Genomic DNA, 144179 nt, shown 5'->3' with positions numbered 1-144179 from the left:
TTCTGATTTCTAAACATTAAATTAATTTCAAAGAAACAGTACTTTTTTTACATTTTACGAGAAATGGCAGGAATTCATTATATTCCTGTTTAGCAAATTTTTAATTTCACTGAAATTAACAATCCCCCCTCTCCACCCCCACCCCTCAGCCTCAAAAAAAAATATTTATTTTAAAATATGCAGTTCATTTGGTGGCCTCGGAACGGTTTCCTATTTGCTCATGCGTTTATGGGACACTGAAGGACACTTTAGGAAAACTGATCCACATTCTCATAGTATGTAATTTTGCTAATTTTTTGCGTGTGCAATAAGTTTTTTTTTTTTTTTTTTTTGACTTTTAATTGAGGCTTTTGGTATCAAAACCAGCTCAATTCATAAATTTTCAAAAGTGGTTTTTTCCCATAATTTGATGATGCTTTGTCTACACAATCACTCTACAAAGCGATTTCGGACGAATCTCTCTCAAGCTGGTCGAAAACCGCTGCCAAAACCCCATTTTACTTCAAAACCAGCTCAATCCTTGAATTTTCAAAAGTGGCTTTTCCCCCAATTTGATAATTCTTTGTCTATACAATAATGCCACTTAGCGATATGGGAAGAATATCTCAATCATGTCGAAAAGCTCTCTCAAACCCCCCTTTAAGTTCAAAACCAGCTCAATCCATGAATTTTCAAAAGTTTTTTTCCCCCTAATTTGGTAACTCCTTAACTATGCTATCATGCCGCAAAGCTATTCAGGACCAATCTCTCTCAATCAGGTCGAAAACCGCTGCCAAAACCCCGTTTTACTTCAAAAGCAGCCTGTTACAACATTGAACCGTAAAAATGTTTGAGTAACTTCAACTGCATTATTAAAAAAATTGCATAATAGTCTCACATTTTTGGTTGTACATATGGCATAAAAGTGATCAGATCAATCTATATTATTTTTATCCAAAAAACCAAACAATACTGTTAATTTAAGAAAGAAAAGAAAATGATATCATGTACTGAATATTTTTCAAACCAAAAAGAGTAGTTTAGAAAACTAAAGTAAGCAGAGCGTGAAATGTTTTTTTTTTTTTTTTTCTGGAGCAATTACATTGCTTATTGTTCTAACTTGACTGTCCTTGATGTTACGCTGATTTTATTTCCCCCCCGCCTCCCTCTGAGCACCACCGTCGACCGGCTCCTCCCGATGGTGCTCCTCTAGCGAAAACCGACTCCAGGTTGCGTCCATATCCTACACAACACACACGCATGCAAACATACACCTACACACACACCCACACAAACACACACGCCTACATATACACACACCCACACACATGCCTGTACACAGACACAAACACACACGCCTACGCAAACATACCCACACACACACATACCCACACAAACACACACGCCTACATATACACACATACACACACCCACACACCACTGCTTGTACACAGACAAAAACACACGCCTGCACACACACGCCTACACACGCACACGCCTACACACACACACGCCTGCACACACACACGCCTACACACACATACACACACACACACACACAAACACACACGTCTACATATACACACTAGTGATTGCGAAAAAAATAATTTGCATTCAAAGTGTCAAAATTCAATTTTTTTTTTTTTTTTGACGTTTCTGTAAAATGATGCTAAGCTCATCCACATCCTGAAAGTATTGAATTTTGCCAGTTTTCTGATGGTACAATGTTTTTTTTTTTCCTGACTAACTATCTGCTAACCGTTCTACTTTCTGAAATATTCATATTTTGCTTGAAATTATTGTTATTTAATGTGTCAGCTGAACTGTTAAACAGATTTTTTTAATTAAAAAAAAACACAAATGCATGCAAAAAAAAAAAAAAAAAAAACAAGCCGTCGTTTCAATCTGCGATAATTTTTAGAAAAATTAAAAATTTGTTACCTCTTTTGTTACACTTGCGACTTGATACAAGGTTGCAGGTGCCTCGAACATTTTCACAGTGATCTTCAACTTCAGTGACGGCTCAAGAAAATGATCCGAAACCAAAATAGAATCGAAGATGTGACGTCAGTCTGCCTGTCAGCCAATCATAAAACTCACGTGATCAATATTCTCTCCTGAAGCTACATAGTTTCATGAACGCTCGTAAATATTTAATTGAATGAAGTAATAAAAGTGCGACAAAATGAAACAAATGAAATGTCGGCAAGTTATTAGTTACTACATTTTATTCCCATATGAGATGTATTCAGCTGGAAAATAACCATCAATCCAAAATAATATTGAACACTGAAATTTTAAATTCTATAATGCACAGACATATAAAGTCTAGACTCAAGAAGTGTTGTGTACAAATATTATTAGGCTTGAGCTTTTCATTTTAGATATTCGCAAATATTTCTTAAGTAATATTTGTTTGGCGCATTTAAATACAAGTCACTCAAAAACTCATTTCGTATCAAGCGATTTATAGAAATGGCTATCAAAATGTTTTATGTTTGTTATGAACTATGATAAAGGTGAAATCTTTTACTATATGAAGCAACTGCATGTGTCTATAGTAGGGATGTGTCGTTCATGAACGAACGGGTCAAAAAGAACGAATCCTTAAAATGAACTAATCCGAATATTTTCTTGTATTATGTTTCATAAAGTGATCATATGATTTCGAGTTATTTTATGAATACGAGATTTTTAAAAAGTAAAACGCAGTTATATCTTACACAATTACACTCTAGAAACGTAACAATATCATGTCGGAGAAAGTTATTTTAAATTTTATAATACTTCTTCAACTGATTCCCATTTAAGTAAAAAAGATAGCTCAATCATTTTTCCTAAGAACATTTTTTAATTACAGCACTCTATATATTTTTTTTATATTCCATTAAAAACTCATTTTTCTCAAATTCGTTTATTTTATGTGATTTTGCTGGGAGCGATTCTGTCTCATACATTGAAGAAATTAAACGGAGTAAATCGGGCAAAATGTACCGATTATTTTTTGCACATGGAATAAATCACTCTTTTTTAAAATAACTCTTATTTTTGTAACACGCAACACTTTCCCCCTACATTCCATTGATAATCTATTTTTATGTTTTTCGTAAAAATCGTTCATTTAGTATGATTTTGTTTGGACATATTTGCTCATCATATAATAGCGTTCGCTAGGATTCATGTTTGAAAGGTAATGCTTCAAATCGTTCCTCCGTAACACAAAGATCACGATTTCGCAAAGAAAGTAATAATTGAAAAAATAAAGAAATGGAAAGACTGAAGTTCGATGCGGTTATTCAGTTGGCAGAGCCACTTTGTGTATCAGTCAAGCCGATAAAACGACGCCAAAATACTACAAAATACAATATAACATTATCTAAAATATTGCTTGATAAGTGATGTTGACAGTTTTAAATCATTTTTGTCTAATCACGAGAAAAGCTGTACATTATTTAGCATATTTAAGGCGTCACGGGTCATAGGTTTATTTAAAATTGCAAAAAAAAAAAAAAAAAAAAAATTCCTTTTCCACTTCATTCTAAATTCCTTCTAAGGTGTTTTGAATTACGGTCCTGCCCTTCAACGTTCTACAGTAGCGGTTCCCAACTTTTTTCCCCCTTACGAACCTCTTCCAAAATGCCGAAGAAGGTGGCGAATCAACGGTGCAGCGAATAGTAAGTGACAGTTAAAAAGAAAGAAGAAAGAAAGCAACGCATACAAAAAAATTGGGGACAAGTATTTTAGTTTGAACAAAAACGAAAATACAGTAGGGTCATTTCACGTCAAATCGCCGAATGCCATATGCCATCATGTCTCCGATTTTGTCCATAATTTTTTTACAAATAGATATCTATGAGAAAAGCCCAAATTTATTATTTTTATTTTTTGAATAAAAATTACGCTTTGGAGAATTTTTTTCAAAAATTCGATTTTTAATCATTTTTCGGAGCCAACTTTTAGACATGAATTTAGAAAATCTCTTAATTTCTTTATTTTTCAACCAATTAAGCTAAATTTGGTATCAATTTCAAGCTAATACTTTTGTTTTTTAGCGTGAACTACAGAAAGTATTCGGTGAATAATTGTGTGTTGCCACTCTTTATATAGTCAGTTCTTATGCTTTTTCAATTGGAAGATTAAATAAGTCATATCTCCGGCGTACCTGCTATGTTCTGCATCATTTCTTTTTTTTTTTCTTTTTTTGGCACATTTAAATTATTCTCCTGCTATGTAGAAAAAAGTAGAAGGCTGTTTTTTTGTTGTTTTGAAATAAAAAAATAAAATTTGTTTTGCAGAAAATACAAGTTTTCTATTACTTTAAATCCCTTTTAAGCTTAAAAAAAGCAAAATCTTTTCAAAACAATTAATACTGGACTGCCAAAGGATAAAAATTGATTTGTATCAATAGTTAATCGCTAAAAAGTTGTTTACTTTGGAGAAGAATTGTGCGAAAACCTCCGTTTTAGACTTCGTTTGAAAAATAAAAAATAAAAAACACTTTTGATTGAAAGTGTACTAAATATTAAGAATAATAATTTGAAGAATAGTGTAGAAAAATACTTCTATAGGCATTATTTTGCATTTTTTTCGACAGTAAAATATTTTTTAGAAAAATAATAATTACTATTGAAAAGTTTTCACAGCCTAAACTCATTTGGATTACGTAACACCTGACAATGATCTTCTGCTCTTACAATACCCATGTAATATGGATCATTCTTCGTTCGCTTTTAAAGTGAATCGACACATAGCTTTCGTTGATTATAAAATGCGAAATGAAAGGCACGTTTGTGCGGACTGCATTTATTTAAAAAAAATTACTATTTCTTTTGTATCAAAAGAGGAGAAAATCAGAATTTCTATCAATAAGTTTCAAAGAAATTTTAAAATATGCTTCAATTAGCAAAAAAAATCTTCTTCTGAGAAATCTAGAGTTGTGCTGTATGAGTACTGTATTTGTGGAAGATCTTTTTCAGGTGTAACGTAATCCAAACAAGTTAAGGCTGTGAAAACTTTCAAGAGTTTTTTTTTTTTTTTTTTCAATCTTTTAATGTCAAAAAAAAAGCAAAATAATGTCACTAGAAATATATTTTACACTATTCTTCAAATTATTATTCTTAATATTTAGAACAATTTCAACCAAAGGTGGCTTCTCTTTTTTGTGTGTGAAGTCTGAAACGGAGTTTTTTGAACAATTCTTTTCCAAAGTGAGCACTTTTTAACGATTAACTATTGATACAAATCAATTTTTATCCTTTGACAATCCAATATTAATTGTTCTGAAAAGTTTTTGGCCTTTTTTAAGCTTGAAATTGATTTAAAGTAATAGAAAACTTGTATTTTCTGCAAAACAAACTTTATATTTTTATTTCAAAACAACAAAAAATACCCTTCTACTTTTTTCTACATAGCAAGAGAGTAATTTAAATATTGTACAAAAAAAAAATTGATGCAGATCATAGTAGGTACCCCGGAGATATGACTTATTTAATCTCCTATCAGAAAAAGCATAAAAACTGAATTTAGATAAAGAGTGGCAACACCCAACTATTCACCGAATCCTCTCTGTCGTTCACACTGAAAGAGAAAAGTATTCGCTTAAAATTGATACCAAATTCAGCTTAATTGGTTTAAAAATAGAGAAATTAGAGAGATTTTCTAAATTCGTGCCAAAACGGTAACTCCGAAAAATGATCAAAAATAGAATTTTTGAAAAAATTCTCCAAAGCGTAATTTTTATTCAAAAAATCTAAAAAAATTAATTTGTGCTCTTCTCATAGATATCTATCCGTAAAAAAAATGACGTGGAATGATACATATAGCAAAATATAGCAGGGTGAATATAAAAGAAATGAATTTTTTTTGCGTTCCCGAAGAAAAATTTTCTGTTTCGATTAACATTCGTTATTTCACCAGCTGTCGTTATTTTTGTATTTACAAAGATGAAGGCCGGGTGATGTTTGAACTGTTTTATAGGCACCAGGGGAAAATATGCCTTCACACTGTTGGCTTTATAACTAACTGCCAGAGGAGTGACGCCGGGGAAGTGACAAATTCACACATAACCTATAAAAACAATATCAGGCGTTCTTTTTACCAAAACTTAAACGTAATCCGTAATGCCTACACACAATAAACATTGCATTGCACAAACGTACACTGTTAAAAATAACCCTGAAAATTCAGGTAGTTTTCTGACTGATTTTAACAGAATATTTTCGTAATGTTTCAAAACGTATTTTTTCCTTACAACAACGGAAATATCACGAAAGGAAATACGAAAACGGAATTTTTCTAGGGTTGCCGCTGTTCTCTACTTACCAGGGAACCATACGAATTTAGTAATTATGGAAAAAGTTGAAAATGGTCGCATTCGAAAGAGCATATTTAGATATTTTTTTTTAAACCCACAAACTGTGTGCCCTCGTCCCCTCGTTTTTGAGGTATAGAGGTCTTAAAGTCTGCCGAAATCACAAGAAAAGTCGCCAAATTTAAAGACTTGGCAAGCAATCGAAAACACCGCGTGATTTCATCGTCTGCATCTTTCAAGGCATCTCGTTTCCATTTTGGGTTATCTGCAATGCGTGTGAAAGATGCTATGCATTAATCCTTTACTTGTGCGTGATAAATTAAAGAATCACCATCAAGCCTATGAAGTTGAAAGTAGAAAGCTTTATCCAGAGTAACGACAACTTTACAACGAAATTAAACCTAAATTTTAAAATTCCGTTCGTGATAATAATACACTTCAGAATATTAATGTATTTTAAGTGTGTTAAGCGTTAACTCTTATTAATGGAACATGTTGTATTTCTTAATAATCTGGGTGAATTATTATTAATAAGAACAAAAAAAAAAAAAAAAAAAAAAAAAACAGGGGAATTTGAATTCATACAGTATATAAGTAACAAAATGACAGTCTTTGATGTTGAAATAGAATGGTCATAGATTATAATATCAGTTCTTTTTCTTTCTTTTTTTTATTTTTTAAGTTTTTATGAATACATGAATTTTTATTGTTTGACTACTGTGAGGAAAAATATTTAACTTAAAATGAAAAGAAAAATTAAATTCTTAAGAAAAAATAACGGATAGTAAGTTGTAAATAATTTTTCGATAATTTTGAAGTGTAATATGCTCTTCAAAATTATCGATATCGGAAAGTATATCATGAATAGATGGAAATAGATATTTTTATTCTTAAACACTATTAATATAGTCGACGTTCGTTATAACAACCCCTGTCGTCCGAACAAAACCTGTTGCTACAGCTAAAAGTGGCTATAACGTAAATGCACAACATGTTGCATATTATTTATTCATTTTAAAAAATATTGGAATAACCTTTAGAAGTTTCGTTTCAACCAAACTTCAATCACTTATTTCCAGCTTAGTGCAGCACGATACTCGCGCATTATACAATATGCCTGGTACAAGTCGGGTTAATTTCAAACTCGGCCACCCCCATTTGCAACACCTTTACAGTTTTGCTTTTCGAATGAGTTTAACCGCTGCAATATCTGTAAAAGACTTAAACTGGTGAAACGTTCCTGGTGCCACCATTTTCTACCTTTTAAGCATATTTTGTTCAGTATCATATTTGTCAGGGTCAGTGGCATATTTTTTTCCGTTCGACAAGCTTCTTTCATTTTTATTTTCTTTTTCTCTTATTTGAATTTTATTAATCAGCTGATTACAATTTCTCAATAAGAAGTTTTTTTTCTAAATTCATATTGCGTAAAGTAAACAAATTAGTTTTGCACAGAGCCTAAAAGAAATGCTCATAATTAATATTTATAAGAACAAATAAAAAAATTCTTAAAATATGTTGCATCAATAATATTGTAATTAATACTTAAAGTCCTAAAGTAAAAACTACTTGAAATCCACTAAAATGCACAAATATACTTTTATTCGGCCCGTCTCTTCAAAATTTTACTGGGGAAAGGGTCAGTTCTGCCGTGGGAAATTAAAGTGCAGTATCAGCAGAAATGAATTTTTGAGATATTTGAAGAACCGCGATTCGGATTCCACAAAAATAAACTTTAGAATATAACGTTCTTTTCGAACAGTAGGCCCTCGTTTTTACGCGGCTTTATTTAACGTGGTTTTATTTTATGTGGGTGAGTTTTGGTTTTATGTGAATGCGGCAATGCAAACAGATAGATTTCCCCTCTTTCAAAATCCAAAATCCCTAAGATTTCAGATTACATGTAATAAACTGCATTTTGGCGATAAAGGAGGACAAAAGCAACGAGGATACCGACATCGACGACACAGAACCAAAAACGTTTACATTGAACTTTTTAAGCCATTCCTTGACAGTAGAAATGATCTTTTTGATTTGTTAGTGAAGGAAGGTTCTATCATGGAAATGATCATGGATGCATTATTGCACTGCAAAGAATTACAGAGAAAAATTCTTGACTGCCAAAAGACTACCATAGCCAGCTTATTTTTATTAACACTAAATTAATTTGTGCTTTCTTTATGCATGTTGTGCATAGAAATCGATATAAGTACACATTAAACTTATAATTAGTGATCATTAGAATGAAGTATTTTTTTTTTTAATCGACGGAACATAACCCCTATTTTAACACTAATATTAGGTCTTAGTTTACGCGGTTTTGATTTACGCAGCATTTTCGAGGAAAATAGCCCCCACGAAAAACGAGGATCTACTGTATATACTTTTTTTTTTTAAAGAAATTAAATGTCAAACGTATTTTTCTCCATATCATATTTGTCGGAAGAACCTCGCTCAAGGTGTTAGCTATATTTTCCCCAAACGCCACTGCATAAAGGCGCTCAAAAGACATTTGCACGACGGAGCCGATCAAGCTTGGCGCGGGCCTGGGTCCATCTTTTGTTTCCAAAGAACTTTTGCAACCAAGGTAAGACAACATCTTCCAAAATGCGTTTGTGGTAAGTTTCTTGATTTATTTTTATCCTTTGATCAACAGAAACTAGTGATATTTTCCCACTAGTGCATATCCCACCACAAACCATTAGATTGGGGTTGTTGACGCCGTTTAGCAACGCAAGAAGGTCTTGGAGAAAAGAATGTGTGCTAAACCTCATAAAACTTTGGCATCCCTAAAGAAATCCTTATGCAAGGAATGTGATAAAATATCAATAAGTGAGTGGCGGCCCATAGTCGAAAATTTTGTGACACGTTTAAAGCTTTGTATTAAGGCTAAAGGTAGCCACTTTGAAAATTTGTAAATATATTAGACGAAATAATGTATTCCTATTAATTTTGAAGTTTAGGCTTAATATTTTCATTAGCATTAAAATAATGCATTATGTGTGTTTAAATTATTTCTTGTCACACTGTAGAAATTAATATAAAATCAACGTATGCATAAAAAATATTTTTAGGCAAACATAATTTCTCAAATAGGAATATAATCAAACTACAGTTAAAATCAACTGAAATACTCCTTATTTTTAAACATTCGAAAGATGAAAGCTCCTCCCTTTAATAGCTTGGGTGGATTTATTATCCCTGATATTATTTAATGCCTAGCTTATCCTCGCTACTAAATACTACAGGATTCCCAAGCTTGTTTTGTGAACGATCTTTTGATTTCTTTTTTAGAGTTGGTATACTTAAGTCCAAATGGGCTAATGTCACTCTCTGAGACATTCCTCCGGAGTTAATTGAATTTAGACACAATTGTAATTTTTCTTCCGAATAATTCACATATTTCTTATTTCCTGGGTTCTCTTTTACTTTCGGACCCTTTTTATCCCCAGATCTGCAAAAAAATGGGTATAAATAGTAATTAACCTCTTTATTTTAAAAGATTGCAAACCTTACTTAACATAATTTAGTGATGAAATGTTGTCAGGAGTTACTTGAATCGGGTTCAAAAAGCCCCATTTTAAGGCGACCAGTGCACATTTACCAACTTATATTAAATATTGTGTTAATTTTATAGCTATATACCATAAAACGCTGTTATTTTATTAAAAAAATGGAATGCAAACGTAAAACCATTTTTACCTTGATGATACCAGATGTTTCCATGAACTTACATATGGAAGTTAGCAGCAGACACTAAAAACAACCGTTTAAACAACTTGCAATCATAATATCAATCAGAAAAAGGCGGGAAAAGCAGAAACTTTGTTTTATACACCAGCCTCTGCCTAGTACTGCTACCTGTCAGGGAGAAGGTCAACTAAATCTATTCATTGAGTTTTGTAGGACCATGACGGATTTTAAACACTTTTTTCTCCGTGGAGGAGCCCCTGGAGGCTCAAGTAGCCACGGTTTACGGTACTGCAAGTACAACGATGATAAAAGTATAAAAATGACTGCAAAACTTCAAACTTCTGGAATTATGTGAACCAGTTTTGTTCATCTCGAATGCAGTGTTTCTTTTAATGGCTACAAAACAAGGGACGAGTTTCTGTGTGTCATAATTAGCGAAAGACTATTCTGTTATTGCAACGCCTTGTGATCCCACTAAAGAGCTTGTTTATGTAGCCTCACTACCAAAATAGAGCTCAAGGATCGTATTCACATGCAGTAGTGATGACCAGGGGCGGCATTTCACCATTTCATTTGGGGGGGGGTCGAGTTTCTTAAATGTGTATAGCCCCAAAGCGAAACCAAACACACATTGAATAACAAGAAGTTGTTATAAAATCGGTTTAGTATGAATAAAATTAATGTTTAGAAACAATTAAAATTTTGGTTCATTGACTAAAAAGTTATCATACAAAACATCTCGCTACTAAAGGTTTTATACCTTTTGGAAAAGTTATAATGCATGAATTTTGGAATTCGGAAGAGCAGGGAATCGTGCTACTAATCTATCAGTGCCCAATGTCGTGCTGTTTTGCCAGTTCGGCTAAATGGAAAAGGTAATTTTTTTTTTCCCTTTGTGCTTCCAAAATATTTCTCTAACCTCCTGAGGCATAAAAAAAAATCCTTCTCTACTAGCTGAACTGATTGTAATAGTTAAAAAACAATTGAAGTAACGCAAAGTTATGTATTAAAACACTTTTTATATCTTGCTCTTCAAAATCACTTTAAAAGCTACTTCAAAAACTGTGAGGGACTTAAAATTTTCATCATTGAATAATCTAGTCATGTCGGCGCTCTCAGCTTCAATGAGCTATCATCTGCCTCTAGCTCTGTTATTCCCTATTCCAGACATATAAGTCCATAACAAGGACGAAACTGCAGTCTCTGGATGTGAAAACCATTCTGTCGGTATATTGCTTGTATTTTTCCTTGCATTATGCTAAAAATTTTACTCACAGTTGAAACATTTTATTTTTCGTTTTCAAAATCCAATCCAAATAACCATAATCCATGATGGATTGAAGATATAAGATTTTTATAGAGTAAAGCATTTTTCAAAAATCTTTTCCCGGTACAAACAAATTGGATAAAAATTCAAACGAAGTCATACATGCTAAAGGGCATGAGCTTTTTCATCATTGAAAGAATTGTTTTGCAACAGTTCTTCCAGTCGTCAAATCACTGCTTTGAAGTTATAGAGAAATGTTTTTATCGTTTTAACTCTTGAAGATTATCTTGTGTCAACTCCACCATTGCATAATTATAGAGCCCCATAAAAGGTATTTGGTTGATATGTCTTTTTTTATTCAATAATCACATGCATTTTTAAGAAGCTTCTAAGAAAGCATTATAATCAGTGGTTAGAAGTAGCGCGCTACAAGTAGCGACGCTACTGTAGTAGCTACATTTTTTAGTAGTTTGTAGTGTAGCGCACTACTTTTTTAAAAAAGTAGAGTAGCGAGTAGTTCGCTACAAAAAAAAGTAGTTTGTAGCAATTTCTGGAAACTACTTTTGAATCAAGTTTTAAAAAAAAATGCATTTTCAAACGAATCTGACTGGTGCAAGTCTTACGCGAGTAAAAGTTGCACCAATCAGATTTGTAAGACTAAAAAATTCGAGCTGACCTCTAACATATAATTTTGACGTCATGTGTTGTATCTGTTTGACGCCATTACTTTGTTTGGCATAGAAACTTTCACATTTTCCCAATATTCGCCTTGAATAGAGCATGGCTTAAAAAGAAAGAAACGATTTTTTTCCCGTTTCCTGCAAACTTTGCCCGTTAAGCAAAAAGCTTTCGGTATTAATGCCATTTGCACATGCAGTCGAACTAATATTTAGTACCCAAGAAAGAAGGTGAAATAAGCCCTGCGCTTCCGTTAAGAAAATTTTCGTGTAGCGGGTGAGGAATTCGTGTCAGCTGCATAATTCGTTCCTCGAGTAAAACTCGCTCTATATAGACATTTCGCGTTAGTCGAATTGCGTTGTAGCTCTAGTCCACTGTTGTTAAAAATTCCACATTGAAGTAAAGTAATCATTTTTAGTTATGCTTCATGTTTCGGATAACTAGTAGTACCGATTGGGATATTTTTCATTTTCCTTTATTTTGTCTTTTTTACTGATTGAGTGTTGATATATTAACATATTAAAAGTCAATTATTAAATGTTGTGAGTTTTTGAGGTTATTGGCAAAATAGAAAAATGCTGTTATTTCATTTTATCAGGGGCGTAAGAAAAGAGATGGTGTCCAGGTCTGGAACCCTAGCTTGAAGCTCAAAAGCAATCAATTCCTATGAAATAACTAATGTTATCCTATGAATCCCTAACTATGAAATATAAGTTCCTTTAAAATTAACTCATATAATGAAAATTTAAGTTTTTCTCTTTTGTTGATGCACTTCATCATCTAAATCAATTTTATGTATATCAATCTGAAAATTTTGTTAATTTTTTCATTCAATCTCAAACGGTGTGTATGTGTATGTTATTTATTTATTTAATTTTTAAAAAGTAGCGAAGTAGCGACTATATTTCAAAAGTAGTTTGTAGTTGCTACATTTTGAAAAAAGTAGTTGTAGTTGTAGTTAACTACATTTTGAAAAAAGTAGTTGTAGTTAACTACATTTGTGCTAAAGTAGTTGTAGTTGTAGTTCGCTACAAAAAAAATGTAGTTTTTCCAACCACTGATTATAATGTATTGAGCAGCTGTAACGTGTTTCTAGCAGAAGAAAGCAATGAACACCCATTAAATAAATATGGAACTTAAAAAATGAGCGTAAAGTGAATGTAAAATATCAAGGAATTTTCTTGTGAAAACCATGCTGCTACACCACTTTTCACGAGCCTCTCATATTGGACATACCATCGTTACACTGGGCTCACAAGTGTGAAATATTTAGCCTATATGAGGCAATGTATTCTTTAGTTTAAATTAACCATGGTTCTCTATCTGTTTTCTATGTTCTGAAAAAGCCGAAAATACTCCATGAATTTCTAAGTCATCATCCAAATAACGAAAAACGCTTTTTCTAGTCTGAGAATGTGTCAAGTTTCTTCAAATAGTTGCTGAGAACCAGCGTGATTTCCTTTAATGAACATTGATTTCCGACTTACATAAATTGAATTCACCCATTTTCTATCATTCTGCTCAAAAAATTTGGGGGTGCGACCGCCCCCTCTTGACCCCCCATTTGCCGCCCCTGGTGATGACCACTACCAGGAAAACCCGAAAAAGTGTGTGGGACTAGTCACTTAAAGTCTGAAAGGGTGTCGGATGACCAAGGAGTAACACATCGAACATTTATAGAGTGTACAAGAGAAACTTGTATAATTTGTGTTTGATTATTTATATTTCTCATCGTTGTACGCATATGCTTTTGAATAATTAGCCGTCAGAGTGCAAAGAGCTTATGTGCCGCCCATCTACAGAATTTTGCACATTTTGACTAATAGTTAACGTCCTTATCCATCCTCTTCAAATTTCTATTTCAAGTTCGATTTTTTTTAAAAAAGAGGATGAGTTTATAAAAAGTAAGTACAGTTTTATAGGGAGAAACTCCTTATGTATAATTTATTACATTGAAGAATATATATCAAAAATTACAAGTCGTAGAAGCGCATTTTAGCCTGTCTTCGGTAACATCAGAGGAAGAACGGAAGTGGGGGATCGGAGGATCTCTTTGAGAAAGTTTTTAAAATTGACACATGGAAAACAATTTTAATTAGGCTTTGGTTGTGTTATGTTGTTAGGAGAAGGGAGTTAAGGATGTTCAAGGTCCTTCTACGGAGAAATTTTCAAAATTGACGCCAAAAGGGCGATTTGGAACTTTTTTAGAAATTTCAGGGGAGAGTATAATGTTGGTTTTCCCTACTGAAATATTTTCAAAATTGAAGTCAGTTTTAAGCTATTAATGGTGACGTTAGCTTAGGAAGGGTCAGAAAACTTACTCTCGTTGTCATGGTAATCTGAAAAATTAGATCAGAATCAACTTTGGTCAAGTGAGGATAATAAGCAATTCGTGAGTGCTCAAAAAAAAGAAATAAAAAAGCGAAAGATTCCAATTTTAAGATTTTAACAACAATTAGAACTACAATGGAGCCTCTTCACAAGTGCAAAAAAGCTCAACACACAACCAGAAAGTCGCGGGAGAACTGAGTTCTATTCAATTTAATCTTTATATCTAACAAACCAGAATTCGTTAATTAATGATTAGGGCATTTAGCTTTCCTCTACATTTTATGAAGTGAATTGATTGAAATAAATTAATCAACATACTTCATATGCACGTCGTTAAGCTTTTCTGGAAGAATATCTACCGACATGCCATTCACAAAAAGCTTTTTTAGTCGCCGTTGGAGCATTTTGAGTTGACGATATTCCAAAAGCTTACACCCATCAGATGCTAAAACTGATAGGATACTTGGCCCATAATGATGCTTCAATTGGTTGGGGAGAAGTAGTCATCGGATAATTGCTTGTGGACTGTCGTTACGTTTTTGGATAAAGATGTGATCTGATAATTTTGTTAACAACCCAGCCTTTGAAATTAGACGGGCGCAGTGGACAACTTTAAATAACTACCCTGAACTTCATTGAACATTTGTAGAAGAGTTGCTCCAAACATTCACGATCTACATTTCATTAAAACACCATAATGGGGGTGTTTTCTTCAGTCAAAAGTGTTACTTTTAATCGCTAAAACTAATAGAATGAGCAAAAAAAAAAAAAAGGCATGGAGCCAGAAAATTCTTTTATTTTCCCAAAATTTAATTTTTACTTGACATTTTTTTTAAAATGTCAGATTTCTAAAGCAAAATATTTCATCGTGTGACGTTCATCTTGAATCGAAGAGCGTGGTTGTCTTTTCTGGCAAGATATCGCCTTTTAGTGAGTTTTTACTGCGAGCAATTAGTTAAATGAAATATTGGTGAAGTTTTGCAATGTCCTGAAATTTTATCGTGGCAACACTAACGATTTGCTCTCTTGTGACGTCAGCAACGAAAACGAAACCCTCACCCCATGTTTTAGACCATGCTCTTTCAGAAAAAAATATTTTTTTTTAAAAATGGGAAACAACCCAATTATATATATCAAAAAAAAAAGTATTTCTTCTGGTAACCCCACAAGAAAAATCTCTTTTCGGTAAGATAGTCACGTTTTCAGCAAACGTTACCGTAAAAACACATTGAGTAATTAACCTAGCGACTTCACAATGAACCATAAGTTATTTTTCAAAAGGTTCTAACTCATACATGCTCTTATTTCTATAAAAGTCCTAAACAACTTCACTTCTAGAACGCTCGAATTTGTTGATTCTTAGCTTGAAAAAAAAAATTATTGACGCAATATTTTTTAATTTCAATATTTTAAAATTTTTATACGGTTAAAAATATTTTAATTGAAGTTTTATTTTTCCCTGCAATTCTTTCGTTGTAAAATATTTGACTGCGAGCTAAGTAGAAGGTTTTCTTAGCTAGCTCATTTTTATAAATATTAGTAATATGGCTTTAAAAAGCTAAACTTATATTTTTCCTTAAGTTAAGTTTAAAATTTAGAAATTTCGAAAAAAAGAAAGAAATGCTTGCATACTTGGAAAATGATCCATTCTACTGTTTTGCATCAGTGCATCAAAATTAAAATGAATAAGAGATGGTTTCAATGATTAATTAAGTTGAAAAAAAAACAAGAATGATTATTGGATGTATTTATTTATTTATTTATTTATTTTGAAAAGCAAAACAAACTATTGTTTCAATAAGATTATGTATGCAAGCATCTTGTATTAAGCAAAATCTATTTGCTGATTTGAGGCAATAAGAAACAAATAAATGTAAGTGCAAAAATTAGCAATTTGGAGATAACATGTACAAAATGGTAGATCTCCACTCTGTCTTAGGGCACGATATAGGAGTGTCATTCTCCAGAAAACGTAACTTTTGAACGCAAATATTTTTCAATTTCGAAACCTTTTATTTTCTTTTTTTTTTAATTCTTACTTGAAAGTGTTACCTACTAGAAGTAACCATAAACAATGGCCCAGCTAAGTTCCATAATAAATAAAAAATGTTCACGGAAATAAAACTAAAAGAAAAAAACTTTTAATGTTTAGAAATCGAGGCCAATTTAATATCATAGTAGTAATTTTGTTAATTATGCAAACAATCAACTATTTTAATGATTAGTGGGAATATAATATTAAGCTCGCTTAAATAAAGTACGGCTTAGTTAGTAGTTTCAAAAGTATGTTAAAAAATATTATTTAGTAAATTTGAGGATATACTGGCAATTTATAATTTTGGTAGAATGCCTATTATTGATGTATTTCCCCACCATCATGTATTTTCACCTCAGTAACAATGACATTGATAAGGTCTCTCACAGAGGTGAGATTCATGGAGGTGAGGTCCATTAATATAAGCCTAATAGATACATTTTTCAGGGATTTTTTTTCTTCCTTGCTACAATCTGCACATGTTAAGCACATGACAACATGTTCACTTCTTTTTTTACATAAATTTACATCCCTGAAATTCAAGTTTACGGAGGTGAGAAGTCAAAATAACCACACTACGTTTTTAAAACAAAATCTATCTTCTTGTTTTTCGATAAAAATCTCACAACTTCAACTATGGCTTAAAATAAACAAGGGGGCTCTCTTGTAACATGGAAAATAAAATTTGATGTCATTACTGCCACGTATTAATGAGGGATGGCATTTTGTGTTTAGGTAACGGAGGTGAGAATTTATTGTGATATGACCCCTTGTCCTACTAAAACGAACTAAAACACAATATTAAAAAATTAATTATACTTAAACAATTAGTATTTGAGACACTTGTGAAAGGAATAATAAATAAACAAATACATACTTTTAAGTAAACAAGTTATTAAGCAATGTAAACAGTCACACAAGGTGTGTGACATGCCACGAGGTGAGAATTCACATGTTGTGAACCAAAAATATACTAAAATAAAAGTTATTATTAAAAAACTATTGGCAGATTCAAATAGATATATTTTTGATGAAATTAAAAAGGATTGTTGAATGAATTGTTCCTTAAACTTTTTTCTGTAAAAGGCGTGTGACAGAAAAGTTACACTTTTTTGATGACTGATCCAGTAACCCTGGTAGGTGCTGCTATACAGCATGATATAGAGAAACTTTTCAATGAAAGCCTGTCCAGGACCGGAACTTTAAACGTGTTTTACTCAAAACTTGAAAATGTCCACTTACATCCCTTTGCTTCTCACTGCTTCATATGTATCATTTTGTAAAAATACATCTTCTACAGTTTAAAACACACTTGTAAGGAAAATACACAGTATGTACAGAATATGTTTACTTATTTTCTTTTCATTGAAAAATGCAGCCTGCACACTTAAATCTAATTAAATTAAATCTTGATGGAATACAGATTCCACGATGTGTAGACTTAATTTATCACATAAAAGATAATTGATTTTTTTTTTTGTTTCAAACATCATACTAAGTAATTTTAAAAAGCTTTGAGTAAGAAAGGTAAACCAATCATTCAAGAAGAAATATATGGGAATTGAAAAATAGTAGGGTCTGGTGGGGTAAAGTGGTCATAAAATCGTAGGTTCAACTTATGTGAATAATAGATACAAAAAATTCTTTAAACATTTAAACTTTTTTTGTTTTTATTTTACATTGCATTATTAAAGAACACAGTACACTGAGTTTTAGGAAAATAAATATTGATTTAAGTAGTTTTATAACACTTTCTTTTACCTTTGTATTTATGACCACTTTACCCCATGGGGTGGGGGAAAGTGGTCATAGCATGGGGTAAAGTGATCATAGTTAAAAATAGATGCAAAACCATTATAAACAACCCTAATATTTGTATATTTCTGTTATTTTTATAATTACAAGTATATGCACAAGCATATGTGTGTATACACGAGTATATACGTGTCGTGTAAACATTAGTAAACACGTTCATATATGAGTAGATACATGTATGCATCAGATATATGCATGCACGTGCCTACTCAAGTATATACGTGTTTACACTAGTATATAAGCATGTATACGTGATTACCTACAGGATTGTGTACGTATCTACACGAGTATACGTGTCACGTGTACGTACGGGTATATACGGGTGTAAACGAACATCATATGCGTGTATGTACTTGTATCTCGAGTACATACGTGCATACCTGAGTGTGTACTTGCACAGTAGACGCATACACGCATATATAAGTATACATACACACATATACGAGTATACACGAGTAAATTCGTGGATACATCCTGTGCGTGTTTGTACGTGTCTGCTCACATATATATATTGTGAAGCACGTGTATATACGCATGTATATGTGCAAACACGATTATATACCTGTATAGACGTATATACGTACATTTACGTGCATACATCAGTACATGTACTGATGTATGCACGAGTTTTTAAGCTTATATGCATGTATGCCTACAGAATGAATCCAAGCTCTTGGGTAAAAATCTAAGGAATGTGAGAGGGGAGAATAAGAAGCAGTGAATTATAAGGAACTTATGTTACCTGACGCGCTACATGCACACAAAGCCGGAAACTGATGAATGCAAACAAATCGCAATTTTGTTACACAAAGATGATTTTACCCAACATTTTAGTTTTTAAGAAATATTTAGAGCAGTTGTTAAGAGTTACGGCCTGTAGTCCCAACAAAGGCGCGGCGACAGATGGAACTTTTTCAAAAGTCTCGTTATTGCAACAGAGAGTGCTTTGTGATTGCGACGCACATGTTTTATAGCTGCAGACCGCAAATTTCATCAATCGCATTAAAACTTTCTTGAGACCTAAAATGTTGTGTAAAATTTTCTGTGTGTAATATAAATTTGTGACCTTTTTTGCATCCATCAGTTTCTGGCTTTGCGTGCATGTAGTGCGTCAGCATTGTGTTTGTGACCTTATGATTCTTGCTTCTTATCCTCTCCTCTAACACATTTTAATAATTTGACCAATAGTTTAAACTCACCCTGTTTACTTGTATATCATATGCTTGTAGTAAGTGTCTACTCGAGTACGTACGCGTATATTCGTGTCTACCTGAGTATATAAGTGTTTATATATATATATATATACGAGTATAAGTGAGTATATACGTGTATAGTCGAATGTATATCTGCATAGATTAAAAGTACTTGCAGATACCCATATACGTATTTATTGGTGCATTTATGTGAATACGTCTATATACAGGCCTACAGGAGTATATGCGTATGCATATGCATATACTCGTATATTTAACCCCGTTTACTGTAAAAACAATACATATTAAGTGAAATTAATATTTGATTTATATCTGCCTTATACTTAACGATTAAGTGATATTAGAATAACAATATTTGTTAAGCCTAATATTATGACCACTTTACCCCATCTTGCTTAAATTGTTCTAAAAAATTAGCTAAAAGAGATTCAGCTAACTGCTAATGAGAACGAGTTCTTGAGACATGTAGGAAGCTTCCTATGCAGTCAATCTGATTATAATTCAAACAAACAAAATTTTCCAAGGAAGTTAAAAGAGGTGTTTAGATTTAAAACTTTTCATATTCACACAAAATATTTTTTTTTACCGAATAAAATTTGGCCATTTGTAAAATTTTGTATTCAAAATGTAGTTTCTAACTGCCCTACTCTATAATAAAATTTTCACATTCATTCGAACATTTATTTCCAAGCTATAGCCATTCATTTGACGAATGACCACTTTACCCCATTGATCACTTTCCCCTACCAGACCCTATTCTTTTGGAAAACGAACTAAAAAGTTTACATGGAAACTTCCACAACTTAGTAAAAAAAAATTAATTAATAAAGATGTTGCTGAAAGCAAAACCAAGTACGAAAGTATTGAACCTTATTCAATTGACTTTAATTAAAAACAGTTCTGAAGTACTGTATTGGTTTGAAATGCATCAAACGCACAGTCGTTAAAGTTAAAAAAGATTTTTCTCCGCTTGTTGGGAAATAGTTTTAAATGATTCAGAAAACAGAACGTCTTGTACTTTACTAGCTAAATGTTTTTGGAATAGATAACTTTGGAAATCATGGCAAACATTTTAATGGATCCTTCGCTGTATAATTCTGTCATTGTTTATATCTCAAAATAATTATGAAAAAGCTGTTGTGCATAATTGGTAGTTTTTCACAAGAGGAATGCTGTTCGGTCAGTTTGAAAACACTCAGTTTTCTTTTGTGGTTTGCTGTATTTTTTAGAAGAAAATGTTTGAAAACAATATTGGAAGATATTGAGCGATTGAAGCGATTTTCAAATAAGAACGAGCCAAATCAGTTTGATTGCTGTGTCGGTTGCATGGACGATAATGACAATTCTCACAATTTCTTTCATTACACTTTTGTATGCAGTTCATGTCAGGCTTATACCCACTTTTAAATGCACACATTTGGTTTTTGGCAGTACCAGTGATATCCCAAACGATGATTTTGTAATATTCTTAAATATTTTGCCGAATATATTTGGAAATACGTTCTTACTAAGTGCTTTGTTCTATGTTTACTGCTGCGTCCAGGTTTCGATCTTTTTAAAAGCAGGGGCAGATTCCATTCAAAAGTTATAGTCAGTGAGAAAGCGTGCTTTAAATATTATAGTGCAGATCGAAGAGCAATGTTCCCTGTGTGTATATTACTTGTTTTTATGGTGATTTTTTTGGTTATGTTTAAATCCGTTGCGAACATAATAGTGATCTGTTTCAACGAAGGATCTAGTTGTTTCCCCAGAGTTACGGTTTTCATACTGGAAGTGATTTCGCACAGCTGTTACGCTTTATTTATTGTGCTATCCTCTGATAACTTGAAGAGGAACTTTAGAAAAGTAAATCAGAATGTGGTGTTAAATTACCATTCGTTTTACGGTCTTTGTTTGCACTCACTACGCGAGAATTTTTGAAGAGAATAGCTTGTGCAAATTAACTGCATGGGGTACGTTCGAAATTCAGAAGTCACTGCTAATGGCACTAGCCACATCTATCATATCGTTTGTAGTCATGTTCTATTCGAAACAATGAAATAAGTGGAAAGCACATTAGTGAGCTTTCACTACCCTGTACGGTTCTGTGTCTCGAAAACAAGAGCTAATCTCAACTTTTTTGGGGTGGTTTTCGTGTTTAGCGAGGTAAAATATCGGAAATAGCTATTTTTGAGCCGGATGCTTTTTTGATGCTGGGTAGCGTAATTGCTCGCTGTGACAAATCACCAAAAGTGATATCTTGCCTAAAAAGAAAACCACTAGCACCGATTCAAGATGTCCGTCTTCACTTGTGACGTCACACGATGAAACATTGTATTTTAGAAATCTGACATTTAAAGAAAATAGCTAAAAATTAAATGCTCATTAAATTAAATTATTTTTCGCTCCATGTTATCATTGTCATTATTTTGAATTATCTATCAATTTCAGTGGCTAAAAGGAGTACTTTTGACTGAAGGACACACCCCTATTGCAAATGTTATATTTAGCATGCAATGTGGTATTCGCTATACCAATGAAAAATTACTGCAAAAATAAAAGCACATGTTATACTCCCTACTAACTTAAAAGCTTAGCTATCCGTAATTTTAACTTTCGTAGCAAACAATGCTTGCTGTCGTGTTTTAGAGAGCTTGAACTATGATTAAACGCTGAAAAAACGTCCAAAGATGACAGAACCTGTATCTGCTCATTATTGCTACGAATAACATTATCTTTCAGAAACGCAACGAAAAGATAGCTAAAGATTAGGAGAACTAAAAAGTCCAATTACTGTAATCAGTCGGTTTTTTTTTCTCTCTTTCAGTCCACAAGCACTGAACAGTGGTAAAAAATATTTTCTTTTGAGGATTTTTATCAGTGATGAAAACTGTTGTTATAAATCCGTATCAATTTTGATAGAGACTATTGGTCCCCCCCCCCCGTCTCTCTTTCTCTCTCTCGTTGCATGTGGTAAATGAAGTCACCTGAGGCGAACAGTTGGTTCGTTTAAATATAGAGGAAGGGGGGGGGGGCATGTGAACATAGTGTGTTTTACTAAGATAACTTCAAGCGAAATAAATATGTTGAAAATTTTTCAAGTAATGGCTGTACCAATCCTACTTCTTAACCATACTTGTAGAGCAATGAACCAGTTTATGTTTCTGTAGTGACAACTTCTTTGTCTTAGTAGGTGTTGCTCATAATTTTATCACTGTCTTCATCATGTGAAAACGTATTTTAAACTAACTCATACGCTAAACTTAATTAGCGAAAAACATTGCATGAACATTCAAGAAAATCTATAAATATGTTTAAATGTATATATTAAATTAATTATTCTTCAGTTTTACGAGTTAGGTCTAAGGTAGATGGGGCACTTATGAACACAACTTCTGAGCGCACATGTGGGAACGAGTCCCATATCTTCTCCGTAATATTAATATTGATGTAAAGCAATGGTGCCCAAAATTTTTCTCCCTGCGGGCCGCACCTCATATCAAAATATGATTCTCGTTGGTCAGAACACACATAAAATTTCAAAGTAGTTAAACATTTTCTAAAAAACATGAGAAAATATGGAAAAGGAAAGAAAATGAAAACTCAACAGTTATTATCATTACTGATGCTTTCTTCTTTTTCTATTTAATGATCTGTTTTTAGAAGCCAATTTCTGAATATTTGACTCAAATTCGTAACGTTGCACAGTGTTTCGATTAGTGCAAGCTAGGTGGACAAAAGTCATGTTCAAAATTCTAAATTTTGGTATTGGGATAATGCAAACAATAAACCAAAGCATGATACTTAATTGTTGTTTATGTCTAACTCCATTCCGTCACTTGAGTAATAAGGTTCAAAGGTATGAATCCGTTTGTAATCAGTTGAGTTCCAGACATCATTTCATCACACAAAATTAAAGTGTTCCTTGTTTCATATGATTTTTTATGTTCAAGATGGATATTTTTTACACTAGTAAGTGCTTTTTCTTCCTAATTTAATTAATCTATCTGATAGTTAAACAATGTTTTAAAATTTTTTAAAGATGAACGCCGAATTTTTTGCCTGTTGCAAAATTTTCAAGTGATGGCAATGACTTGTACCCATTTGTACCCGGGCTAAATTTTCTGTATATAGTAGCTGCAGCTTTCCCATTAATGATAAGACGTATTACAGCCAGCACACTCGAGTACAACATATTTTTTTACCCAAAGCTTTGGGTGCTTCAATAATTCTTCAAAGAAATCTCTACTCGAAAGAAAGAATTCTAGAGAAAAAAAATATGTTGTAATAGAGTGTGCTGACTATAATACGCCTTATTAATAATAGGAAAAGTGCAGCTACTATATACAGAAAATTTGGTACGGGTGCAAACGGGTAAAATCATTACCATCACTTGAAAGGTTTTAAACAAGCAAAAACTCCTTCGTTCATCGTCAAAAAAATTTTGATATTGTATTATTAGCTGCCTTGTTTAAAATGTGCTACTACTTTATTTGTTCGTTCATTTATTTTTTACGCATCTATTTCTTCAGATAAGAGAGGCATATTTTATTTCTAGAGCTAAGGTTAAAATGTTAAAAGTTACGTTTGAAATAATTTGCTATTTCTGCTAATTTAGAGAATATTGATCAATTACTAGAAAATATATATCGGTATACGGGAAAGTATGCTTGTTTAGTTCTGGACGGAAACTTCCTTTTATAACTGAATCTTTTCTGGTAACCGGGGAGGATTAAAAATTTTCTCGTTGGATTATGTTTTCGTGACGATGGATTAACAAAATTCTGAGTTTTATCCATGAGGCTAACGTGACGTAACGATGACGTGAAGATTAACAACAAAAATAAATGTTTTCACATTTCTTATTTCTTTAATTTCATAAGCACTCATTAAACAAATATCTGATAGTTAACTATTTACAAATGATTCCGTTTTATTTAAAAATCGTAGATCAGATGTATTAAAGGAGTTCGCGAAAATAATATTGTAACGGAGGAATTTTAACTTGCTTCTTTGAGATGGTTTGAAGTTTGAGTTAAGTTCAAGTGTTTTTTTTTTTTTTTTCATTATTTATCCATTTGTTTCTAGCAAGGCGCGGGTATTTAGCGCTTTCATCCACCACGCTAGAATTGAAGTCGCTGAAAACGTTCAACATTTGAATATACTGTATTCATATGAAGACGAAAGCATATGGATGCTTTGTTTTTCTCGGTATCTTTTCATCGAAAGGGCTTTTTTTACGCTACGCCGAGAATGATGAAGTGCGTTTGTGCTGCTGTTTGTTGCAATATTTTTCAGAATACCTGGGCTTCAATTTAATTCGGGCTTTATTGGTGAAAATGAGAAGGAATGGTTCTTACGAAACAGCTGGACTGGTTTTCCTTTTCAAGATGATATAAATTTAAAAGACTATTATTCTAGTTATATGGGAAGAAAAAAGATTATTTAAAGGGTTTTTTAGAGGTATAGAACTTTAGATTCAAATAAAACACCGTTAACTGATATAAATCGCCATGAATTTGGCTTTATTCGAAAGATGATTCTTTGCCATTTTTACTTCCTTTTACAAAAAAGGAAGTATTGTATTCGCGAAAAAATTTTCACTCAAAAATCGCCCTTAATTTCCATTTTGCTCACCCCCAAATGAATGTTGAGTTTTTTTTTCGATTCGACCACATGCGGAAAAGTGCCTAAGAATGTATAGACACGCGAAATATCCATTTTGACCATCACCGAGGTAATTACAACGACTTTTCTCGTGACGTCTGTATGTATGTGCGTATGTGTGTATGTGCGTATGTGCGTATGTATCTCGCATAACTCAAAAATGGTATGTCCTAGAAAGTTGAAATTTGGTACATAGACTCGTAGTGGGGTCTAGTTGTGCACCTCCTATTTTGGTTGCATTCGGGTGTTTCTAAAGGGGTCTTTTGCACCTTTTTGGGGGGAAATCATTGTTAATTTCGATGCAAACTCAAGTGGTGTTATAATTTGGCGGTCACTTGGCGATATATCGCCAGTCTTTTGGTTGCCAAGTTTTGTCGCCAACTTGGCGAAAAATTTGGCGATTTTTTTTTTTTTTTAAATCTGCTTTCAATGTGGCCATTGCTAGTGATATTTAAAGAGTTAGAGAGAGAATCCCATTAAAATTGCAATAATAGGGAAATAGCATTAAATTGGTGTAAAAGGAAGTCATGTGATGCACACATCAGCTCGTTTATTTAAATGTGATTTCTGGTATATGGCCACTTCGGCTGGCTTGGAGAACGTCTAATCGGGAAGTCCAATTTTATATCACTTTTTGCAGCAATGGGGGCCGTATGTGAGTGATATGTGGCGAATGTTCTTGTCTAAGGCGTCAATCGTCTGCGGCTTATCGGTGTAGACCTGAGACTTCACACAGCTCCACAAAAAAAAGTCCAGCGTAGTTAAATCGCATGATCTCGCAGGCCAATTCACGGGTCCATTAAGCGAAATTTTTCGTTCACCGAAAGTTTCTTTCAATAAATCAATTGTGACGCGCGCTATGTGGCGTGTTGCACCGTCCTGTTGTCTATTCATGATAAAATAGCAAACCAAACTAAACACAAAACAAGTGACAACTATCAAAATGGCCCACAGATCAAACAGTGTTCCAGACTTAAAGTTCTATACCTCTAAAAAAACACCCTTTAGTTATTCTGAGACAGGTCTTTAAAAGGTATTTTTAAAAATCATTCTTTAATTTTTTTCTGATTTAGTGTTGCAAATACATGTTCTCATGCGTCAGAAAAAGACATTATAAATTTTATTACCTCTTTGAACAACGATTCAGTGTGAAAAAGGATTTTCAACACACACACAGAGACACAGAAACAAATTAAAGGCTGAACCTAATGCAAGACTGAAAGTGTCAAATATTTGACTCAAACTTTGAACTTCATGGTTCCATAATTATCACATTAAGATTTTTTTCCAAAGTTGACAGAAGCTTAGCAAAGAATAGTCACTGGGTTTGTTCTTTGATGAATTTGTTTTGTATTCAATTTCTAACTATCATTTTAAATGGTAGAAATATTTGTACTTCTGGATGAACATACGCTATTTAAATTCGAATGGTGCATAGCAGTTTTTTAAGGTAAAACTAATTGCATTATTGTTATCATATGCTTAATTAATGAAGAATATTGTCTTTTATTTGGCCCACACAGTCATTTCTCGGTAACTGTTTGATTTTATCATTAATAGCTGAAAATAGTTATAAATGTATACTCCCCTGGCTTACCTTTTTTTTTATTTTTTATGCAAATACGTTCATTGTTCTTTCTTAAATAACCTGACCTGGCACAATGATTTTTACCATAGTCATACACCTGAATAAACATCAAAACATATTTTATCAAAAAACATTATAAAAGTATTTATTAACATACAAAAAATTATTAATTTTCATGTTACATAATAATTATGCCAACCTCACCTGGCGAAATTAAAAAACTCCAATTTAGCATTGAAACTGCTAAAACATGTCCTTGGCCGCGAATTACCAGCGTAATACAGACTAAAGTTAAAAGCAAGCCAATGTGGTAAGGGGGGGGAGGAAGCAAAGTATGCTTGTGCCAGTCGTTTCAGTATTTCCCCTCGTAAGTATATAATTTTTAATTTTTATCGTTACTTAAATGTACACTGTTTTAAAAAAAAAAATCTTGAAAATAACGGAAAAAGTACCTGCAGCAGAGTTGCCGTAAATATTCTGTTTTATTAAATTGTTTTCCACGACTTAACAGAAGTTCTATTTCTTATTTCCCCGTATAGTTGTATTTTTCTGTTTACAAAGTTTTCCTGACTGAACGAAATTTCTATTTCTTATTTTTCCATTCACCAATGTTTGATTTTTCTGTGTCTTAACAGAATTTACGTTCTTTATTTTTTCATTTTGACATTTTTTCCATTTTTCACTTTCCCATATTTAACTGAAATTTCATTATCGATTTTCTATCTACACTGCTGAACCTGATTTCCTTAACATAACGATCAAGTTTCCCCTGCATTTACTATAATTCCATCTCTTTTATCAACTAACTCCGTCATTTGTCAATTTTCTGTTATTTGACCCTGACAGCATTCCATTTTCTGTTAATGATACAAATGGGATTAATTCAACATTAGGTTATTCAAAAATAATGCTGGAATTTCATACGCACACAACTCGTTATACTAAAAACAAAATCTTGCGCAAGATTTTAAAATATTAAAAGTAAAAACATTTTTTTTTAATGTTTAAAAAGTTATGTCAACAATGGATTTTTCGTTTCATTAAAAATTGAGTTCTTTAAAAGGATATATAATAGAGAAATAGTTAATCATTCAAAAATTATTATTTTTTTATTTGCATTTATTATTTAAATATTTTTTAGTGAAAAATTTGCAGATAACTTACCTACCATTCTTCAAAAATCCACCTCGATGTTTTTAAAATCTTTTCAACACCTTAAGATGAATAAAAATAATCGAAAAGTTCCAAAAGGGAAATTGGTGGATTGAATATAATGCCACTTTTTGACGCTGATACTGTTAGATATTCCTTTCAATATCCCCTCGTACATTGTCTGGCATGGCATGGAAAGGCATCCATGAAAAATAGAATATTTTTATTTACAGAATAAGTCAAATAAAATACTATGAAAAACAGGTTGACGTTATCATGGAATAATATACCTAATGGAGAGTACCTCATACCAATTTATTGTGTTTAAAAACAGAATCATTGACATACGCGTGAAGAATTTTTGGCTGAGATGCTGTATACCCTCCTCCCTCCCTGGCGATATCTGAATTTTTCACTCATTGGAATAGCAACATAGATTTTTAGTACATAATCATTATACTTAAGCATATCAATCATTTCGTGTTACCCGAACTGCTTTTACAAGAAACTTGCAATCATCTCAAATAAGTTGTCGGATGAGATCCTAATAAATTAAATTAAGTAATTTATGTTTATTGTGAATGAAATCCCGAAAGGAGTAATGAATGTTTCCAGATTTCTAAGTACTGTCAAGAAAACTTATTATTAAAACTTGAATTGTATTTTCAAAGATTAACAATCTACTACACCTTTTCGCAAAACATATAATAGCAAAAATGCTTTTATTCAGAGATTTGAAATGTTTACTTTCAGTATTCCAAACTGTCAAGCGGGAAAAAAAACTAAGTGATTTTTTTCCTGTCTTGCTCGCACACCACGATAATCTCCGGTTGATACGAAATGTTGGCATTGAACGTTTTAATGACTTTCAAGGTTTCAAGAATACAATGCGTTAGAGCAATAAACACACACAGTAACTTTATAATAGTTCTATAAATTCTAAATCAACTACCATCGGAATTCTATCAAATGCATATTAACAAGAAAAATACATTTGTATATTAACATACACAAAGATATTCAACAATGCTTACATGTGACCAGCGGTGCGAAATTTAATTTAAAAGAAAAATGCTGATGTATGTATTATAATTAGAATCACGAGTTTTCAGTATAAAGGATTGTGCTTTTGAATAGCATGTTTAGACACTAGGGAATAATGGGGTCGTTTCCAAAATTTTAAAAGTATTTTTTTCTGAAAGAGCATGCTTAAAAACATAGGATCTGACCATTTTTTATTAAATAATTTGTTTAAGTTTAATATTTTTAAACAATTACTTAAATCGGTGAGCTTTCTTTGTTATATTTCTTCGCGATGACATCACAAATGATGAAATGCCATTCTGTGTTGCCATTCACAGAACAAAATATTTAATTCTCATCTTTACTCGCGTGTATTGACAACGATATGGTTGATAGCAAGCGTTGAGTGCAATTTTAATTCGCTGCTTGATCATCATAACGTGGAACCGTAGTTGAAAGATGCGGCAAAGTGCATCATTTGTGACGTCATAATGACCACGCCTTGTTTGAAAAATCGGACATTTCAAAAAATTAATTTAAAAAAAAACTGTTGGGAAAATAAAAATATTTTCTGGGCCCTTTTTTTTTTTTTTTTTGCTCATTCTATCCATTTTAATGACTAAAAGTAGTACTTTTGACTGAAGGAAACCACCCCGTTCCATCGCCACCACAAGATATAATGAAAAGTTCAATTTTATTTTTTTGGTTGGAGATTTTTTCCCCCATTTGGAGCATTATTTTTGATTGGTAAAGCTCGGCGCCTTTTTGACCCTGACGCCGTAGTGTACTGCACGACCTTGCACATATGGACGGCGCGGCCGCATTTAAGCATACGGTACTCGAATTTGGACATGTGAATAACACGAGCTCTTCATTGGTCGAATTGTCTGTCAATCAATCGCCTTTCGCTGGGAGTGAACTGAGAACGTTAAGTCCGAATGTAAACATCATGTTATAAGCGGTTTATTTTTCATTTTTGAGGAATAAATTGTTTTGTTGAGAAATAAATTGTTTTGCTATCTTTTTATGTTTCTCGAAAGCATAGTGACTGCAATTTTGTTCTGATTTTAAAAAGAAGGTTATGTTTGAGTGGTAAATATTTTGTTGTTTACTTGTGGATTTCTATTGCTTGCGATTCGAGTATGCGTCTTCATCACCTTTTTCTTTAATGAATTTTATGCATAAGTGGCGTTTTGTTTTACGCATGGATTGGATCATTTAGAATATTCATTTTTATCTTATTGTTCAATCATTGCTAAGATGAAGTTTGCTAGAAAATAATCTTATTACAATTGATTTCTAACGTTACTATGAATCGATATACTAACTGAAACTCGAGTGATGCAATAAATAGAAGCAAACTTAAAACAGACATTAAAAAGACGATGATTTAAAGGCCTGCAAAGATGAATTCTCATAACTCTCGGTTTTAAACAATAAAACTAAATTAAAATAAAAAAATGAGTGTTTGCAAAAATTTATTTAAAAATTACTAAATTTGAGCAATTAAATTCATTTAAAAAATAGGACAAACTACAAAATACTAATTGGTGCTGGCAGGGGATGCAAAAGAATGCACTTGCAGCCCCTGGCTTTTGATAAAAAAAACATTCAAAACAAATTTTACATTTTCAATGATATTTTTTATTAAAAATTATTATATAAATTTAATGAATAAAATTAAAAACATTTTGAACAAAAAAAGAATTACATAGTACATCACAGTGCCGGCAAAAGATTACAAGAAGGTGCTCTTTTACCCCTTGGCTTTTAAATTAATAAAATTAATTTAAAAATTCACCTTAGATTAATACTTCTTAATATATTATTTAAAATATTTGAATGATTACTGACATCAAATAAGCAAAGTACAAAATTTAAAAAATACTTTCAAGAATTCACCTCGCCAAATGCTATAAAATCGTAAGTCTGGCTTAAAAAAACTCGTTGGCAAATGGAAAAATCTGAAATTTCCTCTAGAAACAAAAATGTACTTTAAATGAAATAAAAATATTGATTAAACTTCATTGAATCATATCTTTGACAAACATTTTCAAAATTTGACGAAGTTTTGAAATTTGTTTAATTTACTGGCTAACAATTGAAATTCATAGCGACATTTTCATAATCACGAATTGTAATGAAATCCTATTCGTTGGGTTTCTTGTTTCAACGAATAGCTACTGTCTGCCGGAATCAACTATTTTTTTAATATCCAACTGTCTTGACTATAAACTATCTTTTTTAGACAGAAACATCATTCAGCTCACAAAAAACCTCCTGTGCATTGGCGTGGAGCTGTGTGTTCCGCAGTTTTTGATTGTGTCTGTGTGTGCCAATGAGTGTTTGTGCTTGCGTAATGTACACTGCGAAACGAATAATAGAAAAAAGCTTCTTCACCGGGGATGAAGTGTTAGTCTGCGTGTTTGTAAACATCATTGTGTGGTAGTAGGGGCTTGTGTGTATTCGCATTTTGTATTCGCGGGGGCAGCTACAGGCGAGGCCATAGGGCATACCCCCCCCCCCCCCCAATTGACCACAATACTATCCATCCCTTGTGTTGAAATATTTTATGAATAAAGTGTAAACAATTACAATAACTGATTCAATTCATGAATTATCTTGAGTTGTAAAGGTTGAAACCTTTTTTTTAATTCTTCATAAAATTCATTCGTAAAGTTATTTGTTGCCTTATTGCTAGCTGATTTGGTGCTTTTTATTGACACCTAAGCAGTTTCAAAAATCTTCTGTGGTCAAAACTATAAAAAATTTTCAGCATCATCCTCCACCCCCCCCCCAAAAAAAAGGTTGTTAGTAGCCGCCCTTGGGTATGTGTTTTCTGAAATCCTGTGATTTGACACAAATGAACCCGTTTTTTAAAGTAAATTCTGGTTTAGTTAAGCTTTGAAAAAATCATTTTAACACCAATGGCAAAATTTGTACTATTAAATCCTGGAATACATCACTCTGTATTTTAATTAATCAAAACTTACTTTGAATGAAATATATATATATATATATATATATATATATATATAAATTAGACCTAAATAATTGTCTTTTAATCATTTATTAACACTACAAATCTATAGAAAACATAGCTGTACAATTTAATTTAAAAGTTCATAACATGTTTAAAAAAATCTTTGAAAAAAATCAAGGCATTTAAAGTTAAATTAAGTATTTTTAAAAAAGGACCAAGGAAGAAAAAAATACTTTCCAGCAAACGAACTTTGGACCTCATGGGCATGAATTTCTCGTGTTCCATTTAGTATTTGTTTTCTTTCCAAATTCTTGGACTCGAGTATCTATGTCCACCGTGAATGTGACGTTGCTTCTTATTAAGATCTTTTCATCATTTTCTTCAATAATATTGTGAAACTTAGCAGGTAGATGTTTGCTTTTTATTTTCATGGAGAACGAGAGCGAATCCATATCAGCCATCTCAGAACAACATGGCGCGCGTTTCAGCGGCGGCGGCGCGAAAGGCATTTGATTGACAGACGATTCGACCAATGAAGAGCGCGTGTTATTCACATGTCCAAACTCGAGTACCGTATGCTTAAATGCGGCGCGGCCTTAGATGGACCTTCCGACGGGATTCCGTACTTGCACACAGAGCTAAAGGTACTCAAGATTGCTGCAAGACACATTTCCGGATTTCATTGGAGGCCACCGTATTCCCCAAATTTAAACGCAATGGATCATTCTGTTTGGTCCGTCTTGGGGACAAGGGTGTATGCTAACTAGAGACGTACCGAGTACTCGGTAACTACTCGGTACTCGGCCTACTCGGCCAATTTGCCGAGTACTCGGTGCTCGGCCAAATTCTGATCAGATACTCGGCCAATACCGAGTAGTTGCAAAAAATTGAATATTGTCCAAGACAGATACTAAAATTTATAAAAAAGAGCAAGCATTATATTCTGCAATCATTTACAATGAAAATTTGTAAGTCAAATTTAAATTTTGAGAATAATGAAGTTTGTAATGCTTCAATGGAATAAATCTTTATTTTAATGTCCCCAAAGTTAATAAAACTTATTTATTAAAAATTACGCAAAAAATGTAAGTATAGAAAATATGGAATTTTTATATTAAAAATGGATTTTTGCTACAAACAAAAATTAGTTATAAAAAATGTAAAAATACCTTTGCTTAAAAAATAAAACAACCTTAAAAGTACAGTGCAGGAACACTGCAGACACGTGTTTTAGCATTACAAGGAATTCCTTTTTCAATGCTTAAAATGGGGGCTCGTAGATTTAAAGGCATCCGACAAAAGTCGTATTTTTTTGTTGAATGTCTTTATACTTTCTTTAGCTCGCATGTTATGCACTGAAAAAGACGTTCCTTGTAACGGGGGGGGGGGGCAGAAACACGTGTCTGGAGTGTTCCTGCACATTTGTTTTATCTGCTTTTAAAAATTATTTATGTTTGGCAGATTAGAATTATAATTGATTGGTATACAGTGAAACCCCTCCTAACGGATACCCCTCTTATGCGGACAATTTTTAATTCCCCAGTTCCAATGCAAATAACATTATTAAACCCCTGTCCTGCGGACACCTCTATATTGCAGAAAAAAAAATTTGTCCTGTTAGTGTCTGCATTAGAGGGATTTTACTGTAATTTGTTTTAATTCCAACTTGATTAATCATACCTTTTATTTATTTATTTTTAATTTAAAAAAATATTTTTTGTAAAATTTTTGACACAAACAAAATTGTATATATATAATGCGTAGTTAAATTTCAGCAGGAATTTAGTTTTAAAAAACTATTATATGGACAAGGAGGTTTATACTACTATTCCAATAAGTTCAAAATTCATCACATGTGTGTTGGTAGTTTTTCTTAAAACATAATTGGTACTTGGAACTCGGCCGAGTAGTGAAAGGCCGAGTACTCGGTAACTCGGTACTCGGCCGAGTAATAAAAGGCCGAGTACTCGGTACTCGGCTACTCGGCCAAAGTGCTACTCGGTACGTCTCTAATGCTAACCCTCATAAAATTCTGGCATCCCTAAAGAAATCCATTTGCAAGGCACGGGATAAAATATCAGTAAGTGAGTTGCAGCCCATAGCCGAAAATGTTGTGACACATTTAAAGCTCTGTATTAAGGCTGAAGGGAGCCACTTGGAAAATTTCTAAACATATTAGACGAAATAATGTATTCATATTTATTTTGAAGTTTGGTCATAATATTTTAATTAGCATTAAAGTTATGATGTATCATGTGTGTGTAAGTTTTTTCTTGTCACCCTGTATAAATAGAGTGCTCACTAGAATGTACGTTTTGAGTTTTCTTTCAAAATCTTTGGTCCTTCTTATTAATCCCACTACCTGTTTTATAACCTTTTCTAATGTATTTGCTGAGCTGGACCAAGTAGCTCCTACGCGGGTCTACTTGAACCAAATTTTTAAATATAGAAAAATATATATAAAGGGTTAAAATTGTTGTTTAAAAAAGTTTAGGTGGTAGCAGAACATCTGAAAAATGGTAAAAATAAGGTTATCAGTGCACACTATGGGTTTTAACAACAAAACTGTATAAAACTCACAAAAAATATGAAATCTCGGGTCTAAGTACTGCTTATGGTACTGTTGACTGTATAACATTAAGAAAAGGAATTAGTGCAAGGGTACGAAGGAGGGGGGGGGGGGTAAGATGAAGTTGACACTTTGTGATAAAGGAGGGGAAGGGGGAATATGTTGAAAAAAAAATGTGACGTCATTTATGGACAACCCGTAAGAGAAGCTCCACGGAATCAGACGGTTTTCCCCTTTACACAATATCAACAGAATTACGAAAATGTTTTCCTTCCGTGTTTTTCCAAGTGTTATTACTTTCGCGATGAAAATGATGTCACGAACAGCACGAAGACATTTTGTTATCTTTTTTTTTATTTTTCATGATCGTTTCGAAATGGAGTATTATCAAAGAGGATTCGGTGCAAATGCACTGCGTGTTTATCTTCGGAATCGTAATTCTTCACTTATATGAGCATCAAAATAAACATCTCTAGAGACAAGCGAACCATTATACATACTGACACTGCTGTTCTACCTTCGACTTTCATAAGGTAATAAAAATATTCATAGTTATGCATTTTCTTTCCATGTGTGGATTACGTAAATGTGTTTTTCATAAGTATTCGTTTGCGTATGATGCATTTTATAATTGTATGAATATCTTTAATCCTCCGGAGTTGAGAATTTTTCTCACCCTCCTTTTTCCCTTAAAAAAGAATATATTTCAGAACTGAATATTCTACATGTTGAACAAAATAATAATACTTGCTGAAACAAATTAAGTATTTGATGAAACAAAAGGGTTTTCTTCTTGGTATGAGTGTGGCGTGTTTTTGAGGGTTATTAGTTGAAATTTAAACCAATAAAAAAAATCAAACAAAAATAAACATTTGGGATCACTCATTTTAAATTTTGATTTTTATGTACACTATTTTTATAGTTCAGAAGAATAAATAAATGTAATTACTTTTTACACAACTAGGTGCGTTTTATACAAGCAATTTTTCAAAAATCAATTCTCGGAAAGACTTAAGGATTGAAAAATAAATATTCAGTTGATCATTGTTTGTATCAGTTAAGTTTTCAAAGGTACAGTTTAAAAGTGTACAATATACTTGAGCGTATATTTTTTGAGTGTGCAATTATGAAACAATAAACACTTTTACAATTCATATTATACAAAAACTTTTAAATAATGATGTTACAAGTTAAGGAATCTTACTACTATTAGGTATATATGCGAAAGTTTGTATGGATGTTTGTTACTCTTTCACGCAAAAACTACTGAACGGATTTTGATGAAACTTGACAATAATATAGCTTATGCATCAGAAAAACACAGGGTAATTTTCGTCCCGTTATGGGGGGCAAACCTCCTTAGGGGGCAATAAAAAACAATTTTCGTGTAAATTCTCTAATATAGGGATGAAAAAAATACTTGCACATATTTACATTATATGTCCATCAAAAGCTCTGATTTTTCTGCTGAAGATGGCACCTGTTCGAAGTTAGTAGCGTAGTAGTTAGTAGTTCGAAAGTAGAATAAAAAACGAGTTATGAGCTTTTTAGTTCCATGTTCGAAGGCTTTCCTCAACTCAATACAGTATTTAGTATATCATCTCAACTCTTTGTCGATAACGACAATTGTTGTATTGTTGACTTTCTTTGCTTTTCGTGATTGTTCAAGGCTTTTCTCAAGTCAAATCTTGAAGTAAGATTTTTGCACAAGATTGGCAAGTAATACATGATTTGGCTGATGATTTTCCATTTAAACGGAACTTTAATGTAATTAATGGTTTTTATTATTATTTATGCTGATTTAATACTTACTCATTATCCAATCATCCAGCAGATTGCCAAAATTTTTGCTGTTTTTGAAGCCGAAGACTACGTCATAATGTTTCTCGGCTTTTACCATGTAAACAAAATATCGCCAATCAAAGAATCTTTAAAAAAAAATTTTTACTGCGTTAAATAATCCAGCAACTAAATTAGGCAAATCCATAAACAGCACAAAAACTTCCATTGATTTTCCTTTTTGCACAATTTCAAACAATCGCCAAATTTTACTACTTATTTTGGAAACATTTCGGATGAAACTCTTTAGCGCCATTTTGTGGTGACCAAAAGCATCTCAGCATCTGGCGATAATATCTCTGTAACGAAAATTAATATCATATCGTTTTACAAAGTAAGGAAAGAAGGGGGGGAGCATATCATCGAAGGTATCCCAAAACGATTCCCGCAAATTCGGTAAAATCGTCCCAAGAGCCCACAATGATTGAAATTTCCCAAAATAACTAAAGCAAGTATAAGGGGATTACGAGCGCGGCTTCATTTTTTTTAAAACTTCGTACTTCAATAGCCATACAGAGAAGGTTTTAGACTCCATGTTAAAAAAAAAAGTGTCAACAGATTAATCTTTTTAAACATGAGAAGATTAATTTCATGTTTTGGAAATTTATTTATGCTTAAATATGGTGCTTTCGTTTCTAAATCAATACTATTTTGTTCTTTATACTTATTGCTATTTTAGTTTTATGAGAAAGGAAGAAACTCGATTTTTAATCACGTCAAAATGATGTGTTTTAAATTCTTTCAATTAAAACAGAAAACAAAAGCAAGTAACGATTTTTTCTCATAATTATTACTGACGCAGGCAACGCCGGGTATTTTTGCTAGTTTATACATAAACCTATGAAATAGCGACGTAAATACTGTGTTCACGTTCAGTTTTGTAAAAGTAGTTCTGGTGTAAATGGATGGGATATATGTTTCCATATGGTCCATGAAAGATGCAAAACTACAATTATTTTCCAAAAATTGATTAACTTACTACTTAAACCAGAAATCTTTGGGTAATTTATGGCATTTTATACCAACATTTAATCTTTTCCTGAAAACTAGTCTTGGCTAAAAGAGTAGCATGACCGTGTGAATGCAGATTCAAAATCATCATTTCTTTCTTTTGTGATAATTTCAAAATAAAATTGCTGCGTTCTTTTTGCACTTTGATATTTTTTTAATTCATGGGCGCCCGTATGGGGGACGGCAGGGGGGGCTCAAGCTTTTAGTGCATTTTTCTTTGCAAAAATGTAAAAACATTTTTCCCCAGACATGAATGAATAAGTTATTAAAAATGTCAAATTTTAATAACTCTAATCTGTACTGAAATCGGTTTCTACGGGGAAAATATCCTGATAAACCATTTTTGCTAGTTATTAATAAGTTTGTAATAATAGCAATAATGATCTATTGTTAGCAGTTAATATGATACTAAACATATAGGTAATAATATTAGATTATTAAATAGTTATAAGTATTAAATAATTTATATTATTAGTTGAAATGAACGTTTTTATCTCTTATTTAAAAAAATATATATATTGTATGCTTTTTAATGCATGTGTCTTGCTTTATCTCTCTCTCTCTCTTTCTTTTTTTTTTTTTTTTTTTTTTGTGACGAACTATATGATAAGACATCATGTTTTTTAGATCTTATGTATCCTTTAATTAAAGGTGAAGCTTTCAAAAAACCTGTTGGCATAAATTTTTTAAGTTAGAGTTTCTTTTAATGTGTAAAAGTTTCGACCGTCTAAGTATGCTTATTTGACGGATTTTCAAAATGGGAAAGAGAGACAGATAACTTTATAAAGATGGAATTATAGACGCAGTTGCAACATGACTTTCTTCTATAATACTTACCATGGCATTTTCAAATATTAAATGATCTGCAGTCTTTTTATTAAAATATATCTAAAACCTTCGAGATAAACACGTTTGAAACAGTGAGAATGAAAGGAATGTAAGTGCCAAAATTAAAAATTTGAAGGTAACAAGCAGGTTCTGCTATACAGCATGATATAGAACAAAAATTCAATGAAAATCTACTTAGGACCGCAACTTTAAACGCGTTTTACTCAAAACTTGAAAGCTTCCACTTAAATCTCTTTGCTTCTCCCTGAATCAATTGTCTACTGAAATTGTCAATTGAGGTAGTGAGAAGCAAAGGGATGCAAGTGGCAAAATTAAAACTTTTGAGATTCCCAGTACAAATGATAGGTGAACTCCTCCTCTGTCTTGGGGCAAGAGATAGTACTGGTAGCCCTGGTAGGTGCTGCTGTACAGCATGATTTAGAAGAAAAACCAGTGAAAGCCTACTAGTACAGTAAAAATAGGGGTCGGACCCAAACATCCAAAAAAAAAAAAGCTAAACCTGGTGCAAATTGTTTATTACCCTCCCAATAAGAACAGGTAAAAAGTCCCACCCCATTGTGCGTCGGGTTTTGGAATGGGGGGCATCTAAAAATTGCTGTTTTGGGTATTTTTCCAGAATTTTTAGAATAAATTTAAAGTGAGAATATTATGTTATACTAAATTTAAAAGCATGAAATTAAAGGTGTTTGACCCCAAGAGGAATGACAAAACCCACAAATGCTACAGAGCCCCCCTATCCCCGTAAAGCGAAGCAGTACCCCCGAACCCCCCTCCATACATTTCATATGGAAACATTATTTTATGCTAAGAAAATTGTTAGAAATCAAGTGTGTCCATTTTCCAAGAGCGATGGTGCACCTCCTCTCAAAGCTACAACAGCCCCCCCCCCCTCTACCAAATAAAATAAATCCTCCCCCCCCTCCCCCCCCCCCACCTTTTATTTCAAGTAGAAGTATTATTTCATGCAAATCTAAAATGCATAAATCAGGACTGTCCACCCCATAAGAACAGTAGCTCACGTCCCAAAACGAAATTATGTACTGAAATATTATCCTTTCCCCCACCCCCTCTGATGGTGCACATTTGATTAAATGGCCAGAAAAATAACGCTGAATTGTTTTTTGCTTTCAAATGATTTCTCCTAAGCTTGTAACAAAAAGTCTTCGTTATCAAGATGTTTTTTGGAATCTAGATCCTCAGCAAAATCGTTATTGTTGCAGCTATGTCTAACACAGTTTGGGCATATAATTGAGCACTTCAGTCTACTTTCAGACTTTTCAAACATTCACTATATCCAATGAACCCCTCAGATCAAGCACAAGATTTGAGACGCAGAAAGTCTTCTAGAGCAGAAGGCTTGGCTGTTGTAATAGGACTTCATTTATATTTCTGTGGTGCTTTCTTTACACCCATCAAAAATGACACTAGCTTTCCCATACTTACAAGTGACCTACACGCTGCATTGCTGGCATATTTCCTTGAAGCTTACATATCATTACCAAAAATATGTTCAAGCGGGTATCTTCCTTCTATTACATATGAGGCAGTGAGAAGCAAAGGGCAAAATTAAAAATTTGGAGATAACCAATACAAATGGCTGGTGAACCTCTCCTATATCTTGGGGCAAGAAATGGTCCTAGTAGACCTGGTAGTTGCTTCTATACAGCATGATTTAGAAAAAAAAATCAATGAAAGTCTACCAGTGGCGGATGGGGCAACATGAACCGGCCCTGGCATTTACAGACCAGCCGGTCCCCTTAAGACTTGCTCCTTGAAGAGGAGACGCTCCCACCGTCCTTAAGTTTTTTTTCAGATATAAAAGATTTAGCGGATACATCTTCTAGTTTTAGTAGGGAGTCACCATTAGAATTTGAGTATTCAAATTAGGAGAACTGCGTTTACGAATGTGGAGAAAAAGAATCAATAATACGAACACCTGCATAGTAAAAATTAATATTCTAGCTAATGATGGGGGGGAGGGAGTTCGGGGGTACTCCCCCGGAAAATTTTCAAAATTACAGCTTCAAAAACGCATTGTTAGACTTTTTAAATGATCTTGGGCGATGTTTGCGGGAGGGGGTATTTGGAGAATTTCTCCAAAACTTTTTCAAAATCAGAGTTCTAAAACGTATGCGTAAGCATTGTTTTGTAACACTAGGGGGAAGAAGGGCGTTCAGGAATTCTTTCTGGGAAAAATTTCTCAATTGAAGTTCCCAAAGCGCCAATTTAGGTGACAATTGACGATCTTTGGGGGGAGGGCTATGTTTTTTGAAATTGAAGTTCTTCAAAAAGTTTGCTACCTATAAATTGCCCCCTCCCCTAAAGTCAGTATCTGAAGGTCTTATGTGCAATAACGATTGATGAGTAACCGCGTGAAAAGAGAACGTATAATTTTGATGAACGTCTTTAAATCATCTTTGACAATGTTAATGAGAGCAAAGATCCGGTGTCCCCCCCCTCCCCTCCGGGAATTTTTTTCAATTAGTTGTCTTAAAAATGCATTCTAGGTGATCTTAGGTAATGTTTGGGAGAGAAGAGGCTCGAAGGTGCTCTCCAGGAATTTTTTGGTAATTGAAATCTAAAGAAAGGGATTGTAGGTTTTCTTTGATAACGTAAAGGGGACTGACAATTCTGGGAAACTGAAGCTTAAAAAACGTTATTTCATCGACTTTCAATGACGTGAGGGGGAGGAATTTTCGGGACATATTTTGGAATTGAAATCCATAAAACGAAATTTGAGAGGACCTTTAGTGATGCTGACGAGCGTGTTGGGAACAAAAAATTTTCTAAGTTAGCTTTTAAAACGCAGTTTTTGTCGATCTTCGGTAATGTTAGTGGGTGAAGCTGTTCGGGGACTTTCATTCCGTAATTTTTCGAAATTTGAATTCTAAAACCAGTGGTGGCGCTAGAAAATCCCCGACAGGGTGGCAAACTTGCCCGACAGGGGGGCATAGCCAAATTTTACTTTGCAAGATTCCCCCCCCCCCCAGAGCCTGATCATCTAAGACATTGGACATGGGGCACATTTCTATTTCAGGAAATTCATTTTGTGCCTCCCCCCCCCCATTCCAGCTTTTTTTTTTATATGTTGAAGCAATAAAATATTTCTTTCGATACTTGCATTTTTACACAACCGTACTAAATTTGGTGGTACCTCATATCACAATGTAATATATACATTTAAAAAGTAGAAGATATGTAGTAGTATACGATAAATATATAAATGTGGTTAAACTTTGCAATAAACCGTAAATACCAAAATGATCTATCATATAACTTTTAATAGTAAATACAGACTAAATTTGGAGTGGTTTTCTGATTTGCAAAGAGATCACACTTTTAAGGCGAATTTTTAACAACAAATAGATTTTTTCCTTGTTTTGGCATTTGCAAAACTATCAATGATATCATTGTACTCTAGATTCTGAGTGAAATCATTATTTATTTTTAATTAACATGATAAATTAAGGGTATTTTGGGCCCCCTGAAATCTAAGAGGAAGGGCCTGTGCCCCACATGCCCCTGCGGTAATCAGGCTCTGCCCCCTCCAATTCAAGTGATAAATAAACTAATCATTTTTTGCTTCTAAGAACACGAATTCCCTATAAAAATTAAAGCAAAAAATAAAAAATTTAAAATAGATAAAATGAAATATGTAGGGAAAAAAATCAAATTTAAAATGAAAAACATGAAACTAGGCTTTTGTGAGCAGGGTCATCGCGAGATCAATAAACTAGAACTGTCTGAGAATTAAATATTGACGAAAAGTCTGACTATGATGTAAAATCATTATAAATGTGCGCCCAACAGAATTTTATGCAGAGAAAGAAACTTAACAACAGGAATTTAGTTGTGCTTGTAGAAATTAGGGGGGTCCGGAGGTTCTCCCCCGGAAATTTTTCGAAATTGTAGCTCTGAAAACGCAATTTTAGATGATCTTCGGTAATTTCATGGAGAGAAGGATTTGGGTGCTCACCCCCAAAGAATTTTAAGAAATTGAAGTCCAATAAACGAACTTTTAGTCGATCTGTAATGGTATTTTATAGGGAGTGAGAGTCGAGGTGCACCCCCGAAAAAGTTTTAAAATTGAAGTATTGAAAACGCAATTGTAGGTCATGTTTGGTAACGTTAGGGTGATGGGGTTAGTGACCTATTAAGATACTGAGGGTCCCCCCCCCCTTCCGTAATCAAACCTTATAAACACACAAATTTACGGAGGGAAACTCCCAGGGCTCAAGGTTATAGCAGTGCTCATCCACTAGCTCAAAATATTTATTGGGGAGCAGAGAAACCCACATCTTAAGTAAACAAAAAAAAAAAAAAAAAAAAAGAGCAACTAATATTAAGTTAAAAAATTCAAAAGAAACTTGAGCCCGATGCCTAGCTTTATATTAAGATGAACCTCGCGAGTCAGAACACGTATAAAATTAAATTTATTTATATTTTCTTTCATTATATTATTTTTCCGGGATAACTTGGGAAAGCATGGAAAAGGGAAGACGATTACAACTACTAAGTTTTGCTAGCGCAAAGCAGAATCAAGAGAAAAAATTGAAAATCTTTTGAAGAGCCTAGTTTGCTAAAACCCATTACAAGTATTTTATTTGATAACAAATAGAAACTGGAAACGAGTAAAAATTTTGCGCTAAAAAAATTAGAAAAGGTGCAAATTTTTACGATTTTTAATTAATTTGTATGGTAATAAAAGGTCTACATCGATTAGGCCTAGCTGGTGGTGGATGGAGCTGAAGGGCAACCGGGCTAATCAGATAAATAATCATGATAGTTTCATAAGGGCTGCACACATATTTCATTCCTAGATTTTTACAAATATCATCGTACAAATCACAGCTATTTGGAGGAAAATGTGTGGGCCGCCGAAGCATGTTTGTTTGAAATAGAAAATAAAAGTTAAAATGTAGTGAGCGAGATTTAAATTATTGAAATGAATAGTCACACCAGCAGATCTAAGCAAGAAAAATGACAGACTCCGACTTCGGGAATTTTAGAGCTATCGACTCTGATTCCACAAGAACTGGCAGGGGATTTTAAGGGAAAATAATCGACTCCGACTGCTGAATTTTTAAACCTTCGACTCCTGACTCCGACTTCTTTACCTCAAAATCAGTCCGACTTCAACTCCTCACCCGTTGGTTCTAAGTTTTTGAATGTACTAAACGAAAGTAATGTGTGTGTTTTGTGTAATCCAAAAAAAAAAACAAAACAAAACTTGATAATATGATCGGCACTATGCTATACTCGGTAACAAACGAAGGTGAAAAATCGCGAATCTCGTTTTTCAAATTCAATGGTTTGCCGTAGTACTCAAAAAGGGCTATTACTACTGTACACTCCCGATTATCCGCGGAATTGAGTGGCTCAGGTACCGCGGATAACGAAAATCGTGGACAATCCGAAAAAGGTTTAAAACCAAAGGTAAAGAAGACAGAAATTATCTTTTGATTGTATTGTAAATAAAACGTGAAACGTTTAAAAGAGATGCGGCATTAAAAAATATGTGTATTTCAAGTTCTACAGAACTAAAATAAACTAAAATTTAAATCAGGAACTTTCCGTCAACCTAAAACATTCAACAGCCCAGAAGTGAAAACAGTGTGTGACCACAACAAAAAAGACCCCATCAGAGAATTCCCAGAAGACCTGTAGGCGTTTTCCGAACCTTTCTCAATCGGAACAGATTGGGGTATGGCTGTTAATGTTGGGAAGTGTCAAGTGCTACATTTTGGGCATGGAAATAAGTGTACAAGTTATTATTTGCAAGGTTCAGTCATTAGTCAGGCAGACAAAGTTACTGATCTGGGGGGTCTTAATAAGTCAGGATTTAAAGTTTAGCCAACAGTGCAGCATTGCTAGTAACAAGGCCAATAAGATGCTTGGGTTTATCAATAGATCTATTTCAAACAAATCTAAAGAAGTTTTTCTACCCTTATATAGAAGTTTGGTAAGACCTCATTTGGAGTATGCTGTTCAGTTTTGGTCTCCTTATCTTAAGAAAGACATTAATGTATTGGAAAGGGTTCAAAGGCGAGCTACAAGGCTAATAAATGGACTTTCTCACTTAGACTATGATTCCAGGCTTAGAAGGTTAAAAATGTACAGTCTTAAGCAAAGAAGAGACCGAGGGGACATGATTCAGTTGTTTAAATTTATTAAAATGAAAGAATTTACGGGGCTGAAGTTAAGCACCGAAAACAGGACAAGGGGTCATTGTTTTAAGCTATTTAAATCTCAGGCTAACATGGATATTAGGAAAAATTATTATTATAGCAGGGTAGTGGAACCTTGGAACAGTTTACCGGAAGAGGTGGTATTGAGCAAGGGAGTAGATAGTTTTAAGAGGGCCATTGATCTTCACTGGGGATTGTAAATTGACTAGGACCAGTCTAGCTGGACCCAGAGCCTGTTGCTGGTCGTTGCTTTTATATTTATATTTATATTTATATAAAGATAATGTCTTACGCTCTTTTAAACTAGGGGTCTTCAGTAAACACATGTGTTTTACCGAAATCAGCTGAACGCTTTCCCTTGAGGCACGTGTCAAAGAGAAGTTGATGACAGTACATACCGACTTTCACGTTTTTTGAGAAGGAGCACTTGTCGTGGGAAAGGGAAAAAAAATCTGGAACGAATTGATTTCAGATCCGCGTTTTTGAAGAACAAAATTTTTCAACTATTTTTTTTTCTTTTTCCGAGACTTTCGCAGATAATCCACTCGTGGATAATCGAGAGTTTACTGTACTTCAAACAATAAGATTTACACTTAATGTTATTTATAAAAATCAAAAAATTGAAAATAACTAAAGCGTCTGGTGGACAAAAATATTGTTTCGGCTCTCCTGAAAAGAGCCAATTTTCACATTCGGTAGTTCAGCATAGTGCCGACGATATTACGTCATAAACAAACTTATTAAGTATCAAAGTGATTAACATTAATTGCACCAGTTTCTTTTGTGTAAGGTTTTTCTCTTTTTTTTTTTTAAATTAACTATATACCTAACTTTTTTCAAATTTTTTGAAGCATTCATAATTCGAAAATGCATAACCATTAGTTTCAAACTTTTTATTGAACATGCCAGTTGAAATAGGTCATAATTTCAAATTTCAAGTTTTAATTCTCTTTCCAGACTAAAGGGGGAAAATGTAAATTCAAAGTCTTACCCCAAAATTTATCTACATAGATCATTTTTGCAGATCTACAGAGTCGGAGGGAAAATGGCCGACTCCAACTCAGGGCCGGATTTAGACTTAACGGGGTCCTAAGCCATTTTAGGTGTGGGGCCCCTTTTGCAATTTTAACAACGTTTCTCTCGGTGGTGTAAGAGAGGCACTTTTTTTTTATAATTTTTTTTCTCCTTGACTATGTCGGTCTATTTCATCTGATACATACAGCAATACTTTAATTTTTGATGATCGTGTTTTAATGTGTTTTCCCTGATGTCCTGTGTTGGATTGACCTTAAGAGGGGAAATGTTATCAAGAAAGTCACACATGACTTCCCTTTAAGTGGAGTACAAAATATTCCCAATTGTAGGGGGCCCGGGGATTTCTTCCCCGGAGGAAATTTTGAAAAATAGATATAAGGCTTCAAAATGCAGAATTTTATAAGATGTAGTTGCAACTACAAAAATATCAGGACAGAAATAGGCAAACAAAACTTTTTTTAAGTTATAAACTCTTTCAAAAATTAAGATAATACACAGTAAAAATTGTTTTTGATTCGAAAAACCAATGACAGCAGTCGACAGAGAGAAACAGCGCGGGAAACGAAAAGACACCGCATTGCTTCATGCTCACATTGGCTTTCGATACAATTAGTTTTTAATCACCCCTCTAACTCACCGACAAACAATTCAACTCCGACTCCTTTACCTTAAAATCAGTTCGACTCCAACTCTCACTCCGACCCCGCAATCACTGGCAGTGTTACAGGCATTGAGGGAAAATGACTCCGACTCTTGGAATTTTTAACCTATAAATGCCGACTCAGACTCCTTGTCTCCAAAATCTGTCCGACTCCGACTGCGCAGCACTGCTTTTTTACACTATTTTAGTACTTGAAAAAAGCATATTAAAAAAAAAAGAATATAGCTTGCAAAAAAAAAAAAAATTAAACAAGATTGAGTCTGGTATCAGTCTGTAAGTTGGTTTGATCGATCTCGAAGGAGCAATGTTGACTTTTGAATTGGACTTGGTCCGATCAAATGATTACAGCGGTCTGGGCTAAGCGCAGCTTTTACTTTAAGTTAGAAACATGAGTTTCGACTACATGATAACATCTGGAAAAAAAAATGGAAGCAAAATGTATGTTTTCAATTGCTTTTAACACATGATTTATTTATTTATTTAATTTTGCCTTTTCCAAAAGGTTCGCCCCTCCCCCTCCCCCAAACATTTTTCTCAAAAAGAACCCAAACCCGATGCATTATCAAACCGACGTTTAATAATCTAATGATTGTTTAGTTGTGCCAAGCCTGAATGTTTAGTAAATCATTCTCCATTCCCAACAAAACTATTATGCAGCCTACAAACAAGATCAATATAAGTTTTTGAGAAAAATGTATTTAAAATGTTAAACATCTATTTGCTTTTATTATATTAGTCCAAAGAATTTTTTTCCTGCATTTAGCATTTGAAGACAAGACATCATTGCACTAAAAAATTAAAACATTAAATCTACTTTAGTACACTTCCTTGTATGAGGTAAAAAAATCGTTTACTCATCGATATGTTTTGTTGCTGAACAATCAACAATAATCAGAAAAGTTGTAAATAACTATAGTAATAACTTACTTGTAACTTCTGAGTGAAAATAAAGTACTTTAAAACGCATCAATAAGTGCGGTCTGCGTCTGCACACTTGACGTGCTGATAGAATGTAATAGGAAAGCAAAAATCTCCAAAGCATGTTTTTTCTCCCCCGATGACAACCCCCCCCACCCCATCCCCTCTCGTCTCGTCCTGGCTATTGCAGGACTAGAGAATACAAGGGCTAGCTCGTTCCTTTGATCTTTTCATCCGCCGCGAAGTGGACAGCGAGAAGAGAAAACTCGTTTTTGACATCATCGGGTACACTCCGCGGGACAATATCCACAGCGTATGCCCTAAGAACTGTGGTATGCCTTAGCTAAAATACAATTAAAGAATTTTTACTCTGTACAAGGATTGTTGAAGAGGCAGTTGAAGGGGCTGAGGCCGCTCCCAGACAAGGCAAAAAATCATTTATTATGAATAAGGATATGAATATTGTCTTCAAGGTTTGATTTCAATTTTCAAATGTCTCATAACATTTGACTACGGTTTCTTCAGAAATAAGCTCCTGCTCCTGCGCTAAATCTGTTGGCAGGTTATTTTCCCTTCACGTTATGCTAAAGTAAAGGTCACATTTTATAGAATCGAAAATATTTGTGGGTAATTATATTTGAAAGTATTGAAAATGCCTTCACGTGCTGATTTCCTAGTTGCTGAAAAAGTTCTGGAAACTTAAGCTTCCCCTCAAGATTTTCAAAGAGCTCAAAACACACCCAAAAATTTAGGAATACAACCTTTTTTTCTGTTTTGAAATGCTTTTTATTTATTTATTTATTTATTTATTTTTATTGAATACTAACTTTGAAGCTGTTTCAACAAATAATTGGGGGAAGAATTTTAAAAAGTTAAGATAAAGAGCAAGACAAATTTTATAAAATGTGGTGTACGAAGTTATTTTTTAATGTAGGATTTGGTTCAACCCTGTCACAATGCAAATTTATGATATTTAATTAGTTTAGTAACGGCACTGTGAGACCGTAATAAATTTCCTTCAACCGTAAAATTACAATGCATTTAGATGTAATGCATGAAATTTCTTTGTAAATATTATTCAATAGATTTAACTCTACAATTTCTTGAACACTGTATCCCCATGCTTAAAATATATAATAATTCGCATTGATGCGACAATGACTTAAAGATGGGAGAAGAGAGATTGAAACGTGATTATCTCAATCGTGTATCTATTTTTGTAAAGAAGCTTTTTTTTGTGATTATTTAAAGCTTTCAAATCAGATACATTAGTGTTTTTATGATTGTACAAAAGCTAGGCCATTTAATTGGTCTTCTGTATTGAAAGATCAATTGCCTGACCCATATAAAAAGGCTATTGAACTTTTTTCTTGAGTAATAGCCCGGTCAATTTAGACATAAAAATAGTGATCAAATAACAAAAATTCCGGGAAAGCTAAATTTTTGTAGAGACCTTGTGTTTAGCATTACAAATAAAATGCCAAAAGTCCCCGTCGATCCCATGTGCGCTAAAAAAGTTATTCGGGGTCAAAGGTCAAAATTTTAGGTTTTTTGGATTTTTCTCAAAAACGGTAAGTTTTATCGAAAAGTACCTCAGACCAAAGTTGTAAATCTCAAAATTCTCTATAAAAATGGTCCTCATGATTTTTCTCCAAGACCAAACCATTTCCCAGATATTGTGTACTCTCAAAAGACAGCCAGTCATTTACAAGATCCCCTCTCCTTGCATGGCCTTGAATAACATCTGGCTATTCTAGTCCGTGTGGCGTCGTTCACATACCCAGGGATGCCCAACCCACTAAGGGCATGGGAGCACCCCTCAATATCGCGGAGCTCCCCCCCCCCTTCAAAAGCAACAGCCCCCTCCAAAAACTGAGAAAAATACCCCTCAAAACAGCCCCCCTTTAAATGTTTTTTGAGCTCTCAAACTGTAACCACAAAAAACATAGTTTGGCTGGTGAGTCGCATTATTATCTTGACTCCTGACAATGTTTGGCCTTAGTGATACATTGTGGGTAAGATTTCTGGATTCTAATACGACTCTGAGTTATTTATCTCTCTTGGTTAGACATCAAACCGTGGTTGACGCTTTTTCATCTAATTTTGCGCATCATCTCACTGCTTTAGTATAACGTGAGGTATTGGAATTCATATAATTCAGTAGTTATGCCCTCAAGCACCATTTCTTTTAAAGTTTTATCTGATATTCCTTTTTTAAGAAGATAATCCGAGTTTTCCCTCTTCTGCTTATCAAAGAACTCAAGTTGAAATCTGGAATTGTAAATTTTCGCTGTACAATCGAATTCTTCAAACTTGCCATCGTACTATGTTTCGATCATCAGCTCTCGTTCTGCAAATTGGTTACTTTGAGAATCTAAAAAATATAACACTAGGCATTGCGGATGACCATCATCAGAGAACTTGTTTTGTGACGGATTACGTTCGAAGATGGACAATGAACATTTATAATTCCAGATTTCAATTTTGAAGCTGAGAGACTACTATGGAGCTCATCGATAAGCAGAACTGGTAAAACTCGGCAGCTCCCTCTTTCAAAAAGGAGATTTTCGATAAAATTTTGAAAGAAATTGCTTGATGGTGTACCTACTGAGTAGTATGGTTTTCAAAACCTCACATGTCATACTAAAGCAGTGAGACGATAGGTAAAATAAGAGAAAGAAGTGTCAAGTACAGTTTGTTGTCTAATCAAAAGGGATGGATTTATTCGAGTCCAATTAGAATCTAGAAACATTTAGCCACAATACCATCAAGCCACAATTTCAATCAAGAATGAAAATTATGAGAAGTGTTATAGTTCAACTCGCACACCAAACTTATATTTTATTGTAATCAATGTGGTTACAGTTTGAGGGCTCAAAACCCATTAAAATTTCTTCAGCAACGTCTTTTGTTTCAAAGGGTGACTTATGTGGGCTGTTGCAAGCCATATATATTTTTTTAATTTTTATACTTAACCTTTGTTCTCTATCATAGGTAAATTTGACATTTTGAGCCAAAGTTATGGGCTAAGTGGAGAATTAAAAATTTTTTTTTTACTAGATAAGAAATGCTTTTATTACTTATTTTTTCCGTATCTATGTAAGAATTAATTAATATGAAAGCACAAATTATAATTTCTAATATTTTTTTTCTAAGTACGGAGCAACACGATGTTATTCAATTCTGACACTATATTGGTCAAATGCAAGATTCAACACATGTGTGGAACTTTAAAATACAGTTTATTATTAAAATGATCTTATGCAATGTGTAATCTACACAAAAAGTCTGCTCTTAAGAGCGATAACATCAAATTTATCAAGTTTTGATATTTGATGAAATTATTGTAACTTTTTCCAGTTTTTAAAGTATTTATGGTCAACTTCAAGGTGCGAGCGACACCTCAAGATATTTTTGCGGTCAAAATCCTTTTGCACAACCAAATATCTCTACAAAAGGCAACTTTTCCGGGCTATTACTTAGCGTTTATCAGATTTTTATTTTCTTCAATCCACCCAATTGAACATGGCCAGTATTTCAAAAGTAAGTCCACCTCGTACTAGAGCGGGATTAAGTGAATCTGAATTCAGCTTTTGTTGTAAAAAACACTGCTTATTTTGTGGCGAGAAAGCGGATGTAGAGGCTGAGAAGAACAAAACGCAGAATTATCGCAGAAAAATTCATAAATTTTCTACACTTGCATTCAAAGAATCCCTTTTACAATTAGATAAAGATCGTTCTGAGGTGTGTCAAAAGCTGCGCTTGCACGTTTTAATTTTGAGTATGATTTAATCAATGCTATATGAATTTTTCTGCGATAATTCTGCGCTTTCTTCTTCTCGGCCTCCTCATCCGCTTTACAGCCACAAAATAAGCAGTGTTTTAAAAAACAAAAGCTGGATTCAAATTCACTTAATCGCGCTACAGTACGAGGAGGACTTACTTTTGAAGTATGGCCTGTTCATCCTCACGTTGCTGCAGAGATTGAACTTTTCCGGGTGTATGATTTTCTGCAATTAACGCGACTTGTAACGGACATTTGACTTCTTAAATAATCAGCATTCTTATAATTTCTCCCGACACTTGCATCGATTAAAGTTGGCATTCCACGACTGCCCAGCACAACAGTTTCACCTTCAGTCCAAAGTTTATTGCAAATAAAGCAAAATTGTGACATTTTTCTTAAATATTGATCAGCACAAACAGTAGACGCTTGTAATAAATACGTTCATTCACTCGCACTGCACGTTTAACTCAAAAAGAAGCAGGTACGTCAGGGGTGCCCACCTAGGAGGGGTCATGGCCCAGATTGCGGCATCGAAATTTTTAGGGAGATTGTTTTGAGGGGTATTTTTTCTTTTGAGGGGGGAGGCTTGCTTTTGGGGGGATCTCTGCGATGTGGGGGGGGGGTGCACCTTTGCCCTTAGTGGGTTGGGCACCCCTGGGTATGTGAACGACGTCACACGTACTATTCTAAGCAAGATGTTATTCAAGGACATGCGAGTAGAGGGGATTCTGTAAATGACTGGCTGTCTTTTGAGAGTAGGCAATGTCTGGGAAATGGTTTGGTCTTGGAGAAAAAATCATGAGGACCATTTTTATGGAGAATTTTGAGATCTACAACTTTGGTCTGAGGTACTTTTCGATAAAACTTACCGTTTTTGAGAAAAATCCAAAAAACCTAAAATTTTGACCTTTGACCCCAAATAACTTTTTTAGCGCACATGGGATCGATGGGGACTTTTGGCACTTTATTTGTAATACTAAACCCAAGGTCTCTACAAAAATTTAGCTTTCCCGGAATTTTTGTTATTTCCATTGTCTAAATTGACCGGACTATAAGAACATTTGGAAGAATCCGATATTTGAATGAAAAACTTTCTGAGGACAAAAGGTAAGCCGGCAGAATTTTTTTTTTTTTTTAATGGATTTTATCACAGAAGAAAACTTTGTAGAATATTGGGAAAGATTTCATTTATTACTGTAACGTAATGTTTTGGAGAATTCAGACATGAAGAAATTTTTCAGTCTACAAATAAGTTAGCTTTATAAATTTGGTGATAATCATTGAAACTTTAAATTTGGTTTACGTTGCTAAATTTCAATATGTTATTTTTAAATTGAAGTGATTAAAATGCTGATTAACAATTTCAGTAAACACCTATTAATCTGGACTTCGCTTTATCCGGACAACCATTTGAATGTACATACGGTATAAAAAAAGAACGCGTTAGCGCAATAATGTATTTTTGTAAGGCTGTAACTTTATTTTTTTAACTTTTTCTAATGCAGTTTGATATTTCATTCTCTTTAATTCAAAATACAATTTTTACTGTGTTCAAGTATTTTACTTATGTATATTGGTTCAATTTATAGGTCATTTTGCTTAATTCGTTTTAAACAATCTAGATGACCTGGATCCTCAATTAGTCCAGGTTAATGAGGTTCTACTTCAGTTTTCAAATACAACGTTTGTTAAGATTCTTGGTCAGAGTTATAGTTACTTCGTGAAAAAAAACTTCCTCTAAAAATATCGGCAGTATTTAGATTCAAATGGGTTAGCGCGAAATTCCAATATGTTTTAGTTATTCCTTATATCTATCTTATCTCTTTCATTTCCTTTGAAACAAGGTTGAAATAGCAATATTATTATTATTTTTTAAAGTCGAAACTGACAAAATTATGTACACACATGAGGAAACTTGACAAGCACAGTAAATTATTTTCATTTCTTTATAAGTTCAATTTTATTGCGCAGAATTTCCGCTTTCTACCCCTTTATAAAACATGTATATTGGATAAAGAATATCGAAAACTACACAATAGGAACTAAAAATTTGTATTGTAGATTTCTATTATGTTTATTGTCTTTGGTATCGCTTATTAACTTGTCGATAAGATTCAAAACATTTACCCTTGTATTTAATTTTTTTGAAGCTTAACCCTCAAGAAACTTTTAAACATAAAAACGGGGAAAGAGAGTGAAGAATTACGCACGCAAGCACTATACAAATGTCCCAGATCGAGTCTACCCAGTGACGTCACTGGCACTTTCCCACTCGTTCCTACTTTCGCGGCGCTAAGAGCCAGCCCTTCTAACTTCTATAGTCCTTCCTGGGCTATTGTCATTCAGTACGTATTTCTCTTGTAACCCGATGACGACGCCTTAGGTCTGACCGGTAATCACCACTGCATTCTGCAGGGACGGGGATGGTACTCTTTTAGTCTAAGTGGACACCCTGAGGTCAAAACCAGCTCATCGACACCCTGCATCGACAAACAGAAATTTCAAGGATCAAAACACACCATTTCCCCCGAAGTAATAGCTATATTTTGTCACCATCTGGACGACGTTATACGGACTCGGGCTCGGGCTAAACTTGCCGCCTCAAAGGGGATTGATTTTTGTTTCCTTTTATATATATATATATAAGATACTTCTACTTTTTTCTACTATTTTTTTTTTTTCTAGTTCATATATGAGAAAATTTTATCATTTACGATAAACGCCAAAGCAAACAGATTCCCCGACGAAATACTAAATTTTCCCCGACGGGGGCGCAAGACGCTTCCGACGAGGGGGCAATTGCCCCCCCTGCCCCTCCCTTGGAGCCACGTCTGTCTAAAACGCAGTCGTAGATGATATTCGCTGATGTTACCAAGGGTTCAGGGACTTTTCTCAGAAATCTTTTCGGGATTGAAGCCCTAAAAAAGAAATTTCACACCACCTTTGGTGATACAAGAGGGAGGAGAGATTCGATGACCTCTGAAAAATTTCTTAATTGTAGTCCTAAAAACGAAATTTTAAATGATCCTTAAAGATGGGGTGGAGGCACTTCTGCAGGGATTTAGGTGATCACTCTCCTGGAAGCTTTTCGAATTTGAAGTCCTAAATACGAATTGTAGGCCATTTTTTGATAACGATAGGCGATATGAGATGGGACTGGGTTCCGATTTAGAAACTTCCCCTGCACTCTTTCAAAATAAAAGTTTTAAGCACGTTTCTAATCTACCTTGGAGGTGTAAAATGAAGGGTGAGGCTAGAGGATGTCTCTCCCTTCCGCATTCTTTGCTAAGTCCCTATCTTTTTATTAAATTATTCATACAAATGTTATGGGAAAACCTCCCCCCAGTATATCTTTTCCGAGATCATTTTAGTTCTTTGGTTTTTTTTCATAGTGAAATTTTCAATTTCCAACCTGGTGTTTGAATTTGTTTGAAAATAAAGAGATTGAGATTCGTCAAAATATTTTTTAACATTTTGGACTGATGTGGTACTTTTCAGGGACACCAGATCTTCTTCCAACTTTATTTTACTTTAAATATCCTCCAGCTAGAATATCTTAATAAAGTTTTATTTTACTTTCGTTTTATACATTCAAACACTTAGTATTCATTACGTTACAATGTTTTAAATCTCCCTTACTGCATTTTAACTCTTTTTCTATTTAAAACATGCTTCAGCGCCCCCTATGAAACCTCCATTATTATCTAGCTATTCATTCATTGTATTAAATTAAAATTTGTCATAGGTTTTTTACAATGTACTGAATACTTTTTTTGCTTGATTTTTTTTTTATTTGTCAGAATGTCTCGAAAAATTTTAGCTGCCTTTAGTTAGGTAAATTATAATAAAGAACCGTGGATGTTCCTAAATAATATTTAAAGGTTTAATATTCAAGGGTTGCATTTTCTTTCAAAATTTTGTTGAGAAAATTTTTTTGTCACGGGAATTCCACTTGGTATTTTGTTACTTCTATTTAAATTTTTTTAAATACTGAGAAGGTTTTCTTTTTTTAATTTGTTCATCCCTAAATTAAAATTGGCAGCCACGGTTCTACGCCACCCCTGGAGGTGGCCCTGCCTTTACGTGTTCATTGTCCCCTTACAGACTATTATTACAGGCAGCTGTTAGCGCCTTAGAAGGTCCTGGACAGTTATGCAATAAAGTTATCTTATCGGTCAACCGGTGAATTTACAGACACACAGTAAAGCATCTTATTGCTCACAGCAGAACATTTTTTAAAGAATTTTTACTAGGCGACATAAGTTTATCATAAGAGTAAAAATTATTGAGAAGGTTACAGCCTTTTTTTTCTCAACAAATGTATGCAAAATCGTCGCCTCAAAGTGGTATTTCTGTAAGTACTGTTTGTTCTGCGGCGGCTGTATAGGATTTCTGATTTAAAAGGAAGCCGATATGAACAAACCTTAAGCATAGTATTAACTCCGAAGTAAAGGGGGTCCGGGGGTTTCTCCCCCGTAAATTTTTCGAAATTTTTAGTTTTGAAAACGAATTTTAGACGATCTTTGGTAATGTTAGGATTGAAGAGGTTCGGTGTCGCTCACCTATCTATTTTTCGAACTTGTAGCTCTAAGAGTACAGTTTTAAACGATCTTTTTGATGATGTTAGAGTGAGGAGAAATTTGAGGGTCCATATCCCAGGAAATTTTTCTTTATTTTTAATCTTAGAAATGCATTCTAACTGTCTTTCGTAATATTATGCGCTCGGGTGCGACTCCCTCCCCACGCCCGTTTTTCGAAATTGAAACGTTCAAAACGCAAACATTATGTCCAATAATGTTCAGAGGAGGGTGATTCGGGGGTTGTCCGGCGGATTTTTTTCTGCAATTGTAGTGCTAAAAACGGAGTTCAATGCGCTCACGTGGAGGAGTGATTCTAGGGCCCGCAACAAGAAATTTTTCTAATTTGCAGTCTTAAAGATGCATTCTACTTGTCTTTGATAATGGTAGAGGAGAAGAGGTTTGGAGCACTCTCTCGGAAATTGTAGCTCAAAAAAATAAAAGATTAAAAAACTGAAACCCGACTACGGCAAAAAAAAAACAACCTAAAAGATAAGAAACAAGGTAGGTGCTGTTTAATATCATCGTCCTATGGAGTAAAACTAGTAACTTGATAGGATAGATATTCCTATTTATTGAGCTCTATTGAAATCCTCTGTCACTTTCACATTAATAACATCATAATTCAATTCAAATGCCGTTGTCGTGCGTTCTCAACTACAGTTCTACTATACCGCACGACTACGGTATTTGAATTGAATTATAATGTTATTAATGTGAAAGTGACAGAGGATTTCAATAGAACTAAATAAATAGGAATATCTAACCTATCAGATTACTGGTTTTACTCAATAGGACGATGATATTAAACAGCACCTACCTTGTTTCTTATCTTTTAGGTTTTTTTGCCGTAGTCGGGATTCAGTTTTTTAATCTTTTATTTTATTTAAATATTTTCCGTTTTAATCTAAGATGGACAAAAAATAATAGCGTGAGTAATTTACGGTAAGCATTTTAGTTTGATATACAAGAATGGTAAACTTAATTTATTGCTATTACATGAAGCTGATAGAAAATTTAAACAATAAAAGATTGATTTTACTTAATAAGACTATAATAGTAATCAACAACAAACTTGTTTCTTACCCTTTTTTCCCTTAGTCGGGTTATTAATAAATTTATTTAAAACCCACGCTAAAAAAATCCTTTAAAATCGAGTTTTACAAGGTAAAATCAACTCCTCCTATTGTTGTAGTCGATTGATAGCGTACGTTACTTGGGTCGTAATACTGAATCAATTGACACTTTATTCATGAAAGTCGGATAAATAGTTTAGGTGCTACAGTAGAACATACACAAATACAAAGACTGCTAATTTTTTTTAAAGCAAATAAATCATCTCATGCTACATTTGAAGTCGGTTAAAATATAGCCTATGTTACTCGGGCTATAATAGGGAATCGATTGACACCTTATTTATCAAAATCGGATGAATAGTTTAGGCACTATGGTGGATAATACGTAAATACAAAAACATACATAGACTGCTGAAATTATAACCCTTACTTTTGGCTTCGCCGTAGCCGGATGAAAAACAGAAAAATGTTCCGCCAAAAGTCCGTAACCTTTCTGAAACGGTTCTTGAAACTTTTTAAAGAATTGGAAAATCTCCTCTGTTAAAGCCAGCCATGTCTCGGGAACCTTCGAGAAGAATGTGGTAGGTGGGTTTTAAATAATTAATTAGAACCTCGCCGTTCCACCAACAGAGCTCCAGAAGCATTAAAGCAGACACGACAGAACTGCAAGTAAGAGAACAAAGCATACTCCTAGCAAAGCTGAAGCGATCCTTGACTAATTCGCTCTTACCGATACATTAGTCAGTCTAGACAGAAAGTAATCGTGGTAAAGCCGACACACTTAATAAACAAGCTCAGTCAGTCTTTAAACTGGTAGCGAAAAAATATTCTTCACAGCAGTGAAAAGTCGGCATTCGTGTAGGTTTTGGCAATTCAGGAAACTGTTTGACAAATATCCTCGATTTTCTCAGGAAGTGGATGAAAACCTGCGAAATCCCGAAACGTTCCACTGAAATAGCCAGTAACTTCTGCCTTTTTTTAGTGTAGTCATCCAACTTTCGTGGTTGATTTTCGTATCGTTCGAAGATATTTTTAAAAGATTCAGGACTGTAAGTGTCAAATGTAGCCCATGTTAGCCGGGTTACAATTTAAAAACGAATGACACCTTATTTATCAAAATAAGATGAATAGTTTTGGCGCTGCGGTGAAACAACCGTAAATACAAACATACATAGACTGCTAAAATCATAACCCTTTCTTTTGACTTTGCCGTAGTCGGGTAAAAACGAATAATACAATAGCTTTAGCACTATATACCTGCAAGCAAGCATCTTAGTTTGAAACACATGAAAGATAAATTAAATTAGCGTTACTACATAAAACTTGTAGACAACTTAGATTATGAAAGATTGCTCTTACTTAATAAGAATATAGTAATAATCATAACACCTAAATTGTTCTTTACCAAATGATGTTTTTTCTGTAGAATGGTTACAGTTTGTGTTATATTTATTTAAAACCCGTGCTAAAAAGAGAAAGGAATGAAATTGGTTAAAATCAGGATGTATAAGGCTAAATCAAATTTTCCTATTGCTGAAGTCTGCAAAAATATAGCCTACCCGGGTCTTAATTACGAAACGAATGACACCTTATTTATCAAAATCGGCCAATCTTGAACGATGCTGGCGAAAAGAGAGGTGGGGGCACCCTCCTATGGGAAACTTTTACAAGTTTTTTTTTTTTAAACGCAGTTTGTAGACGATCTTTGGTAATATTAACAAGAGGAGTGGTTTGGAAGATCCCATATTAAAAAAGGAATGAAGAATAATTACATAGACTAGCATATAAAGCCAGTTTTGTTACTATTTCTAAAACATTTATGATCAGGGTCGGATTTAGACTTAACGGGGCCTTAAGTTATTTCAGGTATGGGGCTCTTTTTGTAATCCGGACCACTTTGTCGGTGGCGAAAGAGGAAATGCTAAAGTGTTTTTTTTTTTAATAATGACTATTATTACTTTTTTTGCGCTATATTTGTCTTTTCCCCTGAGACACATAAAGTTATGCATTATTTTCTTTCTTCCTTCCTTTCTTTTTTTTTCTTTCTTTTTTTGTGTGTGTTTTTTTAATGTGTGTTTGCCTGCTTTTTTGGATTTCCCTTAAGAAGGGGAATAGCATCGAGAGAATGATGCAGGGCTCCCAATTTAGGGGTTCTGGGGGTTCCCCCAGAGGGAATTTTGGAAAAAAAAATATATAGTAAAATTCTGCAGTTTGAAGCCATATAAAGGAAGATTGGAATCAAAAATATTCGGGGGAAAAGTAGGCAAACAAAACTTTTTCAAATTATGTACTCTTGCAAGTTGAGATAATACACAGTAAAATTTTTTTAGGGGTCGACACATCGATGAGGCACTCGACAGAGAGAAAGAGCGAGGGAGGATAAAGGATAATGCATTGTTACTTGCGCTCATGGACTTTCGATACAGCTAGTTTTTAATCACCCCTGCAACCCATCTACAAATTGCTTTAAAAGAAATAGGGTACACACTTAGAAAATAGGTAGCAAGAGAGTAACATACTGCCCATTTGAACAATTCATAATTTATACTCTTAGTAAGAAATAAAATTGAAGCATACTTTGACGAACATACATTGAAGCACACACTGAATTTAACATATTTTGGCACTCCTCCCCCTTATCAACTCCAATTTGTTAGAAATTTCAAAATTCAAGGCTTGTAGCCATATTTTTGCATCATTTCAAGCATTTAAAAATGAAATTGATTTTTTTCAATTTTCAAGTATTTCCACTTTTTTTTAGGAACGACAACTCACACAACTTTTCGTTATAAGCAATAGCTTTCAACTAAAATGTAAATCCGGCCCTGGAAATGATAGTATAAATAACAAAAGTCTCCAAAACATTTTTACAAATTAAAAGCGGTAATGGATAACTAAAGTAAAAGTTTTAGAAATAAGTAAATTTTTTTACGAACCAAACTTGCTCTTCAAAATCCTTTGTTTGAATCATCAAAATGAATTTCAATTTCATTATAACTTTAAAAGGATTTTTAATTACAGCTAAAACGTGTTACAAAGACTCCATCATTCTTCAGTCCTGTTGCCTCGAAGCTGGAGAAAAAATAAATAGATTGCCAGTGCCTACAAGTTTCAACGCGCGAATCCCTTTTATACATAAAGCCACAAAAAAGGAAGTGGTAGGTGTGGTATAATCCTCAGTTACCCTAAAGCAAAAATTACTGAAAAGAATTCCAGGAAACAATCCCGACCCTTCAGCCTTCGGCTTCACTCTCGGGAAAAATTCCTCTCTCTTTGCATCTTCGAATGAAAAACAGCTGTTTCCGTTCCGCAAACTGCTTTTGCCGTCCCGTCCCAAGTAGTGTTCCTGTACTGGTCCCTGTCCCCTGTACACAGATGGCCGTGAAATGGTTATCGACTATCATCAATGAAAGGGCTAATGAGGTGGGGTGCTAATCAATTGCCGAGTGCGTGGTGGGCCGGTCCACAAGGGAAGAAAAAGAAGGCTTTCGTCATGTACGAGTCGACGGTTTTTTTTAAAAAAAGAAGGCAAGGGTCTTCCTAAGAGTTTTACAAAGATTTGAAATCCGTTTACAAAAATGAGTGAACCTATTTTAGATTTTCCAATGTCGCAAAGTGGTTTGATTTCGCATTTTCTAGGCGACAGATTTTTTTCACTAGTTTTTTTAAGGAAGAAAAAATGAAAAAAAAAAAAAAAAAGCTTTTTTTTTTTTTTTGTACTATTCAATTGAAAGATTTAATGCGGCCCAAACCGAGGCGGCCCACCGGGCATTTGCCCGGCTGCCCGCCGGCCCCATCCGCCACTGAAGTCTACCAAGGATCTTATCTTTAAACGCGTTTTATTCAAAACTTGAAAATGTCCACTTACATCCCTTTGCTTCTCACTGCCTCATATATGACACCAGCTGTTCGTTCTGTGATTTTGGATGAACCTTTTGCTTCAGATAATAGTACTTTAACGATACAGGATTTCTTTCCTTCTGAAACCAGATTCATCGAATACTGATGGAGGATCAGCGCATAACTCGTACCAGAAGTTTTTAGCAATTTGTTATTCCATCTTTACTGTTCATACCATTCGGTGTAAAAGATGGTTTGGGCTTACACATCTTTACAGATAGTAACTACTCACGTAACAGAAGCTAAAGACATAACTGCTTACCTCCTTTACAAAGAAATGCCTCAAAATTGTTTGCCTTCAATATGATTTGATGTTACTACCCAAACGTTAAAGGTCTTATCGCAACTCACCTTATTATCAGCGAGCAATACCCATACCAACTTGAGAGGGAAGAAACTTCTGGGGCTTTAGAAACGGATTGAGATTTCCAAACTGAGAGACAAAAAGGTGTAAATATTTAGCATTCTATTGATGTATTGCTCATTGCTCTCATCAAGACTTGTTCTATCGTTGAATCACTACAGGTTCTAGACCACCTGAATTTGTCACTGCGTTAGATCGATGGATAGCTGATGTTTGATGTGATCAAATTTTTTTTATCGCATAATGTACTCAAAAGTTTCAGATAGAGTTGCAAGCAGGGCTGTGGAGTCGGAGTCGGAGTCGAAGAGTCGGAGTCGGACTGATTTTGGGGTAAAGGAGTCGGAGTCGGAGTTGTTAGAAAACTTGCCGACTCCGACTCCGACTCCGGGTTTCTTTTTTTCTTTCCTTTTCACTGACTCTCCTTGCATTTTTTAAAAACTGACTACCAATTGGTTCAATTACATGTATAAAAAGATACTAATGAGAAAATAACTGCCATTATGGCAATCAGCTAGCCTGAATGCTTACCGAACTTACTGTAGCCGTCCTCTAGTTTGCTTGCTTTTTAACTTAACTAATAGCGACTGTCAGCAAACGGTTTTGTTGCCTAACATTTTCAAGTAATCACTTTCAAATAAAAATAGAAATATAGTGTTTTGTTCGATCTCAGTTGTAAAATAGCGAAAGAAACGTAACAAATTAATAAGTCGAGGCCCGTAGCTAAGGTTGAAACGTTTAAGGGTGATCGACAAATTCAAAAACGTTCTGGCGCGAAAGCACGAATCCAAAAGATCCGATGAAAAATAATCTAATGTTTTTTTTCTTTATTAAGACTATTTCTATAAGCATGGTTCTCACTAAAAAGTATAGAACAAAATAAGTGTAAATGATTTCTTGATTGCAACACTCAATGATTGCAGCTAATCTTAAAATCTTAATATTAAGGTTAATTCTAAAGCAGACAATAAAATTTAAATTAAAAATTTAGCGAAGAAGAAATATAGGTATAGTAAAAGCCATTCGTATAAATTTGTATACCGGCCGCATTTTGTGTAAAATTAGCTCCTGATGTATATGTGCCCTATTTTCGTTGAAATTTGATTGATGAAATATAATTTAAAATACATTCGCGAAAATTTTCATAATTAAAGTATTTATAAACTCTGAAATTAACTTTGGGTGTCATCTACCTGATGGGTGTCACCCAGGGAAAACCACCCCCTCTCAAGAACTTGGATTTAGAAAAAAAAAGCTTTTTTTCTCTCAAGTTACAGCTTTCAAAAATTGAAAGCACACGATTTGATCAATATCTATTTGTTAAACATTAAAGGGGGGCAAATTGCAGATAATCCTTTTCAAATTTTTTAAAAGGGATTTTTAAGTCATCTCACTTCTTAACTCGTAACTGCTGGAAAATTTGATTTTTAAATTGAATTTCTAACGTTGTATGCGTCTTGGGTTTACAATAAACAAAATGCGAAATTTTCATGAAAAGGAATCAATATTTCAATCTCTGTTTAGAGGTTTTCCCCCTTCCCCTGAAGGGAGAGAGGGAGTTGAAAAAATACAATTAAAAAAATCAAAAACATCCGGAGTCGGAGTTGGAGTCGGAGTCGGGCGCTTCAAAATCCAGGAGTCGGAGTCGGGGTCGGAGTCGGCCATTTTCCTTCCGACTCCGCAGCCCTGGTTGCAAGTATATGTCCGCATATTTAGCATAATTCACATAACCAGCTGCGTAAAAGAGAGGTACCTTGGTGTTTGCAAATGAGAATCCCCACCGACTTAGAGGGTGCAGAATTGCAGCATTGCCCGTCTGCATTTAAGCATACGGTACTCGAGTTTGGACATGTGAATAACACGCGCTCTTCATTGGTCGAATCGTCTGTCAATCAAATGCCTTTCGCGCCGCCGCCGCTGAAACGCGCGCCATGTTGTTCTGAGATGGCTGATATGGATTCGCTCTCGTTCTCCATGAAAATAAAAAGCAAACATCTACCTGCTAAGTTTCACAATATTATTGAAGAAAATGATGAAAAGATCTTAATAAGAAGCAACGTCACATTCACGGTGGACATAGATACTCGAGTCCAAGAATTTGGAAAGAAAACAAATACTAAATGGAACACGAGAAATTCATGCCCATGAGGTCCAAAGTTCGTTTGCTGGAAAGTATTTTTTTCTTCCTTGGTCCTTTTTTAAAAATACTTAATTTAACTTTAAATGCCTTGATTTTTTTCAAAGATTTTTTTAAACATGTTATGAACTTTTAAATTAAATTGTACAGCTATGTTTTCTATAGATTTGTAGTGTTAATAAATGATTAAAAGACAATTATTTAGGTCTAATTTATATATATATATATATATATATATATATATATATATATTTCATTCAAAGTAAGTTTTGATTAATTAAAATACAGAGTGATGTATTCCAGGATTTAATAGTACAAATTTTGCCATTGGTGTTAAAATGATTTTTTCAAAGCTTAACTAAACCAGAATTTACTTTAAAAAACGGGTTCATTTGTGTCAAATCACAGGATTTCAGAAAACACATACCCAAGGGCGGCTACTAACAACCTTTTTTTTGGGGGGGGGGTGGAGGATGATGCTGAAAATTTTTTATAGTTTTGACCACAGAAGATTTTTGAAACTGCTTAGGTGTCAATAAAAAGCACCAAATCAGCTAGCAATAAGGCAACAAATAACTTTACGAATGAATTTTATGAAGAATTAAAAAAAAGGTTTCAACCTTTACAACTCAAGATAATTCATGAATTGAATCAGTTATTGTAATTGTTTACACTTTATTCATAAAATATTTCAACACAAGGGATGGATAGTATTGTGGTCAATTGGGGGGGGGGGGTATGCCCTATGGCCTCGCCTGTAGCTGCCCCCGCGAATACAAAATGCGAATACACACAAGCCCCTACTACCACACAATGATGTTTACAAACACGCAGACTAACACTTCATCCCCGGTGAAGAAGCTTTTTTCTATTATTCGTTTCGCAGTGTACATTACGCAAGCACAAACACTCATTGGCACACACAGACACAATCAAAAACTGCGGAACACACAGCTCCACGCCAATGCACAGGAGGTTTTTTGTGAGCTGAATGATGTTTCTGTCTAAAAAAGATAGTTTATAGTCAAGACAGTTGGATATTAAAAAAATAGTTGATTCCGGCAGACAGTAGCTATTCGTTGAAACAAGAAACCCAACGAATAGGATTTCATTACAATTCGTGATTATGAAAATGTCGCTATGAATTTCAATTGTTAGCCAGTAAATTAAACAAATTTCAAAACTTCGTCAAATTTTGAAAATGTTTGTCAAAGATATGATTCAATGAAGTTTAATCAATATTTTTATTTCATTTAAAGTACATTTTTGTTTCTAGAGGAAATTTCAGATTTTTCCATTTGCCAACGAGTTTTTTTAAGCCAGACTTACGATTTTATAGCATTTGGCGAGGTGAATTCTTGAAAGTATTTTTTAAATTTTGTACTTTGCTTATTTGATGTCAGTAATCATTCAAATATTTTAAATAATATATTAAGAAGTATTAATCTAAGGTGAATTTTTAAATTAATTTTATTAATTTAAAAGCCAAGGGGTAAAAGAGCACCTTCTTGTAATCTTTTGCCGGCACTGTGATGTACTATGTAATTCTTTTTTTGTTCAAAATGTTTTTAATTTTATTCATTAAATTTATATAATAATTTTTAATAAAAAATATCATTGAAAATGTAAAATTTGTTTTGAATGTTTTTTTTATCAAAAGCCAGGGGCTGCAAGTGCATTCTTTTGCATCCCCTGCCAGCACCAATTAGTATTTTGTAGTTTGTCCTATTTTTTAAATGAATTTAATTGCTCAAATTTAGTAATTTTTAAATAAATTTTTGCAAACACTCATTTTTTTATTTTAATTTAGTTTTATTGTTTAAAACCGAGAGTTATGAGAATTCATCTTTGCAGGCCTTTAAATCATCGTCTTTTTAATGTCTGTTTTAAGTTTGCTTCTATTTATTGCATCACTCGAGTTTCAGTTAGTATATCGATTCATAGTAACGTTAGAAATCAATTGTAATAAGATTATTTTCTAGCAAACTTCATCTTAGCAATGATTGAACAATAAGATAAAAATGAATATTCTAAATGATCCAATCCATGCGTAAAACAAAACGCCACTTATGCATAAAATTCATTAAAGAAAAAGGTGATGAAGACGCATACTCGAATCGCAAGCAATAGAAATCCACAAGTAAACAACAAAATATTTACCACTCAAACATAACCTTCTTTTTAAAATCAGAACAAAATTGCAGTCACTATGCTTTCGAGAAACATAAAAAGATAGCAAAACAATTTATTTCTCAACAAAACAATTTATTCCTCAAAAATGAAAAATAAACCGCTTATAACATGATGTTTACATTCGGACTTAACGTTCTCAGTTCACTCCCAGCGAAAGGCGATTGATTGACAGACAATTCGACCAATGAAGAGCTCGTGTTATTCACATGTCCAAATTCGAGTACCGTATGCTTAAATGCTGCCCGTCTCACTATTGGCAGTTCCGGTTTGTCCCACCCTTACGATGATGGCAAAAGATTGTAGAAAAGTTGAAGTAAGTTAATCAAGAAGAAGTAGGGAAACTTTGGTCAATTTGGACTTTTTTATGCTGCACAGGAATTTTGTTTTCCAGCGCTCTAAACAGTTTAATAACTCCAGTCACAAATAATTTGGTTGCTGAGCTCGCTTAGATCTTTTAGAATTATCATTCTGACATTACCATATCATTGTGAGGCCTTTCGTAAAAGTTTAAATCAGTTAAATTTTTTCGTGAACTTCACTGCAAATGTGCACTCACTGTGATTTTGGAATGTAAATTCAGGGTCCCCCCCCCTCAAAGCGATGGCGCACCCCTTAAGAGTGACGGAGTACTCATCCAGAATAAAAGTCCTCAATAAGGAAAGAAATACCCCTTGAAAAAACTGCCTTAAAAATTCCAATGACGCAAAGCTGCTCCGTGGACACCCCCCCCCATTCCCCCCCCCGCCTGTGCACCCCTGTTAATTAGAATTTTTTTATGTGAGAGTTTATTGTTTTACTATTATAGAGTGGTTTCTGCGAGGTTTCAGAATTTTTTTTAAGTAATAAAAATTATTTAAATAGAGGATTATTTCGTCTCCCCCCCCCTTCCCCCCAAAACCCGACGCGCAAAGTGCTGGGACTTTTTACCCCTTCTTGCTGGAAGGGTAAGAAGTAATTTGCAACAGGTTTCACTTTTTTTTTTTTTTTGGATGTTTGGGTTTGGCCATTTTTTGGCCTAATTTTACTGTACTATACCTAGGACGTAATCTTTATACGCATTTTAATCAAAACTTGAAAATATCCACTTACATCCCTTTGTTTCCTACTGCCTCAATTGAAAAAAGATTATCTTCATCAAGTAATTAAAAAAACTGGAAAAAATAAAAGCGGAATCTTTTGCTTGCACTTTCTAAGCTTAAACCCTAACCTCTAAAGAAACGTTGGATTCTTACTTTTCATTTAATTGACTCATTAATAGTACATGATCTCACTGCAAATTTCGTCCCCATTTTTTTCGAACGATTTTCATACATCTTTATTAGTGGAAAAATATGTTTCTGTCAGGTTGCGGATCAAAATATGGCAAGAACGGAAGAATAGGGTACTTACTGTCTAGAATTTTAGGTGGGGGGTGTTTTTTTTTTTTTTTTAGTTTTCCTTCCATATTAGCGACGATTTGACTCAGCGAAATGCATACAAATCACTTTTCTTCTTAGCTCGGGACTCTGGTTCGAAATTACCAGACTTTGAAATAAAAGGTTTCCGCAACTCCAACAGCTACAATAAAAAATAAAAACATATTTTTAAAAATAATTTTATGCTCTTTAATTTATAAAAGAATGATCTTATTCGCAAGTAAATAGTTTTTGGGATATAGATAACAGGGTGCCCGTGCCCACCTAGAAGGGGCCATGGCGCAGACTGCGCCTTTGAATTTTTTAGCGGAAGTTGTTTTGAGCGGTATTTTTCTCTTTTTTTTCGTGGGGGAGGGATCTCGCTCTGGGCGGGGGTTATGATATTTTACGGGTGCTCCCTTGCTCTTGGGGGATGGGCACCCATGTGAAAAGAAAACTGAAGAAACGCACCTAAAATTCAAGATGGCGGATACAGGATCCCAAAAGCATACTCCTCTTATAATAAGAAAATTTTTGTTTTGCTTAAAAAATAGATAGGGGAAGAAACTTGCTATTCGATCTTAGACTAGAAGATTAAATTTAACAGCATCGGAAAACTAACGAAACTGAAATAACCATATACAATAAAAATCAAAAAAGTTTAATATGAAATTTAATGAAAAATTAAAAACTTTTTTCGTGTGCTAAGTGAATTTGAGAACTGAAAAAGTACTTTACGTACAACATGATCAAAATTAGATATTCTTTTTCTTAATACTAATTTATGAGTCTTTCATTACTTATTTTACAAAATATGTTTCGTTATTTTTTGTTGGGAAAAAATATAGTCTTCTTGTAGATTATCTATTTTTCATATCTTGAGTCCACATCGAAAACCTTTGTTGTTAAGAATTTATTGTTTGGAAAAAAATACATAAGTTGAGAAAATTCTGTAGCATTATATAACATAAAATATATGTGACCTATTAAGCGAAAGTTTTGAACCAGTTGCAAAGGAATTAATATGTTTAAATAAAAGAGAAACTGAAAAATCAGTTTGGATGAGGAGCAAAGTTAAGAAATATCAAAAACTTTGAAAAAAAACAGTTTTGATATGGTAGTACCTCCTGTAAGTAAATTTCTATTTGAGGGGCATTTTTCCTGGCCCCAGTCTCTTTGAATAAGAACCTCCATGTATCTGGCTCTGATTAACGGACACTCGGTTTAAGGGATTGTCTTAGAGAAAAAATTGCCAAAAATAATGCATAATAGAAAAATAAGAAACACTGAATTTGCTAGAACTCAAGATTCACTTTCTGTCTAAAATTTAACAGGAGGAAATTGGATATTAATATGTACAGAGGACCAAGTATATTCTAAAGTTCTTTCTGAAACCTACACGTCTGTTTTCCTCATAAGTTTGTTTATTTGAGGTCAGGGTCACCAAGAGGCTATGTCAGTCTTGTCGACAAGGGCGAATGCAGAGATTTTTCAAGTGGAGGCGATTGGTTTTGAGTTCTAACCCCTTGTAACATGTCCTGAATTCTAGTGCGAAAGTTAAAAAACTCCATCCCTTCCCCTCATGTAAAAAGAGATGGCCTGCAATTGCAGAAAAATAGCCTATAAATGCAGAAAAAAGCTTCATCATTTTTTACGAAAATATTCTGTAGTAAATGTAAACGTTTAAGTAATGAAATAATAACCATTTCGTAAAAGCACTTTCATCTACAAAACTCAGTTTATATCGTTACTTTTTAGCCTACTTTCCCAGTAAAAGTCAGAAAAAGAAGAAAAAAGCATGAAAGAAGGCTTAATGCACCTTTAAAATATCGCGAAAAACAAAAAAAAATCAAAAAATAAGTAAAATAATTAAATAAATATTGAAAAATTAAAAATTGGAAAGTAGGGTATTGAGATGGGGGAAAATGTCTGTCGGTCTGTCTGTCAGTCCCCCCCTAATAACTTTTGAATGAATAGTCCGATTCGAACAAACTTTTTTTTGTTCGAAAGATCTCGACGAGTACACCTCATTCCCATACAAAATTTTTTTTATGTATTGTGCATTGATACATAAATTTATTCATCTTTTTCAGGACATACACTTAAAATTACATAAACATGCAATACCATCTCATCGAACTTTAGTACAAAATGATTGTCAATGGAAACTTCAGCAGGTATTTGTTTTGATTTTTCTGATTCTTATGCATAAAATATTATGCAGTTTTATCAATTCTAAATTTCAACTGTGCAATTGAGGCAATGAGACGCAAATGAATGCTAGTGGACTATTTTAAGTTTCGAGTAAAACATGTTTATAAATCAGATCCTATGTAGGCTTTCATTGAAATTTTTTTCTAAATCATGCTATACGGCAGCACCTACCAGGGCTACTAGTACAATCTCTTGCCCCAAGACAGAGGAGGGGTTCACCTACCATTTGTACTAGTTATCTCCAAATTTTTAATTTTGCCACTTGCATCCCTTAGCTTCTCACTACCTCAATTAGTCTCATTTTTAGCCTACTTTCCCAGTAAAAGTCAGAGAAAGAAGAAAAAAGCATGAAAGAAGGCTTAATGCATCTTAAAAATATCCCGAAAAACAAAAAAAAGTCAAAAATAAATAAAATAGTTAGATAAATATTGAAAAGTTAAAAATTGGAAAGTAAGGAATTTGAGATGGGGGAAAATATCTTTCGGTCTGTCTCCCCCTAATAACTTTTGAATGAATAGTCCGATTCGAACAAACTTTTTCTTGTTCGAAAGATCTCGGCGAGGATACCTCATTCCCATATTTTACTTTTTGATTTGAACTATTTTTTGTTCAATTTTGAACAGTTCAAAAAAACTTAACATTAGCGCCTACGGGGAAATTCAAGGCAATTGCGAACTGTGAGGCGAATTTGCTTCAAACAAACTTTGTAGGAAAAAACTTTTGATGAAAAACTTGTATATAAAATATCTTTTTGATTTGATTAATTTTCCGTTCAATTTTGAACAGTTCAAATCCCTTAACATTAGCGCCTAGGGGGAAACTGAAAGTCAATGTAGATTCCGTACTTGAAGGCGGATTTACTTCAAACAAATTTTGTTGGAAACAGATCTCGACGCCAAACTCCAGACTCCGACTCCGAGAATTTAGGGGCACCTGACTCCGAATCAACTCCTGTGCCCGATAATTAATCGGACTCCGACTCCCCGACTTCGACTCTGACTTCGTAGCTTTGGCAAAAATTTATACACGGAGGACAGATGACGGACTCCGATTTTTGAACATTCGACTTCAACTCCTTTATCCCAAAATGAGATTGACTCCGACTCCGCAGCTATGGTTTTAACTATGAGATTATTGTTGATATGACTTGTTTTTATTTTCACGCTAAAGTTTTAATTTAGGCATTCAGTTTCCGGCGAATTCGGAACTCCAGCGCTCGAATACGCTACCTTGCGGTGATTTACAAAACTGCAAATGAAACTAAAACATTGCCATGTTGCGTTCCACGTGTGTCTGTTGACGTAAACACAGGCAGTTTGTTCTGAGTATTTATTAACGCAATCGATGTGTCTTAGTTTGCTTTCAGCTACAGAAATTAATTCGTCCCTTAGTAGTATTCTCGAGCTTCTCAAAATAATGTTAGTTTTCATTATTTCCTTAATAATTGGTGAAAGCGAAAATTCTGGATTAACAAACTTGGATAACGTTATACAAGGTAAAAAATTTTATTGTTTTGTATAAATTTGTAAGAATATGGGGTTTTTTTTAATCTTAAATTAATTAAACTTACCATATTTTACAGCAGCATTTAGTTGGAATGGACAGCATGCAAAATATTTTCTTGAATATATTATCGTAGAACAAAATGAATAACCGAGAAAGAATTTACTTTATTCCTTTTATTCTCAGCTGAAAGGTTTCGCCAAATTTGTTTAGGATTATAGTTTTAGTATTGTGCGAGCAAAGTAGCCTTGGCGAGATTTCGCGTTTTTAGTTAAACCATTTTTAATATTTATCATGAGTGGAATAAAATGGTAGTAAGATTACAGAATTCGATAAGTGAAAAGAAATAATGGTCAATCAACTGAAAAGAAAACTACCACCATATATCCGTGAGAATTTTGTTGATGATTTGCATAACATGACACAATTAAATCGTAACTCAGAAATTAGAAAAATCGAAACAGAAAATTTTTAAATTAACCGATTCGGGAATTCGAGAGAAATACATCAGCTACAAATGGAAAACAATAAGCGCTAGCCAAGCAAGTATCATCTTCTTTCGATAACAATTTGTAATGTCATATTGAATTTTCTAGCATTAATTGTTATTCTTGTCAGGCCACAATTATTATTTAGTTTTATCAAGAATTGATAAATATCGAATTCAACATCGTGGAAATAGCTGCTTAGAACTACGAACTATGTAGTTTGCATTAATCTTTGACGTTTAGTAATGCTTCTTGAATTCTCATTTCTTTCTACGTGGGCCAGAATATCCACAAGACATTGAAAATTAATTTTTAAAGAATAAAGCGAAAAATATCATACATACGAACAAAAATCACAACACTTTTAGCATTTTCTTCGTTACCACATGCATTTGTTTTAGTTTTTAAGTCGGCCATTAGACAGTGACTGCAGTGCCCCCTATAGTTAGTTGGAGTTGCGAATAAACTCGAAGTCATTCATGTTTCTACATAAAGATATACGCAGACGATTTTTTTTTTATTTGACAATGAAAATTATTTCTTTAATTTGACATTTTATTGTTTTCATTTATTTTGGTAATTGCATTAATTCATTAAAAAAATTACTTTTGGCAACAGGGGAAATAGAAACTTTTTTTTTTTTTTTTTTGACATGATGTATTTATTTTAATAAGCTTATTAATTTCAATTATTATTTTTTCGTTTTGAAAGCTGTTAAAGAATTTTTTTAATCCAAAAAAGTGTATTAGCTGCTTTGTTTAAAAGGTGCTGCTTTTTTTTTTTTTAAGAGTCAGTGGAGAATATTTTATTCCTAGAAATCAGCTTAAAATATTTAAAAAATATTTTTGAAACAATTTGCGATTTTAGCTATTTTTGAGAATATTGATCAGGTGCTAGAAAGTAGTATGAGTATATGGGAAAGTAGGCTCGTTTAGTTCTAGACAGAATTTCTTGTTCTAAAATATTCTTCTTTTCAGCCTCTTTCGGGATTTACATTTAGATACTGATCGACTTGGAATCTTTTTGCCTACTTACTTATTCTTACTAAATATGTATGTAATTACAGGCGCTTCTAATACAGCCTAAGGATGAAAGTGCCTTCAAACATTCTATTGAGAACTCCGAAGTTAGATTCTGTATTGCTGCCTCTTAATTCATCAAACATCTGTGGCAACAAAAGCGCATCGACAGTTTTGTTGGATGCAGTGTCCGTCGAAGCTTTGAACAAGGCTAAACCTTTTCAAGAAATTCCAGGACCTAAATCCCTCCCACTCATTGGAAACATTCACAGATACTTGCCCGGCATTGGTAAATATTGGTGGTTATTGTTTTTAATTTTACACAACCAGGTTTACTTGTCCCCCGAATGTCCCGGAAATATTCTAAAGCATTTTGACTCAATATCAAATATTAGTGAATTTTGAGTGATATATATATATATATATATATATATATATATATATATATATATATATATATATATATATATATATATATATATATATATATTCTTTGCCGGTTCAGTGAATAAGTTATCCTCCTTCATTTTAAAAAAATTTAATATTTTTAAAAAAAATTTAAAAAAAATGATCTGTGACCTACTTCCCCCAATTAATTCTAATTTGAATTCCGAAACTTTGAATTCAAATTATGTTTTTCGCAATCACGAGTTGCGACAAGACCCTACTGATTAGAGTTATTGTTTCTAGAAACGACTCCCCCCCCCAAGCATGTCCCTCCTCCGGGGTGGTTACGTGTGAATAGTGTGTGTGTGTGTAGGCTTACGTGTGTGCACGTAGGCGTGTGTATGTGTGTAAAGGCGTGCGCGCGTAGGGGAGTGTGTATGAGCATGCGTGTGTAGGACATGGACGCCACCGCCCAACAAAAAGCGGATTCCGGTGGACAGTGCTCAGGACCAGCCGCGCCGCCGCACAGTGGGGCAGCCTAATGTTGATTTTGGATATTGGGCGGAAAATTAAACAATTTAGTTTCGCATTTTTACTGTTGTATTGATAAACTAAGAACATATTCCCACTAATCTTACTAGTTTTTAACATTATTACCCGAAGATAATACCTTGAATTCGAAGAATTAACTAGCTACTTCGTTAGAAGACAATTTAGTAAATAGTAGATAACTTGTTTAAGAACTGTTCAAATTTAATAGTGTGATGTGCTGGGCTTTATGCACTCGTAATAAATAAGAAAAACACCCAAAAACGTTTCTTAGAAAATACGAAAATTTTGGAGATAATTTTCCAAGTATTTTGAATGTATTTTTGAATTACGAAAATCGCTAACAAACGCTAACAAATCTATTATATCCCAAGCATTGTAGAGAGTTTCAGCTTTCATAATCCGGTTTCAGTTTTTGCCTAAACTTGCCTATTCAAAAGATATTGAAAATTAAAGATAAGTAAATATTTTACTACGAGGACGACGAAACGAATACGAAATGAACGTTGCACGAAACGTATTATTTACGTTGATTTTTTCACTTTAGTCAAGTAAACATGTTTACAATTTTCAGTTTGTTTACTTTTTATTGCAAACTATTTCAATTAAATACTTCGAGGAATCAGTTTCATTGTGTCATTTGTAGACTGTGGGACAAAATCATATGAGATGCTAAGAAACATGGTTTCGTTTGCTTATTTCGGGGACTACAAAAATTGGTACTATTTTGAGTTATAAGTGACAGCAGACGAAAAAGACACAATCTCCCAAAAATACTTCTCATAAATTGTATGTACACAATAACAAACACATCACAAAATGAGTAAAAATGAAAACAAGGAGCAGGCATATTTTGAAAAGATCAAAATATTATACATGTACATCAAGAAAAGTGTTTTTCTTCAAAAAGCAAACGTTTGTCTTTAATAAACATTTAATTTCTTTTATTACATTCTATATTAGGAGAACTTACAGCAAGCTATTTACTTTTTAGAGCATTAAAAGTTATTTACTTTTGATTTTAGTCCAGCAAGTTGTCTAACAAACAAAAGTAAACACTTTTTAATTTAAATATCCATTTAATACTTCACCAGATTTATCCAAAATAAATTCTGAAGGAATTATCATGCCTAAAAATTTCATCTTTTATTCTGACGTATCATCGTCAGAATCCCCGAGTTAAGCTATCCAATATCCGAAAGTAATCAGTGACGCTTCGGATTTTTTTCGTGTATGCCAAGTTGTAAAAAGTCATTAAAAAATAATTTAAAATATCGTCTGTTATTAAACAGCCATAAACGAAAAAAATAGAACATTGTGATAAAAAATGAATTTAACTTTAATTTTTAATCTATCGTCTGCTCATGCTTCATTTAATGATATTCTCTAAATAGGTCTTGGCATTAGTTAGAGTTGTTTATGTTCTAAAGATTTCGCTTATCAATTATTGCTATTCGGAGATCTATAAATACGTTTTTTGTGCAGTCTAAAGTTTTGTACTTAACAATGTAATTCAACGATGACTCTAGTGTATACGAATTATAGTGTACGCTCGCTTTGGTAAGCAAACTTGAAGGATATCGGTGCTTGACCCCATAGACTTGCTGGCGAAAGATGAGTTTCAAAACCAACCGTGACCTTTTTATTTTTTTAAAGACAAATTCTATTCCTTTTACCGATTACGACCTGGCTCTGAAAAAATGGATTGACACTCTTGGTTCTGAGATTACAAATACGACAAAGACGAAATTAAGAGGCAAACCATAAGTATTTTCGATCGTATAGGGAATTGCATTCAAGGAAAACGTCCAGAATAGATAACAATAGAGACGTTTTTAATAATTTATTAATCAATTCTGATCCTCTTATCTCAAATTTGAGTCCAAAGATTTGCAGTTTGCACCACGAAATGTCACAAGTGAAGAATTTGCTTGAAGATGATGGAATGGAAATTGGCTAAAGTACTGTTACATATTTCTTTAAAAATTGTTTTTAAATGTTAATTAAATATTTTATTTTGCACTAATGACTCAGTATTTGATTATCTTTACGTTTTAAATAACAAAATATTATCACATTTTTAAGTAGAAATTGGTTTTACTGAAATGTCCAAGCTCTCCGTACACTTGCCCCACTGTGCGGTGGACGGTGGTGCTGCAGCCCTGGTCCAAGCTGAAAAAGGAACCGGAACGTCAAGGACAGTCAAATGAAAGCAATAAGCAATCGTGATTGCTCAAAAAAAAAAAAAATGTTATTTTTTAAAATTAAGTCTTCAGTCACACTATTCTATGAAATATAGTAGGCGAAGTCTGTCAACTATAAAAGCAATGTAAAGTTTTAGTTTGCTTACAGAGAAGAACGATAATATACTTCAATAAGAGTTGAGAAAAGAAAGTTACTAGGAAGAGAGAAATATATGATGAAAGCGAAGTTTTCATCAAAAGTAGAGCACATGTCAGGCAGTGAGAAGCAAAAGGGGTGTAAGTGCCAAAATTAAAAATTTCGAGAAAAACTATACAAATGTTAGGAGAACCTCTCCTCTGTTTCGGGACAAGAGAAAGAACAAGTGTCCCTGGTTGGTGCTTCTATACAGCAAAGCTAGAAAGAAATTTCACTACCTAGAATGAACTCCAAATGCGTCTTTCTCAATACTTTAAAAATCCACTTACATTCCTTTGCTTTGCCACATACATATAGATGTCAACTCATTATATTAAACTTGGTTTTGCATGACAGAATAAAGCATATCCAATTACCACTCAATTAGCACAATGGGGTGTTGTTATTTGACTTGAGAAGACACAGATATGGTTTCCACTGCACAGTTTACACACGAAAATCAATTGCCATACCACTGAATTAAAATTTAACAACAGCTAATGATACTACTAAGAACAGTAGTCATTCGTTTGTTGTTTTAGACTGAAAAAGTTTCTTCGTCAAATCTTCTTGAACACCAGGCCTGATATGCAAGTTTTCATGCCCAGGGCACTTTAAATTATTCCTGTCCTCTGTGGATCAGATATGATAGTTAATGTTATAACTGGCTGTATGAATCTGTTGCTACAGAAAATTGCCATCTTGTTTAGCATTAGTACTAAACCAATTGAACGCATGAACTATAACATATATGAATTATTCTTCAAAAAGTGTAACTTTTCTGTCACACGCCTTTTACAGAAAACATTTTAAGGAACAATTCATTTAACAATCCTTTTTAATTTCATCAAAAATATATCTATTTAAACCTGCCAACAAATAATTTTAATTTTAGTACATTTTTGGTTCACAACATGTGAATTCTGACCTCCGTGGCATGTCACACAATTTGTGTGACTGTTTATGTTGCTTAATAACTTGTTTAATTAAAAGTATGTACTTATTTATTTATTATTTCTTTCACAAGTGTCTCAAATACTAATTGTTTAATTATATTTAATTTTTTAATATTGTGTTTTAGTTCTTTTAAAAGGACAAAAAGTCATGTCCCACAATAAATTCTCACCTCCGTTACCTAAACACAAAATGTCATCCCTCGTTAACACGAACACGTGGCAGTAATTACATCAAATTTTATTTTCCATGATACCATAGAGCCTCCTTGTTTATTTTCAGCCATAGTTGAAGTTGTGTGATTTTATATCGAAAAACAAGAAGATATAGATTTTGTTTTAAAAACTTAGTGTGGTTATTCTGACTTCTCACTCTCGTGAACTTGAATTTCAGGGATGTAAATTTATGTAAAAAAAAAAAGAAGTGAACATGTTTTCATGTGCTTATCGTGTGCAGATTGGAGCAACGAAGAAAAAAAAATTCCTTAAAAAATATATCTATTAGGCCTATATTAATGGATAATTCCTCACCTCCGTGATAGACCTTATCAATGTCATTATTTCTGAGAGATGGAGGGGGATGATGGAGGGATGACATAGGGGGAGGGATTCCATATAATGATGGAGGGGAAATACATCAATAATAGGCATTCTACCAAAATTATAAATTTCCAGTACATCCTCAAATTTACTAAATACTATTTTAACATACATTTGAAAATTACTAATTGAGCCGTACTTTAATTAAGAGAGCTTAATACACTGGCCTCAAAAAGTTAAAGTACAACCGATTTTTTGCGTCTAATTTGAAAATGAATGAATGTAAAAACAAAAAATTTGGAGGATATGTGCATTAAATAGTTTTTTAGTTAATGCATCATGGAAATTTGTATGAGTGCATTGCAAAAACGATTTATAGCAAAAAAAAGCAATATTTGTAGAAAAGTTCATTCTTCAAGAAAACAGAACATCACAGCGTTATGTAGTAAAATGTCATAGAAACAATACAAAATGGGTTCTAATAAGCAATGGTTCCTCCCTAACTTAAATGCATTGGCGGCATCGATTTTCCATGCTGTTTATTAAGTTTTCGAACATTGGAATAGGAAGCGAATACCTGACACAGAGTAAGCCTTGTTCCAGCTCATCTATCAACCTTGGAGGAGGATTTAAAGCAGCAACCTGTCTACCAAGATAGTCCCAAACATGTTCTATCGAATTCAGGTCTAGAGATGGAGCTGGCATTTGTTCAAAACCGTGATCCTCAAGATACTCCTCAATAATCCAAGCTCGGTGAAGTCTTGCATTGCCATCCATCAGAATGAAGTCATAACCAATGGTACCAACATATGGGCGGACATATGGATCAAGGATCTCATCCCAATATCTCAGACTAGTCAGAGTTTCTCCACGGAACAAATGCAGGTCAGTGCGACCACCAAGCCTGTCCAAACCATGATTCCACCATCTATGCTTGTGTCTTACAACAAGGTAGGATTTATGGTATCTAGGGCGCTGTTCCCTCCAGATCAGTAGATGCCCTGAATCACTCTCCAATGTAAATGTGGACTCGTCTGTGAACAGCACAGGAGCCCGTTGCTGCTCGGTCCAGGAAACATGTTCTCGTGCAGCGAAGGATCCACGCCCAGCATAAGTGGATCCTTCGCTGCGTTCCATTGAAGGGAACACACATAACTGGTCTTCTTGCATAGAGACCTGCATTGTGAAGGCGATTTCGGCAATAGTAGCAGAGATTCTTCTTCCTGATGCTACAAAGTGGTCTGCAACGAACTGCGGCGCAGTAGTGGTTCTTCTCCTTTGAGCCGAAAGAACTAGAAAACGGTCTTCTGCAGGTATTGTAGCTCGTGCTCGGCATGAAACAGGTCATCTGGACACAGAATCTTCGGATCGGTATTGATCCCAAAGTCGCTGAACAACACTTCGAGACACATTGAGACGTCTAGCAGTATCAGTTTGCGACAATCCCATTTCCATCCATCCAACTGCCCGCCACCCTAAAAAATCGGGGTAAACGACGTCTCTGAGACATTTTCTAAACTCTATTGAGTTAGGGGGGAAACCATTTCTTATTAGAACCCATTTTTGTATTGTTTCTGAGACATTTTACTACATAACACTGATGTTCTGTTTTCTTCAAGAATAGACTTTTCCACAACTATTGCTTTTTTTTGCTATAGATCGTTTTTGCAATACACTCATACAAATTTCTATGATGCATTCAACAAAAAAACTATTTAATGCACATATCCTCCAAATGTTTTGTTTCTACAATCATTCTTTTGCAAATTAGACGTAAAAAACCGGTTGTACCTTAACTTTTTGAGGTCAGTGTATTATATTCCCACTAATCATTAAAAAAGTTGATTGTTTGCACAATTAACAAAATTACTACTTTGATACTAAATTGGCCTCGATTTTTAAATACTAAAATTTTTTTCTTTTATTTTTATTTCCATGAACAAGGCATTTTTTAACCTTTTTTTATTTATGAGTAAAATAATTGGAACTTAGCTGCGCCATTGTTGATGGTTACTTCTAGTAGGTAACACTTTCATATAAGAATGAAAAAAAAGAAAACAAAAGGTTTCGAAATTGAAAAATATTTGCGTTCAAAAGTTACGTTTTCTGGAGAATGACCCATATATGAAGGGCTAGCTGCAAACAGGGGAGAGATTACCATTATAGAGGGGATCATAGAAGAATTATAGGGTTTTCAGAAAAAAAAAGTTTTTAAAATAGTTTGGGTGTCAATAAAAAGCCCCAAATTTGTCAGTAATAAAGCCCCTATTGTAGTAAAAACATTACTAATTAATTCCATAAGCAATGAAAGGGAATAGTATTCCGAATATTTACTATTAAAAATAATTAATTGAAAAGATTATGTAATTGATTACATTTTATTCATAAAGTATTTAATCGCAATGGATGGACAATATGGTCGACCCCCCTGAACCTCCCTCTGTATCCGCGCCGGACTGCAAAAGAAGGTAGCCAGAAATTCAATGCTTTCACAAGGTCCGCATTCAAGCTTTAAACACCAAATCACTTTTTTTAATTTTTTTTAAGACTATTCATAGCTTGTGATAACAATAGGAGCTTCCTTTCTTTGCAGCAAGCCCTTCATATGCCCAATTGTCAAAAATGTTCAAAAAGTGAAGTTTTAAGTTTTCCAGCTAAATGAAATACAGTTTGAAATGTATCATAGAAAAATTTCCTGCTCCTTAGAAATATCATACTCTGGCCACAGAGTCCGGACTGCAATAATTTGGGCCTGCTTCTTATCTTTTATCTTCTGCCGTGGCCACGGAAGGTCAAGCTATGAGTAATTAATTAAGAATCGCTGCATTGTAATCATCTAGAGAAACAGCTCTAAAGATACTCTAGCACTCCTACCTCTTTACTAATAATAAAGCTGAAAGTCTCTCTGTCTGGATATCTGGATCTCTCTCTCTATCTGGATCTCTGTGAAGCAAATAGCGCCTAGACCGTTCGGCAGATCGATGTTAACGAAATTTGGCACAAAATTAGTTTGATGCATAGGGGTGTGCACCTCGAAGCGATTTTTCGAAAATTCCATTTTGTTCTTTTTCTATTCTAATTTTAAGAACATTTCACCGAGAAAATTATCATAACGTGGTCGATTAAATTATCAAATTATTATAACGTTGAACCGTAGCATGGGCGAGCAAATAGGCGAGAAATTCACCATCCATTATTGTAAATATACAGGCGAATCAAATGACCTTTTAATTTTCTACTATGGGCAAAGCCGTGTTAATAAAACCTTTTACTTCATCATAACCTCGTTCCCCGGCATGGTCTAGCTTTTTTCAACAAATTCTTTTTCTTTTTTAAGGTGAATATTCGAAAAGCAAATGGCACGAGGCACAACGAATGAAATTCCAGCAGTACGGGCCAATCGTCAGAGAGCAAATGGTTCCCGGGGTCAACTTCGTTCACCTCTATGATCCAAAGGACATGGAAGTAGTTAGCCGGAACGAAGGTGTGTATACAGAAAACATTGCTACATTCAAACTTCTGAGTTTCAAATGAAGACAATTCTATAATATCTTTTTATTTATTTTATTTTCTAGTTAAAAACTTTCTTTCAATTTAGAAGATTAATGATTTCATGATTAATGAATTCAAAAGTGGATAGATAAATTCTGGTGTCCAGTCTTTTTAATTTAAAAATCAGTGTAAAGGGAGGGAACCGAAATGGTGTATTTAGAAAACTACAAATGAGAAAAACAACACTAAAGTTCATGGAATACACAGCCAGCTCAGTCATTTCCAGCCGAGGACTGCAGCTTCGTGCTTATTAGCACTCAACAGCCCGGCATAGGAAAGTGCCTGAGCTGGAGATGAAAAACCACTTAAGGAAGCCAAGAATGCGAAACAAACTGGTAGCTAATACAGGATTAGTATTCCATGTATTTCTGCTTTAGCCCTGGCTAATGGGCGGTAATTTACTGAATAACACTAAAGTTCTTACATAGTATTTTCAATTAATTGATACATTTTTATTGATGTTCAATATATTAGGACTGATTTGCACAAAACTAAGTTAGTATCATATATTATCAACACATGCGAAAAAATACCTCAAAAGTATCAATTTTTGTTACATCCCTGCAAATTGTGTTTTCGCTTGTCATGTCTCAGCTTTTCAAATTCAGTACCTTAAATCAAAATGAAAAACAATTTTTATAATTACTTTCAAAAATGCCCTTGAAAAGTGTCATGAAGGAACACAGCAATTATGAGCTTTAAGCAATGTTCAAAAATATATATTAAGATCATGAATTTCTTAGAGACAAATAGACTGGCTTACAGTATGGTTTCAGGAAAGGTAAATCCTGTGCTAAATTTATTGCATTTCTACGACAAGGTTACCTCAGCTTTAGATAACAAAAAATATGTGGATGTTGTTTGTATTGATTTTCAAAAAGCTTTTGACAAAATTACCGCAAAGTTGCTCTTTTCAGCAAATTAGCTGACATAGGAATAGGAGGAAAAACTTGACTTGGGGTTAGAAATTGGCTCACTGGTAAGAAGCAAAGAGTAGTTGTGAGAGGAAATGATTCTAAATGGAGTCATGTTTAAAGTGGGGCTCCTCAAATATCAGTTTTAGGGCCTCTTTCGTTTATTATCTTTAAGAAGGACATCAATGATAATATTTCTGGAAGCATGAATTGTTTTGCTGATGATGTAAAAGTTACGGGGATTGTCGAATATGAAGAACAAGTAAAACAGCTTCAAGAGGATTTAGATCATATTACTAATTGGCCGGATGGATGGAGTATGGCAGTTAATGTAGGGAAATGTCAAGTGCTACAGTTAGGTCATGGAAATAAGCGTACGAGTTGTCGTTTACAGGGTTCAGTCATTAGTCAGGCAGAAAATGTTATGGATCTGGGTATCTTAATAAATCAGGACTTCAAGTTTAGTGAACAGTGCATCATTGCAAGTAACAAATCCAACAGAATGCTTGAGTTTATCAATAGATATATTTCAAACAAATCTAAGAAGGTTCTCCTGCCTTTATATAGGAGTTTAGTATGACCTCGTTTGGAGTATGCTGTTCAGTTTTGGTCGCCTTATCTGAAGAAAGATATTTGTGTAATGGAAAGGGTTCAAAGAAGGGTAACTAGACTAGTAAGGGGACTTTCAGATTTAGATTATGATACCATACTTAATAGGCTTAATATGTATAGCCTGGAGCAAAGTAGAGTCAGAGGGGACATGAGTCAGTTATTTAAATTTATCAAAATGAAAGATGTTAATGGATTAAATTTTTGCACGGAAAGCAGGACGAGGGGTCATTGTTTTAAGCTATTTAAATCTCAGGTTAACTTGGAAATCAGGAAAAACTACTACTTTAGTAGGGTCGTGGGCACTTGGAACAGCTTACCGGGAGAGGCGGTAATGAGTAAGGGGGTGGATAGCTTTAAGAGGGACATTGATCTTTGTTGAGGACTAATTAATTGATTAGGAACAGCCTAGCTGGGCCCAAAGTCTGTTGCTGGTCGTCATATTTGTATTTGCATATATCATTTACAAAAGTATCAGGAAAATGTTTTTTATTTGAAAAATTACTTTTCACAAAAATAAGTTAGAAATAGTAGGGTATAGTAGGGGAAATAGTACTTTTGTTTTAAAAAAAGCTCAAATTTACTGCCAAGAATTAAGTATATTGTTTCAATATAAAATAGAATGCTACATCTTTAAATACTGTAATTTTCAAAATAAATTTTCAATTTGTTCATTTTGAAAAATCTCAGTCATTTTAACTATTTCACTTTGTCCACAATCCCCGGAATTCCCCCCCCCCCCCACACACCGAATTAACTCTTATTTGAACCATTTTATTTGTTCCTAGTGGTACCCGAACGGCTTTGCCCGTAGTAGAAAATGAAAAGGTCATTTGGTTCGCCAGTATATTTACAAATAATGGATGATGAATTTCTCGCCAATTTGCTATGTTAAATGACTCGCCTATGTTACGGTTCCACGTTATGGTAATTTCGTAATTTTTCTCTTCCACGTTATGATAATTTGCTGGGTAAAATGTTCTTAAAATTGGAATATAAAGAGAACAAAATCAAATTTTCGAAAAATCGCTTCAAGGTGCACACCCCCCATGCTACAAACTAATTTTGTGTCAAATTTCATGAAAACCGGCCGAGCGGTTTAGGTGCGGTGCGCATTACAGAGATCCAGACATCCAGACAGAGATCCCGATATCCATACAGAGACTTTGAGCTTTATTATTAGTTAAGATTTAGAAACAAGACTAACTGGGCGTAGGGCTGCATAGTAGGAGTCGTGGAGTCGGGCTAATTTTTCAGTAAAGGAATCTGAGTCGGAGGCTTTAAAATTCCAGGTTTCGGAGTCGGTCATTTTCCCTCCGAGTCTGCCAGAGCTGTGAAATCAGAGTTGGAGTCTTGGAGTCCGAGTCGGACAGATTTTCGAGTAAAGGAGTCGGAATCTTTAAAGTTTTAAAACCGGAGTCGGAGTAGGACCTTTTACCTCAAGCTAAGTAGTCCTGCTTGAGCAGAATAATCTATAAATTCTGTGATTCTGAAAATTTAAGATTTTTTTTAACGAATTTTAAATTTAGCCACCGCGAGTGGCTAAAAGATGGTGTTTAACCTTCTTGATTTTGTAACTTCTTGATGTTGAAATTGTTATAAGTCTTTCCTTATGACTACTAAACAGGAATTGCGTGTTACTTTTCATATCTAAAAGCGTTTTATTTTCCTTACCTTGCACTTAAACACAAAAATACTCGCAGATACATTAATGATTCCTAGCCAGTGTTCTTATATCCTATTTGCGTGTTTCCCTCTCAAGAATGTGTAGGTACTTTACTGCTAAGCCTTGAAAGTTTCCTCAATCTTTTTCAACACTTCCGTGATGAGCACTCCTAAAAAGATTTTACTAAACATTAGTTTAGTTGTGAATTTATTTTAAGTTCAATCGCCCTTCATGAAAAATTTTTAACTGAAGTGTTTAACGTTCGAACAGTATACCAAAGAAATTTTAAAATTTTAAACTGAAGAAATCGGCATATGTTGCAATTTGTTTACAATTAAGAGACGAAAAAATATAGGATTAACTGGAGAACTGGAAATAGATTGATTATAGTTTATATATTTACTGATTATATAATCAAGGGAAACCTGAAAAAATTCAGCAAAAGAACCATACATTTATAAATTTAAGATACTCAGATATTGTTTAAGCCCCAACTCCTTCCCCCAATAACTTATTTGTGCGAAAGTTTTACTAAACAATGAAGAAAAAAAGTTAAATTTCGAAAAAATGACTACAGAGTGCGCATTCAAAAGTATGTTTGTGCCAAATTTTGGGAGCACTGATGTCTATTATCGTAATGCGTAATTCGTCGACAGACATTTATCGAGTTTAATCACTCGTTCAGATAGTTGTGCTCTAATGTTAAAAATTCAGAATTCTTACTTTAGACCATCTTTTCGCAAACCACGTTCCATGTTCGGCTTAAATTTAAAGAAAGCTTACCAGGGAACCATTCGACTTCAGTAATCATGGGAAAAGTTGAAAATGGTCGCATTCGAAAGAGCGTATTTAGACATTTTTTTGACCCACACACTGTGTGCCCTCGTCCCCTCGTTTTTGAGGTCTTGGGTCTTAAAGTCGGCCAAAATCACTTGAAAAGTCTCCAAATTTAAAGACTTGGCAAGCAATTGAAAACACCACGTGATTTCATCGTCTGCATCTTGCAAGGCATCTCATTTCCATTTTGGGTCATCTGCAAGGCGTGTGAAAGATGTTTTGCATTAACCCTTTACTTCAGGGCCGTAACCAGAAAATAATTTCATGGATGGTTTAAAAACACTCATGTGGAGCTTTGAGCTATTTGTGCTAACGTTCAAGTCATTGGTTTATCTAAGCGTTTTATGCAATTAATATACATATAAAAAAATATTTGAGTTTTAAAACAGTATTTTATGGTAATTTTAAATATTTTTTATTTCCAACGGCTGACAGCAAGATAAAGTTACGAAGTACAAAATAGAAAAAACAAACACAATATACAGAACAATAAAGTGAAATATTTAGCGGCCGATACGCTCTCTTGCTTTCCAATAACTAGATTGTTGCTGCAAATGCTGGCATGTAGCCCTGTTTGTTGTTGGGCTCGATGCCCATTCGTCTGCCGTTGCAGTGCTGCAGAATGCAAGAGTATAGCTGTGCTATCCGTTGGGACTTCCGGTCATCAATTAACTGTCGTGTATGGTGAAAGGATGTGACCCTGAATGTATAGTGTGAATGACGTCGGAATAATAAATTCTGTACGAGAAAGTCATGTGAGGATCCCCGTAGCGTGACGGTTACAATATGTCGCTGTAAAGTGATCAACAAATTACTGCACTTTGCCTTCAATTTCTTCTGTGTAAGTCAATTTAAAAAGTTCCAATAATCTCTATTAACATCAAAAACAACCGTTCTCAGGTAGTGGTAGTTGTTCATATTTAATATTAACTGCAACGAGTGTCTTACTCGGTAATTTATTCACCCTTTCTTTCAACTGAATTAAATACATTTTTTTAATTAAATATTCTGCGTTTCTGTTGTTGTCTCATTTCTTATTTGGCAATTTTCCGCAGGGAAATTTCCGAAAAGAGAGTTTTTTGTGGGAATGAAGACACTGAGAGAACGAAATCCGGAAATGTATTCTACAGTTGGAGTAGCAGCCGGGTAAGTCAGTTGTTGCACTCATGCTGGCAGGAATTTGGCAAAAATAGACTTTTTTTTTTAAATTTATATATTTTGCATGTTTAAAGTTAAATACAAAAGAAAGAAAAAGCGTCTCGTTTTAAATACCAAGTTTGGACATGAATTTTGTAAACGCACCAAGAATTACACGTAGATGGTTATGGAAATTCTCAAAATTCTTTATTCGCGGAATTAATTTTAAAATTTCAAATAGAGTAAGTTCTACATACTAGTACATATATTTATAGCTTCAATAGTATTGTTGCTTACGCGAATCCAAGATGCGCTACCAAGCTAATAACCCAGGTTCGATTTGATCGGGCGCTAGTCGGGAATGTCAATTACTTTTATGATGTGTCAACGAATTAAGTACCAAGTTATCTTAGAAAGGTAACTGAGAAGCTTAACCTTAACTGTATTTGCTATTTCGTTCAATACAGTTGTTATTTGGTACCACAGTCCCGAAAGTTACAGAGACGGAGGTAGACTCTCCCTAATGCACTCCTTGGTGCGAACAGTAAACCCAAGCTAAAATCCGCAAAAAGAGAAAAGAAGAAAGAAAGTTCATAAACTTCACGTAGGCACCATAAACCCTAAAATTATTACTAAGACACTACTATAAGCTTGGTAATCCCAACCTTCAATAAATGCCCCCCCCCCCTCCCCACACACACACAGTAACAAGATTCCGTCAATGGCAGTCAATTATTTTCTGTTTCGACGTAAGTATCAAACATAAAAAAAAAAATTGATTTTTTTCTCTGAGCCCTTTTGACTTTTATTACATGTTTAATATTGCATATAGCATGATTTCACGCAGTGCACTGTTGAAAATGCAGGAAAGTTTTAAGGTAAATATTACTGTAAAATAGAGTCCGTCTAGAAGTTTCCCACGTGTTTCTAGGAACAATGAGAAGGCAGGTTCGAACACCACTGATTATACAGTATACTCCCGATTATCCGTGTGCGGATTATCCGTGCATCATTTCGGAATCACACTTTTTTAAAGCTTCTTTTAGGAGCTAAAATCAAGGTAATACGAAGCGTACCCTACTATCCGTGCACAGAGGTCAAATCTGACACGTGTCCTACCCATATATTATTCATTATTGGATGCAGTGCATGGTATAGCAGCTGCATGGTCAAAGGTAAAATCAGTTACCCTTGCACGATCTTGGAGAAAAATCTTGCCACAAGAGTCATTGGATGAAGAATCATCTTCGATTGCCGAAGATAATATCGATAACATCATTGAGGAAGTTATGGAAATCGAAAATTTCGAATCAGTTGACGCTGAAAATGTCGAAGAGTGGTTTAAAAGCGACGAATGTGAATCAGGATTTCAATGTCTTAACTGACGAAAATATCGTTGAACCTGTTACTGAATCAAACGCAAGTGATGATACCGAAAACGAAGATGAAGGACATGAAGAAAATACAATTTCACATTCTACTGTTCGACAATCTGTGGAACATTTATTGTGTTACATGAGTGAAAGAGGTTACGATTACGGAGAAATAATTGCAGTAAGAAAAATTAGTACGGACATACGCAACAATTTAAACAAACAAAGAAAACAAAAATGTATCACCCATTTTTTAAGCAATAAATTTCGAAGAAAAGTTCCTGGTCTGTTGTTAGTGTATATATATATATATATTATTCCGTTTTTTCTATTTTCCTCTGAAACAGTTAGCCTGCATATTCCTTAAATGATTTTTCGGATTATCCGTGTTTTTCGATTATCCGTGCTACGCCGCCCGGTAACTAACTTCTATTTTACTGTAAAATTTTACAGTAAAATAGAGTTTTACGATGAAAATTACTGGTAACGAGGATGACAGTATTTTTACGGGAAAACTTCAGAGATTTTTTTTTTCCGCAGCATACTAGAGTTTGTAAAAACTGTAGTTCTTTTTCAGCAATGGTGAAGAATGGTACCGTATCCGTAGCAAATCCCAAAAAGCCATGATGCGTCCACAGATTATGAAAACCTTTCTGCCACAGATGAATCTCATTGCTGATGATTTGATCCGGCGGATCCGACTCTTGCGGCAGCCCGATCATCAGGTGCCACTTTTTCTCAATGAACTCTTCAAGTGGGCACTAGAATGTACGTTTTTCTTATTTTAAATGTCTATCTTTTTTCTTCTTTCGTATTTTGAAAATATTTTCCAGCATAGATTGCGCTAGAAAATTATTACATTTTCATGCATTATAAGTCAAAGAACCACAATAGGACAGAAAAATACAATGAAACTTGCATACTCTTGTTTAAAATCCTAAGGTGTTTGCGTTAAATAATAAGGTTTCGTAGACCAATAAAACCATCCCCAATTTTTTTATGTAGTACAGAAAAATTTAGTTAGATCGTGACTTCATCGTCATAAGTAAAACTATCAATAAAACATTATCAAGAAGCAGTTTTTAATTACCAGGCAACATTGTAGCAAAAGTTATTGTGGAAGAGTAGCGATGTCAAAACTACTTGATCTTATTTTACAGTAGACATTGTTTCTTTGTGGTTTCCTTGTAGTTCACTAGAGTAAAAAAGTTTTTTTATTGTTACGCCTTGATTCTAGTTTACTTTAAATGTGATGGTAAAATATATATACTCTATAACAAAAAAATAGACGCACCAAGAAGGAGTGATCCGATTGAGCAGAAAATTGGTGGATAGGAAGACAATGCACAGAATAGTAAATGATTAAATTCTCAGAACAATTGAAGTGTAAGTGTACCTCTTATTGCGACTAAAGGGGTCCAGTTGTCAAAGGAAATGGCACCCTAGACCGTAACGCCTTGTTGAGGACCAGTGTGGCGTGCAAAAGTAACCCCCCCCCCCCCCGCCCCGTCTGCCCTGGGTGTCTCAAAACCCGTCTTCGTGATCGTCATGACACAGTTGGAAGCGGGATTCGTCGCTAAAGACTATACGTCCCCAGTCGGCACCATTCCAACCTGATCGAGCGATGCACCACTGTAATCTGGCTCGGCAGTGTGTAGGCGTCAGTAGCAGGTGGCGTAACGGTCGGCGCGAGCGTAGATTTCGTTGTCCCAACCGTCTGTAAATGGTCATGATGGACACTGGTGTTTGGTTTGAACGTCTGATGGTTCATAGAGATGAAGAAAGCGCTGTGACAGCTGATCGGACAATCACTCTGTCATCACGATCTGTTGTGACCCTAGGTCGACCGCTACCATCCTGACGCTGAACTCTGCCATTTTTCACCCATCCTTGCCAACATCTTCGAATTGCCGCATCGCTTCGACTCAAATGACGAGCGATTCTCCGATTTGACCAACCGGCCTCTTTCAATCCAATCATATGACCTCTTTTAAATTCAGACAGTTGCTTGTAATGAGCATGAACCATGCGGCGAGGCATTTTTAAGTTGTTGAAAGGTATCTAAATTGCAATCGAACCGAAAGTTTTAACAACTGTTGAAGAACTCTGCTAGATGCGCAGTTTCGATGCTCTAGAAATCAAACTATTCATTCATTAGACACCAAATTTTAATCATTTGCATACCTGGTCAAAACACTCATGTATACAAAATTTCAAAGCAATCGGATGATTGCTTCTTGGTGCGTCGATTTTTTTTGTTATAGAGTGTATTTTAGCATTTTAAGCCCCTTAACAACTAAATCTTATATAATTTCACCAAAATTGTATAATAACGCTCTGTATTACTTTGAAATATTGTTATAATGATTAAAACAAGAGCGTATATTAAAACAGAAAAATCAAGTTTTTCTATCAAAGAAGTATTAATAAAAGAATCGTGACATTTTGTACCTTTAAATTCGAAATTTGTGAGATTTATGTGTTTTTTTTTTTTGCACTGCAATATTACTGCAATATTACCCTCATAAAAAATCAAAGGGATTTTATTGAAATATATGTTTTACGTTTGTGTTTTTCGTTTTTTAGGTTTTACTTATGTTCTGAAGAAGTAACTTAAAATCTAGTTAATGATGTAGTTAAGTTATTTTCATCTCTTCGGGAGGGAAACGCCCCCTTAATGGTATAAATGCTTCAGCAATATTTTACTGAGTAATGATCTATAAATCTCTTTTTCTAGCTCTAAAATGAAAAGTAAACATCAACACATTTTAGTTATTTTATTAATTGTTATTAAACATTATAAGTAATACTTACAATTGTAGTCAGAACCTTAAACTATACGCTTTAAAATGAGGGGCAAACTTTGAAAATTTATATAGGATTAAGGAAGATTTCGCGTGATGACAGAAATACAGGCTAGAGAAATAATATGAGATTATGTATATAATACATGTGTGAGGGGCCCCCATCCTATGGGCCTCGAAGTCCTTGATCTGGCTCTGATTACAATAAAAGCAATTAACTTGATATGTTGATAAGTGTAGCGTTTAAAATAATGACTGATGAATAAATTCAAAGTGATGGACATGAGTATTTTAGGTGGAAAAAGAGGTTAAGTAAAAAAAAAAAAAAACTAAGAAACTATGCTTTTTGTTTCATTTTGTTTGTACTATTTAAGGTATGCATTCATGTATTCATTATATTTCAATTATTTCGGTATTTATTTCTTCTATAACTGCGCTTTTTTTCTCCAGCGGTTACCTATATCTTGTTCGAACAGCGTTTGGGTTGTCTGGAGGACAACTTAAGCCCTGATTCCGTGGCGCAACAATATATACAAGCAGTCAATAGCTTCTTCCAACTGTCTGCTAAAGTTGAACTTTCCTCACTACCAGTTTGGAGGGTATGGCCTGCCCTTTCACCATCATTCAGAAAACTTGCCAATGTTCACGATTTCTTTTTCGAGTAAGTCCCTTTTAATGTAGAAAATAACAGAATTTAATATGGTTAACATCCGCCTTAAATCAACAGACATGTCTCTAAATCAATTTGAAGTTTTTGAAACAATTTTATTTCTGTTCATCGAAACTTATACATTGAGTGCACAAGATTTTAACTCGTTTCCCCATGACTTTTTGAATGGACGTCTCGGAAAAAAATAAAGGAATTTCGTTATGATTGAATATTATCTCGCTATTTGTTTTATGAAATTAAATGTCTTAGTATTTTCTTAATTTCTTTATAAAACTTTCGTAATAGGCTGTTCTTTTTTTTTGGGGGGGGGGGGAATAATCTATCCTCTCTTTCCTATTCTAACTCTTTATTAATTTGCTAGCAAAGTAAACAATCATTTCCTAGGATAGTCTTACAGTTGAACCCGTTTACACGGACTAAAAAGCTGACTCGTTGCAGATATTTTCAAGTCGCAATAAGAAAATTCGCCATTCTAGGCGGGCGGGGGCGGAGTGGATCATTGCAGATAGAATTTTTGCCCTACTCCTATCCAAGTGGGAAACTAATTAGTTCAAAGATCGTATTCCTTAACTGCAGGTTGTAATCTTATCGGGTCTAATTCAGGAAAAAAATATACGTATCTATTAGTACGATAAAGAAAAGGATTGGAATGGTAGCTATATTTTTTGAAAAAGATGTGCAATGAATGCATTAAGTCGATATTTTATTTCTCAAATACTGGGTCAATTGACCATTAGGTCATTAAACCACGTACTCTCCAATATCTCTATGCAACACAATTAAAGTTAAATAGTGCGGAGCAATCGTCCAGATGAACAGCGTCCAGAGTTACATAAACTACAGGTTGGGGAATCCATCAGGTGAAAACGGTACAAACAGGCATTCAGACAATTGTGCTCTGTTAAAAGTCTAAAGACAGCTACAGCAGCAGCTCGAAGAGAATTCGGGATACAGTGGGACGTCTCACACAGTTTTCTCCAGGGTTTGTAAATCGATACAAACCTCAATAGAAAGACATAGTTTTTCCGTAATATCGGGCAAAAAATACATGAACTTAAGATAACATATTTTAATTTTAACTTAAAACATGAATCATGCAAGAATTTAAACAAATAAATAGCACGTCAGCTAAATGAACTTTCTTTCTTGTAGGAACGCTCTTAAATATGTTCAGACGAAACTGCAGGATCTAAAGAATAAAGACGGTGGAAATGACAATGAGGACGAAATCAGTCAAGCACTCATGAGTATGCTTTTGCAACACTGCTCACCGAAAGATGCTTGTGTTATGGCTGTTGACGCCATGGCGGCAGGTATAGACACGGTAAGAATTTAATATTGAGCACTAAGTCTTGCAACTGCTTCAAATTCTGTTCCCCTTTTTTTTTGAAACAGAAAAACTAAAAATTTCCCGCTTAAAAAGATCGTGTCGAAGCATCAATACCATTAATGTTTTAACTTCCAACATCGATATTTTGCTACCGATGTAAATATTATCTGACCAGGCTAAAATTTTAAACTTCTCATAGTGGTATGAGTACAAAATGGTTTCGCCCCCGGCTGTTGGGCCCTTCACATGTCGTGTTTTTCGCACCGCTCCACAGTGAGACAAAAACGCCAAAAAGTGCTTTAGAATGCTTTTTTTTTCGTCCCCTATATTCATCCAATTGAGGATTAATAAATTTGCACATGCTTACCTCTTTGGCAAAAAGAACTGGAATTTTAGAGCCCTTCGTCCACTACAGTCCACTACAAAGCTAAAGGGAGCCTATGGACGGTGAAGAACCATGAGTGCGGGAATTTAAAAAAATGCTTTTAAACAGTCTATATTTTTTGTTCCTTATTTAAGGCGGGTATATTTAATTTTTATTCTAACGATAGTGATAGGGCGAAAACAAAATGACTAATTGAATATTCAAATCGAAAATCGGTTTTGATCAGCATTGAAAACTAGAGAATTCATGGTTATGTTTTCAAAACACTCTACAAAAAAATGTAGTCTTATGTATACTCTTTGAAATTAACATTAATTAGCCATCAATGATCTGTATGAAGACCCTGAAAGGGGATTAGTTGCGTAAACCTGCGATCTTTGGATCCTGAGCCCAAACTTACTGAAAAAAAACTCGCTAAATTACATGCCTGTGTAAACAAACAAACCAGAGAGCTTTAAAAAACATTTTTAAGTGCTTTTTTGGTGTTTTCTCCCCACTGTGTTTAAATTTAGTGCACTTTTTTACTTTTCCCAGACTTCATTGACATTGGCGTATGTGTTGCGAAACTTAGCCGCCAATCCGGAAGTCCAGAAACGACTCCAGGGCGAAGTGGACCGAGTTTTGCCGGATGGACAACCACTGACTGTTCAAGCAATGGATCAAATGCCCTATCTCAGGGCATGCATCAAAGAGAGCATGAGGTAAAAAAATAAGGGGGGGGTGTTCCACATCATATAACGGAAAACTAATCGGTATAATGAAAAACTCAAATAACATTTAAATTTGTACCAAAAAATATTGTGACTATTGACTATGCCTGATTGTTTTTGGTCATCTTTTCTGTTATAATATTTTGTTTTTTCATGTACCGTTTCGGAAACAGTGAGAGTTCTTTGAAAAATAGGTAAAGTTAATACGGACTTCAGTAGTTTTCAAGCATCATTTTCTTAGACAGGGTTCCTAACTTTTCTTGTAGCAGAACTCTTTACAAAAGCAATGAGCTCTGAAATTTAGCAAAATACCGTGCTTATATGTAGACAATCCTTATATATTATTTCTGTAGCCTGTTTTTTATCACTACGCGAGAAATTAATCATTTCTTGACAGATTTCGTTGATTTACCCCTCATTTTAAAGCTTATCGTACGGACCAATGACGAAAAATAGACCTAAGTTCTAAATATTGTTTTTTTCCCCCCATCAAAACAAAACTGTTTTAAAACACCAGACTGAGGTTTTCGGTTAAATTTATAATTTCACATTGCGGTGTGGCCGACAGAGCTGAATAGCTCGATCGGTAGAACGTTCGACTCGTAACCAGAAGAACGAGTGTTCGGGTCCAGCCCGAACGATCTGCCGGAAACGAAAAATTAGACAAATGTCACGCATTACATAAACACTTAAAGTATGATAAGTAACACAAGTGAGGCAATAAAGTAAATGAGACTGGAAGATGGCAAAATCGTGACTAGAACGGAAATCTTCGTTTCAATGTTTTTTTTTTTTTTCTTCATCAGCAGAATTCTAATTTAATTTTCCAATTTTTCCAACTATTTTCGGCGTAAAAAATCTCACACTTGGCCTGTTTTTTAAAAAAGAAAATTTAAAAGGACCGGACTGATTTGATCGGGTAATTTAATCCTTGCTTTCTGACCGATTGAGCTGAGTAGATCAATCGGTATACCATTCGGCTGATAATCCTCTACCAGCGTTTCGGCCTTGCTCAGACAATCCGCCAGTATCAAAAAACCAGACCAATATATCTGAGCCTCAGAGCCAGAGTGACGTAAGTTCAAAAATTGCGATTTTCTGTTTATTAGTGTATTGTCTGTGGAAGCCTATTCCGCTTCGAGCCATGTGAACGAAATTCTTTACAAAAAATCCTTTTCAATTTTTTACCAGGGCTAAAAGAGCGCGCGTCCCATCCTTTACCTGCGCCAGAAAAAAGTTTTTCCTCTCTACTGTAAAATTATCAGAATGTAACTTACTTTTCTATGACTCTGAGGTAAAGATAATACGAATTGATGTACACTTAACATACAATAAATAACTGACGTTAGGAAATAGCATTAATGAGACGGGAACGCTCTTTGCTCTTGCAAAATCTTGACACAAGCCGTAGTTCTTACGCAGATTTTTTTTTTCCTGCAAAGTTATAACACAATTTTCCCATTTTTCCGCCTCTTTTTTTTTTTACTAATAAAGTTTAAAAGCACCAGACTGAGTTTTTCGGTTAAATTGATAAGTGTTTTTTTTTTTTTTTTCGTAGAACGTTCGGCTATAAACTAGCTCAACTACAGTCAGGGCCCCAGCCCGGGATGTCTGCCATTATAGCTAATTCAGATTAATATCACGCATTACATGTAGATGTAACATACAATAGATAACACACGTAAGGCAATAAAATAAATGCGACGGGAACGCTCTTTGGTGTTTTGACTCCTTTATGAAGGCTACAGTCATTATTCAGACAAGTTGACTCGAAATCAAGGGGGTTTTTTTTAAAGCTTCGACTCCGTTCAGAAAACTAAGCGTCATGTAAGCATTAAAAAGAAAATAGATTTAAAAATTTAGACCTCAAGGGAATCCTTTTTGTGCAGAAAAACCTTTTCTTTGTTGCTGAAATGTAGATTTTTCTAATAGCAGTGTTCGACCTTTTGTATAAATAAAAGATTTATACCTCAAATCGAAATTATGTGTTTCATCAGTAAATCTTTAACTATTTATTAGAATACGATTTAATTTTTATAATGATTAACTTAATTTAAATTCTTATCAACTTCATCAGTGAGATGTCATTTTCATCCCTCTGCTTTTGGCGAAAATTAAACAAACAATTGCATTTTGTCTACGTTTGAAAAATTACACTTTAAAAACGGACTCAGTTCAGCGGATTTTGATTTTGTTTTTAAACTGCTCGATTAAGAGAACAGCATGTGCTGGCATACGTACAAGCCGTTCCGGTTAAATAGCCTATTATGGGAAATTATATATAAATTTTCAAAAATAAAATCACTTCTTTTCAATCTTAATTATTATTTCTTTAGCCTGCTGTTTTTTGTCGCTACGCGAGATCTTCCTTTTTCCTAAACCAATTTCCATGCTTTACAAATAATTTTTAAGCGCTTCATGCTGATTAATGATAAAACGTAGACCCATAGTCGTTTTTCCCCCCCCCCTGCTGTATTTTTATTGCTTATTAAGGAATAGCATTCGAAAAACGAAGAGTTTTTGCTCAGTTGTTTAAGGTGTCGTGCTGATAATCAGAATGGCTTCAATTCGAATCCGTGCCAATAAGTATCGTTTAATGCTTTTTTGTTGTTGTTGTTATTTTGTTTTTTTCCGTCAGAGTCTCACATAGGCACGATTGTGTTTGCCACAACCCGTTTTTTTACATGCACAATTACTGCTTTTTCAAGAATAAAAGCATTTAATGATATTTATGTTTGCATTGACGATACGTACAACCAAAAAGTGAGCAATGGTCACACTATCACTACAAACATTGTATTTACAGGGATTTGTTACTGATGTCTTCAAATTACATGCCTTCTTTTGTGCCAACATCCGTTAACTTTTTTTTAAATCTTCTTCAGAATGTCCTTTCTTTGAAAATTTTAAAGAGTGGACTGCCACATGAAACGATTTAAAGCACAGTGCGGAGTTTCGCACGGGTCCCCTAGTGTATAATAATGTTTATTATTATTACTATAAAACCGCCCGTCAAGGCATGACGGGTGATAATTGCTTCTACATTTGAACGAAGCAATTGCGTGTTTGGTGACATTTTTACCCTAAGTCCAGTAGATTAACTCTAAACTCCAGTAAAAAAAAACGTTAACTGTATACCACTTTTTCGTTTTTTCATTCTCCTAAAATGACAGTCTTACCAGTAAAACAGTTAAGATACCGGATAAAGCATTTCCCTTCATGTGTCAAACATTGCTAAAATATTTTATCAAATTATAAATAACTTACTGAATTTTTGGTGCTTCAACAATGAAATAATGCAATCACGCAAGCTATGGAGCGCGTTTCATTGTTGGTTTACTCGATCAGTGATTTTGGCCATTATATGTCTGAGGATTATTATCATCACCATCGTCTTTTTTATCATGCTAAATTTACTGCATCATCCATTCACTAACTGCACATCTTTTTTTTTTTTTTAATCAAATCACGCAAGATCTTTGAGTTTTGTTTCCAACATGTGTACGAATTTAACTTATACCAAATTGTATGCCTATCATCCCCGTTTGCAATTTTCTAAATTGATAGCTTCAAATCCTCGCCTCTGAGTTCTAGCAGGGCTTTCGGAGAACACTCTAGACTCTTCAGTTGAGTGAGTCCTGTACTCTTCTTCTTTTTCTTAATTTTAACATTTTAACTCGTTTCAAAATTTATTATTTATTTATCGGTTCCTTTTACGACCAGAGTTTAGAACTGGATATTTCATCACCCCTTTTAAAAACCCATACTGCATTATATTTATGTGCTATAGTGGTATAGCCAATCCCTAATCGTCTGATCCCCTAACTAGAAGCTGTGCTCTGAGCCTACATTTATGAAAATAGATTACAGATCTCAACTTTTTCCCACTAATAATTACTGGCTCAGGGGCGCAGCCAAAGGAAGTCGGTTCATACTTCTACCCTTGGTTTGAAGCCTTTTGTCAATCCTTTTATGTTAATATATGTGTATATAAGTGCATGATAGGACTATTATGCAACTCTCCCTCCCACTCCCCTCTCTGTAATGAAAATGTTCTAATAGTTGTGCCACTGAATTATCTCCTTTGAGAGATAAAACTCTGGAAAAGACTTCTGAAATGAACTAAATGTGATGTTTTTATTGCAGAATATGCCCTACAGTTCAAGGCACATCCCGAACCCTTGACAAGGACATAGTGCTATCTGGCTATAGAATACCTGCTGAAGTGCGTGACATTATTTTCTTAATTTTTCTTTTTGCAGTTCTACTTTTTGAACGGGTATTCTATAAGTATGTAAAAGGTCTGGAAATTATATATGCTACACGCCTGCGGCGGGTTAGTGTACACCTTTTTCTTCAAAGTACACCGCCTTCGGCGGTGTACTTCGGGGCTTTCGTCTCTACTTGCTGCCTGGAGCAGTTTAAGTTAGTAAAAGAATTTGAATTTACGTTTTCGGCAAGTTAATAACATTTGTTTTAACGGAAAAGATGAAAAGGACATCGCATCAAAAAACGGACCTTAGTTAATTCACTTTTTCTCAAAACAGGCATTATTTGCAAGCTGGTAGCTTCCACATCGCTTTGAACTGGTGGAATGCCGCTTAAGATTGAAGTTTTAATTAATATATCCGCTAATTAAGATCGTACAAAGATGAAACCTGGCTTTTCATGATCATTGTAAGTTTTGAATCATTTGATATCTGCTTCAAACCTCTACCGTTTTCAAGGCGTTAGAATCATACAAACATATATTTACATATAGACAGATACGGTCGGATTTTAATATAGTAGGGTAAACCTCCTATAGAGAATTACCATCAAATGGGGAAAATTTTAGGACTTAAATTGTTTTTTACCTTTTTTCTCCCCTTCTTCCAAATCCCGAAACTCTTTAAACAGTTCAATAACAAGATGTGAAAACATGCCAGTTGGTTAAACTAGTAGTGACTTTCCGACCTAATGTATAGTATTTTTTTTTTTTTTTTTTTTTTTTTTTTTTTTTTTTTTTATAGCGATGATACCAAAAAGAAATCTTGTTTTTCTGCAGAATTTCAGTTGAGGCACAGTAATGAAGAAAAAGATAATGTCTTTGAAATCGTATCAAAAATTGACAATTTTAACGTTGATTCTACGGGAATCTAGCTCAATATTACGGTGGAGTGAAAAAAATTAAAATCTGATAAACGTTAAGTACTAGTGCAGAAACGTTGTGTTTTGTAGAGATATTTAGTTATGCAAAACGATTTCGACAAAAAAAAATTATCTTGAGGGTTTGTCCGCGCCTTGAAGTTGATCATTATTGCCTAAAAACTGGAAAAAGTTACAAAAATTTCATCAAATAAAATAATAGTTTAAAAAACTAAAAAAACACGCTTTCGTAGCAAAATGAACTAAAAAGTGAAAAATAATCTTTGGATGATAGTAGTTGACCAATCACTTAATTTCAATGTAATACAAAAAAAGCGTGGGGGGCTGTCTATTTACATTTTTGCTTGCACAACAAATGGAAGAAATTCATGACAACTGATAAGAAGCCCCCCACGCTTTTTTGTATTACATTGAAATTAAGTGATTGGTCAACTACTATCATCCAAAGATTATTTTTCACTTTTTAGTTCATTTTGATACGAAAGCGTGTTTTTTTAGTTTTTTAAATTATCATTTTATTTTCTTCTTTTTAGTTTAACTTGTTTTACGAAAAAATATTCATTTCAACATTATTCAAAATCTTTTATATTCATAAAATTTGCCCAAAAAAAGCTAATCCATCTCAGTCATCGATGTATGTGTGCTGAAATCATATCTTCATTAATTTGAAAATTTGAGATGCATTTGAATAAAAGTTTTGTTCAACAATGGTCTGATTAGTAATGAATTTCCAATTGAAGGCTCACCTAAATTTTGGCATGAAATTAGTTAAAAACAATTATATTTCATGTTCTAATTACCTTGGAACATTGGAACAAATTTTGTCTGATGCAGAAAAATTAAAGGTTTTTGTAGATATTTTTAAATAATTTTTGCGAGCATTTTTTAATGTATTTTATTAAATTTTTCCTTTTTCACATTGTTGGATTTATGCCAAAATATTGATTAAAATTGGAGGAAACTAACAATTAAAAGAGTTAATTAATTAATTTGATTATAGAATATTGCATTGTCATCGGGTCTGAGGTCGCGTGCCAAATTTCAAAAGAATCCGATCGCAGGAAGTGGGCGAAATTTGAGCTGCAAGATTCCGTTACAAGATACATACATACATACATACATACATACATACATACATACAGGTGTGCTAATAAAAGCGTGTTAAAAAAAACATAAATATTATTTAATATCATTTAAGACTAGACTTTTTGTGTAGATTACACACAGCATGTGATCATTTTAACAATGAACTATATTTTAAAGTTCCACACATGCTTTGAATTTGACTAATATAGCCACAAAACTGACCAAAATCGTAAGGCCTTTGAGAAAAAGTATCAGAAGTTATTATTAGTAAAAATGCGCTCTCGCATTAATTAGTTCTTACATAGATATCGAAAAAATAATAATAAAAGCATTTATTTCATAAAGAGAAAAAGTTTTTTTTCCACTTAGCGCATAACAAAATGGAAAATTTACGGGTGATAACGAACGTAAGCTTGGAAGAGCATAATTTTGGTTCAAAATGTACAATTTACGTGTGATAAAGAAGGTAGGTTAAGTATAAAAAATTGAAAATAAATATGTAGCTTGCAACATCCCACATAAGTCGCACCTTGAAGGAAAAGAAGTTGCTAAATAAATTTTAATGATTTTTGAGCTCTCACACTGTAACCACATTTCACACAATAAAGCATAGTTTGGCTGGCGAGTCTGACTTATTATCTTGACTCCTATCAATTTTGGGCCTTAGTGATACATTGTGGGGTAATATTTCTGGATCCCAATCTGACTCTAAGAAATCCATCTCTCTTGGTTAGACAACAAACTGTGGCTGACGCTCCTTTGTCTAATTTTACGCATCGTCTCATTGTTTTAGTATAAAGTGAGGTTTTTGTGAATCATACAATTCAGTAGGTACGCCATCAAGTACCATTTCTTTAAAGTTGTATCTGAAATTCTTACTTTAGCTGGAGGATCCGAGTTTTCCCACTACCACCTATCAATAGGGCCGTTCACATGACGTTTTTCTACCTCGCATTTTCTCGCTCCGGCTCTGCAAAAACCCGGATCGAAAAATTCCTCATTCACATGTGAAAAGCTGGTTTATCCCAGAGAGCGGATTTACCCAGCATCCTTTGCGCAAATCCTAAATGGAGGAAGTAAACCGTCACAGTTGGCGCAGTGCATTCTGGGTAACAACCCGGCTTTTCTCCTACCCCCAAGCAGGAGGAAAAAAATTCCAGCATTTCCCCAGCAAATAACCGGCTTGCGGTCGAAAGCAGGGTTTTTCCTGGGTCGAAAAGCGTCATGTGAACGGCGCTAATGAGCTCATGGCAGTCTCTCAGCATCGAAATTAAAATCTGGAATTATAAATTTTTGTTGTCAAATCGAATTCTTCAATTTTGTCATTGTACTCCGACGGAAACCATGTTCTCAGATGACGTTTCGATCATCAACAATATTGTAGTTCTGTACACTGGTTACTTTGAGAATTTAAAAAATATAAAACTGGAGAATGCAGATGATCGTCATTAGAGAACTTGGTTTGCATCGGATTACAAAGACAAATTCGAAGAATTCGGCTGGACATTGAAAATTTGCAATTTCAGCTTTCAGCTTCGAAGCTGAGAGACTACCATGAGCTCATCGATAAGCAGAAGTGGGAAAACTTGGCTCCACCCTTCCAAAATGGGAATTTCAGATAAAACTTTGAAAGAAATGGAGCTTGATGACGTACCTACTGAATTTTAGGTTTTCAAAACCTTGCATGTGATACTAAAGCAGTGAGACGATAGTCCAATTAGAATCAGGGCCGTCCGAAGAGCTGACGGCGCCAGGGGCGAAAGTTTTCTGGCGCCCCCCCCCCCCCTTACACACAGGAAAATTAACTTAGTTATAACATCAGTGCATCATACGCGTGAACGCGTCATACTTGCATTTTTTAAATCTTAATAAATAAAAAAACAGAAGGCTATAGATAATGCAAATTAAAACACTGCTTTTAATATTTATTATACATTGATATTCCAGGACCTTTTCGAAAAAGAAAACGTTAAAAATCCAAATATGTATCTTGTAAAATGTTACCCTACAACATAAAAAACAAACAATTTAAACTGAATTAGTTACACTTAACATTAGGATTGTATAGCCTAAGTTCGGGACTTCGAAACGTTACTTTACATCCGGAGTGTCGTGATATCCGGGTGTCGCGATAACGAGGTTTGACTGTATATTAGGATGGGTCATCATCGTATGGTAAAAATAAAAAAGGTTCCGATTTTCATCGGGCAGGGCAAGAAAAAGGAGTCAAATGACGTTTTAAGGTTATTTATTCGATTAAGAGTTCATTTTTTGCCTCCGGATTGAGTATGAAAAACCCATATTTAAGGAAAAAAGTCGATTTTCATTAAAAAAAACTGAAAAAGAAAATTACAAATATATATAATAACTTAAGATTGTCCAAGTATTAATAATTTATTTATAAAAACGTTTATGATAATCGTTAATTTTCAAAATTAAAAATATTCATCTTAAAGTAGTTTGAAAGTCCTTACTATTTAGTTTTGGCATAAGTTTCCGGGATTCCAGTTGGTTCTTTTTTAAAGCTTCTCTTTTTGCACAATGTAGTTGAAACTTACGTCAATGTTAACTGCCCTTCCACAGGGGTGCCTATCCCCATAGGGTGATGACAGCCCCCCCCCCCCCGCCACATGCTGGGAAGTACCCCCCAGAACCAAGAGACACTCCCCCCCCCCTTCTGAAGAAAAACCTGTAAAATGTACCCTCTAAAAAATTTTAATGCCGCAGTCTGCGCCATGAACCTCCCTGGTGGGCACCCCTGCCTTTCAACAACCTATGTGTATGGCATGGCAGGCATAGTAAACAGTTCTTTTTTGCCAGAAACAAACATTGAATATCTTCTTCAGAGATTGAATTCAGTATTGGATCAGACACATTTTTCCAGTCATTGAGATCAATGTAAGATTCTGCATCAAACTTAACAATAAGAATCTGAACACTACGAGATTCTAAAATCCAATAGGCTGCCAATTCACGGATGTGCTATTCCAAGTCTGTCAGCATTGTAATAAAGTAAGTTTTAGGACATACGAAAACCATAGGCGGATTTACGGGGGTGCCAGGGGGTGCACTGCACCCCCAAAATTTTAAGTTGGGTTTTGAAAAAAAAAATTAGTATGTATCACCCAAACACGCAGTTGGGGAACAAAATTCATAGCTGCTATACTAGTAAATTTACTTGAATCCAGTGTATCACCACACTTCGCTAGTGTAAGGAAAACATAACTGTGCTTTCATATTAAGAATTAAAGTGATTTTATCCATTTGAAAAAAAAAAAAAAAAAAAAAAAACCCTAATAAATAATTATATGTAAATAAAGAAATTTCTCAAACAATTTATTCTTCAGTGCTGTGTTCTTATTGTATAGAATAATTGCCTGTTCTGTAATTGGGTATTAATTCGTATTCACCAAATTCCAAGCCACGCTTACTCTTTTGAACACTAGGTGGCAGGGCTGCACAGGGTCACTCAAATTTTCCGGCGGAAGTCTTATTTGTATTGCTTCTTACGACGAATTGCTCTGTTTACGTATCTGTAATTTGATTGAATTTTTTAAATTAATCATGAATTTCAAAGGCGCAAAATTTTCATAAAAAGAGGGGATGTTGTTCTGCTTTCGGGTACAGCATGAGGACAGGAGCAAATAAGATGTCAGAAATAAAGATGTTCAAATTTCTAAAGGTCCTGATCGTCGAATCAAAGCCAATGCTTTAAAGCGAAAGGATTGAATCTTAATGAATATTATGTAGTAAACACACTTTGTGCGAGGTATTTACGAGCTGGAAACATTCACCTTAATTTCATCAGCTTTGTATTTTTACTGTAATGTGTGAAGATCTATATTGATCTATATTAAATTGATTATTAGAAAAACTCAACCTGAACAATTTTTTATTTGCTTCCTGCAAAGCTGAAAGTTTCCAGTGTTTTGACGGGTTTCAAACAGTTTGATTTTTGTGATTAAAATAAAGAACCACTATTCATTACCTCATGAGAAAAAAAACTTCCCATAGCTCGAACTATCAATGACTCGAACCATTTAGCCCTTCTCTTGGGACTTCGAGTTATTGACGGTACTTTAATATTAGGCGCTCTAATTGTAAACAAATTTAGATATTCGACAATCGGTAAACAAACACATTAATTAAAGTTATAGTATAGTATCATAGTACAGCTATTGGTATTACATTCAAAGCAATTTTAACGCAGGAGAAAGCACTCGGAGATTAAATTTAAATTTTGTTATCTTTCAATTTTTTTTATGCCTCTTGCTACAGAAGCAAGTTGATTAAACAAAAAAAAAAGTGATGAACAAATATGTAATAAAATATATTAAATATCAAACCTGAAAATTAGGTAGCAACTGTAATAATTGTGTGTGAACTGAAAAGCTACAACAGGAGAATTGATTGAATATGACACCAAAACTCCCTGTCATAGCCATTCTGTGTGAACACAGTGCAGAAAAGCTTCCATCTTTGAAAAAATAGCTTCAACTTAAGAATAGGCATTGGCGTAAACTAGGAGGGGCATAGGGGGGCAAGTGCCCCCCTACTTTTTTGAGCTATGGGCAAAGTATTATTTTGCCCCCCTAGTTCTTAAGCAAAGTATTTTTTAAAATTGTTTGTCAAATGGTCTATATATAATTTTCAAATTGTAATAAAATGTAATTCGCATATTATCAATGCAATTGTCATGAATTTTATGCAAAAGATGTATCCTTGTCTTCAACTACCAATTAGTAATTTCAACCTATAATTAATCTGTTTTTAAATTGCACCAAGGCAGCGCTACTGAAGCCCAGAAGAGGCCCGTGTACCTGATGGCCTAATCCCGAAGTGATGATGTGCATCTCCCCCCCCCCCCACCTCACAATACATATAGGCATGTAATCCTAGTTTACTAAATTCAGGTAGTAAACTAGGATTACATGACCAAAAAAATGAGTGTTTTCAGGAAAAAGGGGAAATGTTGCTGCAAAATTCCGAAGTTTTTCTTAAAGCGAAATTTACTTTTAATCCTTTAACTGGAGCTCACATGAGTGAACAACCAACCATGTAATGGACGGGTCAAAATAGAACAGTGGTACAACCAGAAAGGAAGCTTAAAGCCCGAGCCCCATAGAATGTTTGGGTTGATTTTTTTTTAAAACTATTCTTTATTATTGATGAGAAGACGTCTTTCGAAAACAAAGTAATTTTTAGAAATTAATAGTAATGTTACGCAAAAATCTGAATTTCTTTTAAAAATAAATCTTTGAATAAAAAATATTCAAAAGTAACAGCTTATTGATCAGCAATCACCCCTGCCACCACTCTTTCCGTCCTATTTTTTCTCTTTTTTTCCCTAGTTCGTCTAAAAATAAGAAAGTTGTCAAAATACTGCTCCTCCGAAGAGCCCCCTCCCCCCTCCCACACACCGGAAGCATTATGGAGCATTTGACATTTCTTTTCAGGTTTCAATTTCGCGAATTTTCCAGGGGAAAGCCCCCAATTACCGAATAACATTGAAAATCGCTTAAAATTACGTTTTTGGAGTTTTAATTTCGAAAAATTACTGGCCCTAATATTACAAAATATGGTCTTACAACCGCGTTTTAAGACTTGAATTTCAGAAAATATTCGGGCAAGGGTCCCTATGCCGCCATTCTCCAATACCATAAGCAGTTTGGTTTTTTAAACTATACTTTAAAAAAAATAATAAGTGGAATAGTCCCTGATTATAAAACATTGCTTTAGTTTTTAGCACCATAATTTTAAAAATTTTACCAGGGAAGAGCTTCAGAACCTCCTTCCCGTAAAATCTTCAACGTTTGTCTAAAATTGCGTTTTTAAACTTCAATGTCGAAAGCAGGGGGAGGAGGAATTGATTTCAACCTATAAAAAAAATCGATCGGGGACAGTCCTTGAGCTCCATCCGTCACCCTAACGTCGGTAAAATATGGCCTATAATCGCGTTTTTAAAGCTTCAAGTTCTAGAAAATCCGCTGAGACCCCTGTACCTTTTGTCACCTTAACATCAACGAAGAAAGTCTAAAATTGCGTTTTTGAAGCTAAAAGTTTCAAAAATTTTTCGGGGGAGAACCCCCGGCCCCCCCTTTCCTATCAGTTCTAAATGTTTCTTTTTTTTTTCGATGTGCCCCCTCTTCCCCTCCCTATTTTTTTTTCTGGTTGCGTCACTGAAGTAGAATATTACTTTGGTTCAGGGCATAGGTCATTAATAGCAAGGTGTATTATACACTGTACAGATTCTTCATTCCCGGGATCCTGAAAAACAACTTCGGAAAGAAAGAAAAATCACTTCCAAAGTACAGAATTCCTTGAACTTTCTAATTAGTCCATGGAATTATTCAAGAATTAAAACCAACGCAACTTAGAAAACGATATCCGTACTTTAGGATTGCAAAACTGTATAGTAAACTGCACTGCCAGTGATCCTCTAAACTTTTAATATACCAACAAAAGAGTGTCAGCATATTTTTTTTGGGAAAGAGTGATACTTCTCTGGATGTATGAGCGCATTACTCTCTCTCGCTCTATTCTTTTTAAACTGAATAACGTACATTGCGTTAAAAGTTACTATGATTTCTTAATTTCATTTATTTTTTGAAAAAGTAAATTTTTTTTAGAATTTTAGTTCGAGGGCAAAATATGAATCAAATAAATTTTCCATTAAAAAAAGTTTGCCCCCCTACTTTACGTGGCCAAGTTACGCCTCTGAGAATAGGAATTACAATTCACAACGTACTTGCAATCCAGTAGATTTGTGATTCTTGAAAGCAGACTTTGTATCAACTTTATTTCTGTTTAGGAGGTATTCATAAATGCTTATCATTGAAATCGCGGTAATGATCGACAAACGAAGACTCGTTTTTTTTTTTTTTCTTATTTCTGTCTTTAAAGGATCAGGAAAATCAGATCCGTTGATCGACAATTTTTGAGAGTAGCAAAGCCTATTATACTCATTTCATGCATTAAAATACGCAAAAGACATGATTCTACGTAGAATTGAAAGAAAACTAAATTGCCTGAACACTGTAAACATCAATCGTTAGCAATAGATTCGCCATCCATCTACTAAAGGATCGGTAAGGTTACAGCCATTGAAAGATAATTTTTAACAATAACTAAGTTTGTCTTTCTTATTTAATGCATTGAAATACGCAGAAGACATTATTCTGCTTTTTAAAGAAGCACAACAAAATCGCTTTCGCTATGAACACCTATCTCTAGCAATGGAGATTGGCGCTTAACCGGAAATAAGACTCGCTACTTCCGGTCTACGTCAGTGGTTTGTTTGTTTATTTAGGATATTTGGTGAATATCATTACCAATTCTTCTATTTTGAAACAACTATGGCTAATCAAGTCCAAAAAAAAAAAAAAAAAAAAGAAGAAAAAAACATGACTGTTGCAACAAACTTTGTCAATGAAATCTACTCCGAAATCAACTAAAAACCAACATTTTTAAGGTAAATTTCCAAAAAAATTTTAAGGAGTTAATTATCATCAATTTCATTAGTAAGAAATCATTTTCTACTCCTCTGCTTTCGTCTGAAAAAAAAAAAAAAAACATTTTATCTACGTTCGAAAAATTTCACTTAAAAAACGGACTCAGTTCAACTGGTTTTGGTTTTGAATTTAAGTGTTGGATTAATTGCGAAACATGTGCGGGCATTTAAGCGGTTAAAGCAGCCTGCTGTGGAAAATAGTTCAATATTCAAAAATAAAAACACTTATTTTCAATCTAATTTATTACTTCTCTAGAATATTTGTTTCAATTGCTACGTGAGATCTTCCTCATTCTTTAACCAAATGCCATGCTTTACGAATAATTTTAAATTGTACCATGTTGGCTAATGACAAAACATAGACGCATGATCTTTTTTTTTTTTTGCAAAAAGCTTTTTTGCTGTTTTTTACTACGCATTCCTTCAATGAATAGCATTCGAAAAGGAAGGGGCAATTGCTAGGTTTGTTGGAGTGTCGTGTTGTTAATCAGAATGGCGCCAGTTCGAATCCGTGCCAATAATGTTTTTTTCTTTCCCGTCAGATGCTCACATGGGCAGGACTGTATTTGCCACAACCTGTTTTTTCACATGCACAATTACTGCTTTTTCACGAGTCACTCAGCCACACTTTTAATGATATTTATGTTTGCATCGAAAATATGTACATACAATCAAAAGGTGAGCGATGATCAAATTATCACAACGATGTATTTAACGAGGTTTTGTTACTGATGTCTTCAAATTTCATGTCTTCTCTTGTGCGCTTACGTTTTTCCGTTTACTTTTTTCGGTTCTTCTTTATAATGTTCTTTCTGAAATTTTTAAAGAGTGAAATGCCATATGAAACGATTTGAAGCACAGTGCGGATTTCCGCACGGGTCAACTAGTATTACTAAATATGGTTTACATCGCGTTTTTTAGACTTAAAAGAACACCCCCCCCCCCTAAAATGACTTTCTGATTTCACCACTGACTTATTATTCCGGGAATACTCCTCCCCTCCAGATCCCTGTTATTATTGCACCCCTAAAACTTTCGGCCTAAATCCGCCTATGACGAAAACTGTTTCTTTGGATTGCGGGATCTATTTTTGCACTTCAACTCAGTGGATAAATATCTAGTTGCAGTGATTTTGAACAACTGCCGAGCCAATCTGCACATAAAGGGTAACTTTTGATAGTAAACCAGATTGGAGCATAAACGTTGACGACTTATCTTGCAAGATTATTAAACTTTCAGAAGGAGATTCCTCTGAAACACATAAAACGTAGAATTCGATTATCACGAGTTAGCCATAGAAAATGAGAAATTTTTAAGGCTTTGGCTCTTGCCAGGGCAGATTTTTGCGCTATTTTGTGCTTCCGACGAGGCATGTTTTTCTCAATAATTTCTGAAGTGTGGGGTAAAGTACTGTTGAAGCAATAGCTAATCCAGTCCTGTCGGATACTTCGTATCTATCACATGTCCGTAAAAGCAAATTTAAGTCCGCTGTATTGCTTGCAGTAGTAAAATTATCGATCTAAGCATTTGAAGCTTGCAAAAGTCCCTTGAATTCATCCTCACTGTCCGCATCCGATAGAAGAGATGCGATGAAGTAATGATACTAAAACTATCTTCACTTTCTTCTTGAGGCTGAAGCTGCAATTTCTCTTTTTTCCGTACCCGGACAAATATAGTCGTAAATATATTTGCATTTGCAAGATGAAGCGTCAAATAGCAATTTACTAGCTTGGTAAAATGTTTCTGATTATTTTCTCAGTTATTTTCGGATAGGATTTCAAAAGATTGCTGCTGCATTTCAAGAGGTGGATTTTTAGCATCCTCTTACTCATTTACGTTGCACAGTACACTGTTAAAATTACAGGTTGCATTCGGCACCTTTCAGGGGTGAAACGCTTGTTCACCAGCGGCACCCAATACGGAGCCGAAATTTCACCTCTAACTAGGGTGAAAAACAGGCACCTTTCAAAAAGTAGGCAGCCATGGTGAAAAGAATGAACCTTTGGAGAGAGAAATGGCACCCTTACTGTAGATCCTCCCCCCCCCCTCCCCCGTATTGTGTGCGTTTTTGAATACAGTTGTGTATTTTTCTTTTTTTAATAGTTTTGTTTTGATTCATGATAGTCTACGTTTTGCACACTTTTCACATTGCATGAATTCAGTACTGGAAATGATTAAAACTTGTAATTACAGCATTTGACCATATTTCAGAGTTTTCAACATAGTTAAGAAGTGCTCATTGCTTTAATTCATCTGATCGTTCTCTACATCAGTGTTTCTCAACCTCTTTTGACCCACGGGTCGGTAAAAACAAATGAAAAACATTGCGGACCTGTGAAATTTTTATCCTTTTCTTAATAAAATAAATAATAATAATTATAATAACTCTCGGGGCGGTAAAAAACTTGGGAAAAAATTCTGCGTACTGATGAGTTTTTTTTTTTTTTTTTTTTTTTTTTTTTACAAAGTAATATTAAAGATGAATAAAACAATAAATATCTACAGACTTTATTTGGTATCAAAGAGTTGTCACAAATATATTTAAAGTTAAAGACGAGTAATTATTTGAATAATCATAGTTAAGTTAATGATCATTTGCGAGAAATAACCGCACCGAAAGTAAAGTGTAGGTGTACTTATGAATTATTTACATGAACAGCCAAAAATATTCTGGGATATTAAAGTTACGATAAAACAAAATCGTTTCTCAAACGTTCAACATTTCAATCAAAATAACAATAAAATAAAATGCGCATAAAATTTTTCGACAGTTAAAAATTTAAAGAAACTCCTAACACTATCGAATAACCGCTAACAGGAAATGATTCAAACACTTGAACGAAAAAGCAAAAGAAAAAGATAGACGGAACGAGATTTCTTTTTTATTTTTTGCGTTCGCTACACGAAGCACAAGAATCATTTTTATTTAGGTTCTCACTTGTTGGTTATAGAAAATATCATTGCGGTTACTATTTCGGTGATTAAATGTTGCTTATCGAGTACTCAAGAAAATAATGATAGATACATTTAGTAGCGTTTTGTGTGAATGATGGAATTTTCACGATAGTAACGGTAACCTGAAAATAAACAACTAACGGTACTACGGTATCGTAACGGACTAGCGGTAACTGAAAAGCATTAAACGTACTTTTAACTATGTTTGAAAGCCCTAAAAGCTACAAAGTGATCAAAAGCTGTACTTACTTGTTATTTTAAAGAATTATCCTACAAAAGTTGAGATTTAATCCAATAGTGTACTTCATTCAATGTGAAAGACGTAGAAGCCACGCGTAGTGCAACCTATCATTCGTCCGCCATATTGAAGTGGTTGAATGGTGAATGTATGCCGGAAGCGCATGCGCCAGCAAGTCATTTAGCGATTGCTTGCTGTTTTGGCACCTCTGTCTACGACTGTCTGCTACTTTCGCACCTCTGCTTTACTTCCTGGCCAGTATGGCACCCTTGGTCACCATGCTTTCACCTTAGGGGGAATATATTCACTCGTCTGGAACCTCTGGTTATAACAGTGTAGGCAGGAAGTGTTTGACCTAATCCACATATTTCAGTCAATTCTAACAGCTAAAATGGCAATGTGAATTTAAACCAGGTGCAAATTGCAAGTTTCATCACTTGTTTCTGTTAACGAAGTAACATTTATTATTACGGTAAGGAAATCCAAACTTCAAATTCAATCCGGAGGCAAAAAGACTTACCAGGATGGAATAAAATTTCACACATGTTAGTTTGAGACCAATCGGCACCTTTTTAATCCCCTGTCCGTTAACGTTTCGAAAAAAAAAAATTTTTTTTTGACCCAACCTACTGTATATAGAGGGGGGGGGAGGAAATTATAAATGTCGGCGAAACGGAGGGCAAACCAAACAAACTGGACAGTAGGAAAGAAAGAGAGCTGAACTAAAAATAATAACATTGTCCAGAATGTGTTTCTAAGAAAGATGAAAGTGCTGAAGAAATATTAATCTCACAAACACATTCTCAATGCCGTGACATAAGTTTTGAAATATTTGAAAATTGATAAATGAATGTTGGCTATGTTACTGCAAATGATTGGTTTAACTGCTACTCAACTGCCAGCTGCTCACTCAACAAATTAACTGCTCCCATTAAAAATTAACTCTACTGCACACGAATCAATCTCGAAAGCCTTACATTTCAATTTTATAATCATATCCGTTATTTATACGAACTGTAAAGGTGATTTATAGTTTTGGGGCACGCGTGGATTGACAGAGTACTGTGTTTGTTTTCAGACTCAGATTACACTGAATTACTATGTATCCAGCGTGCAAGAACGTTACTTTCCAGATGCTGATAAGTATATTCCAGAAAGATGGCTGAGATCAGCGTCCGGCGTCCCCACAACAGCTGATTCTTTTGCCTTCCAGCCATTTGGGTTTGGACCACGGATGTGCATCGGTAGGAGAATAGCTGACCTCGAGATGCTCACATTACTCACCAAGGTAGTATGAATAACAAAACATACTCACACACACACACACACACACACACAACTGTTTATAGCTCTGATAGAAAGATACTTGACCTTGAACGAGCTCATTTATGCTTTGGTTCAAAATACCGAGGAATTCTATGATTGGCACTGCGCAATAATCGTTATCGACAACGCAAACCGACATTACTAATCCCAATTTTAACAAATGAAATCGTTTAAGCCTCAGCCGATTGGAAGTCATATTTTCAGAGCCGGACTACAGTTCGGTAAGTAACCAGCGTGTCGTGTAATTATCATTGGAGCTCAGAGGAAGTATTCCGGTGTAACAGGGGTGCCCAACCAGCGGCCTGCGAAGCTGATCCATGTAGTAGGAGAGCCCAGAGTGTTTTTGGGGATTTACTCGAGCGCGTCAGATAAACATAAAGGAGATACCTTACATCCTGTGGAGTACTTACACCAAACGTTGGCCTTTTTTGCTGGTGGATGCGTCTAGGACAGCCTATCAGATTAGTAAAAAAGAAATGATCATTGGATTTAATGAAGGGGGCGCGTCAGATTAAGATAAGGGGGTTAATTACAAGCTAAAGAGTGTACATTTAGAAAATTTGACGATTTGATTGTAACACAAGGGTGTGGGAGGATTACAAACTTGTAAAAAAAAAAAAAAAAAAAAAACACGCTGTGTAGATTTTCTCGAACACGATTGTTTTTTGTTAAAGGAAATAATGCAAGAATCACGAAAAACATATCTGCCGATTTCGACATGACTAACTCTCACAAATCGGCTACAAAGATTGGTAAAAGAGGAGTCCAATGTGTTTTTGAAGATTTACTCGAGCGCTTCAGATAAACATAGGGGAGATACCTTACATCTTATCGAGTATTTACACCAAATGTTGGCCTTTTTTGTTGGTAGATGCGTCTAGGACAGCCTGTCAGATTAGTAAAAAAATTGATCCTTGGATTTATTGAAGCGCGTCAGATTAAGATAAGATGGGTTAATTACAAGCAAAAGAATGTACGTTTAAAAAATCTGACGATTTGAGCCTAACGCAAAGGTGTTAGAGGGTTACAAAGTTGCAAAAAAAAAAAAAAAAAAATAAAGTAAAATAAAATAAAATAAAATTTTCCCTCCAAGCCTCCAAGCTTTCAGATTAAGAATAAACCTCAACATAATCGTCAGATTTTAGGCTACCAATGTCTTGACCATCAAACTGAACCTTCTGTATAAAAATCTGACGCGCTCGAGTAAATCCGTAGGACGATTTTTTTTTTTTTTTTTTTTTTTTGCATTTTCAAAAATTCGTTACGAGCTTACGTCACTTCCAAAACGTCAGTCTTTTAAAGGTTGACATTTTTAAAGATCACCTCCCCTCTAAATATCTGACACACTCGAATTTTTTTTTTTTTTTTTTTTTCAATTTCTATCCTTCCAACAGCCACACCCACCACACAAGTCGGCAGATAAACATACCTTGAGAATTACAGACACGTTGGAGCATTAAATTTATCAGTATCTGACACGCTCGAGTATGTCCATGTAACTGTTTTTTTTTTAGCAACCACGAGTGCTTATTGTTCTCACTTGACTGTTTTTGGCGTCCTATCATTTTATTTTCCCACCGCCACCCTCCGCACCATCACCGTCGACAGGCTCCTCCAGGTTGGTGGAAAAATCTTTAGCTTCATGCTGCTGCCGTTAATTTAGCGCTAACGCTCTTTTTTCGCTCACCACTTCAGCGTTTGTGAAGGTGACAACTGAACAACACAAATCGTTTAGCATTCTATGTTTTATGATCCGAGAGTCAGCAACAACTTTTCAGCGTGAGTTTCTCCGAGAATACCCTAGCGTGGAACCTACTGCCCCGGAGAACTTGAGAAGACCAGAGAGTTTGACTCTAATAGTATATTAACTTCCGAATCCCACTCCGCAGAGATTTAAAGGATCACATTTGTTAAAATAGGGATGAGAAGAGCCGGTTTGCGTAAAGATAACGATTATTAGCGTTGGACCAATGTATGAATTTGTTTTTCAACTCAAACATGAATAACCTCGAACAGGGTCAAGTATCAAGTTACCCAGAGCCACGCTAGATCGTCGCCATAGAGCATCACCGCACTAGAGTCACTCTAGTACGGTGATGCTTAGAGCAACACTAAGAAATCTAATCCTAGGAATAACACTATCCTATTGTTGCCCTGTGGCGACGATACATCATACATTTCAATTACACAGGTTGTTTAAGAGGAATCACCTGGAGGTCATCGCATATTAAACAAAAAAAAAAAAAAAAAAAAAGCCTGCGGTGGCCTAGGTGCCAAGGTGGACATATTTAGCCTTTGCTTTGGATCACAAAGAATTCAATTTAGTGATAACATAGTATGGCTCTGATAATATGGAGTCTGACTTTGACGATGTTTACTTTTTATTGTGAAGTTTAGTGTCGAAAAGAAGTGTAAAATGCTAGGATTTGAGATGGAAAACCCAATGGCAAATTTACAGGTTTGAGAGCCTGTGGCAACGTAACTTTTAAACTCCCTTCGTCTACCACAAAACTGTGTAAAAACATTAATCATGTGCATCTTTGATAATCTCCTTCAAGGTCACATGCAACTGCAACATGATAAATCTGCCCCCCGGAATAACTTCGCAATACACTAAGAAGATGGCCAAACTCAATTCAGCGCCAAAAAACCGACCCCTATTTCAGAGAAATCATAAAAAAGGGAAGTAAATACTATCAAGGTCAGGTTTTGTGTTATCAGAGCCGTACTGTACTAGTACTATTGATGTTTGCTTGTATAAACATGTAACTTGTATTTATAAGTACTATTTCACTAACACATCTTGGCTCTTTTAATATTGCTATGTATACAATACAATACATCAATTTGTTTTCAAATTAATATTTTGGACGGACTTTTATGTGACCTCTTAAATTTTATGGCGTTTGATCTTTTTCAGATAATGCAGAATTTTTGGATTGAAAATCAGAGTGACGAGCTAGATGTACGCTTTCAGCTAGTGCTTATGATTCAGAGCCCACTTCGATACGAGTTTTATGAGCGACGTTGATTCTAAAACTAGTAGAGGTAAGTAAAATATCTGATGTAGACCACACGCGTAGATGCTTTAGTTGGTACGCCCATTAAAAAACCGAACTCAAAAAAATGGGGCGAAAAAAATTCTCCTAACGCCATCAAAGAAAGCTACCAGCGTGTTAAAAGAACTTCCACGCACAATTTCGGAAAACTTCCCACGGGGTGCAGCCACTTAACTCCCATTATTCAAGAAATTTCATTACTTCTGATTTCGAAACATATTTGAGGGTCCCCAGAACGTGCACAGACATTTTGGGGCCCGTCACAAATGACTTTTACGGGCCTCCCTCCATATTGTTTACCCCTACATTCTTACATATTTCACCCTGATTTTAAAATTCTCAGGCCCACTTTAGGCTCGGGCCCGGGCCAACAGTTGTCCCTTCTCCCCCCCCCCCTTCCCCCGATGGTCCACCGAACCACTCCAAAGTGGGGGCGAAAACGCTAAAAAACACTTTGAAATGTTTTAAATCTTTTTCGTTAATTTGTTTACTCCGTCATGTAATTAGCGAGTTCTTTCGATTTGTTTGCGCTCAGTAGAGATGGGCAGATTCGTATTCGCAAATCCGAATCCGAATTTGATTTACAGCACCTTAACGTGTCAATCCGAATACGAATACATTCGTATTCACAAGTGTGAATTCGAATAGATTCATGTTTGCTAGTGCGAATCCGAATACGAAATTCGGATTCATACCTATGAATCCGAATCCGAATCTATTCGGATTCAGACCTATGAATCCAAATCATTTCTGATTCACATCTATGAATACGAATCCATTTGGATTCACATTTGGATTCACTGGAAAATTCAATTTTAAATGCCAATATAAATAAATAAATGTCTGTACCTCGCTACAGTTCGAGTTTTGGGTGTTAGCGAGTTTTTGGATGTATATTTATTGCCGTCAAACTAAGTAATTGACCCGAAAATGAACTTCCTACTATTTGGAGCCCCAAGTCGAATATGACTGGACCCAGGTTTTAGAAGTCCATAAGAAGTTAAAAATCATGATTTTATGGTCATGAACACTAAAAATTTTCGCTAATTTTTCGTACAGTTAAGTGCCCATGCTTGGGACAGTTTTGAACTTTTACCTCCAGTAGCATATTAATCATACGTTCTCCATTCGAACGAAGTATTCTATTTTCATGATTTGCCTTACTACATCCCTTCAAGACAAGGTATAAGTGTGTAAATTTGTCCCTTTAAAAATAAAACAAAAAAAAAAGAAAAAAAGAAATTCATTCTCCCAAGTTAGGGACCTTCCTAGGGGGTTCGTGATAACGAATTCTTCTCTAGCAGATAGAATTTGAATTCTTCCACAGTATCAGTGGAGTGGTATCGCTTTAAATGGCGTATTAAATTCGAAGTATTCAAAATGTTCACCTGAACTTTAGTTTTTGAGGTAACAATCGCATCACATTTTAAACATAAAGCTAGAATAGATTTATGAGAGGCTCTCTAGGGAAATAGCATCGGCATTATCACTCACCGGCTTGAAAAAATCACCACTTAGTGGCCAAGGGCGCCCATATACGGGGGCAAGAGCCCCCCCCCCCCCTTGGAAATTAGAACTTCCTTACTTTTAGTACTTTTTTCTTTGCAAAAATATAAAAATATTTCTTCTCCAGCCATTAATGAATAAATAATTAAAAATGTCAAATTTTAATGACTCTAATCTGTCCTGAAATCTGATTCCATGGGGAAAATATCTTGCTAAACCATGGTTAAAATTTCTGAGGCTCCCCCCCCTTACAATTTTGCATATGGGCGCCCATGCTTAGTGCGGATCTAAGCGAAAATCGTGATTTCTGAAAAGGTTCGCATTCCGAATTCAAAGAATTGTCCTCGGAATAATAAGTAATCTTACTAAAAGTAACAAAAAAAAAAAAAAATCCATATTGTTATTAAATAAATGTAATTGAAACCGAAGAAAAATATAAAAAAAATCATAGTAGCAATTAACATTAAAAAAGAAAAAAAACTTGCAAAGTATATATATATATATATATGAAACGAGGTGACCTTTCAATGAAATTAAAAATAATAAATTAAATTGGATACGTACCTAATAAGAGTTAAGCTTAGAGTGGTTCAAAAAAACTTTTTTTAGCTAGAGTCCAGGACACACCCTATTTTTTTTTTTTTTTTCCAGACTTACTAATAGTATTATGCTGTAAAAATTTTAGTTTCTTACTCAAATTTTAAGAGGGTGCTCAATTTAACATTAGTCGTAGCATGGAAAATGTCACAAATTTGGAAACAATTAATTTCCCCAGCTGTGTTTTTGTAAATATTTTTTTTTTGCAATGTATATTCATATTACTTTTGTATATTATAATATGTAGCATTGTTATTTCAATGTAATTTTTAACGCCCCTCCCCATACTTACGATGTTTGGGGGAGGGAGTTGAGCAATCTCTTTCAGTTAAAATAAGAAGTCAAAATTCTTCCGGTATATTACTATCCACAAGTCTAAAAATATTGAGGGGTGTCCTGTTATCTATTAGAAACTTTTTTTACATGTATTTTTGAACCATCCTAGTTAAGCTATTTACTTATTCACTAAAAAATAAACATACAATCCTCCTCAACTCACAGTAAGTCAAAACAGTGAGAAATAAAAAATAAAAAATAATTTGAATTCGGACATTTTGAATTCAAATTATGTATTTCGCAATCACGAGTTGCAACAGGACCCCATTCATTGGTGTTATTGTTTCTAGAAACGGCTCCTGTCCCCCAAGCTTTCCCCTCCTCCTGGGTGGTTTCGTGTGTATAGTTGTGTGTGCGTAGGCGCGCGTGCATGCATGTGTAAGGCTTGTGTGTGTGCATAGACCTGTGTGTATGCACGTAGGCGTGTGTGTACCGGCCATGGACGCCTCCGACCAGGAAAAGCGGATAGCTCACGACCGGGGGACAGCCGCCGCGTCGCCTGCAGAGGCCGGTGGGCGGTGGTGCTGCAGAGCCGCTGATCTAAGCTGAAAAGGGAACCACAACGTTAAGAACGGTCAAGTGAGAACAATAAGCAATCGTGATTGCTCAAAAAAATATGCATGCGTTTTTATAATATAAGAATTCTAAAAAACAGTCTTCTTTTCAGTCCTTGATGAGTTTTATTAAAGTATTTAAAATACAAGAAGTATATGGTTTCCTTTTTTTTTTCGTGCATTATATTTCAGGTGTTATTTTTCCAAAAAAAAAAAAAAAAGGAAAATAATTCAATGTTCTACGATATTTTTATTCTTTCTCAGTTTATGTACTTCCATATTATTTCCTTTTTTTTCCTTAGAAAAAAGAAAGGTGTTATTTATTTTGATTGTTAAAAAATTTCTGGAAAATACACCCATATGGATATGGGACTTTATATTGTAGCAAGATTTTATCAAGCTCAGATGTGTAATTATTTTTTACTGATTTCTGAACTACTCAAACTTAGAATTTATGAATTTTTAACCATATATAGGAAAATAATGATCTAATTTAACATCTAACTTGAGCATCTTAACTTGTTAGTATCAAATACTATAATTAAATAAATTTAAATTTCAAAAATTATATTTAATTCAGAAAAATCCGGTTTAAATTAAAAAAAAATCCGAGTTTTTATATATATATTTTTAAAAATCCTGATTTTTATCAATCCTGTTATGAAGTAAGATCCAACAATTTAAACACTATTTCATAATCTGTTTAGTAAAATATGTAGAATTTTTTGTTGTTCTTGAGTATTGATTAAAAATTTCCCGATTTATCTGTTGAAAATCACTGTATTCTGTCAGTGCATTATGTTTTTATACATCATTCATTAAAACTTTTTATACAGTTTAACCTCAAATTATTTGACAAAAATTCCCAGCAGATTCGATCGTTATTTCCATTTGAAATTGCATTTGAGGAAAAATATCAGCAATTTGACGCAGTAAAAAACATTTATCGCAGCTTGAATTTCATTACATTTCATAACGAAACTACCGTTCTTGCCACTCTAATCTCTGTCAAACCGGTCTTCGTGCTTGATCATGCCGGCCAAAGGAAGCAGTATACGAGTCGTTCCTCTACCCTATTATAGAACTCTTTGGTACAAACAAGAACGTTTTCGCAGTAGTCAACGGTAGTTGAAAATAAATGCGAAATACAAAATAAAACCTAGCTTTCTTTTACGCACTTTCTGTTTTTTCGTGAGAAATTTGGTTAGTAGAACTATTAGTAAATAATTATCTTTGCGATCGATGCTTCCTTCCGGAGATGGAGTGGTTCATATAATTTTTTTTTTTTTTTTGAATAAAACACCGTTTTCTTCCATCATAATATATTTGTTCTTTTTTTTAAACGAAACGTTTCAGAGAGAATCTGCATTTTCAACGGTACAAGTATCTTTAACATCAATAAATTTTTACAATCAAATTTGGTCCTTTGTAACATCAATCACTGTATATTCATTATATTTTAAAGTTGTGAAATTGCGATAAATTATCTGTGGTAAAGTTATATCCCACCAAAAACAGTCTAAAAAACTAGCCAAGTCTCGATGGAGCTGCTTGTTTATCTCTAAAAAGTAATGAAATCTAGACAAAGTCGTGACAAGTCTAAGGTTCCTTACTGCGATTTCTTTATTATTATAGTTAATGTTGTGTGACTTGGCCGTTAAACATTCTTTATACGTTAGTGCAGAGGTTCCCAACCGGTGGTTCGCGAACCCCCAGGGGTTCGCGAGGTGCAGGAAGGGGGTTCGCGAAAATTTCGGTGCAATGGCGGATTTTTCCTAGTTTGGTAAAAAATTATAAAATATTCAATTTGCACACATAGTTACTAAATTTTTTTTTTAATTTGAAAACGCGCCACACTCTTGTATTAAGCTCAAAAAAAAAAAAAAAAAAAAAAATCTTTCAGCGGTTTTATAATCTTGATTAAAAAGAAATTTTCTCATTTTTTTTTCGATAGACAACAAAAAGAGATATCCTTCCTTCTTTATTGCGAGGCGCCATGCAGAAACGTTGTATTAAGCTGTGGCGGGGATCACGATGACCTTAAAAAGGCGCCATCGCGTGGAGTCAATCAAACAATATACATAATATACATATGTCGAAAAAAATAAAGAATTCTCAAACAATGCATCATAGGGGTATTATTTCTAATCTGGTTGAAATATAACTCGGGAATTTCCGTCGAATTCAGTCATCGAATAGCAGACATGACAGCAAAAGGCTCCAAACTTAAAATTTATTACTGGATTTTACCCATCTGTTCGTTTCCAAAAATATATAACATCAGCGTGCTCATAGTTCTGGGGAAATAGTTGTTAACAGACGTATTTAGAGATACTTTAGAGATGCTTGAAAACAAGTGATTTTGTTTGCAATTGGTTTTGCTACGTGAACTTGCTACTCTGTTTGTGAAGTTATAATCGTGTTGGTAATTTTTATGATTTAATAACTTTGCTGTTATGGATCGATGGTTGAAAACTGGTAGTTTGATTGAGCGACAAATGGACAAGCAGTCAATCGATCAACCCTCAACATCAGCAGTAACTTTCGAATCAACACAGGATATTGAAATAGATAGCTGTAATGAACTGCCGCCTCCCCCGACTAAACTTAAGCGAAAATATGACAGTGACTATTTACAAATGGGCTTTTATTTTACTGGAGAAGAGTCTGAACCTAGACCGCTTTGTCTTCTCTGCAACGAAGTTCTAGCGAACATCAGTTTGAAACCGTCACTTCTGAGAAGACACCTCGAAACAAAGCATCCGAGACACACAAGGACAAACCTGTCGAATATTTCAAAAGAAAATTGGAATATAATAAAAAGTGTAGCGTCTTTACGTTCTTCTTAGAATCCAACGAAGATAGTAAAATGGCCCTTGAAGCTTCATATCGAGTCAGTTATAGAATTGCAAGATCTGGACAGCCACATACAATTGCAGAAAATTTAATTGGACCGTGTGCTAAAGATATTGCTAAGTGTATGCTGGGAGAAAAGTCAGCAAAAAAAATTGACCTGGGTCCGCTATCAAACAACACAGTATCACGCAGAATTACTGATTTGGCAAGTAATGTGGAGAAAGAACTTGTGAATAGAATAAAAGAGAATAATTTTGCGATCCAGCTTGATGAGTCGACTGATGTAGCAAACGCTGCAATATTACTTGTCTATGTTAGGTATATTTTTAACGATACAATTAAAGAAGATGTACTATTTGCAAAACCTTTGAAAACCAAAACAACTGGAGAAGCAATTTTCGAACTGCTCAACAGTTACTTTGAAGAAAATGGAATAGATTGGTCTTTGTGTATGGGGGTGTGTGCACGGATGGTGCAAAATCAATGACAGGAAAATTTGTTGGCTTTGTGGTGCGAGTAAAGAAGATCAACGAGAAAATTGAATGGACTCATTGCTGCATTCATAGACAAGCATTAGCATGTAAGTGTATTCTAGGGCTCGACCGATGGCATTTTTTGGCCGATGGGCCGATGCCGATTGTTGGCCGATTGTTCAAAGATGGCCGATGGCCGATGGCCGATTGTTTTCCTCTGAATGGCCGATTGCCGATGGCCGATGCCGTTGGCCGATGGCAAAAAAAAAAAATCTAACAGAAATAAATTGATAAGATTGGGATTTAAAGGATCATTGATTCATTTCATTTTACTTCCTTTCTACGAATAAGGAATTGTAATCACCAAAAAAAAAAAAAATCGGATTTCGACCTAAATTTCTATTTTTCGATCACCCAATTTAAACTTCAAAAGTTTTATCGGCACATCTGTACATGCAGATGTACCTGATAACATATAGATGATCGAAATATCCATTTTGAACGCCCCCTTAGTTAATTATCGCAAATTCTCTTGTGATGTCTTCATGCGCGTAAACTTGCGTCACTCAAAAACTTAATGAAATACTAAGTTGAAAGCTCATACGTACGTAGTATGATCTGAAAATTCGAGGATAAGTTGTACTAAACCTTATCCTGAATAGTTCACATTACCGAAGTAGATCTGTCTACAAAATAGTCACCTTGAACGACTATGCACTTCTGCCAACGTTCGTATAGCTTTTAGAAGGACTCCTGGAAGACAACTCTTGCGCTGCTGCTTTAACTTCATCGCGGGGAAGAAGGCAATTTTCATGTTGAGGATGCACGGTTCGATTGGTCAATATTCTGATATGACAAACAAATAACATAACGTTTTATCGGACTTAGCTCCGTGTGACTTTTACCTGTTCCCAGCAAAAAAACATTTGCATGGACGCCGCTTTCTTCCGTCAGAAGTTAAAGCTGCATCACAGAAGGTAGCGAAAAATGGTTTTTAGGAGTGTTTCCAAAAGTTATATGAACACTGGCAGAAGTACATAGTCCCTCAAGGTGATCTTTTGAAGGTGGAAGTGCTTCGATAATGTGAATTATTCTGGGTAAGGTTTTATACAGCTTGTCCCCGAGCTTTTGGATCTTACTATGTGCAATCTGTATAGGGTGTAGTTATGCTTCTCCTTTTTTGACTGCTGTATGATGTAAGACAAAGAACAACAGTCAAAAAAAAAAAAAAAAAAAAGACAGAAAGAAAGAAAAAAAAAAGAAGAAAAACGAAGAGACTGTTTGATAACCAATTGATTTGTTTGTTTTTTTAATTGAATATATAACTAAGATTTCAGTAATATTGTAATAATGTATGGTTTTAGATACACTAAACATGGTTAAAAAACATTAAATTATGTTGTTTAATCATTCAAAAATAAATAAATAAATAAATAAAATAAGAATAAAACTATGAAACCGTCAGCAAATTATGCAATTAAAGTGGAAAGATTGCACTTAGATATTTTTTAGTCATCAAATTAAACAAAAAAGGTAACAGATAAATTACAATATTAAATCATAATAGGAATATTTTTATACTTATTTAAAATTTATGAATAGAAAAGTTTGCATTTTTCATAAAAGCTATAACAATGACATAAATTTTGCGGAAAAAAGAAACAGTCATTAAAAGAGCGAGGTTCTTAAAACGCAGCTACAATAAACAAACTCAATATTTACACCAAGTTAATAACTGAATACATATACTACTTGACCTGATGTTTGCACACGTAATTTTGAACAGTAATTAATCTTTTATGAAGCACTACAAACAAGTTCAAATTAAATTTTTCAATTCAACAATGTTTTTTGAAATTTAAAAAATTGCATAATAGAAAATCCTTGAAACTTTTCTATAACATATTATCAAAGATATGATGAATTCGAAAATAACTTATTCATTGATTTTAATACATAAAAATAGTTACTTACAACAGACAAAAAATCAATCGCTATTAATGATGCAAAAAAGATGAGACATTACGAAATATAGGTGAAACAAGTATAAGAAATACGCAAATAACATTTCTTGACAAAAATAAATAATCGCTAAATATTTAAGAAATGCTTGAAACGACGAGGGTGGATTAGGAGGGTCACCCTCTGATTTTGGAATAACTCACAACATTAAACTTCGCGGCCCCAACTTGGGCCTCATTTTTACTTCCTTTTACAAAAAAAGAAGTATTGTATTCGCGAAAAAAATTTCACACAAAAATCGGCCTTAATTTCCATTTCACTCACCCCCGAATGAATGTTGAGTTTATTTTTCAACCCGACCACACGTGGATATGTATGTGTCTAAGAACGTACAGACACCCGAAAAAGAACGGAACGTCCTAGAAAGTTGAAATTTGGTATTTAGACACCTAGTGAGGTCTAAGTTGTGCACTTCCCTTTTTGGTTGCATTCGGATGCTCCAAAGGGGGTCTTTTGCCACTTTTTGAGGGGAAATCATTGTTAATTTCGATGTAAACTGAAGTGGTGTTATAATTTGGTGGACACTTGGCGATATATCGCCAGTCTTTTGGTCGCCAAATTTGTCGCCAACTTGGCGACAAATTTTGAGATTTTTTTAAATGTTTTTTTAAAATCTGATTTCAATTTGGCCGCTGTTGGTGATATTTCGAGAGTTAACTATTGAATCACACTAAAACTGCCAATAATGAGAAAATGACATGAATTTGGAGTAAAAGGAAGTCATGTGAGGCACACATCAGCTCGTTTTAGTACAGAACCGCTACCACCAACGCCTCGGAAGAGTTTCTGAATCTACTTCCGCACTTCCGAAGAAAAAATTCAAAAGTCCCTTTGATTTCCGAATTATGTCACCATTCAAAACATCTTTAATCAATTTCTTACATTAATGCTCTAAATTCTTCCTAAACATTTGATAAAACTTGAAAAAAAAAAATCTCTAATTTTATGAATGGTGTTAGTTTTAAACAACTCAGAAGTACAACTAGAGCTTAATTTCAGAAATTGATGGAGTGGGAGGAGGGGTACGCAAGTGTTCTCGGAAATAAAAAAAATAGTCGTAAAAAATAGAGTTCAAAATAATTACAAACATTGAGCAGAAAAACCCTTTTAAAACTTGCACCCCAGTTTGTTTTGACGTGCAGTAGCGGATTTAAAATATAGCAAATGTTGCAATTGCACAAGAGGTCCCATAACCATAGGGGCGCCGTAGGTGTTACAAATATGATTATGATAAATGTTTTATAAATTCTGTGATAGAGAAATAAGGCCCCAAAATGTATTTCGACGGTCCCCAAACTTGTAACGCCGCCGAAGCGATACATAAAAGACTGCATTACTGTGATTCATCGAAACATTAAAAATTACTGTCGGTTCAACGGGAATCTAAAAAAAATGAAACAAAACCGGTTTCACCGTCTCATATTTGTTTCTATGGTCTCCAATTCGCTAATATATCACCAAATGATCGTCAGTCTGAGACGCTATATTAGTTTTGCATTGAAATAAGTAATTAATAGCCACAAAAAATGAGTAGATAGACTTTTTAGAACAGCCGATCGGAAACAAAAAGGGAAGTGCACAACTGGAACGTACGCACCACCCACATGCGAAAATTTAGCCTTCTACAGCTTACCATTTTTGAGTTATGACTTATGAGAGATACATACGTACATCCAGCCGCAGGGAAACAACGCAATAATTAACTTGTTTGGTGCCTGAATGCTGTATTAAAAACTCTTTTAGGGGTGACCAAAATAGAAATTCATACTGAAATTTAAGTAAACAATTTTATACGAAAACTATAACTCCCTTTACTTTGTATTAGAAAGTAAAACAACAAAGGTTTTTTTTTTTTTTTTTTCAAAAACATCGGCCAATTCCATCGGCTTTCCGATGTTTTTTAAGGCCGATGTTTCCTGCAAGTTAGCATCGGCCGCCGATGCCGATGCCGATGGCTAAATTGTTGAACCATCGGCGCCGATGCATCGGCCAAGCCGATGCATCGGTCGAGTCCTAGTGTATTCCCGCAGAATTATCCGCTACTTTGAATGATGCGGTAAAAATTGTAAATTTCATAAAATCACGTGCCACAAACTGCCGTCTATTTCACGCGCTTTGTGAGGAATTGAGAAGCCTTCATGTTACTTTACTTCTTCACACAGAAGTTAGATGGCTTTCCCGTGGCAAAATTTTGACACGCTTATTTGAATTGAAGTCAGAAGTCCAAGCATTTTTTGTTGATCATCCATTTCACTTGTCCACTTGCATATTCGATCCTCTTTGGATGCAAAGGCTTGCATATTTAGCTGACATCTTTTCAAAATTAAATGAATTAAATCTAGCCTTGCAAGGTGCAGTTGTTAATATTTTCGTTGTATATGATAAAATTGAAGCTATGGTAAAAAAATTGAATTTCTGGATCAATGCCTGGAAATGGGTGAGTTTTCTTGTTTCACTTCTCTTAGTAATTTTTTATCAGAAAACTCAATGAAACTTGATGAAAGCGTTAAAAGAAATATATGTGAACATCTGCAACATCTTGAACTAACTTTTGACGAGTATTTTCCTAATAGGCGTAACGTCCCTCTCTCAAACAACTGGATACGCAATCCTTTTGAAGGAAATCCATGCTTAGAGAACACCCTGACATTACCTGAAAAGGAAATGCTCATCGAGTTATCCTGTGATAATTCATTGAAAACTACCTTTAAAGAGCTCTCGTTAATTGACTTCTGGCTCAGTGTAAGAAATGACTATACCGTTTTGTCCAAAAAAGCAATTCGAATTTTATTACCATTTTGTACAACATATCTGTGCGAGAAAGGATTTTTCTCCTATACTTATCTCAAAGATAAATATCGAAGCAGATTGAATGCAGAGCCTGATTTAAGACTCAAACTGTCAGACATTGAACCAAACTTTCAGTTTCTTTGTTCCGTCAAACAGCCACAAATATCGCATTAAGGATTTTTTCCCCAATTTGAAATATGCTTAAAAAAATAGTTGGTTTATAAAACTTCTTGTTTATAATTTTTCTTGTAGATGTAGTTTTAACTTTTTATTAATGTTTGCACTTAATGATATTTTACAATTATATTTTTGTTTATTGCAATCAAATGCTGCAAAAAATGGAAAGCAAACATGCTGTTTTTTTATTGTTTCTTACATGTTACTTATTTCAACATCAGGGGGTTCGCAAACTTTTTTGCCTGTTCCAAGGGGTTCGCAAAGAGAAAAAGGTTGGGAACCGCTGCGTTAGTGGGTACAAGTCAATTTTGTTTACACGTTTTCCAAGTAGCAATTTTATATCGTCAATGGGTAGCAGTTCTGGCGACAGATTGGTGCAATGGTGTCATGGAGAACCTGGTTTTGTACCCTTGTGTACCCTTTAATGGCCAAGTCACACAACATTAACTATAATAATAAAGAAATCGCAGTAAGGAACCTTAGACTTGTCACGACTTTGTCTAGATTTCATTACTTTTTAGAGATAAACAAGCAGCTCCATCGAGACTTGGCTAGTTTTTTACAGACTGTTTTTGGTGGGATTTCACTTCTTTTTGTAGAAACATTTAATTTGTGTAATGTTCGAGTACACTAAAGTTGGGCCAGATTAAATTAGAAGATGTGTCCCACTACGTTGGACTTTTGCAATGACAGTCGATTTTTTTATGTACCAACAGTAGAAGGGGACATTACCATATCTCTAATACAGCTGAGACCAGCAGAAGGTTCTTCATTAGATACTTCCGACTTTCGATTTTTGACATCAAATGAAGCGGCTCACCAAGTTGAATATTTTTTGTAAAGGCTGTATGTCGATCTCTAATAGTTTGGTTGTGCTCTCGTGTTTTCTAATAAGGTCACTCCAAATCTTCGATTAGCCTAGTTTTTATAGTTTTCCCTTTATGTGGCCATTAATCCCTAACTCTGTACCAAATTTCACCTCTCTGAATTTATGGGAAGTACTAGTTCTATTTTGATGATCATGAGTGAGTGAGTGAGTGTCATAAATGCGAAACTTTGCTTTTGCTTAACTTCGGAACTAAATGACCTACAGACTTGAAATTTTGAATTTTAAGTATGTGATTATAGCTTACTGGATGACGAAAATTTCTGCGTTCTGGTCTCATCCAGAGGTTCTCAAATAGGGGGCTGAAAATGCGGCGAAATGGTTCCAGTAAAGGATGGTACGGCAGTGTTTGCTTCGCACTCGACTTGGCGGGGGCACTGCCGTGCCCCCAGATAAACAAATCAAGTTTCAATTTACTTGACTTTGGCAGAATTCCATTTTTAAAATTTTTGGACCCATAACAATATCGTCACTTTTCTTCAGAAATTCACTAACACCGAAAACTCGAACTGTAGCGAGGTACAGACAGACATTTATTTATTTATATTGGGCTTTTGAACTGAATTTTTCAGTGAATCCAAATGGATTCGTATTCAGATGTAAATCAGAAATGATTTGGATTCATAGCTCTGAATCTGAATAGATTCGGATTCATATGTATGAATCCGAATTTCGTATTCGGATTCACACATGTGAATACGAATGTATTCGTATTCGGATTGACACGTTAAGGTACTGTGAATCAAATTCGGATTCGGATTTACGAATACGAATCTGCCCATCTCTGGCGCTCAGGGCCCAACGTTCGCAGGTTTATGTAGCTAATTCCCTTTCAGGGTCTTCATACAGACCATTGATGGCTAATTATTATTAATTTTAAAGAGTGCATTTTTTTTTGTAGAGTGTTTTGAAAAAAAAAAAAAATCTTGAATCCTCCCCCCCCCCCTCCGCCTAGTTTTCGGTGCTGATCTAAACCAATTATCGGTTTGAATACTCGATTGTTCTTTTTTTTTTCTCGTCCTACTACTACCGTTGGACACGAAAAAAATTAGATATACAGTCGACACTCACTACAACGCGATTCAACTTGGCTTGTTGCCATAAATGGAAACGTTAGAAAAGAAAAAGGTAAAGCAACCGTATTTTAAAATGTATTTAATAAAAAAAAACGATCTGATTAGGCAGCATAAATCTTCATCATCTTTATTTTTTAACTTATAAATATTATTACTGTATCTACTGTACAATACTATTATAGTGCAGCATTTTATTATTACTACATACTGTACTTACCGTGTTGTTTTATTTTATCAATCATTCTTTTTGTGCATTTTAACTATTTTATGTTGAATAAAAGTTTTTTTTTATTTTTTAAATACAGTAAAAGTTAAGTTCTTTATGTAAGAAACTGTAATGTATAGTTGAGGAATGCTTTAAATCAGTTTGAGGGGTGCTTACAAATGTCTAAAAAATTTGGTATGTTTCTTAAAAATGTTATGTTTATGCATACATTTTTCCACAACGCGAAATTTCGACTTACGCGAGGAGTCTTGGAACACACCCCTCGCGTAAGTTGGGACTCGAACTCACCTTCTCTAAGAAAAAAAAATATATATAGACTGCTTAAAAGCAATTTTTTTAAATTCCCGCACTTTAATATTTTAAAGAAGAAAGAATTTAATATTTTATATTCAATCAATTGAGAATTTATAATCCTCAATTGGTTGAATATGGGGGGGGGGGGGTTAAGTGCCTTTTGACGTTTTCGCCCCACTGTGCACCTTCCCTTTATCAATAAAGATCGTATAAAAGTTTGTTTTCGGTGTTTCAGCTTTGAAAATTTTTCGGTGAAGAGTCTCCCGAACTTCCTTGCCTGTATAATTTCGTTTCAGGAATTTCGGTTTCGAAAATTGTCGGGAGAGGCCCCTAACCTCTCTTCAAGCTAACTACCAAAAATCGTTCAAAAAAGAATTTTTAAAGGAAGAACTTCTAAAATGTTCCTGGGATGCGTCACTAATCCCTCTATCCAACATCATTACAAATCCTCTCATATTTTGTTGTTTGGGTTTCAAGTTCCAAATATTTCCAGGACTAAAGCCCCCGAAAACTGCTCCCCCTTGCGAGCGAAGTGAACACGGGAAAAGAGCCAACTGATAAATTTGTCAAGTTTAAAAAAAATAGAAATTATTAACAAGGCATTGTGCAATGAAGATTATTAATTAGAATTTAGCGACCTTTAGTATTTATTGTGCCCCCCCCCCTCCTTTTTTTTTACCTGTCCAAAAAATTTTTGGGCTTAGCCTGGATATTTGCGATAGCTACGGCCTTGCACATACGAGACGCAAACAAGTTTTAATATTTTTGATGTTTCTTACCGACATACTTAAAAAATAAGTGTCCATGTCCCAGTAGAATAAATTATAAAAATCGCAAAAGTTTCCAGGGAAGAAAAGACTAGCATGAGTTAAATTTTAATTAGTTTTACCAGCTAAATATTAATGGATTGAAGTTTAACGTTAAATGAGCACTAAAAGCTGCAAATAGCTTAAGACAGGCAAGTGGGTGAATTTAAAAAAAAGCTACACCTTTTCTTAAATTTATTAAATATAGCGAATGCTGAAATCTCTCATTTCAAGTTTTCAAAAGTATTTTGGAGCCCTTACTATCAAAATTTTTATTCCAAACTTTTCGCTTCCATGTATCTTTCCAATTTGTACAAAATATGTCAAATTAAGGATAAATGTGCAGTAGAAAAATTACAAGAATCGATTACGTTTTTGGCAAACAAAAGTTAAACTTTAATTTGTTTTACCCTCTAAATATTAACATAATAAAAGCAAAAATTTTCTGTGCCCTAAAAGTAACTCAGTTGACTTGAACTCAGTTGGGGTAAATGGGAGCTAAACTGTTGATGAGTAAAGACTAGGTAAAATAACAGAATATATTATGAGAGTTCCGTGCGTTTCTAAATAATTGCGTAGGTGTCATCGTGGTTTGAAGATGGCACTGAAAAAGGTATTTATAAAAGTTTATTGGATCTCACATTTTCCTCTCCATCGATCTACGAATGGGAATTAACTATGTTTCTACTAATTTTACTACATGGTAGGTTAATGAAAACATTTATTTCAAAGAAATGCATTTTTATATGAATATGAAACTTTTTAACACAACAAATTATAAATCTTTTAAAAAGCCCTCATAACAATTTTAGGCAAAAAAAAAAAAAAAAAACCTGCAAAATGCTTTTGGCATCACCCTCACCGATTCTTTCGTAAAATGACAACCTGAATCCAAATATAAGCACTGCCCCCCCCCCCTCTCTCTGAAAATGGCATCCCACAACCATGGTTTTCTAACAAACTATGGTTTTCAGTTTTCGAGTTTTTGTCACAGAGGGGAAGGGACCTTTCACATATTTCTGAGGGGCTACAGGCGAAAACTTCAAAAGTAGGAAAATTTGTAGCAATGTGGGATACTCCATGGGAGTAGTCTCTCATCATATTATCAAAAACGTTTTTTCTCAGGGTTTGGTTCTGCACTGAAAAGAAAACTAAAACAGAGTATCAGGCTCACTCCTATGAGCTACATTTCTGAAAAACTTTTCATGTAGAAAAAAAAAGACTTGGAATCATCGCAGATCTTCAGTAGTAAAGAACCTTCTCGATCATTTAGATTTATTCAAGTAAAGTAAGATTAAAAATGAAATTAAATATGCTTATAATAAAGCATTAATGCACATTTACATACTTTGAAATGAACCACCCCAAAGATTTATCACTTCTTGATTGAATTCTCTAGGAAAAAAAAATTATTTTCAATAGTTGACTGAACAAATGTGGGCGACAAGGTACACAACGTTAGCAAAAATTGCCCCTGTAGACTAAATTTCACGTTCCTAATCTTTACCGTTTAACCGTAAAGCAATCCACACAAATTAACAAGCATCTTTTTTCAATATATGTATGCACTACAATTGCACATATTGTTTCCTCTACAGTGGTGCCTAAACTTGGGACACATGCGGCCCAGCCCGGGAGGTGACTGGATAGGGCCGTAGTTTTTTCTCCTTGTTCTAAATCGAAAACGACGATTAATGACAAGGTCAGCAATTTGGAGCCAAATATTCAGAAATTGATTGTTGGAAAGAAAATACAATTAAAAACATAAGCATCAAGTTACGATAGTAGCAGTTCTCTTAGAGCAGGAATTAGTAAATGGAGGGAGGAAACCCAACCATTGGTTTAGTAAAAAGTTTGGCAAAGACGCCAAGTCACGTGATTCAATTCAACAACGATGAGTGGTTGACACCTTTCGCGTGCTGATTTCTTCCAGTGCTTTTCGCTTTAAAATCTATCATGTGACTAGATATCTTTGCTTTACGAATGAAAGTCTTCACTCCCTCCATTCTATCTCTTCTCAATGACTTCTCAGTTTGTAATCTTCTTTTTCCATGTTATTCAGAAAATTTTCAAACATTTTGAACTTTCAAATGTGTTCTCGCAGGCAAGAATCTTTTTAATATGAGGTGTGGCCCTCGGGTATGAAAAGGCTGGGCACCAGTGTATATATGTAATAACTTGTCAACTGCAACCACTACATCTATACAAAGAAATAGATTTGATTTAACTATCTAAAATAATTTTTTAAAGTTTTCAACGATAATAAAGCTTCTTTCCTTCCTAATATTAATACATCCTCTTCCTCTGTTGTTAGAAAATGCGATTTCAAAGGAGAATATTTCACTCACCTCGAGTTATTTCGAAGGTCATTGAAGATTCTATAGAATCACTTGTGACACAGAAAATAGCTTAGAGTTTATGCTGAAGCAGGAGTGAAGAATTCATTGAAAAATGCTCAGAAAACTTATTACCATGAAACATATTGTATGAGTATGTGGTTTGAAACAGTGAGACACTATGCTTTGCCCACTTAAAAAAAAAAAAAAAAAAAAAAAAAGACATTTTTACGAATAAGGATGCATTACACATTTTCAAGCACGTAATTGTGAAATGTTTATTTTAATCATTGTACAATTGTGAATGGATATTGCTTGAATAAATTTTATATCATAAAAGTCAGTGTTGTTTTATTTTCTTAGAATTTGTAAAGTAAAATGCTTCCTACTAAACAAACGAAGAGGAAATATCTACATAGTTTCGGAAGCCTTAATTGCTTTTTACTAGCTGTAGCCTCAGGTCTGTGCTCGTGCTATAAGGCAAAAAAACTCTTTCAGAATATATAAACAGGGTTCATACTCAATTTGGATTAAAAAATTCCATGACTTTTTCATGACTTCATAAAAATTTTCACGACCTTATTATACAAAGATAATAGTACCATTTAATGTCAAACTTGCCAATTTTAGGAAATAAGCTTTAGAAAAACTTTTACGTGAATGCCACTACCTCACTAGAGCACTTACTTGTGAATGAAAAAATATCAGTGCACATTGCAGAAACTAAAAAATTAGATTTGTTTGTATTTTAGCATATAAATCCAAGTAAAGTAAAAATATAGTGAAATGTAATACACTGATGTTTAAATGTCTAATAAATATTTAATAAATAAGGCAGAATAGTAATAATGGGACAAAAATTGAATGAGTCATTATTACTAAGTTTCCAATAATAAATTCACTTCATAAAAACATTGCCCTTTGGTGTCAATAGTGCACAAATCACCCATGTAATTTGACTATATATTTGTTCATTAAAGTAAAGCCACGTTTTTCAGTAAATTCATTTTTCTAAACAGATATTTCAGCTGGCCACAATAATCAGTTTTGCGAGCTGTATATTGGGCATCACTGTTTTAGAATATTATAATTGCCTCTATTTTCATATTCTATTGCCTGACTAAAGTCTTCAATTTCTAAAGCCTTCAACAAATTGAGATAAACTCTGAGGAAATTATTAATGATTTTTTACAAGTAGTTGAAACGAACTTGGATGCAATTTAATTGCACCTTTTGAGGGAGCGTGGCAAGATCAAGAACGTGCATGTCTACTACTACAGAATATAAAATATAAGAAGTGCTGAAAATGATGGTGAATTCAAAATAAGTGATGCCTCAGTATTAAAATCACATAATGAAAATAGGCGAGCGGCTGTTACAGAAGCGGATGAAATTGGATTCCAAAACTCGAATTTTTTTTTGAAGATCGTTCAATTTACATGCAATATTACTAAATCACACAATATTTCTAGCGCTCTTTTAGCTATTGTTATTTTCTTACTACAAAAGACATTTTTTCATGACTTGAAATAAATTTCCATGACTTTTAATGAAAATATTAATTTTCCATGACTTTTCCAGGTCTGAAATTAGTTTTATTTTTTTCCATGACTTTCCAGGATTTCCATGACCCGTACGAACCCTGTATAAATTACCCTTCCCACTCCAGAATTTAAGAAAAATCTGTTTCACTAATTAAAAGGTTCACAGCTAGTTTTACCAAAGACATAGCTGTGGCAACTAAGTAAAACGTTAACATGAATGGTGGGAGGATTTTTGGACTTCAGATAAAATGTTTGAGATAGCAGCTTTGGTCTTCAACAAATGTCAGATTGGGTTTAAAAAAAAAAAAAAAAAAAAAAAAAAAAAAAAAAAAAAAAAGCCGCTCATTTGATTGGTGTAAAAAAGAAAACTGTCAAACAATTTTTCACTTTCCATTGACAGTTTTAAATGAAGAAACTAGTGACTAGAATCTCTCTTGAGCAAAGACTTGAAAAAAGACTAAAAAATTTGAACAACTCCAGCCATAATTAAGTTGCAGAATTGAAACAAATTCTATTTGATGCAGAAAATTTCATTCTTTTGAATGATATATAATATCAATGTATGCATGTTATTTTTTACCTCATACTCGAGAATTTATAGGAAAATTGTATCTTAAATTGGAATTGAAAAAACTAACTTTTTACAAGGTGGTCTCCAAATCTTTCTACCGCAAAAAGCAACTAACATCTAAATTTTTAGCGAAATCGGCTGGGTAGTTCTTCAGTTCTGCTCGTTCACACAAACAGACACTTTATGGAGACTTCCAGAGCCTGATTACCGCAGGGGCATGTGGGGCACAGGTCCCTCCTCTTAGATTTCAGGGGGCCCAAAATCCCCTTAATTTATCATGTTAATTAAAAATAAATAATGACTCAGAATCTAGAGTACAATGATATCATCAATAGTTTTGCAAATGCCAAAACAAGGAAAAAATCTATTTGTTGATAAAAATTCCCCTTAAAAATGTGATCTCTTTGCAAATGAGAAAACCACTCCAAATTTAGTCTGTATTTACTATTAAAAGTTATATCAGACATCATTTTGGTATTTACGATTTACTGCAAAGGGCAAAGTTTAACCACATTCATATATTTATCGTATACTACTATATCTCTTCTACTTTTTAAATGTATGTATTACATTGTGATATGAGGTACCACCAAATTTAGTATGGTTGTGTAAAAACGCAAGTATCGAAATATTGTATTGCTTCAACTTATAAAAAAAAGCTGGAATGGGGGGGGGGGGAGGCAGAAAATGAATTTCATTTCGTACCCAGTGCTTCAAAAATCTTAGCGGGGCCCTAGGGGGGGGGTACCCTGAAATAGAAATGTGCCCCATGTCCAATATCAGGATGATCGGGCTCTGGAGACCTCATTTAATACAATGTAGATATACATACAATATGAATGAAAGGAGTGCTAAAGAAACAAATTTGAACAATGAAAGGTTGTTTAAATTTTGTTACAAAGCTGAAACCCTGTTTCAGTAAATAAAAACTTCGCAGCTTGCAAGCTGTAATGAAATGTAGACAGTTAACTCCATTATATAACATCAAAAACACATAGATAAGTGGAATGCCTCAGCACTAAATAGAAGATGAATTTTTTTAAAGGCAAAAAAAAAAAAATACATTTTTAGTGTCTTCCTTCGAATTTTCAAAATTTCACAACTTTGCCAAAAAACAGAACATATCCTAGGGTTATGAAATTTTGTACAGGAACTACTTGTCTGTACTTGCAGGTACTAACTTTTAGCAGTACTGTAAAACCGTACTTAAACTTATGTCTTTCAGTTCCTCCATAACGTCATAAAATATGATAACATCTTTCTCATTTGACTTAGATTCCCAACTACTTGATAACTTTTCTTAACATTTCGTTATTACAAAACAAGTACATCTCTTACACATATGAAATATAACAAAAAACTAAAAGCTAAAACAGTTACAAATTCCTTCTACCATATTGTTGGAGGTTTATTTAAATAATAAATAGAATTCATTTGTGCTTTTAACTGGACAATTTTAAAACAAAACAAGCAGGTTAAAAGATACACCAATTCCTCCAAACTTAAAAATTCACAGATAAAAAATGTTGGATTCTTCTACATTACAGTGGCCTTTGAGATTCTACACAGAAGTACTAAACGTGATATGTACAAAAAAAGCAATCTTTACAGACTACTTTACATCTTTCACAACATTACAAATCACTTTAAAATTAGCAGAATTCGTAACTAAAATTAAACCATCCAATCTTTGTCAATTTGAAGCCAACAGAGAATGTTTTTTCTTCATAAATTCAAAACAAATTGTAAAAAATGTGGTAATCAACTATTACTCAAAAAGAAAATTAAAAGAAATTTTTTTAAAACAAAGGAGGTGGGGGCAGGGGTGATTGTGTTCCGGTATTTTACCGAATTTCCGGTATTTTTTGGACGTATTTCCGGTATTTTTATGTCCGAAAATACCGGAATTATGTTCTCTTTTTTTTTATGCTTTTATCTCCCTACCTCCGCAATTTTTTAAAATTATATAATACTCATCAAATATACCTGCAAGAGCCTTAAGAAGGACACCTGTCCCTTAAGATGGACAAATGTCAAGATTATTTGTATAACACCAGCTCAAAAGTAACTTTGTAACCCATTAAAAATTTAATCAAATGTACACACAATATTTTTACTCAGAACTATTTAATACTATGGCAAAGGTGCACTTAAGTAATAGGGGCCAAAGATTACCCCCCCCCCTCCAGTTCTCGCTTTGAAACTTTCAGGTATATTTTGATGAACTCACAATCACCCCTGGGTGGGGGTCAAGTCAACTGAAAAAGTGTAGATTTCACCACCCTTGTAGCCACCTAATGTTCTAGTTGTGGCCAATACAAAATTTTTGCCTAAGAATTAAAATCCAAGTCCAATATTCAACACACAATTAATAGAAAACATGTACAGTAAAACCTGTGAAGTTGACCAGCTGTCTAAGTTGACTGCTATTTTCAGGCACAGAATTAGATCTATACCTATCACATAATTCAACCTCTGTAAGTTGAACCAGTAAAGTAGTGCACCGCAAGTGGTCAACTTACGCAGATTTCACTGTATTAAAGAATAGCAATGTTTTTGGATGTTTATTCATTTAAACGAATATGAATCAGTCATAATAATTGAATAGCAAACGGTAAATAAAAATTTTGGAATAATAAGAAAAAAAAAATACTTGTACAACGTTTCTTTGTAGCTTCAGGTTGTCTGATGGTCTACAACTGCATGATATCATTTGCAGTTCACCCACAATAAATCATATTTACCACTGTCACCCTAAGGGGCCACTTTTCATGATAACACTCACATCATGATTAGAAACATTTCAGCAACTATTACACCAAAGAAAGTAAAAACAACTGCTTTGAAAATAAAATATAACATATTCACTGATTGAAGTAAATTTACCAATACTGTCCCAGCTGATTCATTTTAAGTCACTAGTTAAAGCATCAGCGTCTTCTCTGTCCTTTTCTGGCATCCTTTTTATTATTATTGCTTTTGATTAAAAGTTTTTCATAAAATACTACACTTCCTCTGTAAAATTTGAACTCGACCTTCATTCTTTAACTCATAATTCCTTTAAGTTCGGTTACAGGGCTAGTCTTTCAAATTAATATTGTCTGATAGTTTCCTTCGAAGACTTGTCCAGGGTAATTTTAAAGGTGATACTAGCATGTAATACAGAAATGGAACCATTTCTTGCAGCCTCGCACTTCGAACTTGAGAAAAATTTTCTAGCTTTTTGAGAACCATTATTTGCAACAAATATTACACAAAATGTTTTTTCAGTTGTTCAATTTCGAAAGAGTTGATTTTTTTTCTTTCTTTCTTTTCTTCTTTAGTTTAAACAATTAAGAAATCTAAATATGTTCGTTAGCTTTTTTATAGAAACACTATGTTTATAAACATTGTAGTTACATTTTTTCATATAATTTGCAAAACAAAATAATTAAGTGGCATTTTTAAAAATTCTTCCAAAAACTTTTAAAAATAAATTCATTCATTTTTAGAACTTGTGCTAAAGTTTCCGAAACTACAAAAATGCTGTAAAATAATGTGTTTTTCCTTATTAGAACTAAGGCCCAGTAAAAATTTTTATTGATTTTCACTTAGTGAATGTACTAAACACTTCGAAAATATGAATGATAAAAATTTTCAAACCCTATTGAAGTAGCTTTTGTACTGCTAATGAAAAATCTACTACGAATATTGTAAAAGTAAAACATAAATTAATAAAACATTGCCATTACAATTTTGGTACACCTCTTAGCAACCAATATGAAGACAAAGTCTGCAAAGCTTTGCATAAATAGAAGATTTTGAATCCCGTCAATCCTCGTAGAAACTCATTTCGAAAAAAATGCGTTTTTAGTTTAAACCTTCATATTTTTACGATATATTATGCATATACAAAATAAAAATAAAGCGAGAATATTTTGAGTTTTCATTTTTGAAAGTGCGCATATGTACATAAAAAAAATCATTTCAAATAATGCAGAATTTACCAAACTACGGTCCACGGACCCCCGGGGGTCCGCAAGTCCATGCCAGAGGGTCTGCAGTACTACCCAGCTAAAACGTTAAATATAATTGTGATTGAAGGACGAGTAACGATATTTTAATTAAAAAAGAAAGCATATTTATGAGGAATAAATAAGTTCTTGCTCAAGTACATGCAGGAAGTAGTCCTCCCCCCCCCCGGAAGTAAAAACACTACAGATTTAACTAATTTTGTATATATGACGAAGTTTATATTTTTACAAAACTAATTTTAGTAAAATAGAAACACTGAGCCACATTTTGAAAGCTGGTATATTATACTTCAAAAATAAGACATTTTTCTTTCTAATTGAATTTTACTAAGGTAACTCAAAATAATGAAGCAAAAATGAAAAGCTCTGAAAATGAAATGAATGAAAAGCTCAGAAGCTGACCCAAGAGCTCTGAAAAATATACAGAAAAATGAATAAATACATTTAAAGGAAAAAAAGCATAAAAATGTATTAGAAAAAAAAAACTGTGACAAATCTTTTTTTTGTGTGCATGGGGGGGGGGGGGGTCCGCGAAGTTCGTAATTTCTCCGAAGGGATCTGCGGAGGTCTAAAGTTTGGGAACCTCTGAAATAATGCCTTTTGATTTTAAACTTTCATATTATTACAACATACTATGCGTATACAAAAACCAATATCTCAGTTACTAATAGAATGTAGACAAAAATTAATAGGTTCAGTAAAAGTTCAAAAAATTATTAATCTAATAAATTTAACAAAACAAAAATTTGTAATTGGTAAAAAATATCCATTTTAAAATGTTAAGACATTTAAACGAAAAAGAAAATCATAGATGTAGACGCAGTATGAATTTTACCATTTCAATACAGTTTAACTTGATTAAAGTGACAACTGTGCTACAACGTCAAACAATCTGACAATTCTTTTGCCCATAAGCTGAAACAATGATCATTTATAATGTCATTTGGCTATATTTTTAACTTTTTATATTTTACATAAATATTACGGATCCTTGGATAACGTTGAAATAAATTTTCACAGTATACTTAAAATATTCTGCATGGCCACAACTGGAACAGTATGTAATCTAGTTGTGGCCATAACTATGGCCACAAGTAGCAAAATATACGGATTCGTGATCCAGTTTTGGCCAGACTATTTTATGCAGGTAAGTTACAAAATAAAGAAAAGCAATGGACTCACATTAAAACTTGGTCTTAGCTTGATAAGAAAAACTTTGCATTAGCTAAAAATATGCAAAACTATTGCTGCTGTAAGTAGATTAAGAAGAAACCCTCTCTTAACAGTAAGCAGTAACAAATGCACTAATCCTCACACAAGTGCATCCTGTATCTAGACAGAGGAAAAGTTCAGGACCTCTCACAGCGAAAGTTATGAGAAATGCTACTCAGATTGTAAAACAAGCTTTAGGATTCATTGAAGTGCTCTATATTCTTAGTTTTTATGGTTTGCATGAGAAAATGTTCCATTATACAGTTGAATGTTGGCAACTCTAATATTTCTTATCTTGAAGTTTTCATCAGGTCCCAAACTCTTGAGACTGATGTGGAAACTTCTCATAACTCAGAACGTTTTAGCCTTGGGGCTTCGAATTCTTGAGAGTTGACTGTATTTTTGTCATATGAAATGGGCTCAATACTTCTGGCTCAACCTGAATAAGGGTACTACAGTGCTGGCCAAATTATTAGACTAAAGTGGTTTTTTTTGTTTTTGTACACTATTTGTACTAAAATACTATTTATTTTACAGTACAGTACATACTGTACACTGATTATTACGTTTCTTTAGCACAATTTAATGTTTGCAGGTGTAAGCACTGTCTGCTTTGTTTATCTACCTACCAGGAACATAACCTCAATCAGCTTAAACAGTTCACTAGTTCTTTTTATTAGTGTGTTCTGTTATATTTAAAGTTAGTTTTAGGTAATTAGTGAGTATGTGTATGTGAGTATATATAATAGTGAGTATAAACAATTTTTTATGTTCTTTTTTAAAAAGTGTTAAGAAATGGTGTAAAAGTGAAAAGTATGCCAAAAAGACTTAAAATGCTCATCAAGAACAATGGAATGCAAATTAAATATTAGATAATTATTCCACTGTTCGTTAATGTGTCTGTAGTTATGTAATCAATAAAGAATTTGCTTTTAAAACAGTCTTAGTCTAATAATTTGGCCAGCACTGTACAACAGAATGCATATTTACTAATGAACCATCATACAGCAATTTAAAAGTTTATAAAATTTATTACAGACAATTATTTACAACTTATACAATGTGTGTGATTTACAATCAATATTAACATAAATAAAATATTCTGTGTCCAACAGTAGATTATGTTCAACATTTAATGAAACTGTGAGCATATCACCTTTCAAAGTTTTGTCTCTTAAAATGAGATATAAAAAATATTTCTTGATTGAGTGTAAAATATAATTTAGTTCTCTTTAAAATATATCCGGACAGTCAGAAAAGTTTCTTTCCCAATATCCACCTTTATAGCACCAGAATTCCTCTTTGGCATATGGATGAGGTTTGCTACTGAAAAAACTGAAAAATAAAAGTAAAGTATTTAGGAAGTTTTTCAGAAAAAAAAAACTTTAAATCAAAAGTAACTCATTAATACTGGTTTCTCCATGATAAAATACAGAAATTCAGGTTACAAATATTTCTTAAGAAGATAACTGGGTGAGAAGATTTAAATTAGGGTTGCACAAGGGCACATCATGAAAGATATTATACAGAAAACTTCGCAACTTTTGTACAGTCAAAAGGAAAGTATTTACAATTTGAAACTTTAGAATGTTTTAAATCACAACAAATGTTTAAAAATCAAGTCATGCTGTCTGAATAAAATATTTATTTCTATACAGTTAAAATAGTTTCATATTTGTAAAACTAAAACCAGCTTAATTTGTTAAAAGATTCATTAGCAGAAATAATGGAAGAAAAAGACTCCTTTATGAAAAATACTGTTTAAAACTCTTTGTCTTAGTTAATATATTAATGTCTCCATACTTGGATAATTGAGCTTTTCATAAATATTCCAGCCCTTCACTAGCAGCATTACGTAAAATAGTTTTCTCTTTGTAGAAAGTAAACTATTCAAAAGGCATGAAAATTCCAGTTCAAAAAAACCTGAACTCGATGCAGATCTAAAAGTTACAGCAATAAGAACAAACACATACAGATACCAAGTATTGTTATGTCATTAAATGCATTCTTAAAATACGTTTAAATGCATAGCAAAATAAAATAGATAAAAAACTGCAATAGTTGAATAATAACTATAATAAAGGAATTAAATAAATAAACAATTCAAAACACTTTGTCAGATTTCAAGGTAGCATATATTAAAACCTTGACTTTTGAAATGATTTAAATGTTTGCAAGATGTGAAAAGATTGAAATCTTTATGTACTAATTTTTGGTAGCAACTTGCATGTAAGATATTGATTAGTTTCTAAAAAAAAAAACAGAAACATGTTTCTACTTTCTACATGTATTGAAAATTATGAAGATTCATTTTAATTACTAGAGATCTTTTTAAAAAGCTCACAAAATTAATTCCAATTTTCAAAATAAATAAATATTCTGTAGAATGAAAATTAATTGTAAAAGCTGAGTTTGATTTCCAAGCTTTAGTAATTTATCTCCAACATATTAATAACTCATTCTTGTGTTTACTCTATCAATGGATAGTAAAATGAAACAGTTGAAAAACCAAAAAGCATGACAGCTGTAAATCAGACTGTACAACTGTCTTCTCCAATGACCCAACAAGTATACTTTTATTGAGTTTGGAACCCCCTTCCTCTGGATAATATAGCCAGAAATATTTTACCCTCCGTGTTCATATCAGTGGCGGATCCACAGGGGGGGGGGGGGGCGATTGAGAAGATCGTCCACTCCACAAAAGGTTTTGTAAATACAAAAAAGATCACCAAACTCTCTCCCCACCCCCCTCAACATCACAAAAAATCACCTACAACTGTATTTTTATGACTTCAATTCCAAAAATTTTCCAAGGGAAAGTCCCTCAATCCCCTTTCGCCAATGTCATCGGAGATGGCCAAAATGTTGAATTTTTAGAGCTTTAATTTTGAAAAAAATTAGTGGAATCAAAAAACTTTTTCGAAAATGTTGTTAATGAGGGTTAACAATTACTTTTTTAGAACTTCAATTCCGAAAAAACTCCAGGGGAGAGCCCATGATCCTGAGCCCTTCCACTAACATGAATGAAGATCCACTAACATTACGTTTTTGAAGCTCTATTATCCGATGGAAAGTTCCAAATTCCATTCCTTTCCCCTATGTCATAAAAGATGGGATGGCCGACAACTGCGTTTTCAGGACTTCAATTTCGAAAAATTTCCGGAGAGGAGCTTCAATGTCCTTCTTTCCTCATCTTTCAACATCATTGAAAGATCTTCTAAAATAGTGTTTTTGTAACTCCTACATCAAAAAGTTTCGGGGGGAAAGTTCTGAATCCCATGTCTTTTGCTATGTCAACAAAGGTGGCCCACAATTGCATTTTTAGGACTTCAATTCCAAAATTTTCCCTGAACCCCGTTTTTTAACATCACTAAAGATACCTAAAATTACGTTTTTGAAGCTCTAATATGAAAAAATTACTGGAGAGCATTCCTGAATCTCATTCTTTCTCTTCAAGAAACCAAAGATAGTAAACAATTGTGTTTTCGAGAATATGCCCTTAAATATCAAAATTATTTCAGAAGGGGACCTTCGAGTCTACCTTCTTCTTATTAACCATTAAATAGTCTAAAAATGCGTTGTTAACAAAAAATTTCGAGGGAGACCCTGTAAACACTCCTACTTATGAACCAATATTAAACAACTGAATCAACAAACAAATCCATAACTATCTTCAAATTTTATTTAAAAATTCAATTTTAGTATTTCATTATGTTCGGTACGAAAACTGGTAAAAAGAGGTGCCATCTTGATACTGCAACAATTCTTTTATGAGGAAAAAAGTACAGTTGAGGACCTAAATGGCAACTGAAAATATTTTAGGAGTCCTCAAATGAATAAAAAGTTGAAGGGTTTAATTTGGACAATGGATCCAGAATATTAGTAGAAATTGTTTTTTGTTTTTCAATTTTTTATTCTTGGTGCTCACGATATACATTATTCCAAAAAAGAAAAAAATACCTCACACTTCATCTCTTAAACTTTTTTTAAAAAATTATTTTCGTTAGTACCTCCCCCCCCCATAATAAATTACTCAATCGCCCCTCCCAACAGGATCTTCTGGATCCGACACTGATTCATATATTAGTCAGCTGGTTACGAGTATAATTCTCTTTCCATTACTCTCAACAAAAAAAGAAAAGAAAATGCAAAGCAATAAATAAGAGCAAATGAGACCTTTTTAAATACCATGGGCAGAGCAATTATTCACTCTGTATACATTAATTTATTTATCCTAAAAACACTAAAACAGAAACTGGTGCCTGCACATGAAGGTCAAATGACATGTGACTGGAATGTGATATGAAAGTTATAGCCATTTAAATAAGAAAGGAATTGTTCTGTAAGTCATAACAATCAACTAAAAATTACAGCAGTTTTTACTTTTCAATATCGTAGGAAACTCCAAGAAATATGAATTTTGATCAACTGATCAACAGAGAAATTGGTACGACAGAAATTTGCATAAAAGCAAACCTAGATTTTTTTTTTTTTTTCCAGCTTCAAAAGGCCTGAAATCTTAGGTTAGGAATAGCAGCAATAATTAAAAGGGAAGCAGGATGGTTACTAACTGAATACTATAAGTTTTTGATGAATTATAAATACAATTGTTAGTTCGAAATATGAGTGTCCCAAAAAACGAATTGTAGAAGAATATCAGCCAAAACAAAAATTAGCGCAGGAATAAATGCATTTTCACATATCATAACTGCCAACATTGAAAGATGAAAATTAGGTAGACTTCCCATGAACAAATTTAACTACAAAAATTTGAATATGAGAGATTTTTAAAATATAAGTAAGGGTTTTTTAAGCCTGTATATAACCTGAAGTTCGGAAATTGAGTTGACTATTGTTACTATTATTACTTTTTTAAAGTTGAAAAACTACAACTGCTTAGTTTTTAAAAAAATGCAATAGGCATAATTTTTTTTTCTTTTCTTATTAGTGATAATAAACAATCCATGCTGTAGGTAAAAATTTAGTAAGTTCAGAGAAAATTCCTGGATGTTTTATGACTTTTTTGAGATATAAAAACTTGAAACAGGAAAATGAATAGGTTTCAAAAATGATCAGACATATACAATTTTCATACTTGTCTGTGAAAAGGTTTCGTTTTTGCTTAGTGGTTGTTTTCCTGTAGGGATTATCCCTTACATTCAAATCTCTTTTTTATGGGAATTTCATTGTTTTGATGAGAATTCGGGAAACATACTACATTGGAGAGTTTGGGAGGGATAATTGGAGGGTTTGGGGAAATTTGGAAGTCTTCTCAACAAATCGTAAGAGTTGGCAGCTATGCAACATTTACATTTCTGAGTAATCTGCCTTGCCTTATTTTCAAGATTGAACCGTGGGAAATTCTGAATGAGATAAAACAAAAAATGAAAGATCAAGGATCATGCCAGGCACTACTTAAATGGCAGCTCACGCTACCTGCCCTTTGTTGGTGTTAAATGTTAAATTTTTGATTTGTATAACATCTTGATGTAAGAAGCGATAAAAAACCCAACTTGAGATTCACTTCACAGTAGCAAACTTACACAGGCTCAAATATAGTTTTCTCTTTTTTTCTTATTTTCCTAGCTTCTCTTTGTTTTTCTTCTAGGCGATTCTTTTCAAATGCTGCTCCATCTGAAAATGTTAAATAATTATTAGTCCGCCTTAATTTGAGTCTCATTTAATACAAGTAAAAAGAAGCTTCGTTTTGAGCACTTACATTCTTGAAATTGTTTATTTCAATTAGAAATCTCAGGGGCAAGAATGGGCAAGTTCTGTTTTTAGCAACAATCAATTATTTTTTTCTTCTTAACTTTTACACAAGTTCTAAAGTTACCAAACAACTTTTCTTTTATAATACTTATATAGATACATTGAACAGATACTGAAGAGATTAATTAAACATTAATAATTCACTGCACAATACATTCATCAACTCTATTTTCTTTCTAAATGTCTCATCTTATTGTTATGAAAAGAGAACATTCATAGAAGGTAATGCAGGTAAAGCATTACAGGAAATCATAACCCCCAGTCAAAATCTTCATTTTCAAAAAATCAAAAAAATTTAAAATATAAAAATTTTTAAGTCCCAGCGACCTCTTGTGGCCTCCTATCTGTAAGCCTGATAGGGATGAGTTTGGGGTCATCTTGGAAGCTTAAGTCAAAAATTTGTAATCTCGAGCCCGCCCAAGATTGTCTTATTCCAAAATCTAAATTCGATGGAAGCCCCCCCCCCCCAAAAAAAAATGGAGCCCACTCCAGTCTTACCTAATTTTATTAAATGTCAACATAAAAAAATACGGCTAGTTTTGTTGTAACCGTAAATAGTTTTAAGAATTTTTTTTTGTTTTT

The 144179-nt window shown here is 34.1% G+C and overlaps 3 protein-coding genes across 4 annotated transcripts in view; 1 reads left to right on the top strand and 2 right to left on the bottom strand.

The window, feature by feature from the left end:
• LOC129233254 (uncharacterized) overlaps positions 1-1990 on the bottom strand; it is a 34061-nt gene extending 32071 nt beyond the window's left edge. The window contains exon 1 of the mRNA XM_054867304.1: positions 1921-1990. Coding sequence (XP_054723279.1) covers positions 1921-1971 — 51 coding nt within the window. The 5' untranslated portion in view covers positions 1972-1990. The remainder of the gene's footprint in view (positions 1-1920) is intronic.
• Positions 1991-34740: 32750 nt separating this feature from the next.
• On the top strand, positions 34741-130943 carry LOC129233256 (probable cytochrome P450 301a1, mitochondrial). The gene is made up of 12 exons (XM_054867308.1): positions 34741-34816; positions 71481-71722; positions 79579-79725; positions 84875-84965; positions 86907-87097; positions 89584-89794; positions 90956-91127; positions 92053-92219; positions 96375-96453; positions 110244-110453; positions 113412-113539; positions 130464-130943. The coding sequence occupies exons 2-11, from the start codon at positions 71503-71505 to the stop codon at positions 113520-113522; spliced, it is 1599 nt and encodes a 532-aa protein (XP_054723283.1). The 5' UTR covers positions 34741-34816; positions 71481-71502; the 3' UTR covers positions 113523-113539; positions 130464-130943.
• Positions 130944-138858: 7915 nt separating this feature from the next.
• Positions 138859-144179, bottom strand: part of LOC129233255 (oxysterol-binding protein-related protein 2-like) — a 21112-nt gene continuing 15791 nt past the window's right edge. For both annotated transcript variants that reach the window (XM_054867305.1, XM_054867306.1), the window contains exons 12-13: positions 143369-143459; positions 138859-139160 (exon numbers count right to left, since the gene is read on the bottom strand). In XM_054867305.1, coding sequence (XP_054723280.1) covers positions 139058-139160; positions 143369-143459 — 194 coding nt within the window. In that variant the 3' untranslated portion in view covers positions 138859-139057. The remainder of the gene's footprint in view (positions 139161-143368; positions 143460-144179) is intronic.

This window comes from Uloborus diversus, unplaced genomic scaffold, assembly GCF_026930045.1.
Source record: "Uloborus diversus isolate 005 unplaced genomic scaffold, Udiv.v.3.1 scaffold_292, whole genome shotgun sequence".
Classification (NCBI taxonomy): domain Eukaryota; kingdom Metazoa; phylum Arthropoda; class Arachnida; order Araneae; family Uloboridae; genus Uloborus; species Uloborus diversus.
The sequence above is the reverse complement of the archived record's forward strand: the minus strand, read 5'-3'. Positions and strand labels throughout refer to the sequence as shown.

Coding starts and splice junctions, on each gene's coding strand:
- LOC129233256 (XM_054867308.1), top strand. CDS start 71,503: ATGAAAGTGCCTTCAAACATTCTATTGAGAACTCCGAAGTTAGATTCT. Junction 71,723..79,578: donor CAGATACTTGCCCGGCATTG/GTAAATATTGGT, acceptor TTCTTTTTTAAG/GTGAATATTCGAAAAGCAAA. Junction 96,454..110,243: donor GCTATAGAATACCTGCTGAA/GTGCGTGACATT, acceptor GTTTGTTTTCAG/ACTCAGATTACACTGAATTA.